Genomic DNA, 141,424 nt, shown 5'->3' on the forward strand with positions numbered 1-141,424 from the left:
CGGGGAACCAAAGCATAACTCCATTGGCTGAGTTAATCCATTGGCAAACACAATCGCATTTACCGTTGGCCGCATAATACAACTGCAAATTTATACTCGTTGTATCTGAAACTTTGTACTAGTAATAGTTTGACTTTAATTCTTGACAAAATACTTCATACAAGTTTTACTACTACTTCCCCCGTCCTTTTTTTATTTTCTACACATTCCATTTGAGTATTTTATTTTGATCTTTATTTTTGAAATATTTCTTTTTAAATGCCTCTAATATTCTGCCAAAATTTGTGTCATATTATTTTAATCAATTAAATTTATTGAGAATTAAATCTTTTTTACTTTCTCAATGTCAGATTTTGGATAAAAGTTAAACATTATCAATAAGGAGTACATGATTTGCATTGCTAAAATGAAAACTTGATGAGAATAAGTCACCTTTAGGCCGTTTATTAAAAATAAATCATATTTTTTATTATATTTGAATAAGTCAAACTTTAACACCGATCAATTTTAAACAAGTCAAGTAATCGGCGACCAGTTCTAGTTCTACAAGTAACCAATTCTCAAAGGTTAACTTACTTTTAATAGACGGCCAAAAGTTAACTTAATTTTCAATATCAAACGTAAAAAAATAAACGAGACGGAAGGAAGAAGAATAATTTTTAATTATTCGATCAGTTTCACTACAAAACACTCTACCCATGCATGTGTTATTTAAAATTTAAAATTGTTACCAATACATGCATGTATGTGATTGTGAAAGTTCCAATGCCACAAAAAATAAAAATAAAATCTTGATAAATGGAGTTCCAAACTTCCAATGCAATTTAACACTCCTATATTATACGGAGTACGTTGTCTATTCTCTGTTTTGAGGTATGGTAACTTGTCACTGTTATTGTCCCCAAGAGAAAGAAATTATAAGGAGGTGTTGTTATCAAACTTTCTTATAAAGATGCTTTAGTGAAATGGATACATCGTTCAAACACTTTATCATACTCGTAGCTGGCTTTAATGCTTGATAGATCACTTGCTCTTATCATATTTTTTTGGGAAGGTCGCTAAATGGTCAAAATCATGTGTAGCACACGTTGTGAGATAAATGATCAAAGACTAACATGCGATGTTTAACGTGAAAGTCAAATTATTACGAGTAAATTTTTATGAAAACATAATATTTACGGTGTATGAGTATTCTATATATTAAAAGGCGTTTTTAAAGATGTTTATGTGACACGTGACGCTCTGCTTATGAATCATTCATCCCATGTGATTTTCAAATACATAAAAAATTTAAAATATGATTTGCATAAGGTTTGAACCTCCAACGTTGTGTTTAAACATGACATGTTTCATGTCATCATTGTGAAAATAAAAATTACTCCATTCGTTCCTTAATGTTTTTCCCATTTGGAATCTTGACACTATTCACAATGGAAGAGAATCTTTTGAATTATAATCAATATATAAGAAAAACATAATGAGTCTTGTTTGATTCGTCTCAATGAGTACTTTAACAATATGTAAATTTTATAATTTTTAACAACACGTAATTAGAGATATTAACGATATAAATCGTGCATTGGCATGTGTGCCAAAGAAAAATGGGAAAAACATTTAAGAACAGATGGAGTAATAAGTAAATGCAAATATTTTAATGTAGTAATCCGAGGCATAGTCCGGGCCCAAAAACTAGTTTATTTTTAGAAGGCGCAAGTGTTTCCAACTCACTATATCAACAACTGAGAACGAGAACAACTGAACAATTGAATCAGTGGTGGAGCCACAATGAACACAAGGGTAGACGACTGCCCACCTAATTTTATAAATAAAAACATGGTTATACATTATATTTATTAAAGAGTAAAAAAAGTAATTAATACAGATTAAATAATTAGTTTATTAATATATCGTCATATCGACACCTGACTTAAATAATGTGAACCTCCAATTCGAAAATTTTGGTTACGCCACTGATTGAAGGACTCATACAAGCAATTTTCAAACTTATTCACTATACGTAACTTGTGGGTTCGTTCACTTCGTTGCTGTTGTCAAATTTGTTGACAATTTTGCATGTCTGTCTAAAGTTTACATACCCGTGGGCCGTGGAAACCTAATTACCGACATCGTTACAAAAAAAATTCAATTTAATGAGACTAAAACCGCTTATAAGAGCATGATCAACCCTATATCTTAAGACTTGAGTTATGTTGACATGGCATATGACTCACCTAGTTTTAAGATTAAATAAAGTAATTTGTAGCATTGAAGTGGATGAGTTTTGCCAAAGTCTTAAACTGAGTCTTGAAAAACTAAGACTCCACTTAAGGCTCCTTGTGTGAGTTGAGTAAAATAATAAAATAATAAATGGTGTATAAATATATAAGTCTTAAACAAGTTTGAAGGGTGAAGAGCTAAACTTGATTGAATCTTAAGAGTCTTAATTATAATTTAATTATTTAATAATAGTAAAGTACTGACATGGCATGTGAAAAAATCTTAAGATAAGACCGCCTTGATCTTGCTCTAACTATAACAGTACGACCTTAATTATACTACCGAGTAATTATTTTCTTATCCGTAAACTTATTAGACCTGATTGATTTTAGAATGTAAATTTCTTTGGGATTTTAAATAAACCAAACTCTTCGTTCCTTCGTGAGTTGCACATGCAAGACACAACTAAAGCTATATTTGTGCTCAATCACAAGGTAAAAACACGTGTATGGCAAAATAGTATTAATTACGAAATATATCATAGACAGTATACAACTGGTTATACGTAGAAAATCGACCATGTTAGGGTACGCCTTACCAAATGTAATTCAAAAGTGATTGGTAGCAGCCACTTGAATTGAAGTTTGGCTGTATGCAAGTGTTCACAGGTCGAAGTCAAGCAGTTTTGATCAGTTGAATTGGTAGGACAATATAATAATGTTCTTTGTTTCATTATTTTATGTTTAATTGTTAAGTTTTTTTTTTTTTTTTTTTTTGGCAGCTAAATTGTTAAGTTATTGATGAATGTCTCGATCTTTTTATTTCACTTTTTTGAATGCATTGAACTAAAAAACAAAAGATTAATGGAGGTATATCCAAGTCAAAAACCTTATATTGAAGGTGGTCCATATATATAGAGAGAGATTGAACTTCTCCGCGTAGTAGATATAATTTGATCGAAAGTCTTGAGTATCATCCCTTAGAACTTTTATTTTTCTATTACTGCGTGCTTATACTTCTTCTTTGTCACTTAGGACCTGCGGCAAAACTAGGTGTAACAGGTAACGTTTTAGTGGTTGAGCAGCGAGTAGCGATGAACTAGTAACGAAAAATGGTCAGCGGCTAAAGTAGCCTACATATAACTAGTGCTACGTATGAGTGTTCAGTAAAAATATGTGTTAGAGTTTGTTTCTTTATTTTTAGGTTACTTCATTAATTTATTTAGTAAAGCTTTTTTAAATGCATTGAACTAAAAAAGCAAGAGTAATGGGGGTACATCCTAAGTCAACCTCTCCAAGTATATCCAACTGTTTTTATACTTATTTTATTTGCTACATAACTTCTTCTTCTAGCTATTCCTCACTTAGACAAGCTTCCAACTAATTATTCGGCATGGGTTAATTAAGTGCTCATCATCATACTTCCCTTCACTTCTCAAATCTCAATATTTAATCATTCTCGCAACATTTTATACATCTTTCGATATTTTCTGACCTGACCAAGAATAATTCATATTGTCGATCAATAATATATATACTCCATAATAAATTTTCCTAGTTTAGCGACCTTGGTTGAGCCCATACTTTGTGATCGAACACAAGTACGCAGTGGCGGTGCTAGCAGGGGTTCAGTGAGTTCAACGTAACTGAACTGGAAAAAGAAAAAAAAAATTAAAAAAATTTTGTACTCCATCCGTCTCAGTTAGTTGTTACACTTACCTTTGCACAAAGTTTTAGGTGATAAGTGGGTGTTTGGTTATCAATTGTTATTTTATTGAAAAAGTAGATGTGATAGGAGTTAGTGGGGTATTTTTTTTAATTGAATGAGAGAGGGTGTGGGGACAAAAAATAATTTAGTGGGAAGAGAGAGACACTATAATTAATAATCGTGGGGTCATTCCTTATTTAGAAGTGTAACAACTAATCTGGGACGGCCGAAAAAGGAAAATGTAACAACTAATCTGGGACGGAGGGAGTATGAGTCACATGTACGGTTGACCGACACGTGTATTAAAGAACTAGACTTGAATCTAATAAATACTCCATATAATAAAGCAAGTGAGGAGGGAGTAATAACAAATAGAAAAAATATAATGGGGGAGTATTTTAATCAAAGTAGGGAGAGAGTTTATTGTAGTTGTGACCTCTAGAAGAAATTAGATACGAAATATATTAAATAATTAGAAGGTGGGGTAAAAAAAAAGTAATTAAAAATGAATGTATGACTCCTAATGAAATACGGCCGAAAATGGTAAGTGTGACTCCTAAAAATTACGGATGAAGTACATAACTTCGCGCACTAGCTATATATAGTGATTAAACAAGATGGTTTAGTGGTGCAATTCTCTATGTTTCACCCAGCAGACGTGGGATCGATTCCTCAAATTTACCTTTAATTTTTACTTTTATTTTTATATACGAGTAGTACGTAAGGAGTTGAATAATAGTACATACGGAGTAGAATATCTATTTATTTTCATTTTCATATAGAGTAGTAGTGGTACATTAAAACATGATATGAGAGGGAACAAAAAGAATGTACCAATCATATTCCTTCTTAGTGATAAAAAAAAGGGGTCAATTATAAATTAAAAGTGTTGATAATGCAAAGACCACGTCCTAGAGTTTGATACTTTGATCGAGTATATATTTATAGAGTCTTTTTTTTTTTTTTGACGAGATTTATAGAGTCAATAAAGCCACAATGAGTATATATTAATTCCTTCTATTATTTATGTTCAATCAAACATCATAAAATTCCAAATGTAATTTCCAATTTCCTACATTAACATACATACATTTGTCATTACTAGATTTAGTACACAACATTTCGAACCTTGTCAATAATAATTTGGAGATAAAGTTAAAGCAAACTAAAGCATAAAGGTTCTAACTCCATGAAATTTGTCCAAAAACTAATAAAAATTGATGATTATATTGACAATGCTCGAATCTATTCCCTAGATTTTGTTCTTCCAATAAGGATTGAGTTAATCACATACAATATCCAATTATCATAAATGCTATCGTACACCTAATGGCATAGACACGTGTACGGTGTGCATATATAGCCTTACAATCTTACACAACCCTAACTTATAGGTAAAGTTTGGTCCTACGAAACTGCTATACACGTAATACATAACGCTAGTACTGTCATAAATAGTTTTGAGTTTTTTTTTTTTTTTTTTTTTGTCAAAAGAAACAAGAGACAAAAGCACTATATAGATTTTCCTTAATCATTGGTTTAGAGTATAAACAAACCATTTGATTACATTTAACTTCAGAGTAAATTATTCTAGTCACATGCATCATCTAATCATCTTGTGGTCCAATACCAAGGTCAAAAAGAAATTTTATTTTGTAACAAAGTGAAGAACATGTATTAAGCTTGAGATACTTTTCCATCTACTTCTTAATTTAACGATTTACACAATCTAATTAAATATGAAAAATAAAAGGATATGATTAATATGATCATTGAAAGGGTGAAGTCTTACCGGAATAGAATTGTGCACTAGTTAACCCGGTCCAAATTAATTAACAGACAAGACTCCTTAAAATGTTGCGGGAAAGTAAGAGATTCTCCGTCTTTAAAATATCAACATTGAAATCTAATACTCCGTATGAGATTGAAAGATGCAAATTAAGCACATGACTTGGGTTTTAGACCATTCTAAATACATACCTCATACCTAGCTAGAATTCGCGAACTAAACACCATAGACGGTTAGTTAATTAGATGAATTATGGAAATACGCAGTACTCTCTCCGTCCCAGATTAGTGTTTTCACTTTTCATTTTCATCTGTCCTAGATTCATTTTTACACTTCTATTTTCAAAAGAGCTGCACAATTATTTTAACATATCTCTCCTACGTATTTAATAACCATACAACTTATCTTTTAAAATTGTTTTATCAGTGTCAAAACCAGTCTAGGATGAAAAGAGTATTTAAAGTGAGAAACACTTTGCACTCTCCAACAAATTGGCCTTTTATGGTTGGTATCCAAACTGCCAAACCCTGACCCTTTGAAAGGAGGAAAGAGTAAAGATAGATGGATACCCTTCCACTTATGCAACAGCCAACGACCTTTTTCCACATCTTTCCGACAGCCTAAGTGATCTTGGGAGTTATGGAGTAGTAGTATATCATACTCCCTATATTATGTGACTCCATGTCTCCATTTAATTAAACACTTTGTTGTTTGTTTACAACTTCACATTATTTTAATTGTTAAGAGACTTAACATGATCTATCCGGTAGGTATGTACATTGTGAGTTTATTATTATCGGGGGTTCATGCATGATATAATTGGTTATAATTTTCAAAAAAGTATGGCATATGCAGTATGTTGTTCTTTACACTCACTATTTGCACAAACACTAATGAAACAAGTAATATATTCAATTTAGTATGTGAAAAAATAATAAAATATATTTTGAAAGTAGATATCGCAAATTTAACAAGAATCCAGATGATAATGTTTCGATGTACTCCTATAATAGCGAGGATTTACTGTCAAAGTCTTTACATTATGTACACATATTTCAAAGCGTAAAGAATTTTCAGGAACGGATGTAATAATTTTTTTTCATAAAAAATTATAATTCGATCATATAAATGAAACAAGTAATTAAAATAGATATTTTAATTTGTACATGTTACTAACATGATTTTTACAATGAAACCATTTCATACTTACATTTTAAGGGTAATGATATATGCAATTCTTAGCATTATGAATAAGTTAGTGTTTAGTACATAGCATATGTTTTCATTACTTTTATACATAGTCTTAAGGCCTGCGTATAAAGTTATATGAAACCGTATTTAAAGGTATTTAAGTGATATGTAAAACAAACTTCATTCAATTTGAACCTTAGACTCCCTATCTCTAGACCAAAACCACTTTAATTAATTGGTGCCTTGCATGTTCATCTAGCCAAACAATCAACATTAATTAGCACTTATAAGTTTAGTTTATTTATTTGTTCACAAGATCCAAAAATAGGTTTGAAGGACAAGTTGCCACATTAATAACAATGAAAATAGGTAATTGGGCACACAAGTTGCCGCAATTTATGAAGAACCTGCAAGAAAACAAAGAAAAGCCGATGAAAAAGTTAGTCAATTTGTCGAAAAGTTGCATCACGTACTCTTTGTCTCTTTCCTTGTGTTCAAGAGACTTGATATTTAGTTAAAGTGCTCATTTTTTATTTCCAATAACCACTCTTAGATTCTTAATTAATTAAAGTCCATTGATTTTTATATTAGGAGTATAATTTAACAAGAGTTTTCAATTGTTTCTTTTTTAAAAGGAAAATACATAAAAGTTAAAGATAACTTTTTCTTAAAATTGTATTCCAAATTATGAAGAAATAAAATAGGAAAATTAGTATTCATGTAAGGGTCATATTGTAATGAGTATGAGTTTGGTGACCCACAACTATAACATAATCTTTTGCGCGATTGGTTTCTCGATATACATGATAAGATGTAAAATTTTCAAAATGAGTCAAAAAATACTTGATATTGTTCATTAGCAACAGAAATACAAATTAATCATAGTGCGACACTCATCGATTATGAATAGGACAATAGGTACACAATATATATGCTTGTTTTGAGGTATTAACAAACTCTTTATTAATAGCTAGCTCTAATTCGACACGCAACAGAATAAAAAGGTGTTTATTTTTTGAAGTAGTTATTTTAATTTAACTACATTTGGAAATTGGTCACCCTAGCCTTAACAATGGGCAGTCTAATCATGTATTGCATGCGCTAAATCTCTTTTTGGCTTAGAATCGTATCTTATCAAAGATATAGATCAAAAGCAAATTCATTGTTTGACTTGTTGTTTAAGTTTCGATGTATTTTTTTTTTTTTTTATCGAGATCACTTTTAACATTTCACGATTAGAATATTAGGTTTAAATACGCTTTTTAAAAATTTCTACCATAAAATCACTCCGAATTTTTATTAATAAAATAACGATTTAAATCCGCATAAGTTAAGTTAGCTTTATATCGAGTGTGACTTTTGGTTATTGATTGAATAAAATCGTAGGAGTGATTTATATTATTCAAGAATCAATTTGTTCTTTCAAAATTGATCAATCACATTATCTACTTTTACTTTACCTAATTCTGGTTTCGGTATAAACTTATAGCTAGTACTCATTTATTTAAGATATGTTTTAAAAAAACATTAAATACACTATTTTATAGAGAATGTTAAAAGACATTATATCTTGCAAGGTATAACCAGTTGTACAGTGAAGATACTACTAAATTAGTTTGGTATACTTAAAGTTTAATATATTTTTTTAATAAGTAAGAAGAAGAAACTCTACTGAACTAGCATCTAGCATAGGTTAACTAGTCCAGTTACGCAGGTCTTCGCTTGAGCCACTCCCAAGTATTTCGCAGTTGATAGGACTCAACTCTGTGACCTCCAAGTCACACCAACTCCACTAACTTATATTGGTACTTACAAGTCTAATTTTTTTTTTTTTTTTTTTGCAAGGTAAGATGAATAGTCCTACCGGGTCGGAACCCCACACGGGTCAACCCTCCCGAATTAGCAGGCTAGACATTTTGAGAATGGGGGGAGTGATAAGGGAAACCCTCCCTCAAAGTGCCCCTAGTGGGGATTGAACCCCAACCTTTTAGTTGGAAGGTGGAACTTACAAGTCTAAATGAGGTTTCATATTTATTACTTCGTATTCTTATACAGGTCAAGTTACACACGCACTTCAAAATAACTAAATGAAAAAAAAAAGTTTGGGCATGAGTTTGTTATTCTGTGTGCCGTATCAAGTTGTTGTTGTCTTTCCACCATAACGACGGCGGAGTTGAATTGTAAAGATTTAAAATGGATGGGGACATAATTCGCCGATACGATACGGCACTAACGGCAGGATCTTTTAAAGGTTGGTCACATGACTATCCAATACTCCCTCCGTCCCGGAATACTTGACCTGGGCCGTCCCTTAATACTTGACCTGTTTATAAAAATGGAAATATTCTAACAATATTATATTATTTCTCACTCCACCCCTATTAACCCACCAACCCCCCTACTCCATACAAAAAATAATTAAAAATTCAACCTCTACTCTCCCCCAACCCCACCTCTTAACCCACCTCCCACTAACTACATTAAAATAATACCCCACTATCAACTACTACCTATTAAATTAAATAAGTCAATTCAAATCCCTTAAACTCTGTGCCGGTCAAACCGGGTCGAGTATTCCGGGACGGAGGGAGTATATATATACATCATGAAAAATGTGAATTTACTATGTTTCAAAGTTGTGATTTAAAAGTATCGGTTTTGTCTCCCTCTTTAACCATTCTACCGATATGAGTTAATAAGGATTATTAGTGTACGAGCTTGAAAGAATTTTGTTAAATTTGATCTCATGTAAAAGATATACGAAGTAAAAAAAAAATTAAAAATAGTTTTAAAATGTCATATTTTTTTGAGCTTAACCGAATTAACGAGTTGTACTTGAATATAATTACACTTACAAAAAACACTTAAACGAGTGTTTACGGACATTAACTAGCACGAAATTGTTTGAACTTGACTCCTTTACTTAACGGGCTTATTTTTTTTTTGTTCAAGCTTGTTACTCTGTATTAACTTAAACGAATTTCGACCGAGTTTAACCCAGCTTGTTTGTGAGTAGTTTATGAACGTATCGGCTCATTTGTATCCCTATATGTGGTTAGACCAAAAGATTGGTTATACTAGGCTTTCCAGTCTAGCGCATTGATGCATGCTGTGTATCTATTCCAGTAAACTGATGGGAACATTTCAAAACACAACAGTCAGATTTGTATGATAGGGAAAACATAGGACCATCGTTTTGTTTTTATTTGGCTGGATTAGGGGTTTTATTCCGAAGATGAAATTTGGATGAAAAAAAACAGGAGAGACTCCTAATTCAAGTTCTAACTTCCGTTCTTACTGCGTTATACAGTAATCACTTGTTAAATTCCCGACCTACTCCAACAACCTGAAATGATTAACAAATAACTAAACTGCTAATCGAAAGAAAATCTTAAAAAACACGAGTCAAAAGAGTCGGGTTGAAAAACTGATGATGATGCCTTGCAAGAAATTCGTGTACTTCCACCATATCTTCTTATCCGACCAAATCAAATGTAAAACAGGAACATAACACACAACCAGGCTCATATAAAATTCCAGAAATCAACATCAATAACCATAGAATTCAAAGATGGAGTCCTTTTGTTTAATAAGCAAGCAACTACGGCACGCATACATCCTTTTTTTTTCCAAAGAATTCGGAACAAAGTACTCATAAAAAACAGCATATACATAAAATAAATACAGGTAAAACTTTTCGGCAGCCAATCTGGGGTAGGTGGTGCAGACTGGATTAAGGTTGTTGCGAATCAACATCACAAGATTGTAGGTAACAGCGGTAAACAGTCACGTCAGTCAGTGTCGATATAGCACACGGGATGACAGGAACATTTATTGGCTTAGATTGATCAGTCGGAACTTTTCCTACCCAGTTCAACAAGAAAAAAAATATACGGGGAATTTACAGGAAAACTGTACGTATATAAAGAATTGGTGTAATGTGCAGAAAGGAAAGCGACTGGAAAAGGAACCGTATGAACCTGGTTGAATCGGTTATCACACCAGAGAACTGAAAGAGCCAAGTGAAGTCGTGAATTGAGTGGAGAGGAGTGATGAAACGGTGACACTTTTAAATTTCAGTGTCGAGGAAGCGGACCATCACATCAGAAATTACTCTTCTGGCGAAAGGAATGTAGCTTAGACTGTACCTGAAACACAGCGAGATAAATGATTGGTTTTGCAATTCATGCAGCAACTTAAGTTATTAGGATCAAATAAAGCAGGAAAAAGGAAACAGTCAGATAAAGAGTTCGTATAGGAAAGCTTTCTTTCAACAGTCACCATTTAGAATTTGGCTAGAGTTTCTTTGCTACTACTATAAAGTTTTAGTCTTGAGAGAAGACTATCCTAACTTCTGTTCACTTTTCTTTATCAAAAAAAAAAATAAATAAAAATAAAGAAAGAAAGTTTTACAAATTAAATCAGCAAAGGCGTGCACTTAAGAGCTCTTGTCCAACTTCTGCTAGGCTTTCCTCAAACACCCACCTACACAGTAAATCTCTTCCCATACCCTCACTCGTCTTTTTTATGAATTTTGTACAGTGTAAAGAACAACCATCACTCGAAGGTGGTTAATCATTTCATACTCCTCTGCTAGCTCTTATTATGTTACTGATATGCTCTATCCTAGACATTGACACAGTGAATCTGCGATGAATGGCGCTGACTGAGGGTCCGGATTCTCGTATCACATGGAAGTTGAATCTGCTGTGCTTCTAAATTATGTTACTTGGACTCGGGTACTAGTGTCGGACACGGGTATGTGTCCGAGTGTTCGACTCGGCTAAATTGTGAAAAAGAATCAGGATTTAAGTAAAAAAGGAAGTGTCGGAGTGTCCCTACCCATGTCGGAGTGTCGAGGATCCGACACAGGTACTTGAGGTAAAATGAAGAGTCGGAGTAACATAGGTTCTAATTCTTAATCGAATATCCCTAAAGGTTAACTTAATGGTGTCCTTAATAACTAAAGAAAAAAAGTCATACAGGGAGGCACAACTACCCCGTGTTTCCGATACTGACACTGCTATCTTTGATAGCATTCGTTATTCTCCCATTGTTACCTTGACATCAATTCTTTGTTACTCCGTATCTGATAATAGAACCAACTGTCCACTTACAGAGTTACAGCATATATTTTTCTTTTTTCTGGGAGTAAGTTTTTAAAAAATCATATTTATTTAAGGGGGGGAAGAAGAACAAAATTAGAAGAAATAAACCTTTGTACACTAGTGAAAACTTCAGTGAAACAAAACCAAAAATCTACCCAGCTTAGTGATCAGCATGCTCAAAGTGGTCACCCATCTTATCGGCATATTCAATTAAAAATCCAAGAGACCATGCCCACTAAAACACATTTAAAAGCCTATCCAGCTCAGCATCCAACCATCTTACTCGAAAGTTGTTCTTAAATTCCTTATCCCTAATCATTTACCTAGAAGACTTAAAGAGGAGCCTTAATCAAGTCTAAAAATGTTCATCAGCAACAGGCTATGTCCACATTATGTATGCGCATGTACAGATCATGAACAAAGGTCACTGGCAAATATTAAGGCTTATGGATATGGAAAGGCACAATCATAACTCATAAAAACAAAATGTGGATTGTCCAATGACGTCTGGTATATATTGACGTCTATAAAGGTCAAGATGTATGTAGCTTTATCCCATCATCCTTTTAAGAAATCAGGTAATTAGATGGATGCACAATTCTGGTAAACACACAGAGACAAAACCTTAAAAATTCAGTGCACAAGAGAACTTACCAAATGAGAGCACATATCTCAAATATCATAGCAAATAGAGTTAAAACCTTGCTGTGAATCTGCAAAGGCCAAAGAAGATTGCCAAATCAGATCATAACATAGGTTTCTACATCTTCTAAAAAATTTAAAAGAATTGGGAACAAAATATTTGACACATAAATGCCTGAAAAGAAGTCCAGAAAAAGGAAGAGACCCTACAGTCTACATGCCACAGAATTAAAATGGGTTAATGGGTGGTAAACATCAGTAACTATCTGGCATGAATATCATCAAGACATCATAAAGGATACATGTCATCATCAATCGTTCTACTAAATTAGTGGTACACAAATCCACTGTGTTAATGTTACGAGCAGATGATAAACTGTTGTATCTTTGTCACACGCCATTCATCTTGAGCCATGCAGGCTTCTACAATTTTTGAGAAACAAAAAACTAAATGTTGTCATGGAAGATTGGAAGTATGCCTACAGCGATTTGAAGGAAACAACTTTCGAGATTAAGTAAGCACTTCACAACATATCTTAAGACAGCTTCTTCTTAGGCTCCGTTTGGTTTGGTGTAAAACATTTTCAGTGCAAAATGATTTTCCATGAAAACAATTTTCAAGGGAAAACACAAATCCAAACTAGTTTTCCTTTGTTTGGTTCCTTAAAAGAAAATGAGAGAAGATGGTGAGGATTGAGGGGAAGAAGGGAAGAAGGGAGAGGGAGAGGGAGGAAAGGAGAAAAGGTGGAAAAGTGGTTTTCCATCCCTTGCCAAACCAAACATCGTAAAATGATTGAAAAGGGGAAAATCATTTTCCATGAAAACGTTTTACACCCTACCAAACGGAGCCTTAAAGTAAAAGTTACTAATGCTGCAGGAAGATGAAGATGAAATTGTGCAGGCTTCCACTTCGAATGTGAAACATGCTTGACAAACCCAATGAACCCACAAAAGAGAGATATTCCTAGTTGATGCGGACTTACCAAAATAGCACATATAAGAGCCAAAACTGCACATCCCAGGTAGACAGCAGTTGCATAAACGCGGACAGGATCAAACATCTTTCTTAATTGCTCAGCTGGTCCAATGATGAAGGCTGTACTGCCACACAAAAGGATCATGATATATAAGATCAAGCAATGTGCTGAATAATTTGAAAAGGTGAATTTAATGGACATGGTGGCTTCCCCAGAGGTTATTCATATTTAGTAATATAATATGGAGTATCTGTAAGTTGAAAGCCACCTCGGGATATCATATAATTAACGTCAATGGTTGGCTGATTGCACAAGCAAAAGACTCTTCGTCCGCAAACATGACATTTTGCAGGGAAGAATCAATAGAGAAGCATGGACAGAAGTTAACAATCATTCTTAATAACATAATTACCATCTCATTTTTAACTGTTTTAGAAATGAAAACTTTTGATTTTTCTTAAGCCTTGAGCTATAAGAATGTCATGCACTGCGGATTGCAGGCTATAAGAAGTATTAAGTTTTTGGAGAAAAGAAATTTACGTGGATTTGAAATGCGGGTTGCAAGTCATAGACACTAAACATTCAAAATAATTATTAAAAAGAATAAAAAATCAACTAGCATGATTCGAGCCGAAGTTCTCCACTTACAACTTACAAGTACAAACATTCTCACCACTGAACCACGAACTATTGCTTATCTTTTTCTTATATGCCTATACATCTAAGCTAACCAATACACCCATAGTGGACCTACTGAGAGACTGTGGTTCCGCCTCTATAAGTATTAGAGGTGTCATCAATAAACAAACAAATCCTCGTTACCCTACAACAACTAACATGTTCCAAACAGTGAAGGGACAAGGAAATTTCCAACAAGTAGGTATCAGATAGTGAAAGAACACGTTTACCTTCCAACAGCCAATACATTCCCAAAAGTAAACAGTAGGGCAAACTTGATGGGCCTTACGAACACGATCATTGACTGCCAAAAAATCAAACACCAACTACTTTAGGAAGCAAAAAAGATAAATTACCTTGATTTACATGAATAACTACATAAAGTTGTTGAGATCATATCCATATAAAAGATAAAGTTTCTACCATTCAAATGACATAGATATTTCTAGGAATAAGAAGTTTTGGTCAATTTTGTTTATATGACATTATAGTTTAAAATTCATTTGGTTCTTGATCAACAGATAGGGACAGGATGCGGATATAATCAAACTAAATTAGTCATGATCCTGAAAAATCCATGATACAGCAGGTTTATAGAAAGCAACAAGAGGAAACAAATTTGGGATATGCTGCTAAGTATGTTTGTACTAAAGAAAATAAAACCCTCTGAGCAAGAAACATTTCAATTCTTTCTATTGTAAGTTACTTCCCCAGGAAACTGTTATGTTTTTATGACGGATTGTGTAAAGACACCATGCCAGTAATTACGGTAGCACTAAAGCTCTTGACACCAAATTTACAAGCTTGCTAATCCATTGTAGAGAAAACAATCCTCCCTATGTAGGCAGCAGGTAGTAACACCTTTGAATTCAAAGTCAAATTCCTAGGGGATCATATACTTCGTATAATCGTATCTTAAATTCCTCGATGGGGTAAGAAAATGGGTAAAACAAAAAAATGGAGCACATCTTTGGCCCACACAATTGCATTCTATCTAATCACATACAGAAACGATGTCACTCAACTAATTCCTACATGTTAGGCAATACCAAAAATAATCTGTCATAAAAATAAACACCGCCTCTCATCATGGTTTGCTCTGTTCATTGTTAAGTAAGAGATTATATCACTATTTCCCTCCAAAAAAAAAAGAATATACCAATGCACTTCCCAATCAGATTGGTTGCCTTGCTTGAGTCGCTTCAGAAAGTCTCTCACTCTAATTAGTCGATAGTCACTCGGTACACCTCCCCCCCACCCCCCCACCCCCCCCCCCCCCCCACATACACACACAAACGCACACAGTTCTCCAAATATGCATTACATTCAGGAGAAGCATATGAATCCCATATAAACTTCCATAGGGAGACAGAAGATGAAGGTCAAAATCAACCATCCAACCGCTCGGTACAACAGGATCAATTAAGGCACAAAAATACCCCTTGCTAAGGCTAATGCTAATATACAGCACAGATTCTTCAGTTTCCTCATTGCTGAAATCATTATACACTTCATTACAATATCATTGTAGTAATCAGTTCCTCGACTGCCCCTTAGGCCCTTACAATATCAAATTCATCGAAAATCCCAACATTACTACCTTAAATCTAAGAATATTATTCAACACAAAGGGTAATCAACTAATCACACATTATGTACCAGATGTCACCAAAACCATCTAATGCCTAATATACCACACACAAATTAGAACTTATAATTTGAATTCATACAGCTATTGACTTTCTTCAGACAAATCACATGCTTCAATTACTTACCAAAAAAATTTCCATAATATTAATCCCAGAACAATGCACAAGGTTGTAAGGTACCAGATAGAAAAAAAGGAAGATGACTCCAAATTGTTGAAAATTAAGTCTAACAAAATCAAGGGTTTTTACATACCAGGAATATAAAGAGAAATCCAGCGATCAAACAAGCAGCAAACCCATAAATTCTCTGAGGAGAGGATCAAAATTTACAGTGAAATCAGTTAAATTTAGGGAAAAAAATAGGAAAAAGGAGTAGAAAGCTGATGAATCAAAGATAACTAAGAAGAAATGTGAAACCTCTGTGTAAGAAAGAGCACAAAAATTATCATCATTGGTTGTTTGATCGTCAACGAAGCCTTCATCTCTTTGTTCTTCTTCATCGTCTCCCCCTAAAATGGATTTCCACATTTTGCTATTGTTTTCTTTCTGGGTTTAGTTTCTACTGCATTGCTGCGTGCTTAATTTGTTTTGTTTTTTTTTTTTTTTTTATCATGAACCGAAAGAGAGGAGAGAGAATAAGAGAAGAAAAATAACAGCAACTTCAATGGTGAGCTATAAGATGTTGTGGCTAAGTTTGTATTATAATTGATTAAAACTACAAATTATCAAATTGGTGGGCTACAATACTTTGTTGCACTCTATAATTTTTAATTTAAATAATTTATTTATTTGAGCTATATTTTTTTTGAGCTATGTAGCCCAAAATAGCTACAAGGTTTTAACAGCTGATTATGTCATTGTTGTACCAATGGTGGGCTACCTGCTCACATGCTCAATTTTTTTGTGAGCAGGTTCATTTTGTAACCATTTAAGTTGGTCTAAGAAGAAGAAAAAAGAGGCATATTATTTATTTTTGATGAGGGAAATGGGGTCGGAACTGAACCATTATACAAAGTAATAAATAGGGATATACCGGATGCAGTGGGACATTTATATGTGTGTGATATTATTAAAAATGGAGACTGGAATTTTCAAAGAGTGGCGCATATTCTCCCTGATCCTATTAAAACTGATATTCTAGCTACTCCATTGGCCAGAGTGTCTCAAGAAAAAAATTTCTACACTTGGATAGATTCAAAGAATGGAAATTTTAGTATTAAATCTGCTTATTCCCTCCTTTGTAATTCCCTTTCTCATTTCTCTATTAGCTCTAATACAGTTTCTTGGAAATCTTTGTGGAAAATTCCATCACCATTTAAGTATAGAATGTTGTTATGGAATTGTGTTCACCAAATCTTGCCAGTTGCTGATAGTCTATCAAAATATATACACTCCATTTCTGGACAATGCTGCAGATGCTCCTGTGATGCAGAAACTCATCTGCACTTGTTTAGAGACTGTGGGGATTCTAGCATCCTTTGGAATTTTATTTTCCAACGTATTTCAGCTGCTAAGGAAGTGTGCTTACAGTCTTTTTTCAACTCTAATTGGCACCAATGGATGCAGTACAATCTTAGTTTAAGCACAGCCTGGAAAGTTGTTTTTATAGTGGCTGTGTGGCATATTTGGAAGGCTCGTAATAGAGCAGTTTTTGAGCTGAAAATGCTCAAGTCATTCTCTGTTTATAATGCTTTCTATTTGGACTATAGGGAAACTAACTCCATGGTGCAGGATAAGGTTGCAGGTAACTGGTTGCAGAAGGCTCCAGCTTGGAAGCCTCCAGCTCCTGGTTTTCTGAAACTTAACATTGATGGCAGTTGGAAAGAAAAAGACGAAGCAGGGGGTGGTGGTGTGTTTAGAAGTGAAACAGGGAGCTGGTACATTGGATTTGCAAGTAAATACAATGCCATCACTCCACTGGCAGCAGAGTTGTATGCACTAAGGGAAGGTCTTCAAATGGCACTGGATTATGGGGTGCAGAAGTTGGAAGTGGAGACTGATGCAGAACTATTGATTAAGTTGTTAACAGCTATGGAAGATTATTATCATCATGAGTTAGCTCCAGTTATAAAAGATGTGGCTTGTCTTATGACAAGGTTCAGTTCGTTTTCAATTTCTCATCTTCCCAGGTTGTTCAACAAGCTTGCACATTGTATGGGACAATATGCAATATCTATGGCATTGGGTCATAAAGTGTTTCTCAACCCTCCATCGTTCACAGACTTGGTGTATCAGACACAGCTGAAACAAGCAAAAGACAGTTTGAAGGAGATGGGTGAAACTTCATCTAGAGCACAACGCCATACACAGCTCATTGATTTGGAGCTCCCACCACCACCAGAGGCAGCACCCTCCACAACAATAACACCAGAGATCATGTTTGGTACAATCCCCACCAAAGTCACAACCCAGTTGATCAATGTCAAGAAGAAACCGGATGTGCAGCAAGGAGAGTCGTCAAATGTTAAGGAATGAGTTGGGTGTTTTAGTGAACCTCCTTTCTTCTTTAGATGAAATCAGTTAATGGGCATATAGTCAGGAGAGGGGGAACTGTTTTTGGGATAGAAGTTAGGATTTGTAAGTTTAATAGTTTTTGTGATTACGGGCTACAAGTTTTTGGCGTTTTGCCCGTAGCTTTTGTAAAGATTTCATTGTGCTTTCACGATTAATATAATATAATATAATATCTTCGTCTTTGCGTAAAAAAAAAAAAAGATGAGGGAAATGGAATTTTTGTTTGTTTTTTTTACCACCCGGTTCACCCTTAAGGTCAATCTAGATTCGGGGCGAGTTTTGGGTGGATAGGTTCTAGTCTCCTCCCAATTATTGTTGCGGGGGATCGAATACGCGGTGCTCCTTACCAAGTTCAGTCTCAATCACCACTGAACCAACATACAATTGGTTTGAGGGAAATAAAAAATGAGTATACGTTAAATGACACATTGCTATGTGCCGCAATTAACTACTATTTACTGCTATGTACCGCAACTACTATTTACTGCTATGCACTACTTAAATTAATTAGTAAATAAATTTATTAATTAAATTTTTAAATGTATAAACTAATTAATGGTCGGTTGATTCGTAGTCGTACTTATTGGGTGCATACTGCATAGATCTTTTTCATGTTTCGATCCATAGTATAAGAATCGTGCTTGCCATAGTTATATTAGGTGAAATCCCTCTTTCCTAGTCTCATCCTTTATTATTGTTTACCCCATATGTGCAATTAGTGACAAGTTGTGCAAACAAATCAACAATTGATTATTGTTTAAGTGAAGTATGCTAGTAGCTACATGTGTCTTGCTAGTATGGAAAACACTTGTTCCCCGAGAGTTCGACCCCTACCTCACCCCATGTCTATTATACCTTTATATAGTGTCATAGGATTGAGTAAAGTGAACAAAAATATAGTATCACTTGTGCGGATGCCCTTTGTTATTTAACGACTACCTTAGGGCCCATCAAGTACCTTTCTGAAATATTCTCGCATGGATTAAACTTAATTAAACAAATAGGTTAAGTTCCGTGCACGTAAAATAATTTAAAATTATTATTTGACCATTTATTATAAAACATTTGACTGAATACTTCCCCCTAATCCTACTACATCTTTAATAAATCTTGAACATACTCTTTTTTTCTTTTTTTTTTGGGGGGGGGGAGGGGGGGGGGGGGGAAGTTAGGCATTTCATTAATTCGAATCAAGCCCCCCAAAGCCAAAATTGAACATACTCATTTTATAATCTACTATATAATTTACGTCCTACTATGTACTACGTTTTAAAAAGGTTACATATTTACTATGTTAATTGAAGAAAGTATTCGATATGCTAATTTAATGTAAATATTTTAGTAATATATTTTTCATTATTAATATACCGATTTGGTATTTATTGTTGCCATATCTATAAACCAAATTTTTTATAATATTTTCAAAATCTATCTATCTATCACATTAATTATAGTAAACACAGACACTTGACACGTGTCATTTTTTGGTGCATTTTTTTCCCGCCAAAACTTCTTTTTCTTTTAACTTTTAAAAAAATTACATTACTTTTTTTAGGAAACTAAGATATAAATGAAATAAAAATATAATTCAATTGCCATAAATGTAACTACATAAAATATTATTGGAGGGAAAGATGAATCAAATTATTCTTTCCTTTACAATTTGATTCTATTTCTGTATTATTTTAAGTTTTTAAGTTGATAACAAATTTAAATAGTATTGATGAAATGGACTTCTAACGTTAGTCAACTGTTAATAATGCATGGTGAATACGGATGTTAATTGACAAAAAAATAAGGTAAGCAGACTAACATTAGATGTCCATTTATCAAAATTGTATTCAATTCAAACTATTTGACTAACTCAATTATGCCCGGGTCTTTTTCGGGTTATCTATTTTCGAAAATAGTTTTCGAGTCTATCTTTTATGATAAAAGTTAGTCTTGGGGCGGTCATTCTGGTTTGGTTAAGTTTTGTATATGGATCTACATACAAGTATACAACTATAATCGTTATTTGTATTGTAATACGCAAATTTAGTTATTTGAATATTTATTTTATACACTTTGAATTTATGCTTTTACATACACCCTTTTTACTTTCACTTTTTTCTAATATCACAAGCTTTTTTAATTAGTTACATATTACTATTGAAATAATTTACCATGCATTGCGCGAGGTCTACGCTAGTATAGTATTATAGTTTTCATTATTAAAGTACTCTTAAAAAAATATTATGTGGTGTCTATTTTATCTAATCTATAAACCAATACTTTTTCCATACATAAACCGTTAGTAAAAAATGATAGAATATTAAAATCAAATGTACATACACACTTTTAGGAATATGGTTTTTAGTGGGAAAATTTTGCACCAATAAGTGGCTTGTGTCATTCTGTTTAATAGAAAGGTACAGAGACACTTATTACGTCTTTTATATAAAATTACGTACTTTATCTCTTGCAATTATTCACGTGATGTGTAAGGATATTTATTTAAAATATAAGTAGTCATGTAAGATATTGTTAGATTCGATTCAATAGACCCGAGTAGTTTTTAAATAAAAATATTTCTAATTTTTGTTTTACCAATAATTAACAAATGCTCAAGTTTTGGGTCAGAAAACTTAAAAGTCAAAGTGTGCAAATTTAGAAAATAACAGAAATAGTGCAATACGGAGTACTTATTATTCTCTAACAGTTTCGTATAGCATAGATTTGTGAAAATTTCAAATACTCTAAGAAGTTGAGATCAACTAGGAGTGTCTAAAAAAGGAGACAGTTTTAGATCTCAGGGGTAAATTTGGTATGATAATGTTTTATGTTGTGAAAAATAAGGGGCTAAACAAATAAAATAAATAGGAAAAAGGAATTGAGGATTAGGTATAATATGGAGTGTAGAGACAGTTTAGTAATTTACCTCATTCTTATTTTAAAATATTTGTTATCAATTAGTATGGGGCAGTTTAGTATTTCAATTTCCGCACAAAGAAAACTTTTTTTCCATTTAAAAGGTATGATAAAATATTCAGTTAAGTTGCAGTTCCAAGAAGGTAGCTTTCCAGTCTCCTTCGACCGTGTGCATCTAGCTTAAAAAAAAATGCATTTGAGTCGCCAAAAACAAAATTATAGTTTCAAAAAAGTATCTCCTTCGTCTCATTCGATTGTGTGCATTTGTTCACTCTTCATTCTCTTTATAGACTTTATCTCTCCCCTCCAATTTCTCATTTTTTTTCTCCTCATTCTTCACTTTTTTCTTCACCTTTTTTTTTTCACGCTAACAATAAAGATGTTGAATCATCATAAATCGATTATGGTTGTAACACCATTATAATAAAGAAGTGGTACCGAAAAGTTTTATACTACTAGATTGGATAAAGACTTTGTATTGATGCTTTAAACTATTTGTCACTTAATTATTGTTGCAATGATAGCTAGTTTTAAGATTGTGATCCTTGATTTTTTTTATATTTATAACAAACTTTTACTTTTTAAGTTAGTACTTTGTATAATAATCGGAAAAAAAAAGATAATTAGGAATCCATTACTTAGAATGCAAATAAATACTGAAAAAATGATCACGAGGAGTAAAAGAGATAGGAAATAGTAAATATTTTTTTCAAAGAAGAGATAATAGTTGAATGGAAATTCAAAAAGAATTAAGTTATGGATGTGATTATATAGTGTGAGGATGTAAGAGGGAGGGATATGATATTTATTGGGATGGAAGGGACATGAAGATGGAAAAAGTATATTGAAAAACATGTCTAATAACGTATGCTTGCCACATGGAACCTTCTCATCACTGGAACAATAAGATTCGAACAAGAAACCTATCACATGTAAAAGTGGGTGTTTCACTATCTTAACCAACTATTGGATATCATCTTTATTGCACATATAACTTGAAACATCCAAGTGAATTTTCTTTAGAAAGAGAATATTATATACGAAGTACTGATTAACTTTTTACATAATTCACACCATGATATGATGTTCAAATTAGTAACTCGGGGAATTGTTGGGGCCAAACACAAGTTTAATTTTAAATATTGGAGATGATGTTCAAACATTTGTGGTGTTAATTGATATTTTAACAGGTACTCCGTAATTTAATTGATTTTCGACCATAATTATTAAACTATTAATCCACATTTGTACTTTGTAATTAATGCATACATTAACCAACTTTGACTCAATCACTCACACTATCCCTGGACCAGCCTCACTAGTCTAACCATACCATCCGCCAAACCTTACTATTCAACCCCCATAACAAAATTCAACCAACTGGAAAAACACAGCCTAACCCAAAATCAACACCATAACCCGTGAAAATCACCATGTAATCTTTGATATACTAAAAAAGCGCATGGCTGTAGTTGGCTAAATTGAGGGCATGTTGCCTTTTCTCACTTTCGTTTTGTTTAGCTTTAATATATGTTAGTTCAATGTTTAAAAACTCTAGTGACACTAAAAAAGTGTGAAATGTCTTACAAATTACTCGTGCTCACGCATTCAATTTTGATTATTGTATACCATTACTCTTGTTATTATTGGCTCATAAGCTAATCAAGATGCACAGTCGTGATTAACTATATCACTTTAAATAGTATACATTGCTTTTGCAAGGAAAATTTGTTAACTTTTAGAAAAAGTACGAGTACCCTACTTGTAATATCGTCCGAGTCATTAGCCAGTCAAATCGGGTAGTTGTATTCGATCCGGTCTTCCTCTCTCCAAAACCGGCAAATCTTTACATAGCTATAGAAACACCAAAAACTCCCCCCTATTCCAAACCCCAAAATCAAAACCCCTGCAATTCCAATTGCAATTTTGGACACTTCTCAATTGAAACATAAACCCTAAAAATCAAAATCAGGGCAAAGGAAGAAGAGTAGAGGAGAGAGAAAATGTCGTCGACGCTTCTCGAAGTAACTCGAGGCTCTCACGAAGAAGTAGAGAGATTGGAGCGCCTCATTGTGAAGGAGCTTCAGAATGAAGGTGCTTCTTCAAAAGAACGTCTGTTTCAGAGTCATCGTGTTCGCTTCATGATTGAGCACATCGTCTCTACAACCAATAAACTCGTAATTTCTCTTTCTATTTTGATTTATTTTGTTCAATTCGTGAATTTAGGGATTTAATTTTACTGGGATATTTGTTCTTGAACTTGTTTTGGAGTTTTGATGTGAAGGTTGAGATTTACGAAGATAAAGATAATGCTCGTAAGGATGAAATTGCGGCGCTTGGTGGTCAGACTGCTACTGGTACCAATGTGTTTAGTGCCTTTTACGACAGATTGAAAGAGGTACCTTTCTTTGAATTGTCTCAATTTATGTTTTCTTTGTTATGTTAGAATTTTTGGATGAAATGAAGCTTGAATTTTCGAGGTCTTACCCGTATTTGTTGGTCTTAAACAAGCTGAATCTGAGAAATAGTTGGAATTTGTGCTTGATTTAACTAAGTTCTATTTCCCTTTGAGCGAAAAGTTGTTTGTTGATGTGGGAGTGTGGGACTTTCGAAACTATTTACTTGATTATGCTTATTTGTCCCTATCCTTCTGCTGATTTGCCATTAAAGTTGCGGTATTAATGGATATTGACATGTTGATATTGTCAAAATTATAAAGTGTGTGCTTGTTTGCAGATTCGTGAGTATCACAGGCGACATCAATCTGCACGTGTCATAGATGCTGAAGAGGAGTATGAGCAGATGTTTAAGGAGGATCCCATGCTTGATTTCAGTGGAGAGGTTTTCCCCCCATCTATTGTGTTTTATGTACTAAGAATTTCTGCTTGATATTACATGTGTCCTGTGTGCATTACCATTGGAAAATTCAGGATAGTTCGTATGCTTTCTCCCATTTATATGTTAGTCCTATTAGTGAAGTCAAGGCTTTAGACCGTAAGGGACTAGATAGGTTCACAACTGACATTTATTTCTAGGAGCTAGGGAAGAAATAAGAACATTGTATGAGAGAGAGAAGAAGAGAGAAAATTAGAATTTTGCAAGGGACGTGAGTATAATAATAGGTAGGACTGGGGATAGTAAGAAAATGGAACATAGAGGACTAGAGAGAAAAGAGTACTGTCTTTCAGAGGGTGAGAAAGAAAGTAATTTTGTAATTTTCTTCGTATTCTTGTAGAGTGCACAGTTGGAAAAGCGTTTGTACAACATCATATAATTCCATTTTTTTTATATATTTTATTTTACAAGTGGGTGAATTCTGTTACAAGTTCCGTAAACAAGCTGTGGTTTCCATGGTTTTGAAACTACCGTACATCCAATCCCATTAACTTTGCAAGTACTTTACAACACTATGCAATCCGCTCACCTTATATGCAGAAAAATTCAATTGTGCTACTAATCTTGGCTAGTCATATAAAGAGTTGTGTATTTTTATACTTTCTACCTTTCTTCATGCTATATTTTTTTTCTTGGATTCTGACGTAGTACAAAACCACGAAGGGGTATTTGGGTTTTTGTACAGTGTTGGGCTGCTAGAGTTACTGACTTTACCCGTCTGACATGACGTGGAGTTATTCAGCTCTGAGCTTGATTTTTTTTCTTGGGAGAGGCTGTGCAGTGATCATATCGATGCAACAGAGATCACATGTCAAAGTTCTATTTTTGCTGGCCTATTTGCTATGGTGATGTTAAATGTGTAAGGTTTTATTTTAGCATATTGTTGAGAAACTTTGGATAAGAGTTCCTCAAACTTGGAGGATTTTTAATTGTGGAAAAATCTATTGAGGTTTGGTAAAGACAAAAGGAAATCTGTGGGTGACATTCATATTGTTGAATTGAAGACAACTGGAGATTATGAGATTGATGACTTTGAGCATCACAGTAAGTGTGTTTCTCGGCGATGAAAAAGGGTATGTCTCAATGGACATAAATCCTTAGACTTTATCATTTACAGCATTGTCATAAGGACTTGTAAATAAGAGTACAGATGGACGCCAACCAGTATGGGCTAAGGATCATCCTTCGGGGGCTAATGGATTGAGGAGTTTGAGCTGAGTAGACTACTTTCTTTTGCACAACCAATCTTAGCAACGAACCATGGGGAAAAGAGAAGGACATAAATAAATGAATTGAAAATTTGATAACCCTACCATGTGTGAAATCAATTTCTGATGTGCATCCAATCCTTACGCACTTTGTAAACTTGCGTTAGCTGTGTGCTTGTATCTTTGAGTGAATAAGGGGGAGTTTGGCAATCTAAAAGGAAAAAGAATGAAATCCAGAAAGAGATATTGAGAGAAAGGAAAGGAAAACCCTTTGATGTAAGTTGTTGTTTAGGTTTTTTACCAATCTCCCTTCTCTCACTTTGCTCCACCATGTTCTCCCTCCCTTTACTTGTATCTCCATCGCCCCTCCTTGCCGCCACAATAATCAAAGCTTCCACCTCATGTGGTTTAAGTGGTGGTTATGTTTTCGTGGTATTTGCATGGGCCGTCCTCCCCCCCCCCCCCCCCCCCCCCCCCCACACACACACACACACACACACATCATTCTGGGTGTTTTGGGTTGGTTTTCCTGGGTGGTGGATTGGGTTTTTAGAATTGCGGTGGATTTTTTGGATGGAGGTTAGTTATCGTGTGGATGGGGTGAAATATTTGGTGTGTTTCCGGGTGGGTGGAGGTGGGTTTTCAGGTCGGTGGGCTGGTGGTGATTTTTCGGGTGCGTGGGGTGTGTTTTCAGGGTGGTTTGATGGGGCAGAAAGGTGGGGTCGTCGGTGGTGTGGAGGCTGGGGTTGGACAGTGTGGCAATGTTGGTGGTTGGGTAGTGGGCTAGTGGTACAAGTGGAAGAGTCATTCTCTTAGATGAAACCCTTGGGTGGGGTGGCGAGGCATCAAAGAGAAAAGTGGGGGAAACAAATCAACAATAGGGTGAAGCCCGTAAAGGGAATGAAGAAAATGACCCAACAACCAACAAATAAGGGGATCAAGAGTGTTCATTCCCTTAGATGAAACACTTGATTTTTCTCATGGTGAGATCAGAGATTCAGAGATAGGCCAAACTGAGTTTGTACTTGTTTTTTCCCCCCGCTCATGGTGGAATCAGAGACAGGCATTGTACGTCATTGGTGGTAGCTTGGTAGGTATGGATTGTCAAAAATGATAGAAGCAAATAAATGAAGGTTCAATTCCCCCCTCCCCCTCCCTGGAATTGGGCAGGCTGTTGTGAGAAGTGGAGACATGATAGAAAAGTTGAAAATGGTGAAAGTATAGCTAGAGAGGAAAGACTAAGGAGGTAATCTAGGTTATTGATTCTAGATTGTTATGTCAAACTGCATCATTTTTGTGCGTGTGTGTGGGGAAGGAAAACTGTATCAAATGCTAATCAAACAGTGCTTAACTGTATGTTAAGTTTGGCATATACTACGTGCTGCAATTTTATTATTGTACATTCTTTAAGATAAGCTTAATGAAATTACAGGAAGCATCTGGCCGTTACTTGGATTTGCATCAATTCTACAATATGTACATTAATTCAAAATTTGGTAAACCAATGGATTACGTCGCTTACCTGATGGTATTCTCACAGCCACAAAAAATTCCTCGCAAACGCAAGATGACAAGGTAAACCCTTCCTGTTATTTTTCTTTCCCCATTCATTTATCTTTTTGTCATCATAAGTTTCCTCAATCTCTTCTCTGAGCAATAGTACAAACACCCTATGTTTGCTTGGTTCTTCTGCAGGCAGTACAAAGAGTACACTATCAATATACTGGAGTACCTGATCTCTTTCTTTGAACGAACAGAGCCTTTAAAAGATCTAGATAGAATATTCTCGAAGGTTAATCTCTCTACTTCCTTGACTCAACATATTACATGTAGAATTCTGTAGTGATTTAAGATTCAGCTCAAATAATAACTGGCCATTTAATTAGCCTTGAAGAATATTGATTTAATTGCTAAATGTTAGTTAGTAGACAAATTGTAATGATTTTTCTCATCAATGCTTGATTTATTTGTTTCTAATCTAAAGTGTATCTGTTAGAACAGGTAATATCTGATTTTGAAGAAAAATGGGCGATTGGAGAAGTGGAGGGATGGGAGAATGAGGGGCAGGAGAATGGTCATGTTTCTCAGTCTGACGTGATTGATCTTGATTATTATAGCACAGTGGAAGAGCTTATGGAATTGGGTCCCGAGAAGTTGAAAGAGGTTAGTAATCTGTCATTCTGTTGTATAAGTCTTATATCCTGTTTACTGTGGCAAGACTGGAAACTATATAATGACTTCATGTCGCAGCAGAATGTTATTTTTTTAATGCTCAGATGTTGATCACGACTGTTAATCTGGTGCATGTTTACATTCAAATATTGGCTTGGTTTTCCTTTATCTGTCTAGCATTTCTTATTCAAACGTTCATCCTTTTATTTTATTTTAATTGTGCTTAAAGATTTGATGGTGGATGCTATAATACTCAAAGCTAGTGGTCTTTGAAAAATCTACCATGCTTGTTTTCTCTTGAAAACATTGCATTTCTCTTAAGTTTTAAAAATATATCACTGTGTTATCATAGCATATTCCGTTACACAATGAAAAAGCTCATATGTTTGTATGCCTTTTTCCATTTCCACTTCATGTTGCCATGCTTGCAAAATAATTCTTGAGCTGGACTTTTTTTTTTTGGCATCCTTTGATCTAATGGCTGTTGTTTATTGAACTGGATACCTTCTTTAGATGAACTACTTGTTTTTATTTTTTCTGCCAGTGTATATACTCTTGATCATTAGGAATGCTATATGGATTCTGTATTTTAACTGGGGTTTCAAGTCTTCATACTGTATCAGAGAAGAGGGGCACTCTGCTATGAATTAACTTAGATAACAGACCAAAACAATAGATTGATGGCAGAAAATAGAGATCAAGGGAGCGAGAAAGATGGTTAGGGAAGAACAAGTGATGCTATGATTGAATTGATGAGTAACTCACCGATTGCAACCTAGCCAATCTTTCGAGAGGAATGACACTCTCAATGAAACTAACTGACTACTTCCACAATATTCAACATACAATCCCTTCCTAATATTCACTTATTTATGTTTTTACTCCTCTACTAACTCACTTATCTTTCTCCTGAAGATACTACTAATTGCACTACCTAATATGCCCCACCCCATTTGCGAGTTCATAGCACACTCGTGAAACTTTATCCTCATTATTGTCTTGTGAGTTATGCTTTTCTTATTTCATGCAGTACTTGCCTTCTCCGTATTCCTTGAATCCTTCTTTTTAAAGCATATGTTTTTCTTTATTCTCTAGTTCATTATGCTGTTTTAGAATGGTTTTTTATTAGTGTGATTGAAACAAAGGTTGCTTTATTGTTTCCCCTCAGGCCTTGGCTGCACTAGGACTGAAAACAGGTGGTACTGTTCAACAAAGAGCAGAGAGGCTATTCCTTACCAAGGTATTTTTCAAATCATCCCTATGATGGAGAAAATAAATGTGATGAAACTGAACCTAATTCAATTAGCTAGGCCCTTGCAATGAGACATGTCCATCATTAATTGCTTGAGGTGATTAGGGGTGTGAAGGAAGCAATATCTTCCTAGTTCCTAACTGTTCATTTTACTAATATATGTTGTTTCACATATCCACAAAATTTCATCTTTTTATCTGTTGCTGCAGAACACTCCTCTCGAGAAGTTGGATAGAAAGCATTTTGCTAAACTACCATGTGGTTCAAACCAGAACGGTAATGGTGATGTGCAGTTTCACAAGCAAGAAGATATCAAGGAATTGGCCTTAGTAGAAGCCAAGATGAAAAAGCTCTGCGAACTGCTTGAAGAGGTTAGCTTATAACTGCATTCTTTATAGTTTCTGTTGGCAACGTCATGGATAAAGTATCAGCACTGTGCTTTAACTTATACTTCATCCGTTTTTTTTACTTGCATCATTTGGGTTGGGCACAAAGATTAAGAAAAATTGTAAATATCAAAATTGCCCATATGAACAAAAGAGAGGGAAAAGGTTAGGTAACAATGGTAAGTATGAAATGTGAGTAAGGGTAAAGTGGGTAATTTTTTTTTTGTGAGAACACACCAAAAAGCATATGAAAACGTACCATAAAGGAAACGGTGCAAGTAATATGCAACTTCCATAAAAGGAAAATGGTGCAACTGTGCAAGTGAAAAAAAGGAGGAAGTATCTAATATCTTCTGTAAATTGTATCAATATATTTTTACTTAGTGAGCATAAATTGATGGTGCTTTGATTCTTCTGGTTCCTTTTTGCCAAATATGCAGATCATAGTCCGAACGAAAGAAAATATTGTGAAGAAGCAGGGAATGACTTTTGAAGAGATTGAAAAAGAGCACGAGGAGGTGAATTTTATTCGTCGTTTTCTTATATTCATCCTATGTTTTGCTAGTGCTATCTAGCTGTACTTGGGTGCTTCATACAACGATGTTTGTCTTGTGTCTATGAATTTTGCAGGAAGATGAACAGGCTGAATCCGAAAGTGATGAAGAAGATCAGCCTATATACAATCCTCTAAAATTGCCTCTTGGTTGGGATGGAAAACCAATACCATATTGGTTATATAAGCTCCATGGTCTTGGACAGGTATAATTTCATTTATTTAGTTATCAGAAGGGCTCATATTGCCTGTTTTTGTTATCTTTTGGCTCCCAGTGAGGTGGTATATGAACTATTTTAAGGCTTTTATTTCTTTTTCCTGTAGTCTTGAGAATTCCAAGTGATGTTTGATTTGTTTCACTTTGACATTTCACTTATTGTGGGTGAAGGTTGTAAGCCTTATATCTTGTCATGTGATGGCTTGTTTATCGTAGGTTATCATTATGTGGAAGTGTGAAATTACCACCTATGTTTTATGGACCCTCTAATTTTGTTCTCTATTGTGCATTTCAGGAATTCAAATGTGAAATTTGTGGGAACCATAGTTACTGGGGCCGTCGAGCCTTTGAGAGACATTTTAAAGAATGGCGTCACCAACACGGAATGCGCTGTCTTGGTATTCCAAACACAAAGAACTTCAATGAAATTACATCTATTCAGGTATGACTGCTGAGAATCTGTCCGTATTTAACCTTGGTGAATGATATTGAGTTCGTCAATGAAAATATGGGCTGATGGATGTTTTAATTGTAATTGTAATTCATTTATTGTTGCTTCTTGATGTTGAAAAATGTAGTATGATTTTACTGTATTCTCGGTGACCCAAGATTAGATAGGCACATGAAATCCTGTGTTTTTTGTAAAATTCTTCTTTCTTACACTGGTCTGCTTATAAGATTGTTGATGTGTTTGTTTCAATCTTCTATTTGGTAATGGTTTGTGATGATTCTAGTTCTCTCAGTTGACAGCTACCACAGGTAAAGTTTAAAACGCCATTTCATCTGTCTTTTAGTTTCTGGACGCTGTTGAATGAAACTCTTGCTGCATGAACAAACAGTTGAGACAGTAAAAGAGACACTATGCCATAACAAGGATTGTTAATACTACGTACCTACTATTTATCTTTAAAGATGTTATAATTGGCATTGTAATTGTTGGAAGAGGGAATTGGCCTGTTAGAGAGACTGAATTGCAAATATATTTGTTGGGGTTGAACTTGTTTTGTGTATATGCTGTAGGAATAACATGCTCCAGTAACTTCCCAGTTGACTGCATTATCTAGCTGAATATCATTGTGTCTAAGGGCATGCTTAGATTGGGGGTAATTCATTTAAGGGGTAATAAGAGAAAATGAATAGAATGAATATGATTGGAGGTATTGGTAGGTGAGAAAAGCTCATGATGGTGTAAGGACTGAGGAGGAGGGAAGGATGGGGAACTTATACTATCACATCATCTTCTTTCTTTTCATAAGGTCTTCTATTACCCGCTGAATACAGTACCTGCTGAATGCAGTACCCGCTGAATGCAGTACCCCCTGCCCAAGCAGAGAAAATAATCATGATTTTCTTACTCAGCAAACTATATAAAACAAGGAAAAGGGTAAACAAGTTAAGAGACTTGGATAAGAAGTTTGAACAATTAGAACGATCCATGTAGGCTAGAGAGTATGTTTCAAACACGTAATGCGTATACAAGTAGGTATTAACTTCTGGTGGATGAGAAGGAAATAGTTTTGTATGAAGAGTAAGTTAAGATGACCAAGTGTTTTACCTGTTTGCTTGTTTTCAAAGTTTCATGGAAGCTCAAGTGTGCATCTTGTACTTGTGTAGGCTTCATATTACAAACCTCATGTTCATATTCACTTTTGATGATTTTAAAAGGCTGTCACTTGTCCGTAAGCTGAGTACTTCTTATAGTGTGCCTTTACAACATCTGCAACATGTTTGTAATCACTTTTTGAATTTCTCCAGTTCCAAAGTTGTATTTGGAACTCTTCTGTACTCTTTGGAAGTGCCTGATTATTTAGTTCTATTTGCTCTGCAGGATGCTAAGAATCTCTGGGAAAAAATTCAGAAAAGACAAGGATTGCACAAGTGGCGACCAGACCTCGAAGAGGAATATGAAGATCAAGAGGGCAATATATATAACAAGAAAACATATGCTGATTTACAGCGTCAAGGGTTGATATAAAAGAAGTGCTATTTGTGTAAGTTATTTTTGGTCTTCTCATATACTTCGTATACTATTGCCCTTGCCCAGAAACATGTTCCCTTTCCCCTGTAGCTAGCTAGCTGATTGTTTCTAATTCCAAGTTTTAGAAGTTGAAGAAGTTGGGATAGTTTTAAAGTGTTAAAAAGATGTGTAATTAAGATTTTCTCATTTGAACAGAGTTATATATTTGAGCTTTTCCCGCAGTCTTGCTTGCTATACAAGTATCTTTAGACAATACATTCTGGTAAGAAGCTGCTTTTTGCGGAATAAGCCCCTTGAATTTGTTGGTCGTCACCAAAGTTCAATGATAAACTTCATTTTTTTTTTGAGGGAAATGATTCTGGTATTTTTTTGTGTAGAAATCTGACCTTATTTTGGTTAATGTGATGAATGCCTAGCCGCAACTGGATATTGGAGTCTGCCATTTTCTATCTCAGGTTGCTTCTGAAGAATCAGTTTCCATTTGCGTTGTTTTAAGAAATTATTGAAGCATGGCTGGTGTGTAATAGAGTATGTAGGCTGTTATTAGTGTTATATTTGGCCATGAGAATACTTTACGCCTGTCACTTACATTACTTTCACCGAGCAAAAGATCAATGGTCGATTATCCCGTATTTTTACAGGAGTTGTGGCATTGATTGCCTGTGCTTAAGTCGTGTTGGCACCCGTTATCTAATTGTCAAATAACATCATGAATTCATGAAATAAAGTATGATTGTCCCTCTACGGCTCGCTATAGGTGTATAAAAGTTGTTATAAATGGCTAATATTAGAGCTGGCAAGCGTGTTGTGTCTGGTTGTATTCGTGTTCCCGTCGAATATAAACAGGTTGGCTCCCTCAACACTAACCCGACCCATTTAGTAATTAGCTACATGTGTGTACGGTGCTAAATATTATCAAACTTTTTTCATGTTCATTGAGTTAGGTTGTGCCAAGGTAATAATGTTATTTGTTGTGGCAATCTTTTCTGGTTACGCTCTCATTGAGAATTGTGCTCAATAACTGTTATTCTTCCACAAATAAAAAACTTTATTAAATACCAAATTCTTTTGCAATACATAAAAATATGGCCTTAAAAGCAACAAAGACGTAAAGACTAGCTAGTTTGTCACAATGGCATAGGTGATCAATCTTTTCCACCCAGGAAAATTTGAACTCAAGAACTCTTTTTTCCGCAATTTTTTATTATTAAATACCAACTTTGTTTTTTTTGCAATACATGACTGTAGTCTTAAAGAAGAAATTTTAAACAAACCCCTTGATTGACATATCAAGTGGCATTTTCGTAAATATAATGAACAGATATACAATGTGAAAACTGTACTGAACAATGTACAATTTATTTGATACCTTTAAAAAAAAAATTAACATATATTTAATATTTAGATTGTATATTTTGACAATTTATTTACGAAAATACACCTTAATATGCTTTTCTCGTCAATCATGGAGATTGACCGGGTGAAGTTCGGCATCAAAACATAAGGATTAGCTAGCTTACCTAATGGGTATCAGTGGTCAATGTTTACCACATTCTAGGAAGGGTTGAAAGATAACCCAACCTTTGTTAGCAAAAAATCTAATACAAAAAGCGTAAAATTAAATTGCTCTCGTTGAGAGTCGAACTCAAGACCTCCCGCTTACTAAACGGGTGCTCTAACCAACTGAGCTACGAGAGCTGTATATTAGGAATAAAAAACAAATACCTATTGAATAATGTATAAAACCGAGTCGTTTATCTGTCTCCGGGTTGACCCGACCCGGACGACCATCATCTCTGGTGTCTAGAACAAAGCAGGAAAGAGAAAGAAAGGAGCAGAAGGAGAGCAGAAAAATGGAAGACGATGAAGAGCCACCGGTAGCCATCGGAATCAATGAAGTTAATCAACCAGAAAACGACGAAGTCTCCGCCGTCGGCGTCACCGTTATCACCGGTTACCTGGGCGCCGGAAAATCCACAGTAAGCAACTCACTCATTTAATTAATTTAATTAAATATTTATTATTATTTGAGCTAATTGCAAAAAACGATGAAATTTATGTAGCTGGTGAATTATATTATCAATTCAGAACATGGGAAGAAGATAGCAGTAATATTGAATGAATTTGGGGAAGAATTAGGGGTTGAAAGGGCTATGATTAATGAAGGTGATGGCGGTGCACTTGTTGAAGAGTGGGTTGAGCTTGCTAATGGCTGTATTTGTTGTACTGTTAAGCATAGTCTTGTTCAAGCTTTGGAGCAACTTGTTGACCGGAAGGAAAGGTAATATGTCGTCTCTATTGTTACTCTTTTCCGGTAAAGGGTCCGGGAATAATTGTAGTGTTAGTTTAATTGTGTAATTTGAAATAGTGACTTTGACAATTAAATTCAGAGAAAATATTTTTATAAATGCTTGCATTATTACTCCTTTCTGGTCCCGGATTAATGGTCATGTTGATTGTGTGATTTGAACTAGTAATGCAACAACTAAATTCGGATGGAGGGAGTATTATTCTTTCCTTGTTTTGTGATGAAGATTTTGCTAATGTTGAATTCAGTTTGTTTTGGGTTTAATTTGAAGTGTGGAAGTGTTACATTTACTTGCATTATTACTCCCTTTCCGTCCGGGATTAATGGTCATGTTGATTATGTGATTTGAACTAGTGACACAACAACTAAATCCGGACAAAGGGAGTGTTGTTTTTCCTTTGTTTTGTAATGGAGTTTTGCTGATGTTGGTTTTAGTTTGTTTTTGGGTTTAATTTGAACTGTAGAAGTGTTATGTAATGTACTTGGGGTGTTCCGAGGGTTGGAAGTATGTTGATTCTCTTTATTTTGTTGGAATGAAGAGTAAGAATGTGAAGGCATGATCATGTTTTTTCAATTGGTCTACATTGCCTTTTGATCAAGCTTCTCTTTGTTTGAAATGTATTTCGGTAGATGAGTGCGCTTGTAATAGCTATATACAAAGTATATGTATCAGAAAGACGAGAAGGTGATTGTCGATAAATCCTAGGAAGATTAACAATATCTAATAGAGTATTGTGCACAAATGCACAACAATTGGAAAATAACATGAAAACTCAAAAGCTGGGAATTGCTCAGTCAACCTTAAGGGCATGTATGGATAGAATAAACCTTTCATTTTGTTAGTTAGCTTAGCTTTCACTCTATTCGTTACGTTTGTTAAATAAGAGCTTAGCAGAACCCTTGATAGTTTTAATAGGAAGTTGTCATATGCTCATATCTCTTCTTTTCATTCTATGAACAGTTTTGTCGAGTTACTTGAGTACCATAGCGTGAGTCTATTATTGTCTTTTAACCTCCCTTTTCTTTTCATAGGCTTGATCATATATTATTGGAGACCACAGGTTTGGCAAACCCTGCTCCTCTCGCATCCGTCCTTTGGTTGGATGATCAGTTGGAGTCTTCTGTCAGGCTTGATTCAATCATCACAGTAAGTGCCAATTTTGTGATACTTAAAGATTTTATGTTCCAGACTTCTGTTTTCTGCTCTTGTAGTAGAACAGTTCACAGTACCATCTGTGTTCTGGATTTTCCTGTGCGTACAACTGTTTTGTAGTAATTTATAACTCAGTCTCCCCTTAAGGTTGTCTTAATTAATATGCTCTGATTGCTTTTAATTCGCCTTAGGTTGTTGATGCCAAAAACCTTCGTTACCAGCTTAAACAACGTGATGATTCATCTTCTTTCCCCGAAGCTTACCATCAGATAGCCTTTGCGGTAATTGTCTTGGTTTCTCTATGCCTTTTTATTTTGGGAAGGGTATTTCTTTAAAAGTTATATTAAGTTGTTACTGCTTTCTGGCTACTTAGAGCAACTCCAATGGTGAGCAACAAAGTATTGCAGCTAAATTTGCCACATCAAATTTCTAACTACAATTAATTTAAGTTACAAAATTTCACATTGGTTCGCTACAATACCTTGTAGCTCCCTGTAATATTCAATTTAAACAATTTATTTATTTGATCCAAAATAAATTATTCAATATCCAACAAGATATTGAGCTACCTGCTCAAAATAGCTCCAAGATTTTGATAGCTGCTTTATGTCATTGATGTACCAACGGTTGGCTACCTGCTCATGCATTTTTTATTTTTTGTGAGCAAGTCCTTTTTTTTCAACCACTGTAGTTGCTTATTTTTTGTGTAGAAGAAAAACAAAAACTCACTTGTTTTACAAAGATTTAATTTTATTTGGTTGCAGGATGTTATAATACTGAATAAGGTTGATTTGTTAGCTCAAGATCACCCTGAAGGTACTCTGGAAGACTTGGAGAAGGAGATACATAAGATAAATTCTCTTGCCAATATCATCCATTCAGTTCGTTGTCAAGTTGACTTGTCTAAGATATTGGATTGTCATGCTTATGATGCTACAGTTAGTTACATGTGTCTGATTTTCCATTCCTTGGTAGGTTAATGTTGTTTCATATCAATGACGTAGGTTTGTGATGTTTGTTAGCTTATCGTTTCAGCATGCTTCTCATTTGGAAGCTTTATTGGAAGAAAATAAATCTTTATCTACTGGGGATCTTCATGATGCTAGTGTCAGGACCCTGTGCATATCTGAGCCACAAGCGGTGTCTCTCGATAAGGTATTTCTCTTGTCTACCTTCCATTGTAGTGTCTACAAAAGGCTTGTTATGCAACTTTTGATGTTTATTTTAATTTTATACAAAGTCCTTTTGAAAATGTTATTTAAAAAGGGAAATAAACAAATAAAAAGCAAGATCAACCAATATGACTGTTAAAGTCAGCTGGAGTGTCAATATAGACATGTATGCTACTTGTGCAATTGTGCTGTAATAATTTCTTTTTTTCTTTTTTTCTCAACATCTCTATCAACCTGGCCTGGAATATTTAACGTAACATAACATAACTGTTTCTTCCTTCCATTAATAGCTACTACTGCTATTATTTGTGATTGAAGAGATTAACTCGAGAAGATCAGTAAGAAGTTTGCAAACTTTGGCCTTTTAATTTATAGGATCCTGCAGGCTGCTAAAGGAGATCCCTCGATTTGTTAGTATGCATAATTGAAGACTGTTTCGAACAAGTTCATGTGGAGTCTTGTCTTAAGATTTTCTATTTTCCATGTCAGCTTTTCACTATTACTTAACAAGTAAATTATTGCCAAGGCTACTGCTGATTCAAACAAATTAAGCTCTTTACTCATACAAGACCTCTCAATTTAAATACCATGTTATTTTATTATTCAACTCACACATTGAGTCTTAAGTTGAGTCTTGGTTTTTCAAGACTCGATTTAAGACTTTGTCAAGACATACCACTTCAATGTTGCAAATTGTTTTGCTTGTCTTGAGACTAGTTAGGGACTTAGGGGCAGTGTCATGCTATGCCAACAATATCCAAGTCTTAAGACTTGGGGCTAATTTTGGTATTGGTATTCAAAATTGACTTGTAATATTCATGAATATTATTCAGTTGTAAGAATATATTGAATAAGAGGTATTGTCAACTGTCAAGTGTCAGCTGTTAAAGAATGGAAAGTGTACTACTTAACGTTCTTGAAATGTTGGCTATGTGATTGTTATTGGGGTTCGCAGTACAATCTACAAATCTATTGGACCCTTTTGTTTTTCCCTAGCATATCTCATATAATGTGAGCATGTGACTTGGACTTGGTTCAGTAATTTTTGAAATAATGGTCATTGTAGCTTGTGATGCTTGATCCACTTATAGAGAGCCTTTTGAGTGGAGAATGGAAATGGCGTGCTTCCTTTCCTTGGTAGCTTATGACATTTGAGTTCTGCGTAGAGACAAATACTTCCAATATATTGATAAAGAAGTTTGATTGATATTAAACGGGTAAAGTAAAGCTATGCACGAGCGAGAGGGAAAGGGAGAAAGATAAGAACAATTGCAAAAAAAAAAAAAAAAAAAAAAATTGTACTCGAATATACATTTGTATCGTAGCCAACTCCTTGTATTTTTTTAAATTCTCTGACCTTTTAACAAGAGAGATGGTAATGCATCTATTTATTACATTGAGAAGCCAAGTCCCTGACGGGCTGGCATAGTCTGTAAAACATGTGCTTTCTCATCTGATGTTAATAAATCATGCATACTCTCTGTTTTTTTCTTCTTCTGCATATTCCTTTTCTAATTTGATAGCTCATTGATAAGTGTTGGATTAGTTTAAGATTCAATCTCACTTTTCGTTCTTGTAAGGTTCGTATATGGATTGAAGAGATTCTTTGGGACAAGAAAGGTGGTATGGATATCTACCGCTGCAAAGGAGTTTTAAACATTCTGGATTCTGATGAACTCCATACTCTACAGGTGAATTTAATGGTTCCTTTTTACAGAATCTGGATCTCCTTTGCAAATCACTACATACATTCTTCTTTGGATAATACTTATTTAAATTCACCATTAAATTCTTCCATGGTGTTCATTAAAAATTGTGTGCTACTGAATGTCATACAGGCTGTGAGAGAAATATATGATATTGTTCCTTCTCGTGCATGGCGGGAAAAAGAAAGTAGGATAAACAAAATCGTATTTATCGGTAATTTTCTATGGAAGCTCATGTCATACAAGACATATCCAGTATTTTTAACCTCTTCTTACTTTTGACATCTCCAGTATTTTTAACCTCTTCATACTTTTTACATCCCCAGTATTTTTAACCTCTTCTTACTTCTTTTTTTCCTGATTTATGTTCAGGTCAATGCTTAAATGAGGAATTTCTGACTGATTCCTTTAGAACTTGTAAGGCAAACAGCTAAACTTTGTGTTTCAAGTGTTGCTCAATCGAGGATGCTTTGATACTGCACTGGTTAGCAAGAAATACTCGTACAAGATAAGCACGCGATCAGAAGTCTGAAAACTTGTTTGTTTCTGCCTTAGAAGACTGAGAGTTATCCTCCATACTTGGGGTTCTCTGCCTTCGTTTTGGTTCTGTAGATTTGAGCGTTACTACGAATTACAAACCTTGAAATAAAGTTGTTCTTGGTTCAACCCTTTTTGTTTCTTCTCTGTGCTACAAATGAAGGAGAAAATACTTGTATCCTTAACTGTGATCAAGACTCGTGACAAATTACTTTGAATTGAACGTGACTCTTAGAATCGAATCCTAGAATGAACGAGTATAATCAAGATTTAATCTCAAATTTCATTTATAGTGCTTATATTATAGGTGAAAAAATCACTTTCTTAACATGATTCAAATTTACGAGGTTTTCGCTAGTCAAGAAAAAAAAGTGCAGAATCGTAAATCGAATCGTAACACCATAGTTGAATCGTAAAATCGAACCAATCCGGTAAAGAGAGAGTAAGAAGTGGGAGCAACGTAGCCCACAACAACAATTGACGTGCAAGTAAGTTATGCGTAAAAGAACCGTGCAAGTAAGTTATGCGTAAAAGAACATACCAGTGAGAAAACGTCAATTGTTGTTGTGGGCTACGTTGCTCCCACTTCTTACTCTCTCTTTCCCAGATTGGTTTGTGTTGCTATAATAACTGTACATATCATTTAGAAACGGACGTATTACATGTTTACAATAATTGTACAATGCAATGTAGATAAGTTTGTACCCTTGCATTGCATTAATTTTACTCCATTCTATCTACAAGGACTGTACAAAGCAACCGGCTCAACGAAGAGCTTTACAAACACGAAACTATAGGCCACTACACGACCTTGTAAAGAGAAGTGCCGAACCATTTACACCACGGAGAACAAGTAACCTAGAATCTACATACGTACCACAAACTACTTTTGACAAATCAAACATTTCCGGTGGCACTTGCAACCGAACTTCTTGAACTACATTTTTAACATCATCAACATTCTTACTTAGTGGCTCACCGAGGTTCATGGTCAATTCAACATCGCCTGATGCTAGTTTAGCTACAGGAAGACTCGAAGGAATCTCCTTGTTCGGGAACGCTTTCTTCCATTTTCTACCGGATAATATGTTGACTGCCGAGGTTTGACTTGACATTTCCGAGTTCTCTTCCTTGATATATTGGCGCCTTCCGGCCCTTAATCTGGATGGAGACGTTACTTTGAGATTCCCGGGTGTACCACTCTTGTCATGAGGCCAATCTTGACCGGTAATCACATTGAAAGCAATATCTGAAGTGAACATGAATGTTGTCTTTGGATTTGATATTTTGTCAACTATTAAGTGCACATCACCGATAAGAACTCGGTGAGGAGGTTGCCGAAGAGTTAATCCTATGTGTCGACCTGTGCAGTAAAGTAGACGCCATTTTCCCGGCAACAACTCCAACCAGTTCTGCATAATCATATCAAGTAGTATCATTAACCTTACCGCTTCTTTTCAAGGGTGCGTACTATTCACCTGATTTCCACTTATGTATCGTGAACTTATCTTATCGGAACTTATTAGAACTTATCAAAAACTTCTTTTAGTTATAAATTGTACTTAGGTAACCCTTCTTTTTCCTAAACTGATATTTTTTGAACTAATTTTTCCTGAAATAAGTGTAAATAAGGTGAACAGAACATAGCCTAACTCAAAATTGTTGTGGTAATGATAAAAAAAAACCCGAAAGAGGATAGAATGTTTTTATCCGAAGTAAAAGCACACAACCATAAAGGTTTCAGATATTGCTCGACCACACTACAGTTAACATACTCTATATGTACTGTACCATAAAGTAGAAGAATGTGGAAACTACTGCTCTTTACTATACGTACTAATGTATATCAGAGAACATATGGAGCAAAAAGTACCTTAGGCTTCGGATGAGGATTAAGCATCTCCATTAATTCAACAAAATGGGAAAGTCTGCTACGCTGTAAACACAAGAATCAAGGTCAGTCCAAACTTATGCTATGCTTTAAACGTGAGAATCAAGGTCAGTCCAAATTCATGCTACGCCAATTAGATAACACGCAGTTGAGTTAATGAACACTTAGCAAAGATAATACGGAAAATGGTGAGTTAATACTTGACCACATATGCGTGGCTTATCATGTGGCTTAACAAGGCCAACTAAACCAAAACATTCAGGAACATCATTCCACTGTCTCCTCAACAAAATAGAGAATGTGGCCACTGAGATTCGGACTGCAGTCTTGGTACAGAAAGCTAAGGGAAGTAGCCTTATTGACTTATCTCAATTTGTTAATCAACTATAGCAAGCAAATAAAAGTGGGGAATGCAATTTGATTATACAAAATCTAAACCTCACTCCCCCTCCCACTTCCTCGTCAGATATCAGTCACTCATGCTCCGTTTTGTTTGGCGTAAAAGTGTAAAACGTTTTCAGTGAAAAATAATTTTCTATGGAAAACACAATTCCAAACCAGTTTTCCGTTGTTTGGCTCCTTACAAGAAAATTAATAGAAAAATAAAAATGGAAGAAGATGGGTGAAGATTGATGGGAATAAGGAAGATGGAGGTAAGGAGGGAAGATGGAAAAGTGGTTTCCCTTCCTTTCCAATGGAAAATGTTTTTCCACCTTTAAGGTAGTTATGGAAATTTAATTTCCATCCCTTGCCAAACCAAACAACGTAAAATGATTGTAAGGGGGAAAATCGTTTTCCATGAAAACGTTTTACACCCTACCAAACGGAGCCTCAATGGCAGAAGAGAGTATCTGAATCACATTTTACAGTAACGCTATAGCAGGTAATACCACAGAAATTAAATTTATGAGAGGCATTTCATTGGACCAAAGCCATGTATTACATGACTTCTAATTTCTAAGAACCCTACATGAATAGATAGCCTATATTAAACACAGGGTAGCAGCCATTCTCTTACTGAATGAAAAAAGACGATAACATATTTGCCATGTTCCTATATTCAAACTAAAGTCATGAGGGGTACAAGCAAGTGAAGCAACTAAGTAGCTACCTGTGGATGTCCATAGATGTATTCTTCAGCAATTCGAACAGCAGTAGAACCAAGACCCCATCGGATTATATTCATTGATGGCTGCACCCTCCATTTGGGTCCGCATAAAAATGGGTGCCTCAGACTATCTAAGCAGCTGTAAAGCAAAAAATAGAAAACATAACCCACTAAGATCTGAGGCCGTAGTTGAAAAATAAAATGTAATCAAACACAAAATAAGAACTTGATAACATGAAATAACTGGATATACATATATAGAGCTGAATGCCAGATCATACTCATTCCATACATCATATGCTATCAAACCACGCGCCATACATGTTCTAAGAATTGCTTACTACAATTTCATTCATTAAAACTCATTGGACCTGAAACAATCAAGATAAATGAACATTTGCAATCATTGCCACTTTAGCTGAGTTATAAAGGTTAATGGACATCTGCCACACCACTCTCGAACGACATGGCATAGTATGAATTCTTAAGCCATAATACTGGAGCATAATCATTCTCTGCATTTAACACTAAAAACTTGTTATTGTATAGTACACTCTACTACCACACTGCCTTATGCTTCTGACAGTCATTTGAGCAATGAGGATTATATTGTCATGATGAAAATGATTGATGAAAAGTGCCACATTAAAACCATTCCCAGCATTACTTGTGCTTGGCTTCTGCTTACTTTGCAGACTTGCAGTGATTTGTACAGATATCTCATACTGCAATGTTTAATGGTTTTCTAGCTGATAACACATCAGGCTAAATTTTGAGCACTTGTATAAAGAAGGGAAAATCAAGATAACAACAACAACAAAAAAAACCATATTATAGGAGAAAGAAATGCAGATAACCAATTGGATCAAAGGGGCTAGGAAGTTCGTCAACGTTTCAGATAAATTGAAAATATACCTTATTCTATCATAGGGTTTTGGCGCAAGCAACAAAGCCAAAAGGTTCCAACCAGCACCCCAGTTTCTATCCAGCATCTGCAAGTATATGAATTTTCAACAACCTTCTTCTAAGAAAAAGGGAAACAGAAACTCAAAAGGGTTTACATAACCAACCTGGAGTCCGATACTTCCAGAAGGGGAGTTCTTACACAAAATTGGCAACAAGAATTCTCGCAAGCATGATGGATCATTTCCCTGCAGAATGATGGACATTAACATCAGGAAGAACATAACACAGGGAGAACTCAACAACATCGCATCTTGTTTGTCACATTAGAATTGAGTCATTGGTTTATTAATTCCTGGACAAATGACAAATATTTAACAGAAAAAATGCATCCTTGACAAAGTTTTGTATGCCAATAATTCATAATAGGACATTTAACAAGGAGATAGTAAGTGATATAGTACCTTTGTAAGAAATGTTTTGAACTCGGCAAAGATTACTGGATCCATGAGCTCTCGCAGCACCATCTTTGCCATGATAAATCCAACACACCTAAGCAAAATAAGTAAAGAACACGTGTAAGACATCCACAATTTTATAACCAATCAACCTGCAAAACTTGCAAGTTGATTTACACGTAAAGATTCCTTTGCAATACCTCATATCAAAGGCAATCATCATTTGCCGTCTCTTACTATTAAAAATTTTACTATTCGTAGCACTCTCAATAAAGTCAACGGCATTTCCCAAAAAACCTACCTGGCAAAATATAAACCAATAAGACAAGCTTCTGAGATAATTGTTAAACAAGAGATTGATGGCTTTTCAAAAAAAAAAAAAAATCTTCATTGGTGGCGGGGCCCTTGGGGGGTGTCGGGGAAGCAATCAAGAAACAGTATTAATATGAACCCCAGGAGTTAACAGGTTGCATGTCTTAGGCTATCAAGTACAATATTCTCTCCCTTTGTAACTTTCTGATTTTCCTTTTTTAGGTTGTCCCAGAAAAAAATTCACACTTCCATTTCAAGTAAACCTATCTTCTCTCACAATCACATCGACCCTTATCTCTCTCTTTCACGAAAAAATCTCTTACCTGTTCTTCTCCATCTATCCACTACCCCATTTTAATTCACATTTATCATCTATTTTAATTATTATTTCTCTCCAAAAGAAACCATCTGTCTTTTTTATCTGTACCATAACCAAATGTGCAAACTTTAAGGGATAGAGGGAGTTTTATCCACAAAGAAGAAACAAAACACTGCTTCTTGCATTCAACACTTTGTCTTCTACTATACAACAGCCTCAAAAGAGAAAGCTTTTCCCTCAATAATTCAATAATTTCTTTCCTTTCACATACCAAATAGCCAAGGAACAAGGTTCCACACATCAGCAACCTAGCTCTTCTTCATCCTCCTACTATAAACCAGCAAACCTCAAGCGCCTTTTTTGGGCTTATCAAGTTGCAGGCTTGTAGCCAACAAATGCCTGACATAGCCAATGACAACTTACCAAAAAAAATTGATCTCACAGAAGGTCCAAGAAACTAATTACAAGTAAGGTGCATCACAACCAAAAAAAATAAAAATCTCAACAAGAAGGCGAGGGTTTGAGGGAGGCCGGACGGGTGTGTAGGGTTCAGAAGACTAAACTATGGCCATGCACCATGGCTTCTACTTAATGCTTATACATGGTTAAAGATGTCCAACAAAGGCATTGAGACAATGAGACCACAAAAAAGTCTGTACATAGTTATTAGTCACGAGTCATAAGTCATGACTACATACTTACATAGTAACCAACAGTTTCTAAGCAGTGTTTACAAGGTCCTGTTTCATCCCATTACAAATTTGTGTGTGAAACCATTCACATGCAGTCTATTTTTCTATTGAAAAAACATCAGGTTGAGTAGAATAACTTTCCGCTTATTAGGAAGATAAGAAAAGAATTAGAAAACGGTTTTCATGACAATACCAGTGGTCCAGTGGGTATAGATAAGAGCTACTCACTTTAATATGCCTGTCCACAGGGCTTATGTGCAAATTCTCAAGCCTCAGTTCTGTGTGGGCGACTCCATGACTATGCAAGTAATTTACCTGACAAAAACAAGAAACATTTAATGAACTTCAAGACCTTCCAAGAAAGTGCACATACATAAGACGTGGATAGAATAATACTCGTAATAGTAATGATAATCATACTCCTATTAGGAGATCCCTCATAAGTAATCGAATCAGACGCAATTTCCTGGAAACAGCTGGACCTCCAATGCTGTCATCGCCCACTTTTCTAACAGACTCCTCATCAAGAGCGAGAGTAGCTTCTAAGGTTGGCAACCAGTCTGATTGCTGAAGCCAGTGCCTTAGTGAAAAACCACCATGATACTGCATTTAAAGAAGCAATTGCATGAATTTCAAAGTTGGGTAAATCCATAAATTGTCAGGACTCCAAAAATTCAAAGAACAACGGAAAAATGTGAACATAAAGGAACCTACACCATGGACCAGTGTAAACTCGGCACCATTATCACTTGTTGTAGAAGAAACATAACCATGAACTTGCATGGAATAAGAATGATACAAAATTCTACGACGAACCAACTTCTTGAACACCTGATGCCCACAAAAAATTAGCAACTGACATAATTAGCCAATTTAAATCTCTGTAAGTGCTAATAAAAAGTTACATAATGTAAAATTCACTGACCTCTATAGCTCGGTTCCCTCTCCTTCGAGCCTGAACACTAGTAAGCTCCCGGAGCACAACTCTAGTATTATACAATGGGCTGCAATTTCCCCCAATCAACATATTAACAATGGAACTATAATGCAACTTACAGTATACTGGTGTAAGAAAAAAGTGACTCGAAAAATTTCAGACTAACCTGTCAGGATTCTTCACAATAGCTTCAAAAACTAGCTCATCTCCCTAAAAAGTTTCAAGTAAATGGAATAATTAACATCAGGAAATGAAAAGTCAGCTAAAAAAACTCACAAAATGATTCAAGTTTCAAGTAGAAAGAATACCCTTCCACCGAGACCAGTGCTAACACGATCAGAAACCTCAAAATCAGACATTTCGAACTTATTAACCAAACCCAATTCATCCTCCACAGAAGATAATCCACCCTTTTGATCATTCTCTTCAGATACACTACTTCTTGAAGCCTTGCACATCATTCTAACACATTTTCTACGCAATAATGGATCAAAGGGTCTTAAAATTGGACTTGGAAATGCATGTTTAGCTAGTAAAGTCTGCGAATTAATGATGGGCAAGCGTAAATCAATAGCTCCCATTGTTGGATTAACCCCAATTCTGCAAAAATCCATCCTTTAATGTTTCAACCTAGGACATCAAAAAATCAGCCAATCAACATTTCAGAGGCTCAAAACTTATTAATACTTGAAACATATGACATTTATATCATCAATGATTCAGCAATAAAACACTAAAAGATTGAAACTTTACGCTGCAGGAAATTTAGTAAACATACCCAAATAACCAATAGGAATATCCAGAAAATTAAAACTATACCCTAGAAAATTAAGCAAAAACAAAAGAAGGGGTTTAATTAATTGATGATTAGGAGACATACCCAGAAAAATTGGAGATAAATCCAGAAAAGTTGGATTGCAGAATATCAAAATTGAAGAGGTGGTGGTAATATAGTAATGTCAAAGAAAGAAGATGGCGTGTGAGAATTGTGCGCAAAGTAGAGGTTTGAATAGTTGGGCATGCGCCAAAGCATGTCTAATTCTTCTCAACACACACGCAAAATTAGAGATTCAATTGAAAATATCCAATCTTCTTTGTCTTGTTTGTTGTGTTCTGTCGCTGAGATCTTCATCAATGATGAGTGGTTGTTTCATACGCGCCATAAAATGAGTGGGGAAATACACTGATTGCATGTGGTTTAGGAAGTTAACCACGGGTAATGCTCGTGATTTTGCTATACTTTCTTGAGCATTTGGATTTTGCGATCTCTACTTGCACTAATTTTGTTTGTGAAGTCGAGGAATGAGATCAATAAAGGAAATGTATAAGTGAATGAGTGATTTCTAGCTTTGGGGTGATGGTACTAGAGAGTATTAACGAAAAATAAATGTATACGGATAATGCAAAACGCATAGAATAATATAACATGAGTTATTGAAGATTTGAGGTTTCGTTCAGGGAAAAGAAATACGGAGAAAATTGGTTTGTGGATAAATATTATTGTAGTTGTCAAATTTTTTAAAATTTTGACAACTAGTTTGTCGGGAAAAGAAACTGAAATTTGTTGTGATGTATGCTCGATTCTTTGTGATCTGACAGTGGTATAGTAAAGCAAATCTTTAAGTGAATATGTTCATTTTTGAAAGAGGTGTGTGGAAGAAAGGTATGAGAAACATTATAGTGGTATGTCTTTTTACCCTTGCCCTTAATCTTTTTCTTTTCTTCTATGTTCCCACCTTGTTCCCTCTAAATATAATGAGGTATGTATCAAATTTCCAAAAAATAAATAATAAAAATAAAAATAGCTCTTAACGAGTGTCTCTTTTCACATTTTCATTGTTAATATCTATTTTTTCTTTCCATGTATTTAAAATGCAAAACACACACTCTTGTGGGAGATCAAAGCCTTCTATTTAAATGGAAAAGACAAAGCCATGATTCACACGTTCAACAAAATATGACAACCACAACCTTTTGCAAGTTTTCATAGCTAGAAACCATTGTGTCTCACTACTAGAAAAACTATGTGATAGTCTCTTATTCTAATGGCAAATGGGTTTTTATTTTTTAAATAAACAAAATAATTCAAAACCCTTAGTTCCTCTGAAATCACAACGCGACAAGGATCGATACACGACAGTGTGACCTCTATGATAGTGATGGTGTAATTTTGCAAAGGAGTCCGATGATTGAAGATGAGATTTATATTTGTGGGGAAGAGAAGTAAAAAAACAAAGGTTGGTGGCCTAGTGGGTATGATTAATCATAAATCTATTTCACTCGAGCTATATACTCAAACAAGACTTAATAGAGATCAAGAAATACCTTTAAAAATGAGGTCTAAAAATACAATTGCATTTATTTAAGAAACACAATTCAAATAATCGGGAAAATAGGTTGACGATATGAAACTCGACATGCTAAAAACAACGACAATTAACTCTTAACCCGATACTCGATCAGATTTTAATTCCCGATATAAGTCAAACACCAAAAATCAGTATTTAAAAAACTTCAACCTCAAAACTTAGGTTGGCAACTCGGTACCTGACCGGACGACCCATTTGCCAAGTCTAATTGTGGTATGATGTATGTGGTAGGTTGAGCTGCGAATAAATAAAGGGTTGGGTTGAAAATCACTATGATATAGTTGGAGAAGTGTCATATTTGTATACATGGTGTTTTTCCCATGTCTCTCGAATATAAGACCACTTTCTATCAATTACGAGTAGACATCTACGCATCGTCAACCCAAAATGCCAAATTTTTACAATGTTGACACAGATTGTTGAAGGAATCACTTGCTTGTGGCAACAAGAGTTGTGGGGATCGTCGAAAAAGCGTGCCACGTTATTTTATATCTTTTGAATGGGTTGCAAACTATCAACGACATGACATATAGTGATACATTATCTCACAATAAGTCATGTGTTAGCACACCCTGATTTTAGTGTATTCAATAGCGGTTATATCAATTTATAATAAAAGTAAACTTTCTAATTGTAGTATTTGTATTTTGATAAAATCAATTTAGTAGGTATTAAAAATAATACAGCAACGGCATAAGAGGGGATATGAGGTGTAGTATATGTAAAAGTAGAAGATAGTAGTGACATTGAATTAAGATTGTGGGAGAACAAAAAGGGGTTTGGGCAAGATGTGAGTCAAATTAATGAAGAATAAGGTGGAAGAAAATGAATCAAGATAAACTTTTCTATCTATACTTCATTCCTTTGCCCAAAGTTCATGGATGTTGATACCCTAGATAACAAGGTGTAGCAAGTCTAGTAGCAACAAAGTCATCAATGTCTATTGAGGTTTAGAATAATACATTTATATTGAATTTATACCTTGTTTACTACCTTTTCGTTAACCTTTTTCACATCTTCATGTGGTAAAATTTAAATAAGTACCTTTCCTACCAAAATAATAAATAGTCGTACTAATCTTAAGCTATATGGTAATTTCTTCATAAACTAATTTACAATCACAGAATTGTTTTAACCATTTTTTTTTGTAAATAACGTACACTAAATTATTCAAACATTTATCAGAATCAAGGAACATGAATACTGAACCTACCAGTAAAAAAAAAGAACACTAGTCTTCTTTTCAGGTTAGTCAAATGAACATGATATAGTCGACAATCTCGATATTCCAAACTTTCAACAACCAATTGCCAAACAAGACCTTATTTTTTAAAACGGATAATAAAACCAAAGTATCAGGACCAAAACAAGATTACCAATCTCTTACACTTAGCTATTTCTTCATTTATCTTGGTTGTTCCAATAAGCACATCATTCCACCCATGGTAAGTGGTAAACAAGCTGAAGTGTCCACTTCCAATTGGCACAACCCACGCAACCCTAAAACTCCCCACCATAACAATCCACCCAAACACGCCCTTGCAGATTTAATCCACAAGGGTAATTTCGTCATTAATTTTCCAAGGGTGTGTTATCCTGCAGTCGCCTCCTTTCCGATAAAACAAAAAAAAACACCCCTCTCTTCTCACTTTCTCTCTCCTCCACATCTCTCCTCTCCCTTCTCGATCCGCCTCTCGCCGAGATCCGTCGTCGCCGGGACCGCTCCACGGCGGTGTAAAGATCCTCCGGTCACCGGATAATCCAATCGTCTGTGATTTCGTGGGTCGTATTTGTTGTCGCAACGCTGTGTTTTTGCGAATTGGTGTTGCATTTTTGAAAATTAGGGTTCGGTCAACCGTGAATCGAATTTGAGATTTGAAGCGACTAGAGGCTTGATATAGGAAGCGAGATTCGAAGGTTTTTGTAATGTACCTATGTTGTTTAATTGTTAGCAGTTGTTTTTCGATTTGAAATAAAAATTAGGGTTTGAGAAGGGGGGAAAATTAGGGTTTTTGGTAGAGTTCAAAGGGGTAAAGTTTGACGCAATAAGAAAAATGCCGAGGAGTTCAAGGCATAAATCCAGCAAGCATAGTTCAAGGGAAGTGAGGGATTACTCTGATTCGGAGAAAGATTCCGGTTTGAAGGAGAAGAAAGGGAGGGATGATGGTGGGAGTTATAGTAGTAGGCATTTAAAGGAGTCTACTTCTGGTGAAAAACGGAAGATTGATTCAAAATCGGTGGATGTAACAAAGGATTTGAGTGGTGTTGTTGTGAATGTTGATTATGTTGAGGAGTATGTTGCCTCTTCTTCGTCCTCCAAGAAGCGGAAAGAGAAGGAGGATGATGATCGGTGGACGGGAGGTGATAATAACGAGCACGATCTTTCTAAAAGCGATTCAAAAAGGTCGAGTAGAAGAGAGGAGAATTCGGTAGCTGGTGTTGTTGGGGAAGAAGTGAAGAAAAGTGGGAGTAAGGTGGAGTCAAAGCACCATAGGTCTGAGAGGAAAGAGAGGAGTGAAAAAGAAGGGGGATCAGAGCGGGATAGGAAGGGCAATAAAGGTGATAGATTGATTGTTGGTATTATTGGAAATGAGAATGTTGGCAATGAAGGGAATAGGAAACAGGGCAATGGAGAAGAACGTGGTGGAAAGCATGGTGTTGGTATTACTGGTAAGGTAACCTGTTCATGTGCTGTAATTTTTGCTCTAGCATCATAAATGGTTGGTTTTTATAATTTATTGTTGAATGATGTTTGACTAGTTGACGGTAAGATTTGCTTACATGGCTCAGTAAGATTAATATGTGCTATTGTTGCTGTGTCTGTGTGGTGTGTATTGTAGCCTTGTAGGGAGTGGTTTATTTATCTTAATTTTCAGTGCACCCCTTCACCTATAAAAGGAGTAGGGTGCTTAGTAGGTGATTCTTTTGTTGTCCCTGGTTTTGAGGAATGTAATGGCCGGGATTGCTTTAAACTGATTGGTGATGCTCAGGCATTATGTTAATATTTATTATGGGAAATTTGAAGGAAGAGGAGCAGAAACAGAGTGAGGGATTTGTTTTATTTTGTTTGGATATTGGAAGGGCGAAGGGGAAACAACCAAATTGGAAGAGTCCATTTTCCTTAGCAAACCCAAACCTTATAATGTTGCAAAGATATATTGAAAGGAAATTGCTAACCAGTACCTTTCTTCCCCTCCTCTTCCTGTAATGCTGTATAAGTATATGGTACACCAGTATAGTTTCATGTCTCTGACATTTGCTGGTTAAGATTGAGTATATTTGGGTAAAAATTAGTTAGAAGCTGGACGTTTCAATGTGTGCAATTGGGTTCAGTGGGAGTAATGGAGAAGCCTTCTATTGTAATTATGATTTAGAGGAGTTGGAAAAGCTTACTGGTAAAGAAGAAGCATATGTGGGAAGAAGCAGCTTATGGGAAGTTCTGGCAGCAAAGTTCTTGGGGAAGCAGGAAGAAATTTATTTCTCTGTGGTAAGCTAATCTATTTGTTTGGTATTTGGTTTTTGAGTAGGGGGACTTGCGTTGGATGGCGAGCGGTACAGCAGATGTTTTTTAGAAAAATAAGGAGCTTGCGCTGCAATATGGTCTCTCAGCTACACTATAATAGTGATCAAATCTGTCTTGTTGTCTTAATGTTAAGCGGTAGTGGAAATTTCATCCTGGGTTTAGCATGATTACTGGCTATAATTTTTAGCAGGGTCACAGGGTTTTTTTGCAATGCAGATCACTGGTATGATTTTGCACTCATATTGACCTTGTGGGACTGCCACAGTTTGAGAGTCAGGGGAGGGAAGGGCATCTTGCTGTGCTTGTCTGTTTTCTTGAATTACTATGCATCTTAACACCTGTCCTCTTAATAAGCATCTCAACATTTAAAATTTTCTGTTCTAAAAACACATAGTTTACAATGGTAGGTTGTGTTTTTGGACACTTGAATAGTGTTTATGATTAGAGGCAATTTGTAGACTTCTGCATACAATTTTGCTTTTTTGTAGCTGGGCAACAGAGTGCTGATGAATGCTTGTGGGCTGCATAACACATATTACTGTGACAAATAAATGTGCAGGCATGCGTTTTGTTCTCTGGTTGCCAAGGATCTTTTGTCTTTGTCCGTGAAAGTTACACATAGTGAATCAGAACAGATGGGCAATACTATTTTGTAGGTTTCTGGAAGATGTTTGTTTGCTTTCTATTTTTACCCTCTTTCTAGCACAAAAGATTTAAATTCAAGTAAAATTTGTTCATTTTTAAGTTGCTAGATTCTATCTAGAATTTTTCCTGGTCAGAGATTCCAGAAATCCAGTTATATCATTCGTTTCCCTAATCTCGTGGTTTTTATTTTATTTTCTTGGGATTCTGGAAGGCTGTGGAATGTGATAAGACTAAACTCTAGAGCTATGTGAAGATCTGTCTTCTCTCGAGGTTTCAGTCTTTTATCATTTAAAGTCACTATAGCTGGGGATTAGTATAGGTCAAATTGTCAATTGTTTATTGGTTTTGCTTGGTGAACATCTGGAACATTCCAGGTCATCATGCTAAAAAGTTTCTGCAAACTTGTTTTTTTTTTACTTCTTCCCTGTATGATTAAATGCTTAGATATCAGTCTTCTATTTCTCGATTTATCTTCTGTAGAACCACATATATATGATGAGCTAAATAAAGTACTGTGATTTCGTGAGAATTTTTACTGGGGTACTTTGATCCAATCATGTTTTTTTCAGTAAAAGATGATTCATTGGCATTATCTATATAAATACTTTCCGCAAAGGCTATTAGAATCACTGCTGTGCATGAAAAAGTTATTCAGTGGTTCTTGTTTGTTACACTACCATGATCTTTTTGGAGTTTTGGACGAAAATTTGCATACTGTTTAATCTGTTAGATCGGAGGTGTTTCAAGCAACTTGCTAACAATAAATTGTTCTTGTGACCTGAATATATTGTCTATTTTCTCCTTCTAAATGAAATGTTATTAAGGTGCTGACCTTGGTGAGAAAAGTGAGGAACTATGTATTCTGTGTGCACGACTTTGTAACTTGGGAAGAATGAGATTGAGTTGGAGGTCTTGTACTGTTGTGTTTGCATCTTTCTTTTACTACGGTTCTCAAGTTGAGGAGTGGGTTGGAACTCGACAGTTTGTAATACTCTTTAATTATTAATTTAAGGTCTAATACTCTTTCCTTTATTTCAATTTTTTTACTCCAAGGGTTGAAAAAACCTTTACCCGTAGAATATTCCTATCCACTTACTATAATGGTTATGTTACTATGTAACTTTCCCCTTACTATCAATGTGCTTTTTTCTGCAATAGTAAATATCTTTATATGTCATCATTTGTTCAGATGAGACTAAAATTCTTTTTGTAAAGTGGAGATGCTTAATAGTATGAGGGGTTATAAATTAAGTTGAGGGTACATAAAAGTGAAGGCATGAAGCAATATATCTTTTATTCAGTTTTCCACTCTCACTAGTTCTGGGGATGCTCTGCCATGAAGTTTAGTTTGAGATTTGTTTCATAATCGGAGAGAGCTCATGCTGTTATAATTTTATTCCTGTTTTTTCTGTATATCTTTTGCATTGTTGGTTGCCTTTAACTCATCGAAGGTTATTTCTTCTATATCAATCTTTATCAGTTTATTGGTTAGTTTATTTCGAAGTGTTTGTCCTAGCTTACATCCAGACTACTGAATAGTAGTTGTTATTGCCACTATTGTATTTAAAATTTTTGTAAGGCGAAAAATTTCATTATGCAGAGACTATTAGTAGAATAGTTTTTATGTTTCATCATTTGATGTGATTGTTTACAGAGTTTTTTTCGTTCAAACAACCTTCACAATCAAGGTCACTGTTTTCCTTATTGAACCTGGCATGTTTCTTGACTGAGTTTGTGATGTTTGCCTGGTTCAGCTTAAGTATAATGTCTTTATAAGTATCCATACTGAAACCTGTCGGATATTTTTTTTGTGGAAAAATGAAACTAATATCTTCTCTGTTTTGTATCAGAACTTAATATACAAGAGGAGGTTCGCAACCCTGATACAGAGAGAGAACTCGATCGACGAGTTAGAAGGAAAAGGGATGGCTCAGGTGATGGGGACAAACATCAGGAAGGTACTCGAGAACTGGATGATAGAAGGTTATCTTCTAGGGATGATATTGTCAGGTCAGGGAAGTATAAAGATGAAAGTCATAAGGAGGAGCGAGTTAGAGATCGGTACCAAGAAGATGCAGACAAGGACAATTGGCATCCGGATGAAAAGCAGAGGGATAATCGTGTTATGAAAGATTATAACAGTGCTAGGTCAGAGGATAAGCATCTGAAGAATGAGAAAAAAGATTTGGATGTGTCTCAAAAAAAATCTAAGCCCCTTGGTAGCGAATATGACCGAGAGCCTGATCGAGACCGTGATCATGACCGCGAGAGGGGTAGGGACCGTGACCGAGCCCGTCATGACCGAGACCGTGATCGAGACCGAGAGCATGATGACCGGGAGCATGATCTTGATCGTGAGAGGGATCGCGAGCGGGACCTTGAACGTACCCATGATCGAGATCGTGAACTTGACCGGGACAGGGAACGTGGTCGTGATCGCTATCACCGTGAACGTGACAGAGATCGTATTCGTGATCACAACCATGATCGAGCTCGAGAACGGGATTATGATCATGAATATGGCTCACATGTTAATGATAAAGGTTCTAGGTACAAGGATGATAGATCAAGGAGAAGATCTCCAGAGGGGCATGATGATTATCATGGTGATAAATCTAGAAGAATAGAGTCAGAGGCTGACAAGGAAAAGTCACTACCCAGGAAAGCCCATGTAGACAGTGTAGTTAGCAGCAGCCGGCGCAAGAACTCGCCTTCCAGGGCTTACGTCAGTACAGATAAATACAGGTTATCTTCTTGGCTGTAGCCGGTGTTATTTTCTTAAACTTAAATTGTTGAATGCACATTTGTTGTGTTGTGAGTCTTATGATCACTTATTTCTTTTATTTTCTGTTTGCAGAGATGGTATCCAAGATGAAACTAAGTATGGAGATTCCCCGAGAGATGGCCCTACATCTGAGGCACTCGATAAAGTTCCCAAGTATCGGTCAGGGGAGAAGCGCACCAAGTTTGATGAGAACTACACTGGAGAATTATCTGAAAGGTCGCCAAGTGCCAAGGCTTCTCCTGCAGGTTTGAAGGAAAAATCTCCTTCAACTAGTGTTGATCGCAGGTTTCAAAATAGAACTAGCAGGAGAAGGAGCCTTGATGTTGATGAGGCTGAAAGGAGGAGCAGTGGTTCCAATGACGTAAGAGATATTTCTGTTAACGAGGACCGACAGGGTAGAGAATATTCTGCAAAGAAGTCTAATGGGGAGGAGTTTCCTCCAGTAGAATCTCCTTTTCACCATAAATCCAATCAGGGTAATATTTCTTCTCATGTTCCTGGTCCATCTGGGTTCAGGACCGGAGCTGACAGCCCCTCCTTCATGGGATCATTAGGAGAAGATAATAGAGGTCACTCAGGAAGCCGCTTTAGGAGAAGTGTTGATCCCAACAACATAGGAAGAGGACCTGGAAATCCGTGGAAAGGTGCTCCTAACTGGCCCTCACCATTACCTAATGGCTTCTTGCCTTTCCCACCAGGTCCTCCTGGGCCACATCATGGGGGGTTCCCACCAATGCTGTCTCAGTTTCCTCCCCTTTTTGGTGTCAGACCTTCTATGGACATGAACCACCCTGGGATGCCTTATCATATGTCAGATGGGGAACGGTTTTCCGGTCATGTACGACCTATGGGTTGGCAGAATATGGTAGATGGACCAGTTCATTTCCATGGATGGGATGTAAGTAATGGAGTCCTTAGGGATGAATCTTCTATGTATGGGCCTGGGCATCTAGTCAATTCTCAAAGAAGGGACATGAATTCAGATATGTGGAAACCAAATGGCGATGTGAATATGGATGTTACATCTGTGTCTCAGAAAGACTCTCCTTTGGTTAAAACATCTGTGGATGAAGCCTCTTCCACACAGGGTGCTTCTAGGCCTCATGTTGAAAGTAGTCTCCTTGATGAGGGGACTAGTCTTAAGATGAATACTTCAAGTGTTCCGTCATCCACAAAGGAAAATTTGATGACTCTAGCTAAAGTGACTGAAAAGACTCCTGAATCGTCTAGTGTTGACGATGCCGCGCAATCAGTGCGTGCTTACCTTACTAAGCTTGATATTTCAATAGATATGGCTGATCCAGAACTGTATAATCAGTTTATTGAACTTGCTTTCAAGGGACAGTCTGATTTAATTGAAGAAGTGGAGCTTGAATATATTGAGGTATAGAATCTTCTTGAACTTGTTATGTCTCTTTGCATTATTCTTGACAGTGTTGAATATAACACGCCTGCTTATACTCATGAACAGGAGAAGGCCGTTGCTGACTCAGAGATCGCAAATTTGACAATGGGTTTGACATTTTTCCCTGCAGCCAAAGATTCTATATTCAAGGTATGTCTTTAACTGATGCAATGTATTAGACTCTTGGGTCTTGTTTTATAACAACTGATGGGAAATCTTTCTGTTTTCTTCTTTCCTGTAAGGTGTGGAATGTGGGGCTTCCTTTGATCACATGAGAATTATAAATGACAAATGAATTTTTTTGGTAGAGCTTGTGTGGTTTTGAAGGCTGTTTACTGCCTTCAACTCTGTTTGCTAATAATAAATCTGTATGAAACTAGTTCTTGAATTACTGAGGTTGTTCAGCTGTGACAAGCATGTTATTGCTGACTGGTACTTGGGTCCATTCAGATGATTTAGTTTGTTCTAGCAAGCGGATGTTATCCCAATAAACCGGTTGATATTTGGCAAAGTCTGCTTATTTTATTTTATTTTATTTAGCTTTTTGTAGTTTGGTGAGCTAAGTCTCTTGCCTTTAGTTCAATTATTCAGCTTATCCTATATTCTCTATTAATGATGGCTTATATACGGTTATATGACTACTGATTTTCTTTTGTTGCCAACGTCATTCAGTCAGACCTTTGTTATATCTCTGCAGTCTGAGATGTGTGTTACTTTGTGTTCTGTCCTTATTCAAAATTATTTCAATTCTTCATGCTTGAGTCCTTATACAAAATTACAAAATTCATGCTTGGTGATGACATAATGATGAACCTCAAATTTTCACGAGGGAATTATGTAATTGTGATTGCAGCATTAAAAACTTCTTAACTTACTGAATTATCTTAACAAAGGATGAGTTATTGGTATAGCCTTATGCTTAATGGTATGTTCTAATGTTGATTCATCTTAATTGCAGAAAGCAATGAATCTGTACAAGACACAAAGCACACAAAGATCATCTTCTGGGATAATACCTAACTTGGAGAACTCGCATAGCCCAAAATCTTCCGAGTTAGAGGTGGAAAAAACTTCGGTTGAAGAGGAGATGATAGTCACTCCTGTTAATTGTATTATCAAGAAGGAAGATTCAATTCTGGTGGTTCCGGAAGTCGTTTCTAACACACCGGTGGTAGAAGGGAAAGAACCCGTTTCCATAACCAACGATACAGTGATGAACGAAGAACCTTTCCAGAGTGCTGACATGGCGCTTGATCTGTGTAATAATCAAGGAGAATCACCAGTTCTCATGGTGGAGAAAATGGATGAAGAAATAAAGCTGGAAAACGAACCCTTATTTACTGAGAATGCCAATTCTGATGCAATTGAATCAAACACAGATAGAAAGATTTTGGGTAATGATAATGATGATGGTGGTATGAGAGTCGATGCCGAGTCTGCTACTTCTGATGAGCAGATGGATGTTGCTGTAAGTGGTCCTTTAGTTTTAACCCATGATTCTGTTAAAGTCTGTGAAGCATTAATCTCAGTGTCAAATGAGTCGGATTCGGTAATTTTGAGTCGGATACATCATGCTCCTGAAAGTACACATTGAAACAATTTTTTTTGTTGCTATTATATCTTTTAAGTTGCGTTTTATTCAGTAATTTGCAGTTTCGTCCCATCCTTTTTCATATTTCTCTTGATGAAGAGAAAGTGTTATCTCAAAGCAATAAAATCAAAATGCATCTGTTTTTTTGCCTCACAAGAGTTTCTTTCATTCTTTGCTGAGATGTTTTGGTTTTTACTTGTGCATTTCCATATGTTTTGTGCATGTTTGTGGAAAGAATATATGGTATTTCCTTACGTTTTGTGCATAATATAGGAAAATATATAGATGGGGTTCTTGACAAGCATCTTTTGTGGCATTTTCTGGTTCATTTTCTTGCTTATTTGGATTTATTCTGGTTAACCTCCTATAACACCGTCTTACACTTGTTTAACGGTTAGACCATGCTCATTAGTATCATAACGTAACTGAGTAGGAGGTAGGTGAGTGGTATACGGTTTAACTGTCAGACGGTGTTTTTCAAGAATTCGTAATCAAAATTTAATGAATTTTTATAATCTATTGAGCATGTTAGACTTGTTTTTGCAAGAGATGGAGAACTTTGAATTGTATATCCTTTTTTTTTTTTTTTTTTTTTTTTAACTGCTAAGGGGGAAATAAAAAATCAAGACATTTGTTCATTTCTGTTATAATCTTGTGCTGTAAAATCTGTGAAATGATCTTGTGCGTCGTGCTAAGTTTGTTTTCATTTGAGAGCCATTTAAGTTACGGAGTAGTGGAGTACTATGTTATAAGACTAGATTGTGCACCATGATTATATTACTCTTAACGTGCAAATATAATGGACAATAAAATAGTCTTGGTTGTAGGTAAAAATCTGTACACCAAATTTCTTGTTTTATTTTGTTTCATTTATAGGCGTGAAAGAAAATATTTTTTTAGGTTAAATTGTTTTTCACCACTGAAAAATTTGAAAAATTGTTTTTTATCACCTAAAAATAAAATAAAAATTAATTTTCACCACCTCTTAACCAGAAATATGGACGGAAACGATATGCTATTCCATTTTAACAACTATATATTTTTATTTTCTTCTCTTCTCCTTCCGTTTCTTTTTGTTTGTTATATATTCCTTTAAGGTGTTTCACAATGTTTTTTTATGTGGGAGAATTTTTCCTTTTATAAACTTATTATATTATCATTTTTGTGTTGGTCCAATTTTTTCAACTCATTAAATTTCTTTACAATTTCTCAAGTATGTTAAGTTAGCAATCTTTGTGCTTTTCCATTATTGGTTCATTTTATAAATAAAATAATCTTATTGGTTGTTGTAATGATTAGTGGATTGAGGTTTTACTTGGGTTTATTTTTTTAATAAAAAGAAAAAGAATCTTTATAATAAACGTGCAAAAGTTCAAACGTAACAAACAAAAAGAAACGGAATGTGTATCATTTTCCCTTATTTTAAATTAATTCATATAACATTTTCATCAATTATCTAGTTAAGAGGTGATAAAAGAAATTTTTATTTTATTTTTAGATGGTAAAGAACAACTTTTAATATTTTAAACGGTAAAAAATAATTTTTCAATTTTTTTAGGTGGTAAAAAATAATTTAACCTAATTTTTAATTAAAAGTGATATGACTAGTGCGTGTAAAACTTATGACTGGTCGGGTGGGTAAGAAGAAAATAATATACACAAATTCTTATTTACAAGGGTTGTACAATAAATATTATACACTCGGAGTAAAAATTAACTGAAAATACTTAAAAGTTAAGCTTATATATATAAAAGTTATCTATTTTTTAGTGATTTTTTTTTCATTTTAATAAAACTTATTTCTTCAAAATCACTAACAATATATAAAATTATTCATTTAACCCTTTAAAATATTTATCTATCTACTTTTTTTTACTAATATAAAAGTTAATGAAAACTAGGTTAAAGTTACTAAAAAATGAGTAAAAGTTATCTTGGTGTACAATAAATTTATTGTACACCTTGTACGCGCAATACCTTTTGAATAATATATAAGACGGAAAGTTTCATAAATGAAAAGTGGACAATTTAATAAAATACGGTTTATGATTATCCACTTCCTTTCTGAGTCATCGTTGCCTTTTTTAATGAGCATTTTCTTACTAGTTTTTCTCTTTATTGGTTTTGCTTCCCTTTTAAAAAATTTATTGGAAAGATTGTCAAGAACAATCTCAACTGATATTAGTAGTTTTTTCAAAATATTAGTATACCATCAATCCTTCTTTTTAGTTTTATGTTACAGCCGATTTGATTGCTTCTTTTTGGTGATTCTATGTCATTTTTCTCTAATGAGTATTTATTAAGTAGTGTTATTTATATTTTTGCTAAATCTAAAATCACTTGTCCATTTTCTCACCTAAAATTCACCTTTTCTCTTCTTTTCTCATATGTTCCTGATTCGCAAAATTCGAGCATATCGAGTATCAGAATATTTTATAAAAAAAACAAGTGAAAAAATCATTAAAAAAAAAGAAAAAAAAAACAGGGGAGAAACCACTACAAGAAATTGTACTATTAACGACGGGAAATCCCGTCGCTAAAGGTCAATAATTGTTGATTAACGACGGAATTTTCCATCGCGAATCCGTCATAAAAGGGGGCCGTCGTTAATGGAAAATCCCGTCGTTAATCCGTCGTTAATGGAAAATCCCGTCGTTAATCCGTCGTAAAAGACATTTGCGACGGTTGTTCCCGTCTTTATTGAGTTTTTATCCCCGTCGCAAAAGCCCTTTTACAATGGGGTTTTTACCCGTCGTTATTAGGTTGTCATAAAATATACAAATTTTTGTAGTGAACAGATCAGAATATACTCCGATTAAGTCAAACAACAACAAAATAGATTAAATTTACTTGTTCTTTTAACCAAAGAAGACCAAGAAAGAGGTCTAAGCATATTTACATGCATCTGTTTTAGCTTGAGAGATAAGTTTCTCTTTCAACCATTGGGACAAATTTACAAATTACGATTTTTGTAAAGGTAATGAATTAATGATATATGCAGTCCTTAGGGTTACCAATAATGTCTTCTAAATTAGAATTAATTTGAAAATGCGTGACAAAATTACATGTCATTCAATGTAATAAGTGTTTTGTTAAAGCGATGTTTCTATTTTTACCCTCTTTTATGTCGCCCTTAGGGTTGCGCATATCATTTTCCTATGTTTAAGCTAGTATACTATAACTACGTAATACTTACTGCTCCATTTTTTGCCCTATTTGAAAATATTTAATTTTAATGAGAGAAAAACGTTACTCGTTAAAAATTTCTGTAAATATGAGAAAAGACATATTCACAATGTTTTTAAATTCATTTATTATATAGCTTCATGCCATGTCACCACCTTCGACCTATCTGACATACAACTAATTTGCCCTGATAATCTGATACGCAATCTCCTTGTAAAAAATCACTATATTTTCCAACTCCAGTGCATACAACTAGTATTGTAAAATTGTTATACAATTGGCACAGTGGGATATAAAGATTGTACGTAGCATGAAACAATACTGCTAGATTATCTCTATCAAATACAACTCTTATCACACACAATCAATTACTCGTATATTATGTGTACAGTAAAATTATAACCAATACCTATTTTTTACTTGTTTTAAGGGAGTTCTACATGAATGAAAAAGTGAGCGATCACACAATCAATTTATGCGACCTCACTTGGAAAATACAGTGATATTAGAAAACTGTGCATTATATGAATTAAACGTTTTATGGCAGATTTGATTGGAAAATAGAGTTGTTTAAATTAAGAAGATAATTAGTGAAAATTAAAAAAAAAAAAACGAAAAAACTTGTGCAGACAACTAGGATTGTAAAATCGTTATACAATTGACATAGTGGGATATAAAGATTGTACGTAGCATGAAACAATAAAACTTTTATCACACACAATCAATTGTATCATGTGTACGCTAAAATTATAACCAACACCTATTTTATTAGGTGTTTAAGAGAGTTTTACATGAATGAAAAAGTGAGCGATCATACAATCAATTTATGCGACCTCACTTGGAAAATACAGTGATACTAGAAAACTGTGCATTATATGAATTACACGTTTTATGGCAGATTTAATTGGAAAATAGAGTTGTTTAAATTAAGAAGATAATTAGTGAAAATTTTTTTAAAAAAAACAAAAAATATTTGGCTTCGCCCAGGCTCGAACTGGGGACCTTCAGTGTGTTAGACTGACGTGATAACCAACTACACCACGAAACCAGGTTGTATTAATAAGTCACATTAAATTACATGACAAACGAAAATAAGCTCTCCGCTAATGTGGAATCTTTGGCTGAAAAGTTTTTGTCTCACTTTTGCAATGCCTAAGTGCATATTGTGAATTTCATGGCTTCTACAATTTTCTTTTTTATGGAAAAACAAAGGACTCAAACCAATATAATTGACCTCATTTTTTTAAAGATCACGATTGTTTATTCGTTTATAATGTTTAGAGTTTATGACGTATTCGAAATTTAATATTTAATTATTTATGGCATAAATATTGTATTCTATGTTGTAATACTTTAAGTTTTAGTATTTTTTTTTTAATTTTTTTTTTTGACATAGGCTGAATTTTACATAGAATAAAGAGGTTTACACAACTACACACTAAATTCTACAACAAAACTAAGGTCTTTATAGACCATTACACATATTAAACCAACAAAGTAAACATGAACAAACAATGAAAGGGAAATGTGATCTTCTCGCTTGAGCCCGTGATTGTTGAAAATGTCTTGCTTACACCACCTTTGATGCGGTGTCCTGCCAAGGCACTTTGCGGCCGAGTTTTCTTTATAGTAGATGGTGCTGATGATAGACTACTTACGACTAGGAGACTTTTGGAAGAACCTGCAGAACTTGGGAAACAAGAAAAGGGACGACAGAGAAACCATGCTACGGCCTAGGCTCATAGACATTGTGTATTGCACGCATATATGATGCACTTTAAGTTTAAGTAGTGATGCACTTTGCACGCATAAATGATCTAACAACGAAATAAAAGTCATAATAGTGGACCAACCTCATCAATTATCAATCAAATTATGACTTTTTAAATAATTAAGAGCAATTCCATGATACTTGAAACTATTATAAACTATTGAGCATCCAACATAACACCAATCAAATCACAACTTAAACTTTCTATCTTTTTCTTTACGCAACAATAATACATGCATATCGATGTTTATAGTAGATATCAACTCTATATATAAATGATCAACACACCTATAGTTTTGAACCAAATTACAAAACCAACCAACAACCCAGGATGTCAACGAGCCAAGCCGAGTATTTGGTTGTTCAAGTTAGACTTGATAAGAAATATTCGAGCTCGATCTCGAGGCAAGCTTAACCGAGCCTTCATTTCCCCTGTTAGTTAGATCATGGCTCATTTAAATTTTTCATTGTTCGAACTTAGCTCATGTACGAGTGGCTTATATAAATTCAAGCTTGAGTCGAGCCAAACTATATTTTTTTTTATAAATGAGCTTTGATAAATGAGCAAGATTTAAAATGATCATTTTTGTAAACGTAATATTATTTTAAAAATAAAAAAGTAACCAATCCCAAATACTTAGTGTTTTTACCCTTAAGACTTTAATCCTTTATTAAAGAATACTACGTATAATTTAGGATTTGGGGGGAAATAAAAATAGTAAACATAAATATCTTTTGTAGTTTTGGTAGTATATTTGATTTCTTAGCCTTAATGTTATAACTGATGCAAAGAAATATTAAATAACGTAAATAAAGAACGCACAGATTTGACATGTTTCACTAACAATGTGTTAGCTACGTCCACAGGCAGAGGGGATGAAAGTTTTATTGATTTTGAGGAGTACATATTACAGAATACAACTAGGTTATAACCTAGAGAGACAGATACGGAAAAATCGGAAAATACGCCCAAAACAGATAACCCTAGTCAAGAATAACATATATCGTGCTGACTGACCGATTCAAGACATTATTATAACCAATCTCCACCTTGACTTGAATCCTCTCACAAATAAACGATATACCAGATGCAACATTATAATGCCAGATGTACGATAATAGCGTTTAAACTTCTCTTCTAATGAAAAATCATTGAACATCATTATGCTTTATACATGTTATAATACAGCAACTAAGGTTTTGATTTTTGAGTTATACTAGGATTCACGTTAGTGCTATTTCATAACCCTAGCACATTCCGGTTTAGGCTTGAACAGATCCGGTTAGGTCTGACTGAGGCTGAACCAGTTGGGTAGTTGTCCAGTCTGGTTCCAAAATATCTTTTAATGTTTGAAGTACTATCTAACATGCCAAGATAAGAGTATCAAGAAGAAAGTTCTGAGTAGTTTTTCCTAAATTGTTACCAAATTATCGATAAATTCCTCTGCTTTGTACTCTTCTTTTATCCATTTGAAAACTTGGATTAAGCAGAAAAGCTTCTGCAGCAAACTTCTGTTTCAATATTCCCCAACACAAGCATTCCGTACATAAACCAAAATATAGTCAACCAATTAATCAGCAAAGAAAGAATTGACAGAATGCATAGGAATCACCTACACAGCTACACTTAAACACCAACTTGTCCAAAAGTACAATTTCCAGAGCCATGTTTTCTAACCAATGGAAAGGGATTCCTATTGCAAATGCATAAACTAATCTTAATAAAACTTAACTTACAAGCATAAGAGAAGAAATCATAAACAAAACATGATCTTCCTTCACACCGTTCTTGTAACGCCACGTTCAGCTCCAAGTTATCAGATTCCACCTCAGGATAGAGAAACCGGAGTAACACACAAACTTCTTAGTTGCAAGCTGCTGACAACAAATCTCGTCGACAACTTTCACCACTTCTAAAGTTAAGGATCCTACAAAAGCAGTTAGATGATCCACAATGCATATTCCGACTCACTGATGGATTAGTCATGTGAAAGTAAGATAGCAGTTAGTATACTACAAATGCAGCTTAATTGGAAAAGTAAAAAAGAAGTTCTATAAACTCAAAGTCAAATTAATTCCATTATCATCACAACCACCAACACCACCACCATCATCATCATCACCATCACCACCACCATCACCACTATCATCCTCGTCATCATCACTTTCTTCATCATCATCATCATCATCATCAGAAGCAAAAGGAGAAAATGGAGAAACGAGAGTCTCCACATAATCAGCCACATTGTGAACCTTTTCACAATGTTTCCTCACAATGACATATGAAGGTGGATCCCAACTTGGGTCAACAACAACAAACCCATCATTCATAGTTCGAATGCAAATAATCCCATTGTACGTGAGCCCTATCAATTTGGTGCAGAGTCCAGCAATCTCCTTCTCCAAATCAATTCTATACATCTTCTTCCAAGAATTCCAGTTGTTATATTCCTCCAACACCCACATCTCTAACATACATTCCTCTTCCTTGACTTCCTCCTCTGAATCTTCAGAATCTTCCTCCTCAGAATCTTCCTCGGAATCTTCCTCGTAGGCTTTCCCCAAGCCTTTATTGGAGTAATGTACAAACACAACACACAGACAATCATATTCTCCAAGGACACCGAGCAACATTTGATCGACACTCGGAAATGACTCAGGCATAATTGAAAAGGGTATCCTCACAAAAGTTACACTAACCAAATCCAATTTAAGTATGCATCTATGACCAAGGAAATGCAATGCATCATCCATAAAAACTGAGACATTTCCTGAAATGGAAGACAAATCTTCACCACTAACACGTATCTCTCTCCAACTATCATTCTTCAACGAGTACATAAGCATGTACTGTCGATGGGGCTTATACACTGTACAAACCAAAAGGATCTTGTAGTCATTTGTAGAGTTAACAAAGCCGAACCAGCAAGAATCTACATGAACATAAGTGGATTTTCCGCCAACAGGCAATGAGATTTCTCTGGTTTCGTTGGTAATAGGGTTCCAAAGATACATCAAATCATCAGCTTGTTTCCTCTTATCTGTCTCCTTAATGTAAAGACAAAGAAGACCATCACATGACCCAATCATGAAAAAGTAACGCTCGTCAAAAACGTTAGCATCGTCGAATTGTCGACCCCACCGGGTTAAGTTTACTCCCTCGGTGATATCAGTACAGCTTTTAAAATTAAGCGAGCATATGCTGTTATACTGAACCATAGCAGCGGTTAAGGGTGGAGTAGTAGAGTTTGAAAATTCGAGATGAGATATGGCGAAACCAGGGTTTGAGATTAGTTTTTCCCATTTCTTGGAGACACATTTGAGCTTTCCTAACGATTTGACGGGCAATCGAAACAGGATTTCAAGAATCAGATCTTTCGATAACCCCATTAATGGACCCTCTTTAAATTTGGATTTTTTCATAGTAGATTAGGGTTTGCACTTTCTGTCAAGACACACAAAATCACAAAATTTAACTGTTAAGAACAACACTTTTACACAATTCCCACCAGAATTTCACGACAATTTTACAATACAATATCAAAAAAAAAAGATTAAAAGCAAAATAATTGTGCAATTGAAGAGGGTATTAAAAAATTACAATGCGCATCAATGGTTAAAAGAGAATTTGAATAATTACGCCTAGCCAGGGTGAAATCAACTGCAAAAATTACCTAATCTAATTGAGTAGAATTATAAGAAAATGGGCAAGAAATTACCTTAAAACTCTGAAATTCTGGCGGAAATTGGAAAGAGACGGAGAGAGGCAGAAGATAGGGTTTCGGTTGCGGTGACGCGGCGGAGAATACGGTGGCCGGCGACTGAACGACACCAGTGAGGAGGGCGGTTGATACAGCGTCTTTGTGTTAGGGTTTCACTGTTTGAGTGTGGTCGGTTTCGTCGAGGGGCTGAGAATCTAAAAATGGTAAAAAATTAAAGGTAAAACTAGTTTTTTTTGGCCCATCTTAAATACGGGCTTTGTGTAGGATAAATAGTCTGAGTGCGTGCCCAAATTTTTGGCTATACCCGGGTACAGCCAAAGCTGGCTGTACCCCCATCCAAAACGATGTCGTTTTGTGTTGTTTAAAATGAACATTAATATACTGGTACAAAAATGAACATTTAATATTTCGAAAATGAACATTTATTTATTTATTTGGAATGAACATTTACTATTTTGGAAATGAACATTTATTTATTTATTTGGAAATAAACTACAAAAATGAACATTTACTATTTCGGAAATGAACATTTATTTATTTATTTGGAATGAACATTTACTATTTTGGAAATGAACATTTATTTATTTATTTATTGGGAAATAAACAATATAGACGCTTGTAAAAACATAAAAGACCAATGAAGTGAACAATTTCATTATGAACATTAACCATATATTTATTATGAACAAACAAATAAACAAGAAATGACAAATAATTCAACAAAAAAGAACAAACAATATAAAAAAGAACATAAAATTCCAGAAAAAAGAACAGCCAATACTAAAATTATGAACAATTTTATGATGAATTTTAAAGTCAACATGAAAGAACAAACAATACAACAAGAAAGAAAAAATACTGGTACAAAAATGAACATTTACTATTTCGGAAATGAACATTTATTTATTTATTTGGAATGAACATTTACTATTTTGGAAATGAACATTTATTTATTTATTTGGAAATAAACTACAAAAATGAACATTTACTATTTCGGAAATGAACATTTACTATTTCGGAATTGAACATTTATTTATTTATTTGGAATGAACATTTACTATTTTGAAAATGAACATTTATTTATTTATTTGGAAATAAACAATATAGGCGCTTGTAAAAACATAAAAGACCAATGAAGTGAAAAATTTCATTATGAACATTAACCATATATTTATTGTGAACAAACAAATAAACAAGAAAAACTAAATAATTCAACAAAAAAGAACAAACAATATAAAAAAGAACATAAAATTCCAGAAAAAAGAACAAACAATACAACAATTATGAACAATTTTATGATGAATTTTAAAGCCAACATGAAAGAACAAACAATACAACAATAAGTTTGATGAATGAATTTAAAAAACAACAAGAAAGAACAAACAGTACAACAAGAAAGAACAAACAATACAAGAAGAAAGAGTAAAAGATTAATGAAGAGTTTAATTATGAACATTAACGTACCATATGATTATTATAAACAAACAAATAAACAAGAAAGAACAAACAATATAAAAAAGAACATAAAATTCAAAGAACAAACAATACAAAAAGAAAGAATAAAAGATTAATGAAGAGTTTAATTATGAACATTAACCATATGATTATTATAAACAAACAAATAAACAAGAAAGAACAAACAATATAAAAAAGAACATAAAATTCCAGAAGAAAGAACAAAAAATACGACAATTATGAAAATTTGATGATGAATTTAAAAAACAACATGAAAGAACAAACAGTACAACAAGAAAGAACAAACAGTACAATAAGAATGAACAAACAGTACAATAAAAAAGAACAAACAGTCGACAAGAATGAACAAACAATATGAGCGTGTCGTTTTTGGGGGTACAGCCAGAGCTGGCTGTACCCGGGTACAGCAGTTAGCGATTGGAGTGCGTGAGTTTATCCCTTAAATCCAACCCAAATTTCATAATTACCATATTGGTTTTCTATTAATTCTCATTTTATTGTGATAGATTTATGTAACAAAATATGCTTTATACACTCAGGTGCACAATGTTCACTGTGCACCCTATTTTACAAAGAACATATAGTTCAAATACAGAGAACATATTGTCCATACTCAAAGAACATATAGCCAATGAACATATAGTTCAAATCCATAGAACATATAGTTTAAATATTACACTAGTACATGTACATTGAAATCATTCTCAATGTTCATTAGATTTTCAATAAATGTTCAACAGGGTGCACAATGAGCACTGTGCACCCGGGTGTATAATCCAAATTACGTTTATGTAAGGATTAAAGATGTCCTTAATTCTAGACTTATCTCAAATTCATCTACTCCCTCTGTATTTATTTAAGTGATACACTTGTCTTTTCCGGCCGTATTTATTTAAGAGATACACTTGCTATTTTTAGTAACTTATCAACCCACCATCTAATTAAATAATTTATCTACATCCCACCCCCACCTCCAACCCCCTAAAATGACAGGTCATCATTTGTTTTACTTATTAAAATATCTACCCAACTCCAATTGTTTTATTACTTTATTTCATTCAATTAATTTCTTAATATCCGTGCCCGATCAAGTGTATCCCTTAAATAAATACGGAGGGAGTAATACTCACCCCAAATTCACGTAAACATCTAAAATTATGTTTTTTTTTGACAAACTCACTTGAAATCAGCCCCGGTCCTGATATTTTGAGGGCCATAGGCGAAATAAGGGATTAGGGCCCCTTCCGAAATGATACGTTTTAACTGAAATAATTTTTTTTTGTTAAATCCATTATATTGTTGGATTCAAATAAATAATAAAAAATTATTATATCTCCTTTGCAGGATCCTAGAATTCAAAATCCTGCTCTAATCGATCTCTTGAAATATTTCTATAAAATAAATACTTACTTAATTACTCCGTTCAAGATAATTAATATGCATAAAGTTATTTTTATTTTTTTAAAATAAAGGTTCATTTTGATCATATAAAAGTATCAGTTAATTTTGTCATCATTAAAATTTGATATTTATTTTAAAATTTATAGACCCATAGTCCATCAAATAAGCATTTTTTTCGCCCACATATAGTTACATCGATTAGAACTGGGTATTAAAAGTCAAATACTACGTACATAAACTCAACGTAAAACTTAATTACCTTGTAAAGGATTAAAGGACATAGCTAATACAAATAAATGATTTAAATAATTGAGACACTATATGTACAAAGTATTATAAATGAGAAAATTAGTTGCTAAAAAATAAATTTAAATAAAAAGTTACATAACAAGCTAACAAACACAAAAATAAAATATTGACAAAGTTAAAAAAAGAAAAGAGTTGAGCTAATAAAGGAAGTGAACAAGAAAAACAATGAAGGAACGAATAAACCAAAAAAATAAAGCCATAGAGGGGAGTCGAACCCTAGACCTATTGCATAGGTATCAAAACTTTACCTCCTACTTTTACCAATGAGCCAAGGATATAACATGTGTATTAATGTGTTGTTTATTACTGTACTAGTACTAATTTAAAGAGAAGGCTATAATTTTGGGCCCCTTCCCGCCTTGGGCCCTAGGCGGTGGCACCCCTCGTCTACCCCCTAGGACCGGGCCTGCTTGAAATGAACCTGTCAAATGAGTCTTGAGTGAATTTTATAAATAACAACCGTACCTTAAAATTCTATTGAGTTCCTTTACACTTTATTACAGTTTCTTTTTATATCGTCTTACAGTGTGATAGATTTTTGGTGTAATCATACGATTTTGTACTTACACCTTAAGTACAAAATCGCATGATTGCACCAAAAATAAATCAGTTATTACGCGTTTAAATACAATATAAGTTGATTAAATAAACACAAATAAAGAAATATGCAACCATTGTTGCACTTGCACATGTCCTGAATTAGGTTTGTTGGGCAAATTAGCATTTTAGAGCTAATTAGCTTTGAAAAATAGGATTTAATCAAATAGTTTTTTTTTTTGAAAACTATTTGATTAGGACATGTGCAAGTGCAACAATGGTTTAACTATTAACTTTAACACTTATAATATTTGCAAGCAATTCCCTATACACAACGATTAGAGTTGCTCTTAGTTGTAAAGTTTGAGATTTGGCTAATTTGGGGTTCGGGGCTAGGGAACACCATGACTTCCCCTAAATTGTTAGCAAATTATAGACAAATTCCTCCATTTTGTACTCTCTTTTTTAATCTATTTGAAATCATGGGTTAAGTAGAAAAGCTTCTGCAGGCATACTTTTTTTTATCTTCCCTAACACAAACTACTCCATAGGAATCCTTTGTATATCTCTATTACATAAGGGAAGAGGGGAGGGTTATTTGCGTAATCATGCTTTTGGTGTCCCCAATCAAAAATACTAATATACCCTCTATACTTGCACAACTAAATTCAATTCAAAATCTGATTATATACTGATTTAAAAAATGTTGGATATTAATTCATTTTAAAAACTTAATTCAACAAATCAGGAAAATCATTTAAAAAAAACGATTAACCCAAAACCTTCAGCAAACCCAATCAATAACAAATTTTTGTGTTATTTGTTAATATTGATGATTTGATTTTGATCTTACACTATGCTTGCTTAAGGAGATCAAATTTACTTTTTTTATATTCGCACGCATCGCGTGCATATAAGACTAGTACTCCATAGTTAAACACCAACTTGTCCAAAAGTACAATTTCCGGAACCCTGTTTTCTAACAAACAGAAAGGGATTACTACCGCAAATGCATAAACTACTCGTAGTATAAATTAAACTTACAAGTTTATGGCGAATTGACGAGATTTGATGAACAATGAACAATGAACAATGAACAATGAACAAATCATTATCTTCCATTTACATCGTTCTTGTAACGCCATGTTCAGCTGCAAGTTATAAATTCCAACTCCGGAATCAGGAAGATGAAACCAGAGTAACCAACAAACTTCATACCTCTCACTGCATTGCCCCCTTCACTTCTTAGTTGCAAGCTGTTGACAAAAAATCTCCTCGACAATTTTCACCACTTGGAAAGTTCAGGATCCGACAAAAGCAGCTCATTGATCCACAATGCACATTACAAGTTTACAATTCACTGATATATGTTAGTACTACAAATGCAGTTTAACTGGAAAAGCAAAAAAGAAGTCCTATAAACTCAAACTCAAACTCAAATTAACTTCACCACCACCGTCACTGTCAAAGTGTCAAAGAGGAAAAGGAGAAAAAGGAGAAACAAGACTCTCCACGTAATCAACCATCTTGTAAAGATCACCAGAATCCGTCACAACATAGGAAGGAGGATCCAAACTTGGTTCAACAACCAGAAGCCTACACTCAGCTCCAATGCAAATACTGCCATTGTTATTGAGACCAAAAAATTGGGTGCAAAATTTAGAGATCTTCTCCTCCAAGTCAATTCTATAGATCTTCTTCCAAGAACCCCACTTGTTATGTTCCTCCAACACCCAGACTTCAAACCTCCACTCCGGGGAATGTTCCTCAACGTGCTCATAGTAGTAATATAGAATCATACTTCCTCCGTCCCTTAATACTCGCACCGCTTTCCTTTTCGGCCGTCCCTTAATACTTGCACCGCTTCTACAAATGAAAATTTATACCAATCTATTACTATATACTAAAAGAGACACCAGGAATGACACGTGTCATTTCCTGGTGCGATTTTTTTCCGCCAAAATGTTTTTTAATTTTTTTACTTTAAAATAAATAAATTACATTACGTTTTTTTAGGAAACTAAGATAAAAATATATTTTAATTACCATAGATGTGTACTGCATAATATATTATTGGAGGAAAGCTAAATCAATATTATTTTTTCCTTTATGATATGATTTTAATTATGTATTATTATAAATTTTTAATCTGATAAGAAATATAAAAAAATATTGATAAATGAACTTCTAATGTTACTCTACTATTAATAATATAATACATGGTAACTGGTAAGTAAGAATGTTAATTAAAAAAATAATACATGGTAAGTAGACTAACATATATGTTTATTTATCAAGATTTTACTCAATTCAAAGTAGTTGTATATGACTAACTCGGTTATGCTCGGGTCTTTTCGAAAATTAGTCTTGAGTCATTCGGGTTTGGGTAACGTTGTTAGACCGTTCTACGTACAAGTAAACGACTATAAGTTTTTAACTTTGTATAGTAATATGCAAATTTAGTTCATTTGAATATTTTTTTTACACAACTTTAAATTTATACTTTTTCATATATCATTTTTACTTTCATGTTTTTCTAATATCACAAGTCTTTTAGTTACTATTAAATAATAAATTGTTTTAGTAGTAGCCGTGCGTTGCACGGGCCCTAAACTAGTATTATATTATTTCTCACACTTACTTACTAACACCACCTACACATCTATTCCCTACAAAAAATCATTTAAAAATTCACACCCCCCAATCACCACTTCCCACCTCTTACACATTCCCACTAATTATATTAAAAAAAATAACCCACTATCAACTTACACCCATTAAATTAATAAGTCAATTCAAATGTCTTAAACTCCGCACCGGTCAAACCGGTGCGAGTATTAAGGGACGGAGGGAGTAATACATAGACGATCATCAATGACACCAAGCAACATTTGATCAGCACTAGGAAACAGCTCAAACAGCCCAGGCACAATTGAGAAGGGTATCCACTCAAAAGTTTCAGTAACCAAATCAAATTTTAGTATGATCGCGGGATCACACATGTAATGCAGTGCTTCATCCATAAAAACTGGGCAATATGCAAAAAAGGAAAACACATTTTCGTTATTACTAAGACACATCTCTCTCCATCTATCATTCTTCAACGAGTACAGATACACTCATACACGTACATTTTATACAATGGCATATCCACCGTAGAAATCAAGACGATCTTGTAGTCATTCAAGGAATGAACACGGCCGAACCAGCAACAATCTATATGAACATAAATCAAACTTCTTCCAACAGGCAATGAAAATTTTCTGGATTCTTTGGTGATAAGGTTCCAAAGATACATCAAATCATCAGCTAGCTTCCTCGTCGCGCGTCTCCCCTTACTGTAAAGACATAGAAGGCCATCACATGACCCAATTATGAAAAAACGATGATTGTTGACAATATCAACTTGGTCGAATTGTCGGTCCCATGAGATTAAGTCACGAGCCATCTCTAAAACATCCCCACACCAAGGCAACAAGGCATCCAAGGCAGCATCGTGGTGCATCGCTAGGCAGCAAGGCAGCAGCATGGGCCACAGGGGCACCCATGGGCGCTGGCAGCAGGGAGGAGCACCCACCTCTATAGAGGATTATTTTGAATTAGCCATAAACTGTCAGTGAACACCCATATGACAGTAACGTAATAATGGGCTGTTTGGTGGGCCAAACGAACTTGGATTGGGCTCAAACTTAGGGGTCCCACATATTTTGGCCTAATGAAGACAATGATCGGGCCAGAATTGGGTTTTGAGGCCTTCTTGGGCACGATGATGCAGCAAGGTACTTGGAATGCCTCCGGAAGGCTCTAGAATGCTCTTGGGCATTCTAGCTTGGATTTCTCTAGAGCATTCTAGCATGGATGACTCTAGAACATCCTTGTACATACTTGTGAGTATTTTCTAGAACTCTCCATGTATTTTCTGGTTCTTTAGGAGGGAGGAACATTCTAGATATGTGTAGAGAGCTCCTTAGAGAGAGCCTTGTAGAATATAGTCTCTAGGCCACCAAGGCACTATAAATAGGCCTTGGCATTCATTTGTACAAAGCATAAAACACTTGAATTCTCTCTCAAGCAATACAAAGCATTCTTTAAAAGCCATACACTTTGTGCCTTAGCATTTTGCACACAAAAGCTTTCGTAGCATCACTTAGCATCGAGCAAGCATCGAAGTGCCTTGACTAGTTAGTCCGACGGGTGTGAGACGCTAGTAGGCAGCGTGTGAGACTAAGCAAAAGAGTCAGCACGTGACAATATGCTATTGTACTCAAGCATAGCATTGGTTAAGGTTGGAGTAGTAGACTTTGAAAATTCGAGACGAGATATGGCGAAACTGGGGTCTGAGATTAGGGTATCCCATTTTTTGGATACACATTTGAACCTTTCTAATGATTTTAGGGGCAATCGAAGCAGGATTTCAAGAATCAGATCTTCAGATAATCCAATTATTGGACCCTCTGTATAATAATTGGGTGTTTTCATAGTAGATTAGGGTTTGCACTTTTCTGTCAAGAAACACAAAATCAAAGAATCCAACTGTCAAGAACAACAATTACACAATTTCCCGTAACAATTTCACAGCAATTTTGCAATATGATATCAAAAAGGGAATTAAAAGCTAAATAATTGTGCAATTGAGAAGAGTATTAAAAAATCACAATGCGCATCAATGGTTAAAAAGAAAATTAGAAGAATGACGCCTAGCCATAGTGAAATCATCCACAAAAGTTACAAATTAAGTAATTTATTTGAGTTGAATTTCAAAAAAAAGGAAATCTATACAGAGGTAAAATGGTAAAATGAGGAGAGAATCTATACGGAGTAGACGATAAGAACTAAGAAATGTAATGGTAAAACAAGTTTTTTGGCCCGTTAAAATACGGGCTTTGTGGTTTCAAGATCTTATGCCCTAAATTCGTTTATCACCTATTGGCTATTGTCTTTAACATACGAAGTTAACAAATGTTGTCCCTCTAAAAAAAAAAAACAAATGTTGATTATTTTCAATAGATAACTAAATTATTTATGTTTTGATTTATGTACACTTTACAGTCTTTAACAAATTACCACCTTAGTATCCGTCATGTATAGAGTGATATATTCTATGGAGTATTTTTTATTCATTCTATGTTGAAAATTTATTTATCTATTTAGATTATGATAATGATTTTTTCATAAATTTCAATCAAAAACATATTTTCGATGAGAAATTAACCAACAAGCCACCATTTCATCACAACAAATGGAATAAATCCAAATTTGTTAGAGTTCAAATATCGCACGATCTTGGGAAGAGTATCTGGACTCGGCTTTGTATAGCAAAAAGTGTTATAATTAAGTGCAAATTGGTGATACATTTCTGAGAATAAGGTAGATGATAAAATCTGAAAAGAAAAGAAAAAAAAGATTGAGGAAACAAGTTGTAACTAATAAATATATTGATTAAGGAAATTATGATATTGGGTTTGGTGGGAGCACATGAAGAGAAAATATAAAACACACATTCTTATTTACATAGGGTGTACGACAAATATTGTATACCGAAGTTAAAGTTAACATAAAATACTTAAAAGTTACCTTTACGTAAAAGTTATCTACTTCGTATTTTACTGATAAAATTTTTCATTTTAATAAAAAATATTTCTTCAAAATCACTAATAAATTAATAATGTATAAAATTTATCATTTAGAATGTTTACTATCAACTTTTTTTTAAAATAATATAAAAGTTAGAGAAAATTTGGTAAAAATTAGAGAAAACTGAATAAAAGTTATGTTGGTGTACAATAAATTTATTGTACACCTTATGCATGCAACACCTTTTGAATATAAAATGCGGCTACAAATTGAATTTACAAGTTGAAATGAAGGGAGGAGGTTACCTATAGACTTTCCTAAGAAAGGTGTTAAAGGGAATACCTATAAGCTTTATAACACTGTCCGCCTGTCCGGTCAAGATTATATTAAATCAAGTCCTACCAAAGTTTGAAAACTTTGAGGGAAAGAGTTCATACATACACGCTCCATCGCATCATCTGCATCCCATCTAGCAATGGAGTGTGCAACGGTATTACCCGCACGTCTCACGCGCTTACATAGGAATAAATTAAAGCTTTCACTAATTCGTCGAGTCACCTTCTAAAATCACATTTTCATACCCAGCTCCACCACGTACCTCGCAGCCTCAGCCTCAGCCTCAGCCTCCGCCATTTCAGCTGACCATTGGGCTTCTATTTTCTTTACCGCTGCAACCAGTACCTTACCGTATGTATCTCGAATAACCACACCAAAAGACACAGTTTTGCTTGTCTAATTTCCCAGCAATCCACCCCAATCTATCTGTGAATGTCGAGCTCAGAGCATCCTCAATCAATACCCCAAACTCGCTGTGAGACCAAATCAGTAAGGCAAACTTACGGTCGCAAAACGGCGTGCAGGATCGTTTTCTCCGAATGGCCACACACCCCACAATTCGAAGAAGGTCGAATTGCCCGTCTCCTATATAAAACATCCATTGCACCCAAGCTCCCCTTGCAAGCTCTCCACAAGAAATGACTCAGTTTTGGAGGTCCACCCAAGTCCCAAACAACCTCCCACAACTCGGACTCACCAGCCCTGTTGAACAGTTCCCATTCTCCCAAGCCAGTACCCCGAACGTACTATAAACAGTCCATCAGAAGTCAGCAACCAGTATCTACTGTCACAAGGGACAAGAACATGAGAGCGGTACCTGCAGGATGAGTTGACGATCCGGAGGGCTGAAGTCGATTAGTTCGCTCACCCGCATCTCCCTATTACTATCAGTAATTGGAGTTGGTACAATGTAAACACCGTCCCCGACTCCCCACCCTGGCTTGTACCACTCGGCAAACATGTAAATCTACAAAGTAAGAACAAATAAAGGTGAGTGATTATTTTATCACATCTTCAAAGCGCAAGGACAACTTTTAATATTTCATTACAAGCTTGCATCAAAACGGACATGATTATTGAAAGATGTGAAAGAGGTCAAAATGTAATCAACCTAAAAGAATCCATGTATCTAACAATTCCAGTTCCAACTGTACTAATTCAAGACTCTCAAAACCTAAACACCCTTCAAAGTTCAAACCACTGGAATCTGAACAACCAAATCTACTCTAATAGACAAAGGAGGGAGAGCCATTGCTGCTGCAGACAGAGTCACAGAGGTAGTATGGTATCCTGTCATAAGAAGCAGGTTGGTGAGAGATCAAAACAATTAATTCATCTTTTTCCCTACCACAGACTTCCATTTACACCAGAAATTTCTAATCCATGACTTTGAAAGCTTCTTATATCTTAATCTATGATTTTGAAAATATCAGTAATATAGAATAGTAACCTCCCACGAGAGACACAGTTCAAACACATCAAAATAGAAATGTATCACAATGACTCAATGACTATCATTAAGGATGTTACAAAGGTATTGACTATCACTATTAAGTAAAAATGTTGACATAGCTGTTACAACAAGGCTGAAAATTAAAATAGCGGATATTAGAAGAATCCCTCAAGCTGCCCACCAATGACGCGACTGAAGCACAATAGCACGACTTAGTCGTGGTCTGTACTGATTAAAACAGCAAAAAAAATATACCTCATACAAAGGATGTGCACATTCAGGTTTGGACTTGAACATAACATGTTATTCTGACTGAAACTGGAATGGTTAGATACAATCTGATTCAGTTTGGACAGAATTTGATACAAGTTGATATTGGATCCAGTAGAAAAGCTTCTGCAGCATACTTCTGTTTTGATCTTACTTAACAGAACAAACCATAGTAAACAACTGTAATATATTAAAAAGTTGATTAATTTCTACTTATTATTTCATTTTTTAAAACAACGTGATTAATTTTATTTCCATTTCTTGTACATGTTGACATGTTGTGCATACTCCTAAGTTTACACGCCTTCCCCCCATTCTTCCTTGTTCTTCTTTTGGAGAATCCACAACCCAATAGTCAAGAATCCTTTCATTTTGACTTTCATTTTTTTTTTTTTGCATTAAAATGGAAATGGGTAATTTTGTCTGTTTTTTATTATAGGTATGAATAATTTGTACGGAGTAATTCATAATTTATTTTATATCACCTAGCTAAATTTTAAAATTATAAAACCAAAAATTGAAAACTGATACGCGATCGAACTATAGGCAAAAACAACAGTTGCATACTTGCATAGTACGGATTATATTTTTGTTAACACCTTATATCCTTATTCATTTATTCATACGCCATCACATGTAAAAATATTTTGTTGGATTTTGTTAGATACTCCGTAGACTTCGTACTACCTTCGTTTCATAATACTTATAACATGTTAGCTTTTGCACTACTCATACATTAACTTTAATCAAATTTTCTTACTAATATATTGTTGTATTAGTCTTAAAGTTTATTTTTCAATATCAATTTTTAAAAGTTTCAATAATATATAATTACGTATAATTACGATTGAACTAATAGTTTGGCAAATATATCAGTTAACATGTTGCAATTATTCAAGAATATAGGGAGTACTGTATTTCGTAGACCGGCCATAACTTAAATACGAAATAGTACTCCGTAGGACTGTAGTAGTGTTGCAGACTTGTAGTACCAATAGCCAACAAGTAGCTAAAGCCTAAAGATATAGGCGTTGAAAGTCGACTGTGATTAGAAGTCTGAAAATGTGACTTTAGGGACGAAACTCGAAAGGTAGATTTTCATTCAACAAAATACTTCGTATTTTATAAATTACCGTACACCTTCTCCGTTTTTTAAAAGTGTTACCCACTCGAAAAGGCACTAAACTAGCAAGGTAAAGGGGAGCGGAATTTCTGACATGATGTAAAACACATCACAGGGCATTTTGTGTATCATAAGTTCATAACCATTCATTAAAAAGAAAGTATCATTTCGTTAAACGTAATACCACTTACAAGTACATTAAACGTCGACATATATAGCTGTTACAACAGGGTTGAGAAATAACAAAAAAATATTAGAAGAAGCTAGATCAAAAGGAAATTCCACGGTTGCCCACGGGTGATGGCACGACCTAGTCGCGGTCTTATGTACCGGGAAATCATCAAAGCAGCATTGTGAGTTTGTAACTGCATAATCTGCTAACTGAACCTCGGCATCAAGGTGAATCAGGAACAGACTTTAAAGTAAAATTGATCCACAATGCACATAACTTTGATACACTACTGTTATATCTTGACTAGAAAATCATAATAATAAAAGAAACAAAAGTGGTCATATTTTGAACCCAAGACTACCTCTAATTAAGGGAGGAAGGAGAAATGAGAGACTCCACAAAATCTGCCGTCTTGTAAATGATTCCTCTGCAAGTGTAGTAAGAAGGCGGATCCTGACTCGGGTCAATAAGTCTAAGTCCATTTCCGTCATCAAGACAAAGGTTGCCACCGTATGTGAACCCAAACATTCCAATCAAGTTTCCAACAATCTCGTTCTTCAAGTCGATTCTATACACCTTTTTCCAGGAATCCCACTTGTTATACTCCTCTAACATCCACAACTCAAACATCCATTCATCTTCCACTGGAATTTGTATGAACATAGCACAAATACATTTCTTTATTCCAATGACACCTAGTGTTACCTGGCGGGAAACTGGAAACACATCCGGATTCATTGAGAAGGGTACCCTTTCAAAGGTTTCTACAACCAAATCAAACTTATGAATCCATTGACGACCAATACTATCAACGAAATGCAATGCTTCATTCATGAAAACCGAGTTGGTTTCAGAAGCAAAGGGCGAGTCTACATCACCAGTGACTTGTATTTCTCTCCATCTATGATTCCTCACTGAGTACACATGCACTCGCTCTGCATAGACCGGATTACCCACTTTATACACTAAAAAGACTTTGTAGTCATCTAAGGAGGGAACAAATCCAAACCAACAACACTTAACATTAAGATAAGTTAAACCATATTCCATAGGCAATGTGATTTGTTTGTGTTCATTGGTGGTAGGATTCCAAAGATGTAATGAATCTTGACAAATTTTTCTCTTAATCTTAACATAAAGACAAACAAGACCATCACATGATCCAACGAGGAAACAATAACAACCGTGAGGTCCATCACAAGAGCCAACACCACCAAATTGTTGATCCATTGGGATTATGTCTACACCCTCAGAAATATCAGTGGTATTTCTATACTTGAGCAAGGATATGATGTTAAATTTTTGTAAAACAAGGGTTAAGGGTGGATTGTTTGAAAATTGGAGACGAAATTTGGCGAATTTGGGGTTTGAGATTAGGGAACGCCATGTTTTGGAGACACATTTGAATCTTCCTAATGATTTTAGAGGTAGTCGAAGTAGGATTTCAAGGGTTAGATCTTCTGATAAACCCATCAACCGACTCTCTTCGTGTTTTAGTTCTTTCATAGTAAATTCGGACATTCGAGTTTGGACTTCTAACCGATGCAGATGATACTAGCAGAAGAAACAAGTGCCTACAAAAGAAAGTCATAAACACAAAGTCCAACGGTAAGTTTCTCATCATCAAGAATATACTGCCTTCTGTTAATGCAAAATCTACACACTTCTGCTCTACTTGGACTATTGATTTATATTAGGATGAAAGCATCTTGTGAAAACGTGGAAACTTGTTAGAGCATCTCTAATGGTAAGCAAATTGGTAAGTTGCTTTCATATGCCACATCAGATTTTCAAGCTACTATTTTTTCATGTATATTTTGCTCCAATGGTAAGCAAGTTGCTTGAAATTTTTTAACATTTTTTTAAAATTTATTTTTATTATTCAATTCACATGTTTATCAAATAAACAAATTTTTCCACTCTTTTTTTTCCCAAGCTAATTAGCTTTGTAGAGCTAATTTGCTTAACTTGGCTAATTGTTCATATGTACTCCAATGGTTGGCTAGTAGCTACAAATTTTATGAAAATTGCAAGCTAGTCCTTATATGTAACCATTGGAGATGCTCTTAGATTCATCCCCATATATATTTTCAAATTTCAAGATTTAATCTTTTGTAACTTTTACTTGACTATTAAAGTTTATTCCGGACTGGCAAGCGTAACAATAAAAATGTTCAGAATTAAAAAAGAGTGAGTTTTGTGTAAGACTGATAATACTCATGAAACCGTTGACATCATTTAGCTATTAACAAGAAAACCATAATTATTAACACAAAAATCATAACGGTTAACACGAAACCTATAATTACGAACGCCAAAATCACAACTATTTGACCTAACTTTTTAATTGAAAGTGTAACTATTTGATCATATGATGTAACCGTAGTCTTATACTAAATTAAAGTTGGAAAAATTGATATTGACAGTTCCAACTATGGCCGTTTAACTTTTAAAGGTCCCAACTTTTGATTATTCTAGAGTGGTCTCAACTTTAAGGTGTGTTTTCCAAGAATGGTCCTTTGGTTTATTAAACTATTAATTAAGTTGATTTAAGCATATCATATTGTTCCATTTACTTCATTTAATTAAAAAATATGATTATTGCACGAGAGATATGAGTGTTAATTAAGTTATTTAGCACTTAATTTTAACTAAGGGACCATTTTTGGAAAACACTCTCTATAGTTGGGACCACCCTGACATAATCAAAAGTTGTGACCTTTTAAAGTAAATCGGCCATAGTTGGGACCGATAATATCAATTTTTCCATTAAAGTTTGTATAATTGAATACAGTGTACAAGAATCGGTATATCTTCTACCAATTGGTGCAACAACAATGGTAAAAAAAAAAAGACTAAAATTCTACGGCAAAGATGTCAATTCTCAACACACTAATAGAATTCAGAAGAATTATGCCTATACATGATAAATTAAACAATACGGAGTAATAATTAAACAAGCCCATATTTAAATAATCTACAAGGAAAATGGAGAAATCCTATACCTTAAAATCTGAAATTGGAAAGTGCAAGCGGGGAGATAAAGGTGGCCGGAGAAACTAGAAAGGGGGAAGAGAGATATAGAGTGTAGCGGTTAAAGCGGCGGAAGGAGATGATGAACATTGTTTGTTGTCCGTCTTGTGGAGTGCAGAGGAAGAGTGGGAGACTAGGAGATGAATGCGTAATCTGTCTTTATGTATGGGGTTGGTTTTCGATAGTACGGCCAAACTCGATACTCTCCCATTTTGATCTTTTTTTTGAGTAAATTAATGAGCCCATTTGATAAATTTTTTGCGTTACAGAGTAAATTAGGGAGCCAGCGAGGGTCAATCCTAATTTCCTAACTACGGAGTAATAGTTATAGATAATAAAAAGTAGGCCTATTAAATTTATCAAAAGGTCTTGTGCGCACAAGGTGTACAATAAATTTATTGTACACCAAGATAACTTTAACCCTTTTTTATGTAACTTTAATCTAGTTTGATTAACTTTTATATTAATACAAAAAATTTGATAGATAAATATTTTAAAGGGTTAAATGATTAATTTTATACATTATTAGTGATTTTGAAGAAATAAGTTTAACTAAAATGAAAAAATTTATCACTGAAAAATAGATAACTTTTACATATATAAGCTTAACTTTTAAGCATTTTGAGTTAACTTTTACTCCGGTGTACAATATTTATTGTACACCCATTGTAAATAAGAATTTGTGATTAAATTGTGGGTCGGGTCGGGTCAAGACTTACAAATTTTCTCCACTGTGTCGGATCATTAGGCCAAAATTCGGGCGATAGTTTCTGTCCAAAATTTATTTTCGGGCCATTTTTGAGTCGGGCCAAATTTATACAAAGTAACTAAATTTACAATTTTGAATTGTTCAAAACCCACAAAAATTAAAAATTCGGGTCGGATTGCGCCCACAAATTAGGCCTATAAGTTCTACCCAGAACCCGCTATTTTTCGGGTCGGGCCAACGAGCTGAGGTCATGATGATCAGTCTAATAAAAAGTAAGACTTTTATTCTGTTCACCTTATTTCTACTTATTTCAGGAAAAATAAGTTCAGATAAGTTCAATTAAATTCAGGAAAAATAAGGGTTGTCAAGTACAATTTATAACTAAAATAAGTTTTGATAAGTTCTGATAAGTTCAGATAAGTTTTGATAAGTTCAGTTAAGTTCAAGTAAGATAAGTTCAAGAAAAATAAGTGAAAATCAGGTGAATAGAACGCAACCTAATTGTCTGCAATATGATTAACCTACATTTTTCTACTAATAAGATACTCTATATTTGCTATCCAAACCGCTGCTTTATTATTTAAGATGTTGAAAACTTGCAGTTATACAAAATAAATTAAAAATATGTTTGTTTAAATCAATGTCGTTTTATATATATATATATATATATATATATATATATATATATATATATATATATATATATATATATATATATATATATTTTAAGGATTCAAGTGAGGAATAAATCCAAGATAAGAAAAAAGAAAAGGAAAAAGAAAAAGTATGCAACGGTTGAGGAAGTAAACTATGGAAGGATCCCCTCGTATTTAGGGATTATTTGGTTGACATCTAAAAATAGTGGAATTAGAAATTAATGGGAATTAGAAATTGGCTAGTTTACTTTGGGACACTTTGGGCAAAGCATACTTTTCCTTTCGCATTTGTAATTGTCTTAATCAATCAAACTAATTACTCGATACTTAGTCCAATTAACTATGATCTTCTCTTCACTAGATTGACTAAAACTATTTTTATATGAAATGGTTTTTGTGCTCATACTGCAGAAGTCTCCACGTTAAAATATAAATTTATTTCACTTTTTATTAGTGATATTAATTAGTTTTGTGTAATTTAATGTTGAACTAGGCAAAATATAATAATTATTTATTTGATTAGTTTATTAATAATTTAATTATATGTTTAAAATGGGGGTACAAAGTGTAAAAGATGGAGATCGGAAATATAAAAAGGTAGTTGGGTCATTTAATAGGGCGGTAATATAGAGAGGTGAGTAATAATAGGGCGGGGTTTAATAAGTCACTTTTTTAATCGTTAATTATATGTTACTCCACCCGTTTCATAAAACTAGCAAACACTTTTACTTTTGCACTATTCATACATTAATTTTGACAAAATTTTCTTACTAAGCATAATTAAGGCCAACCTAATGACCTAAAAGTGTATCGGTCAAACTGTTGCAAATATTCTAAAACAAAGGAAGTATACGAAGTAAAAGATTGATATTATGAGAATTCATCGAGACAAATTAATAAAACCTCAAATCACTATAGCTTTCTAAAAAAATTATTTTGTGGAGTATAATCCATAATTTAGAAGTTTTACACTTTGACCCATGTCGCCTAGATCTGTCAAACGGGTCGGTCGGGTTGTAAAAATTACTTTTGGGTTTGGGTTAGTTCGGATCAGTCACTTTCGGGTTTACAAATGTTTGTTCAAGACCCATAACTTCGGGTTCATGTCGATCCAACGGGGTGGCTTGAGTAATATTAAAACGCGTATTATATTTTCATTAATTTGAGTAATAAATGTACAAAATATGTGCATACATTAACAAATTTTCATACACAATTTAGTCAAATTAAACCATAAAATGACGTATAATTCAAACGAGAATCATATTACACCCAACAAAAGTAACAACAACTTGTTTAATGTGCTTAAAGTTCATCGTAATCTCATTTATTACTATAAGTACAACGATTTTTAATAGGTCGGATTAAAAACGAGTTTGGTTGGGTTTTGACCCATTACTTTTCAAACTGTTCGGATTCGGATAAAATCGGATTACAAGTCACAAAATCATGTTTGAAGATCCAATATTTTCGGATCGGATTCGAATCGGGTCGATTTTTGGCTGGTCTATTACACCGCCCATAGTTTGGTTTCTGTATAAATAGTTAAAACTTAAAAACTATAAGAGCATCAATAGTGGTGCTATCTCTTATTTTCCCACTCTTAGTCTCTCTCCTCATCCACCTCATTACCACTCTTATTAAGAGTTAGCTATTAAAAATCCCAAGAAATACACTAACTCTTATACACTACCTCTTATTTAATTTTTTCACATTTTAAATTTACTTTTATAACAAAAATGCAAAAATTTAAGCATGATATCCACAATGTGTCACCTCAACCCCTCTTATTTTCTAAGAGCTACCTCTTATTTTCTAAGAGCTACCTCTTATTTAGAGGAAGTCTCCATCAACCTCTAAATAAGAGGAAGCTAAGAGTTACCTTCCTAAGAGGTAGCTCTTAACATTTCTCTCTCCTTAATAGGGGGCTAAGAGTCCTTGATGCTCTAAATAGTTTTCTCTCTCCTCCATTTCCCCCTAAACCACATGCATTTCTCCACCTAAAGTCCCCGACTCAAATCGCCGGCCACCGCTCTCCTGCGAAGCCACCTCAATCGGAACCCATCAATCTTCTCACTTCAGCATTCCGCCTTCTTCAATTACCATCAGATTCTCAAATAATAAGGTAAAATCACCCTCATTTCATTATTAGTTTAGTCTAACAATCTTTCAATTGCTTAATTCTGTAGCTTTTATTTTCAATTGCATAGTTCTGTAGCTTTTACTTCCTTTTTAAAAATTGAAGTGTAAAATTGTTGTGATCTGTGAAGTTAGAGTGGGAAATTGTGTAAATTCATTGTTTCTTACAGTCAGATTTTGTTTATTTTGACAGAACAACACAAACCCTAATTCATCTAGTATGAAAGATGTCAAAGAACCCAAATGTGAAGCAAGCCCATTAATGGGGTTAACAGAAGTTTTAATACTTAAATCCTGTTTCGATTGCCCCTAAAATCATTAGGAATTCTCAAATGCGTATGCAATAAATTGAATGCCTTAATCTCAAACCCCTGTTTCGCCAAATCTCATCTCGAATTATCAGTTTCTACCACTCCACCCTTAACCATCGCTATGCTACAACACAATACCATATCCTCACTCAACTTTAGAAGTCACACCGATATAACTGAGGGCGTAAACTTAACCCCATGGAGCCGACAATTCTATAATGATGACAAGTTTTATAGTTGTTTTCTTTTCATTGTTGGATCATGCAATGGTCTTCTATGTGTTTACATTACGGAGGGGAAAAGTGGTGAAGATTTGATGTATCTTTGGAACCCTCTCACCAAAAAAAACCAAGGAAATCTTATTGCCTGTTGGTGGGAATTCGACTCATGTTCATGTAGATTCTTGCTGGTTCGGGTTTGTTCAATCCTTAAATGACTACAAGATCCTCTTGGTATCTACAGTTTCTACACGTTTTCCTTTCTATGAAAGGCACGTGCATCTGTACTCATTAAGGAGTGACCAATGGAGGGCAATACGTGTTAGTGATGAAGGTTTTACTTCCATTTTGAGATCTAACTCAGTTTTCATGGATAAAGCATTGCATTACCTTGGTCACCACGGGTGCTTTCTTAAATTTGATTTGGTTACTGAAACCTTTGAGAGTATACCCTTTTCAATTGAGCCCAAGCTATTCCCGAGTGTCGATCAGATGGTGCTTGGGTTAATTGGAGAATGTCTGTGTGTTATCTTTGTACATTGCTCCAAGGATGACACTGGAGAAGACTCTGACGAAGACTTCGCGGATGATGATTGGATGTTTGAGCTGTGGAGGTTGGAGGAATATAACAACTGGGGTTCGTGGAAGAGGTTGTATAGAATTGACTTGCGGGTGGAGATGGCTCAACGTTGCACCCAGTTTTTAGGGCTCACATATAATGGCATGATTTGCATTCGAGCTGTGGATGATGGACTAATAGTCATGGACCCAAGTCGAAATCCACCTTCACATGTCATTGTTAGGGAGTCCGGTGTAAAGGTTTACAAGATGATTGATTACGTGGAGAGTCTTGTTTCTCCTTTTTCTCTTGATGATGCTGCTGCTGCTGGAAATCTTGTATGGGATTGTAAGTAAGTAAATAAAATGGGTCTTTGGAAGTAGTTGACAGATTATTATGCCAAGTTCAAGTGTTGTGAAATCAATAGACAATAAAGGGGATATGCAATCAGAGGTATTTGTTTCAGATGGAATCTGACAATTTGCATCTGAACGTGGCGTTACAATGATGAGGTAAAGGAAGATTATGTTTTGTTCATTGTTCATGATATCTTCTCTTATGCTTGTAAGTTTGGTTTTTATTACTGAGTAGTTTTATGCATTTGCAATAGGAATCCCTTTCCTTTGGTAGAAAACAGGGCTCGGGAAATTGTACTTTTGGACAAGTTTGGTGTTTAACTAGGTGATTACTATGCTTCCTGTCAAAATTTCCTTTAGCTAAATAATTTTACAGTGTTTGACTATGGCTAATAGGGCTCAGGAAATTGTACTTTTGGACAAGTTTGATGTTTAACTAGGTGATTCCTATGCTTCCTGTCAAAATTTTCTTTAGCTGAATAATTTTAGTGTTTGACTATGCTTTGTTATGAAATTGTACTTTTGCACAAGTTGGTACTCTGCTGTCTATGGGAATAGGTGAGGATGGAGGCAAGATATACAGAGTATATGTTTTCCATTTCGTGATCACGATTCTTGTCGATATACAACATCCCATGGAGTGTCTCATTCACCATAGATCGTTCTGTGTAATGCTGGTTTAAGTTCAGGTTCAGTCGTTCCCATGTACGGGTCCTTCATTTTTAGAGGTATGCAGGTAAACTGTTTGGGACGAGAAGTATGTTGTGAATTTGTAATCATCAGTGGAAGAATCCTACCCAAATCCAGAATACCAAAGCCAACTAATAAGTTGAAAATCGGGGGGTGCAATATCGAGCCTCTCATGGGTGATATGGTTCCAAAGAAAGAAGCTACCATGTTCTAGATGGAAGCAGGTTAGTCCATGGCATAACAGAGTGGTTAGCTTGACCAATTTTGATAGAAGTAAGTTCCTTTTAGTGATGTTTGTAAGGTTTAGTATTACATGTTTTGTATGCTAAGAAGATTTTGTAGTCATTCAATGAGGGAACGAAGCCGAACCAATAGTCACTATTGATTTTAACTGAATTCTGTACCTGATTATTACTTTTCAGGCAATAAAATTTGTTTTTGTTCTTTTGTAGCCAAAATATGAAATTTGCTTGTAATATGCATTGATGATCATTAACTTTTTTTTTTCTTTTTATGAATGAGTTACAAGGGTAATACTCCGTACAAATTATGATCATTAATTAACATTATACAATTACGTAAATTCTGTACAACATCTGTGCAAATTTTCTCATTCAGCTAACCCTTACTTACATTGCTTACTCATGAATTACTCTTGAATACATGTTGCTTTCTGTACTTCCCACCATTCAAAACCAGACGATCCACCGGCGCCGCCACCGTCGGCATCCCAAACGTCTCTTCCAACCACCTAACCTGCATTTCCAACCCAACATCCCTCAAAGCATTCAAAGCAGATTTATACAATCTCATATCCAACCTAACCCCCCCTGCCTTCAAATCCTGCAACAGCTTAATCAACTCATCAATCCTACTAATCTTCGAGAAAACACCCACCATCATCCCCGCCAACGCTAGATCGACCCCTCCCCCGTTCCTCCGATACTCATCGTAAAACTCGGTACACGCCTCGTATTCTCTCACTCTAGAGTAAGCTCCTATGATACTAGTGTAGCTAACTCGATCAGGTTTCACCTTTCTCCTCTTCATCTCCTTCCATAACTTCTCAACTTGTCTCAAATCCTTCGCCCTACCGTGTAAGTCGATCAACGTGTTGTACACCCATACATTCGGCTCACACCCTCTCTCCTTCATCTTAGCTAGTAGCACCATAGCTTCCCTCAATTGCCCTGTTTTCCCGTACATTACAATCATGGTTGAATAAGCCACAACACATTTATCGAACCCTCTTTGTTGCATCTCCTCGAACACGATCTTCGCCTTGTAAAGCAATGCAAGTCGAAAGTAAACATTAATGATTGACGCATACGTTACTTGCCCTGGTTCACACCCTTCCATATTGAGCCTTTCGTACACTCTTGCAGCCTCTTTTAGCCCTCTTTTTTTCGCATATCCGTTCACAATTGCGCAAAATATGCAATCAGAAATCTTTAAGTTTGCGTTCTTCATCTTCTTTACAACATCTAAAGCCCTCCCTAACTCCCCTTCTTCAACATACATGATTACTAACTTCAAGAACAATGCTGGACCTTTCAACATTTTTTTGGATTCGGCTTCATCGACGAGTTTCTCGACAACATCGATTTCTTTCTCTTCGGCTAATGAACCGATCAATGACGCGTAAATCGATGCGTTTAGAGGGATACCCTTCTCACCCATTAGCTCAAATTGCTCAAGGGCTTTGAAAGTTTGTCCTGATTTCCCTAATGCATCTAACAAAACTCCATAAATTTGAGTCAAATTCGACAAATTCTCGACATTTTCAACATTATCTTCCTCGAACTTATTAAAAACCTCAACAACTTTCTTGAAGTTCCCCAATTTCAGGTAAGCTTCCATAACCAAAACAACCCCTCCAGGATCAAGAACAATCTCCCTTAATCTCATCCTTTCGAACAATTCAATCGAAATGCTATACAAATGAAGCTTATTATAGCTTCTTAGAGCAGAATCATAACAAAACGAAGCAATTTTCTCATCAAATTCAAAGCAATCTAGCAACAAATCAGCAAGTTTGAATTTCCTAGCTTTAACACAAGAACTAACAATTCTAGCACAGAAATTCTTATCAGGAAAAACTTTATACTTTTTCATATCTCTAGACACCATTGAAACTAAATCCCATTTCTTTGAACTCACCAAATACTTCAACAGAGCCTTGAGGGTTGTTTTCTGGGGCTGAAATTCCGAGCTCGCTTTCGCCTTCTCATAATACTCCAACCCAAGATTCTCAGTCCTTGGATCCTTTAAAATCTCTCTGATGAGTTGATTTAAGTTCTTCCCATCGGATTTTAGGGATTGGAAATCGGAATTTGGAGATCCGTAAGTGAAATCAACAAGGGGGAGAACAGGGGAAGGTTCTTCTTCTAGAACAGGGGAAGGGAAAGCAGAGGAATGGAGGATTATGAGCTTTGGAGGAGAGAGAAAATGGTGGAAAGCTTTGAAAATGGTGAATTTGGTGGAGTTTGGAAGTGGGTAGAAGAGATTTGAGGGTGAAATTGCCATTGATGAAGATTTAATTTGAGAATTGGTGTGGGTTTTTTGTTCATTTGTTTTTTAAGATTTTTTTTTTTTTTTGCAGTATTATCCATTTTGAAGGTGAATTGGATGAGCCACTCGTCGGATTACACGTGGATGGTTTAAGGTCAGGAAATATGGTCTTAGATTTTGAGGATAGGTAAGTTCCACGTGGGAAATATTTGTAAAATTAACGGATTTTTCATGAAATACCCTTCAATTTTCACGAAATTCACCAAATGCCCCTCGACTTTCAGAAATTCACCAAATGCCCCTCACCTTTAATATAATACCCAAACTACTCTTACTAATGACGCGCCGTTAGTGCTCCGTTAGCCAACTTTCAAATTCACCAAATACCCCTATTTTAATACTAATTTCACCAAATACCCCTTTGTTGAAAAATATTTCACCAAATACTTATATTTTTAAAGAACAATTTTGATGCAATTATTTATGCCCAAATTTCTCCGCCTATATGGTTTATGCCCAAGTTCTAACTCTTTCTCTCCCAATTACCTATATCATTTTTTTTGTCTTGATTGAAAGCTAGCCAATAATATATAGGGACTAGAGAGTATTAGTGTTTTATATTGATGTGAATAACCCAGATCATTCAATTACAAACCAAATACAATAGATCTTAAAAGAGAGTTTAAGCTACTTTATGATACATCCTCAATAGCACCAATGCAAATCTTACTGCTGGAAGGTTTATGAAACCAATCACTGTAATGTTGGTGTGACTTCGATTAATGGAATAAAAGCAACAAATTATATATCAAAAAAAGACTGTAAAGACCCATGAGTTAGGATCTTGATCAAAGTAACTAAATTTTTTTGCGGCAATTGTTCTCAAGAAATCTGAAAACTCGGTGTTTTCAGTCACCAAACCACATAGTCTCTAACGAGCCCCGAAATCTAAGAAAAATAGATAATAGGTGTTCTTTGAAGAGAAAACAATCACCAAAACAAGAATCAACTTTCTCTAACAAAAAATAAACTTCTAGTCCAAATTACTAAACAAACAATCACCAGCTGTAGATTCAATCCCATTTATCCATAGCTACCTCTGTGCAAGGAACCAAAAGCCAAAAAAAAAGAAAAAAATTTACAGAGCCCTACTGAAAAGATTGAAAGATCTTAATTTACATGAACCTGGTTCAAATGTTGTTCAGATTTGTGAAATAAGAAGTAGAACATTGGGATTCAGCAATTGTAAGATCAGCCACCATCTCGCCATTGTGAATAGGTAAGACCGGGAAATGGTGAACGCTAAAGACCCAACAAAGCCGCCGCATCCGCCACCGTCGATAGGTAAGATCGGCCCATACACCGTCTTCCTCACTCCTCTTGTCACCGCTAAACCCATTTCCGAGCCTCCAGTCGGGAATCACCAGGAATCATAAATTAATTTCTGAAGAAAATTGGGGGATTAAAGATTGGTTTTCCAGAAGTTTGATGTTGGGTTTGGGTTTCAAATGTTTGCTTTGAGGAATAATTGAAGATGGGTTTCAGATGGGATTAGTGGATTGCTGGTTCGGGAGTAAGAATAAGATTTGGAGTTGGGCATTAGTTATTTGGTTATGGAGGTGTGTGGTTCCATCAGAGTCGTTGTTGCAGCACGGGAGATTGAGAAGATAGAGCGGCTATTTAAATGCGGTGGTGGTGATGGTGGATTTGTGGTGGTTCCGAGATAGAGAATTTGTGAACGTTTTGCTATGATTTACCTACTCCGGCTTTACGATGGAGTTCTCCATGAGAAGAAATGGGAAGATAGAAGAAAAAAGAAAAAGAAAAATTGGATGCAGTTAAGGTTGATGAATGAGGAAGAAGGCGGAGAGAGAGAGGAGAAGTTGAGGATGCAGTTAAGAGAGGAGCAGTCAGCAGTGGTAGGGAAAGGTTAAGGCTCCCAAAAGCAAAATAAGGGTAAAATAGTAAAGTCATGCTAACGGAGACTTAACGTCCGTTAAGTGTAAGGGTATTTGGGGTATTAAGTCATTTGTGAGGGGCATTTGGTGAATTTCTGAAAGTCGAGGGGCATTTGGTGAATTTCGTGAAAATTGAGGGGTATTTCATGAAAAATCCGTAAAATTAAAATATTGGCGAAAATTAAAACTGAAAACGACTCCACTGGGGATCGAACCCAGAATCTCTGGTTTCGTAGACCAGCGCCTTATCCATTGGGCCATGGAGTCGTGTTGATGTTCATTTTAATCATGTAACGTATTTGAAGAGTTAATGATAGTCCATTACAGTTTATGCTACACTGTTGAAAATAGAAATTAGTTAGTGGTCTTGTCCCGGAGTACGTGCTTCATATAGTTTGTGTTTTTTTTATTCAGCTCAAGTTTATCTATAAAATCACAAATTCTTGTTTACAAGGGTTGTACAATAAATATTGTACATCAGAGTAAAAGTTAACTCAAAATGTTTAAAAGTTAAGCTTATATATGTAAAAGTTATCCATTTTTCAGTGATAATTTTTTTCATTTTAATAAAACTTATTTCTTCAAAATCATTAATAATGTATAAAATTAATCATTTAACTATTTAAAATGTTTATCTATCAACGTTTTTTTTACTAATATAAAAGTTAATCAAAACTAGGTTAAAGTTACAAAAAAATGGGTAAAAGTTATTTTGGTGTACAATAAATTTATTGTGCGGCGCACAAGACCTTTTGCTATAAAATTATACTAGATCCCGTGCACGCGCGGATTTTGATCATTTTTTTCACAAAATATTTAAATGAATATTTCTCAACTACTGCATATTTATAACATTTTTAACATACTCGTTTAAATTTATTCATTTAATATGCATATTTAAAATGCTAAAATGGCAAATTGACCAAAATATTGAGTGATATATTTTCTATTATTAATATAACGATTTGACTAAAATATTACCAATTTAGAATAATTATATTATGTCGTATCTATTATTGCCATAATTTATAAACTAAATTTTGTTTCCATACATAAATAGTTTATATAAAAAGGTAGAGAATAAAAATAAAAATAAAACATATATACGTTTTTGGGAAAATGGTTTTTGACGGGAAAAAATTACACCAGGAATTGACACGTGTCATTGGTGTCTCTTTTAGTATATAGTAATAGATTCTTTACGTCGCAACTTAAGAATAATATGAATTTCGTTATATATGCAGTTTAATAATAAAATTGGTTGATCAACAGAGGCGGATCCATAAATTATAAAAATAGGGGTCCAAAATTTAATACTTCGTACAACTAGCTTCATTGGACAAAAAAATTTAAAAGTCGTATCCATTTCGCCATATCGATCTCCGAGCCAAGACATGAGCATTCAGTTCAGTTCAGTTCAGTTCAGTTTTATTCAATTCAATTCAGTTCAACTTATTATTATTATTATTATTATTATTATTATTATTATTATTATTATTATTATTATTATTATTATTATTATTATTATTATTATTATTATTATAAGCTACAAAGATCAAGGGAACTACAAGAAGTTGGAGGGGAGCCGAGATACAATCTGGGCCCCCACTCCTCTAGCTATGGCGAACCCGATCCTGCTGAAAATGTGGGCAGCTGCCCGCGCCCCAATGTCCTGAGCCTTAGAGTACGTCTGGACCCGCTTCAGCAAAGAAACAACCCCTTTCTCTAATTCCCCAAAAGAAGAGAAGGAAAAAGGTAAGAAACCGTAACCCAAAGCCCTACAACACGCCGCATACTTATCCTGCTTCCGCTGCGCTGCAACCGCCACAACCCGACCCGGAATGAAGCCTGACAACCCAGATTGCGTCATAGGGGAAGACCCAGTCAAGTCAACACACACATCAAGACCGCCATCCCATGAGTAAAGCAATATATCTGCAGGACGAAGAGCTCCATCACTCTCACTAGTCAGCCCAACATCAACCTCCTTGCGAGCAGAAATCCCTGACCGATAGCAAATATCCAAAAGGGTATCACGAACAACATTATGACGATGTTTGATGCCCACAATCCCAGCACAAGACACGGCATGATCCCCATAAATGTCCCCGTCGAAAACCCGGGAGCAAGCAGAACACGGCGTCGAATCAGAGAACAACGGAATACCCAACCGATAGCAAAGAACCGAACGATAAGTCTTACCGTTCATAGTCTGGCCTAACCCCGAGATGGGGACTGCCCGCAACCAAGCCGAGGACTGATCCCCCTGCTGTGATTTCCATAGGGCAACAAGACGCGAAGATAAGGAGTAGGCGGATTCCGCATCAGCAGTAACCTTCGTGAAATATATGTCTGCCAGTTTCTTCATGAGTGTGGGGGCAGCGATCTCACTAGGGCTACGCATAAGGTCGGTCTCCACGGTCCTATTGAATAGACCAAGGGCATCATCAAAGGTCGGTCCCGGACCATCAACACCTGAAAGCCGAAGAAGCGAATCCTGCAAACCAGAAGACTGCAAACGGGATGCAAGAAAAGCATAATGCCGAACATCACCAGCTGAATAAACACCCAATCCTCCATAAGAATAAGGCAAGGTGGCAAGGCGCCATTGCCAGTCACCGAACCCAGGTCCCGAAGCAGTCACGATGCGCTCTAAAGAAGCCCGCAGAGCCACATCAAAAGATAATTGGGCCGCTTCGAACAGATGAGGCGGACAAGTGCGCATAGCAAAGTAGAGTTTAGAAACTCCAGTACACGCACGAAGTAGCAATAACTCACACTGGGGATCATTAAGCTTGGCTACAGCATCCATCAACACAACAGTCTTCGACACACGCTGCGAAACCAACTCCTTACAAAAAGAGGAATCCGTACTGACTGGGCCACCAAGCAACTTAACACCAAGCGTAGGACGAGCAATATCCGCAGGAAAGACACCCTCTAGACGACTGCGAGGGTCCTCCGAAGGCCAGAAAACCTCCGTCTTCTCAACATTAACATGGAGACCTAAACGAGGACCCTCCTCCAAAATCAACTCCAAGACCTGTCCAACCACCAAAGTGTCACCAACGATAGTGCCATCGTCCAAGTACCAAGCCTGAAGAGATAGATCAAATGAATCTCTGATTCGACACACCAATGGATGTAGAACCAGAGAAAAAAGCAAAGGGCCAAGAGGATCCCCTTGCTGCACACCCTGACAAGACCACAAGGTATGCTCCCCATAATACAGCCGCGCTGGAGAAGAGTAGCAGAATTCAACCCAACGCGAAAGAGCAGGACAATGGAGCCGAACCTCACGCAACAAAGCCGATCGATCAACTAAATTGAAAGCATTCTGAAAATCCACCAATAACATAGATAGGCCAACATCGGCCCCACGAGCCTCAACCAACCGATTGACAGCATGGAGAATGGCCTCACCACCTGCTGGAACCCCAACTCCAAACTGCAGACCTCCAAAGTAGTTTCCTAAACGCGGACCAATCAAAGCAGCCCCGACCTTAGAAACAAGGCGCCTCCAAATAGTACCCACAGCAATAGGCCGAACACCCCCACCAGGCTTAACCAATGGCGTAAGAGGAGCACTAGCAATGTATCCTCCAAGCTCAGCGGGACACTTTCCAGCAAGAAAGAGATTAACTACCTGAGTGATAGCATCCACCAACTCATCAGAAACAGCTACAGCAGCACCACCCAAGCAATCCAAAAGGTGCTGAGCACGCAAGCCATCTCTACCGCACGAAGTACCACGCGGAAAGCCCATAATCTGCTCCAAAACAACAGCGGAGGAAGCAGAAAGGTGATGATCAACAGGGATATCCGGTAAGGTAGGGACCGGAACGGAAGGGTGCTTTGCTTGTAAATCTGCAAGAGTAGCATCATCGTAAGGGGCAAGACCTGATGAAGAAAGAACCCTAACGGCAGCAGTGTAGTGACCGTCAGAAATCTTTCTCTTGCATTGCTTAATATTACGCTCCGCCAAATCATGGTCATCGCCAACATCCAATAGAGAGGGAGACACGCTAGCCAATGTGTCTATGACAAGTTGCTCAGAACCGCCAGGCACACCCCAAGAACGAATAGCAGAGGTGATACACTCCTCCTGTTGCCGCCGCCTAACACCGGAGGAACACTCACGATTACTTCGTGGAGAAAAAGTCTTGAGGACACAAAGAGGTAACACGAGCAACTGAACCCAACAAGCGATGTCATCTGGTCTGCAAATCACCTTATCAAGCGCCCCTTTCAAAACTCGCGAAAAACCCAAACGACATTTGGGAGGGATGGATTTCACAGAACGCAACCGCTTAGACCATATAGTGTCCAGAAGAGCAACATCAAAAGAAAAATATTGTTCTCGAGGCGCATCAGAAGTAGAGAGCTCGGAAGCAGGAGCTTGAGGTTTTTGAATACCGTAGAGAGTAAAACGAATAGTACCATCCCCAGAATCAGGTGGGTCCACAAAAACCGTACTAGAACCACTGCCATGCCGACACCTAATACGATGAGTATGCGTCTTGAAACAATCTCCACATAACCAAATTCCCATACGACGAAAGGTAACCTCAGCCGAAGTAAAAACCTGCAAATTGGTAGTAAGGGACTGACGGGTTACATCCCGCACTCCAGTGCAACAATGACGATCTCGTAAGTGAGTGATCAGAGAACTCCTCACCAGACCACGCCCACCTCCATCATGGCACCCGCTAAGACCCACAAAAGGGCAATGAAACTTCTCCACGGAAGTAGCCATATCAAAGCACTTCAACCAAAAAGTAACTCCAACGTACCCACTACCAAGCACACTTCAACCAAAAAGTAACTCCAACGTACCCACTACAATGCTGGAGTAGAACCAAAGAACCCCCACAATGCTGGAGTAGACAAAATGAACCCCCACAAAGTTGGAATAGAAAGTCAATGCACCATTAAATATGGAAAAGTACCCACGAGATAATGCAGCACCAAGAGAACAGCCACGGTGCACACACTCAACACCAACGAACACCAACAACCACCCCCTTACGGCTCACCAGCAACACAACCGCCGGCGCAACCCCTCAAACAAACTCGAACACCACCGCTGGCGCAGCCCCTCAAACAAACCACATACAACTCCCGCCTTCAACAAAACCGCATACAACTCCCAAATAACCACCACCGCCGCAACAACACCGTCTTCACACAGCCACAACACCACCAAAATACCCCGTCACAACCTTACCGCCGTAACAACACCCCGTCACCACCGAACCGCCGCAAAACAAACCCCAGCCCACGCAACACCAGAAAACCACCTATTTCACACCCCTGCTCGAGCAACAGATGTCGCGACGCCGGCGAAACCTTTACCGGAGGTTGGCCGTAGACTTAACGCAGGTTGGCCGGTGCCGGGACTCCTTCAGCACACCGTGGCCGTCTGCCCTAGTTCGCCCAAATCGAGAGGATTTCGGGTTTTTTCATTTTTATTATTATTATTATTATTATTATTATTATTATTGTTGTTGTATTTTATTTTTATTACTTTGTATTATTTATATATAACTTATCATTTACTGTTATTTAATAATAATTTTTTAGTTATTAATTACTATAATTTATTATTTATTATTGATAATTTATTATTATTTATTAATAACTATTAATATTTACTATTAATTATTATTATCTGTTGTTTACTCCATTGTTTATTATCTATATTTATTAGTATTTATTATTTATTATTTACTCTGTATTTACTAAAACCAACTTTGAGTTTTAAACTAAAATAAAATATTATGTACACAAATAAAAGTTAGAAAAAAATGACATTATACAGTATTAAATATATAACATATTTTTCTTCTCATTTCTTTTTCTATGTAACATTTCTACCCATTTCACATATAAAACGGGGTTGAAATCCTTGTCCACGGTTTAGATAATGATAAAAATAAATTTCTATAAATTACTTCATTTGCTCCATAAAGTTTTTCACTTTAAATGTTGAAAAGGGCTTAGGTCATAACATTTCAATGGTATTCTATACCTCTCTTCGCTTTTTTAAATACCCCTTGAAAAACTATTACACATGGTCCTCATTTTCTTTCAAGTGCCTTTACACAAGAACTTAACTCTCTAGTTCTTTAAGCTTTAGAAATACACCAACATAAATAGTGAGAATCATCTTTATGGTCTACCATTATTTTCGAGTGCCCCTAAACCCCGAGTGTTGTTAGTAGAAGTTGAACTTCTCTTTGAAATTTATGACTGGATTGTTCAACTCAGTTAAGTATCCACGGTTTATTCTGCATATACTTTAAACAAACATTCTTACCTCATTTTCTCTATACTTTACATGGATAAAAGATTTTTCGATCATAATTTTTTTTTTAATCTTTTGTATTATGAGTGAAGTTTTTTCTTAACATTTTTTATCTTATTCTGGTCAAAACATAGATCTATTTCAAATAATCATCATTTATACTTCCTCCGTTCCGGAAATATCACACCATTTGTTTTGTACACTATTCATACTACGGCTTTGACCATTTTTTGTGTTTCGTACGTAAGAAAATTATAGTCATGTGGGGTCATGTTAGATTCGTATCGATATATATTTTTTAATTATTAATTTTTTTATAATTTTTACTTGCACACGATTTGAGATATTAAGAGTCAAAGTAATGGTTAGAGGAGTAAAAGTCAACCATGGTGCGATATTTCCGGAACAGAGAAAGTATGTTTTTTCAAAAAGTCTATTTTGTCAATATATGAAAAATTGTTGTTTCTAGTAGCTAATGACTAAGAAATGAACTTGTGAAATGTTCTTTTCATTTTCTCCTCAGATTTCATGTTGTATTAAAATTGGATATTTATAGTTGAGGTCATTTGCAATTAATCCTATTTCTCTTAAATTTGTTACAAAAATTGCTTTGCAATAAGTAATTGTCAAGATCTATTGTACCGTGACATAGAAAACCTTATAGATTAGATAGGAGTATTTATTATTTATTATTTATTGAATTAAGTTCATATTCCCTCCGTCCCGGAATACTTGACCTGTTTTCCTTATCGGGCCGTCCCTTAATACTTGACCTGTTTCTAAAAATGGAAATATTCTAACAATATTATATTATTTCTCACTCCATCCCTATTAACCCAACTACCCCCTACTCCATACAAAAAATAATTAAAAATTCAACCCCTACTCTCTCCAACCCCACCCCTTTACACATTTTCCACTAACTACATTAAAATAATATTCCACTATCAACTACTACCTATTAAATTAAATAAGTCAATTCAAGTCCCTTAAACTCTGTGCCGGTCAAACCGGGTCGAGTTTTCCGGGACGGAGGGAGTATTTAAAAGAATACTGCCTAAAAGAAAGTGAATAGAAAACGGCAACGTCAAAGATTGAGGAACACACGTCACACAAGCAAAAAAGCAAAGAAAAGTCATCAATTCGTGGACTATGGACCGTGGTGTACATAGAGCTACGTGCACCAAAAGAACATGTGTGCATAAGTAAAAGAACACGACACTACGGCAAAAGAACATGCGATAAAATATTTCACTTTTTTATTATAAAAATAATTTATTATTTTACTATTTATTAAAACCTAAAAAAAAAAAATACTCATGTTCTTTTCTCGTAACCAGATGTTCTTTCAATTATATACTGTGTTCTTTTGGTGCACGTAGCTCTATGTGCACCATGGTCCAACTTCTAAATTGCGAAAAGTCATCCTTCAAAAAAAAAAAAACAAACAAAGAAAAGTCAAAGGCACAGCAATGAAGATGCAACACTATAAAAGGAAGGTCAAACTCTAAATTTTCTCTTGTTGCCGGCGGCGAAACCTCCGGTTGGCCTTACAAACAACCAATACCCACCACTCTGAGATGATCAGATCAATCAGATACAGGAAGAAGCGGAAGTTGAAGAAAAACGTTCAATTACCCCAAAACCCTTCAATAATTCCTGGTGAGCTTCCTGAAGAACTCATCTTTTCTGAAATCCTTCCAAGATTACCGGTAAATTCCTTAAACTGCTTCAAATCCGTGTCAAAAACATGGAATTTTATATTATCATCCCCAAATTTCATCAAATCCCATCTCAATTGCACAAATTCAAACCCTTTTGTGCCCACTAAATCTGTGTTCATTAAATCTGCATATGACTTTTACATTCTTAATTATTCTGCATATGATAGACTCACAGATGATAACTATGGTCAAAAGGGTTTAATTAAGACTAAAATTCTCCATTTTAGTGATAATTGCGTGAATACTTTCTTGATTGGTTCATGTAATGGGTTGATTTGTTTTGGGCGTGGGACTGCGTTTAGTAAGTTTGGTTATAACTTTCGTTTTTATAATCCGGTAACGGGTCGGGTTCTCTGTGTGTCTGATCCTTTGGGGAATTATCAAGGGAGACTGATTTGTGGGTTTGGGTTTGTTTCTTCTAAAGATGATTATATGTTGTTTGTTGGTGGTCTTCAGAGGAGGACTAGTGAGAATTTTGTGTATGTTTATTCACTGAAGTCTAATGATTGGAGGAAAATTGGGGAGTTTGGTGAAGATGAGTTTTCGATTTTCTTGGGTGGTAGAGGAGTATTGGTCAATGAGACATTGCATTGGGATAAAACCCAAGTTCGAAGATCGAATGCTAAGAGTATTTGTGGGTTTAATTTGGTTGATGAGAGCTTCAAGGAAGTGATGATGCCGAGGGTGTTTTGGGGTAATGATGATCATTTATTGGATTTCAAGGTGACTGAGATGGGTGGGTGTTTGTGTGCTTGGGCTCAAGATGTTTATGGAGGGGCGGAAATGTGGATGTTGATGCAATATGGGGTGTGGGAATCTTGGACGAAACTTTTCAAAATTGACTTGATTCCAGGTTTGGATAACTTCTATGGATGCTTAGAGAACGGGAAAGTTTTGGTTCATACAAACAATGGAAGTCTTTTGCTTGGTCATCCAGATCAAGGTCCGCGACAGTTAATCTCGTTAGTGAAAGATTTGGGTGATATTGAAGTAGTGAGTTACATTCAGAGTCCTGTTTCTCCTTTCCTTTGAATGTTCCTGAATTGCTGAAAATGAGACCAAGGACAAGTGAAGTGATCGCCATTGGAACGGTACATTTGTCATTTATCAGTGAATTTCTTTTTGTATAGATTTCATCGAGTTGGTGCATTTAACATTTACCTCCTGAATCGCGTTGTAAGTAGTAATCAAATATGTATGTATGATTGTTTAGTTCTACATCAAGGTTGGATTTTTCACATGCTCTTTTCCGTTACTCCATGTCTGACTTCTGTGTTTTAAAGTTTTTTTGAGTTCCATGTTTGTTTCGCACATCCTGCAGCTGTTGCATACTGTTATCAGTCCATTTTCAGAGTGCTCTTGATGCTATTGTCTTGGTTCGGGCAATACATGTTTTCACTTTGAATTGATCTGGATACTGCAAATCTTATGTATTCCTTTACAGTTGGTTTGCCATGTATTTCCTGTGAATTTGTTCGTGGGTTAAGATCATTAGTTACTTTCAGACACATGTTCCTTCTACTCAGGGCATGCTTGGATTGAGGGTAATGAATTAAAGGGTTAATGAAAGTCAAACTACAAAAAATAAGGTGATGGAAGGTGATGATGAGGGGATGAAGTGGTGGCAAAGAGAACAAGCAAGAAGAAAATAAAAGGAAAGGGGGAACAAATACCCTCATTATGGGGGAATAGTTACCCACCATCCCACTAGGGTGATTATTACCCTAATTTTGGGGTAATAACTTCCCCTTCCTCCCTTCTCCTCACAACACCACCACTACCACAACTTCTCATTACAATACCAGCACACCATCCTCCTTGCAACCACCTCAATTCACCTTCATTGTGCTTTTATTAAGGTGGTTTGACTTTTATTACCCCAATAATCCATTACACCCAATCCAAGCATGCCCTCTGTCTGTATCTGTTAGGGAGGTAAGTTTTCCCTGGAGGATCAAGCGTATTTATTTGTGCCAAGAGTCTCCCAAGTCCACTTGGTTTGTGGGTGTTTAGATTACCAAAATATGTGACACATACAAAGATTGTGCTAAGTTAGATGCTTTCCAGTAGTTTGTGGAAATCTGTATTGAAATTTTAGGGAATCATCAATCATCCTTGGGTCCTTTTTGGATTTTTAAGATTACGTATTGCTATAGGCTACTGCAAGCTGCAGCCCTACATAACCAACCCCTAAAACTGACCCTGATAGGGCCCATTTAAAATGCTACTAGAGTTTGTTTGCAATTGTATTTGTGACAATTGTGAGGCTAAATAAACCTGACCTCTGACCAGCCCTGGTGTGATGTTCATCTGAGGTAATAGATACTCTGTATTATGGTATTGAAATCCTTTTAAATCCCTTTTGGCCTGGTGCATGATATTAGGTTCGGACTTCGGAGTAGCCTTTAAATCTACTAATTCTCAGAATCTGCTGCTGCTGAATTAGCTTTTTCTAGTTTGCTGTAAATGGGGTTGCTGAAGATGTTGTTTGAGTAGTTCAAGTCCTTCCTTTAGAACTCAAGAATACAGAGGTACAAATACTATAGAACAGATCCTGTTCAAGTAAGGTTGTAGTTCAAGTCCGTCCTAGAAGGTACAGAATTACTCGTTGATGGTTTTGGACAACTTTTGGTTGTATTTGGAGGTCTGGTGGTTTTAGCTGTTGCTAGGTGTATATTATGCTTACTTGGTAATAAAAAATAAACTTTCATTGTAAAATAAAGTCCTTTTAAAGGTGAGGCTGGTGTAAAATTTGGATGCAAGCCTCCTGAACCACCAATGAGCTTCTGGTTGCCGAGAGTCTTAAATTGGTACAGGGGATGCTGGGATCAGACTTCAGAGATTTTACAGAGCCTAAAATCATCCATGACTCGTTCTAAAGGCCACGCGGCTTCACTCAAGGATTTCCTACTTTCCTAGAGCCACCAGATGATACTGACCCAATGTCCCCTTTACAAAATCCCTGTTTAAAAGTAGTATTTGTGTAACTCGCACTTATTAGACCCTGAAAGTCATTGTTTATAGAACATGGAAGACTTTCCTTATATTTCCCAGCAATGAGCTCCTTCCAGCAGCCAGCATACTTTGTTATTCCCCTTGTGAGTTCCTACTTGCTAGAAGATCCAAAATGGTTCATCCACTCACCGTGCCACCTGGCTAATGCGATTCATTTTATTAAGAAGATTTAAGTATGAAGTAATGATTTTTTCCCTTGTAAATTATGTGGGTCCTATGATACCTGCTCTGTAGCAGTAGTCTTGGCAAAAAGCACTCTGAAAGCCTGAAAGGTAAGTCATAACTGTAAGGACCTTTTTCATAGAATTCCATGGCTATAAGTACTATTGGTGACTTTTAGTTGGTATCTACATTTCACTATTTCACTATTTCAGATATCTTATATTTATTCGTAACCTACAGTCAGTCAGTCAGTCAGTCATACATGCTGCTCTGTTTGTGAGAATTTTGTGATTAACCTCCTTTTGTTATCACTAGTTTATCATAGAGCTTTACTAGAGATTACACTGCAATAGTGCAATTAACCTCATTGTTACTCTGTTTATCATATTTAAGATTCCAACAGTGGAAATTGGCACTCCTTTTGTTACAATTCTGAACTAGTTCTTGTATGAATGGCATTATGATCAATAAGTTGCTTCGATGACAGTCCACAGGTCTTACAGTGTGTGTGTGTGTCTGACAGCTGTATACACAAGCACATGATTCAGATGTATGTTAGAAAATTCAGCTAGGTATAGAAAATAATGCCTGTGAAGCACTGTGTTTGAATCGCTGTTTATTTTCTCGGACCAAATATTTTGATTTCAGATCTTAACAACCACCTTTCATTATTCTGTCTGTATCAAAAACTCTGTCACAGAGTATTTTTCTGTATCAAAAACTATTTGTCTGACAGTGTGTGTGCCTGTGTGTGTGCGTGCGCGTGTGTGTGAGTTTGTGTGTGTGTGTATATGTTGATAGCAGCGTACATAAGCACATGATTCAGATGTCTGTTTGAAAATTCAGTTAGGTAGAAAATAATGCCTGTGAAGTGTGAACCACTGCGTTTGGAGCGCTGTTTATTTTCCCGGAATTAAATATTTTGATTTCAGATCTTAACAACCACCTTCCATTATTAGTCTATCCAAAACTCTCTGTGACAGAATTCTTACATCAGTTAACAAGTTTTATCTCCATGTTTAGCAGAAGAGACTAATGCCTTACTTAAGGCTTTATCCCTTCAGAGACTCGATAATAGGCAAACAGACGAACATAATTCCTTCTAGAGCCGAATTTGAGGAGGTTATACTAAAATGTCCTTTGAAAAGCTCCATGAGTTCTTACTCTTTCTATTTGTTGGGTTGGTAGGAAGGAGGTAGTGATGGCTGATTCATCTGGTCCTACAGTTAGCCATAACTTGCATAAAGTTATCTGTCTCATCAATTATCATGTCACTGGAAATTCCAGCCTGAAAGGGTCAGAATTTCAGAGGGGTCAGAATGTCAGATTTTGTTCTTAGGATCAATTATAGTCGGAGTACTATATTAGGAAGAAAAAGAATCACTGATTTACAGTGACTTCAGATAGTTTGAACTGTCATAATATTACCCAAATCAATAAATTACAGTCACTTCAGACAGGTTGAACTGTCATAACTTTACCCAATTTACAGTGACTTCAGATAGGTTGAACTGTCATAGTTTTACCCAAATCATAGATTGATCAACATGAGCCCGGCCCGCCGGCCTGAAATTTGGCAGGATTGGGCAGATGTTTTAGACCCGAAATAGCGAAGTTGGGCATGAAAAACCGACTCGACACACGGGCTGTTTTAAGCTTTGACTCGACCCGAACCCAGCCCGACCCGCATTTTGATCAGGTCTACCAAATCACTAATTTACAGTGACTTCAGATAGGTTGAACTGTCATAACTTTACCCGGCCAATACACACAATCACAATCCGTCTGACAAATTTAAAATCTTGAACAGAATCCTAACCCGAAACTAATAATAACCCGAATAATTAAGTGTGAAATGTTTAGCCGACTGAAAGTGACCTGAGTTTTACTAGTTTAGCCAACAGAAGACAGACACAGTCAACAGAATTGACAGGTTCTTAATAAGATGAAGTCTGTATTAATTTTTTATATCTGCACTCTTTGCACAAGGGGATTATTTATGTGATCTTGCTGATGAAGCTTGATTTATTCATTGATTTTGAGATAAGACGGATGACTGTTAGGCGGGCGCGAACAAATACCCTCGTGTTTCATGAGTATCTTGTACTAATCTTATACAGAAATCCTGATTTTCTTCTAAATTTTTTGTTAAATTTTTTATATTGTCTTTTTAGTGTTAGCAAGAGCCAAATTAACAATTATGAGCCAGAAAACTGTATTAAGGGGAGCTTAGTAAGGAATTTTGAGTGCTATTTAAGGGAATTTATTCTAAAATGCTAAAGTGGAATCCTAATGAGAATGGTTGGAGATTTGGTGGAGAAAGGACGACAAAATTGTGTAAAATACTTGATGATTATGCTTTATTAGATTAAATATTTTGTTAATTACTGTTTAGATTATGCTCGTTCGCCTTTCGGTTGGCTTTCTTAGCTTCTTAATCCAGATTTAAGATAGTATTATTAATTTATTATGTTAATGATGAACTTTTGTGTCATCTTCTGTCACTGTAAATGACTTTTATGTGGAGAATTGAGGTTGCTGGCTGCTGTTTAAACGTTGTCGATTATCCTTTTAGTAGAATTTAGTCATTGTTTAATGTTGTTAATGTTACACGCACTCTTTATTTTAATTTTAATTTAAGTACCCATGTAGGAAGCTCGGCATTATCCGTGTATATAGAGACCCCTGACTAGACCCGGAAAAATGCCCCTGGTCTGATTACCCGATTTAATTGACACGATTGGATACAAGATTTTGACCCTAAACAACGAACCAGAGTTCATCTGAAACCCGAAAAATGATTCGAACCAAAACCGAAATCGACCCGAAAGTGGACTTGACCCCATATAACTCAATACTCGGATTGATCCGAACCGAACAAACCCAAACCAAAATAATTGTGACCTTAATCGTCCGATCCCAAATATTAGTTATTTCACTATATCACGGCCTAATCTAACCCCAAAAAATCATCTAAGCCGGTAAAAATCCGATCCGATGTGAACTGGTCTGATATGACCCGAACTGAAATTGACCCAATCCGATCCGACCAATGCATAAACCGAAGTATACCGGAGACTCGAATGGACCCGACCCAAACATGTACCGGTCCGATGTGGTAGGAGTTCCCTGAAATAACCCGATTTAAAACGGATCCAAACGATCAGTTTACCAGGTCTACCCTTGACAGTCGACACATCATTTTGGTCAAATATGTATGTATTTTGTTATAAATAAATTACTGTGACACATGGTCGAGTACTCACAGATCATATCCAAATATTCCGTATTTGGTAGCGTAGGGAAAAACACAACTGTCAACCCAACTGCCTCTATTTAAAGAGAACAAACTCCCACCTGAGTGCATATATCCATCACACCTTTCCTAGCCAAACCAAAGTAGTAAAAAAATGAAACAAATGAGTGAGAAATTAGTAAACACTTCTGAATACGAAGAGGATATTACCTCTCTGAAAACCGTCCTCCGGCGAAAACCTCACCGGAAAGTTGTATCAGGACTCAGGCTGTTAACTGAATCCTGTAAGATTACCAGACCAGGCAACAATGTCATTTCGAGTAAGGTTAAGCATGGAGAAGAAGGCGTCCCGAATCAGCAGCAAAGCGAGCTCCCTCTTGATGTATTAATGCATCAGATTCTCGCAAGACTCCCTATCAAATCATTACTCCAATCAAAATCTGTTTCCAAACAATGGTATTCTACTGTCTCTTCCAATGATTTTGCCGATGTTTATTTCAAAACTTGTCCCTCTTCTTCTTCTTCTTCTTCTTCTGTAGAATGCCTCTTTATCCAGGCAGAAAACAGTTTCTATCTTTTCTACCTTCAGGAAGGAGAAGTAGTTCTTGATTATTCCTTAGTGAAACTAGAGCCTAATTTCGAAAACAACAACCAGAATGATGATCATCATCTTCATTTGGTAGGGTCGTGTAACGGGCTAGTATGTTTATCAGATTCTTCTTCTTCTTCTGGTTACTTCTATGTATGGAACCCCATTGCTTATCACTATCAGAAGTTTCCTGAGAATCCCGACTTCTGTTTGTGTCCTTATAACTACTGTTCTTCGTGGGGATTCGCCTATGTTTCCTCTGTTAATGACTATAAAGTGGTGAGAATAGCCGAAAACTATGACACTCAGGAAATCATTGTGTCTGTTTTTTCACTACAGACTAAGGAATGGAAACAGGTTCATGAACACGGTCTTGATCTTCTTCGTGTTTCTATAACCAGAACAAACCCGGGTGTTTTGTTAAACAACACCCTGTTTTGGATCATGGAGAGTAGAAATCATACTAAAAATCCTGTTGTCGTTGGCTTCGATTTGAAACTCGAAAAGTTTGGTGAAGTTCCTGGTATTTTTCCAAGGAGTAAGAGTTTCCATGATCATTTTTTGTGTGTTATGGGAGGATGTTTGACCCTGTGCAGCTCAGACATGCACAAGGAGTCTTGTTTATCGATAATGAAGCGAACTGGAGAAGTGGAATCGATTTCAATGTCCTGTTATTCGAAGTCGTGGTTGTTCTCTAGCTTGGTGGGATTTACAAGGAGTGGGAAGTCGTTGGTGGTGTCTAAGAACTGGGAACTTGCTCTAGTGGATCTGAGTTCATCTTCTAAACAGTACATTCCACTTGTAACGTTCAAAGAAACTCAAAGACCTTGTATGGTTGGATACTTTCCTAGTTTGATTCCGCCATTGTAGTTAGTTCGAAGTTCACAGAAGAAGAGTTAAAGAACAGGGAAAGTACTCTGTCCCACTTGTTTACAAGGGCGGAATTATGTTCAAATAGATAAGAGTATGAATGTATGATGCACTTTTTACTCTTATTAAATCATACTATAACTAACCATTTGAAGATAGTTGCGGACAGGCCCGTCTTTAAGGGAGTGCAAACAGCCCTATAGCACATGCCCCAAGGGCCCAATAATAAAAAAAAAGCCCACTTTATATAAGTATTAGATTATTTTTGTTACGGAGTATTTTTTTTTGGTGATCGAATTTAGAGTATATATATTTATTATGGATCATATATATGTATACATATTTAGGGGCCCAAAATTTGAATCTGTATAGGGCCTCCGAAAAATTTAAGACGACCCCAATACAGAGGTTAAAACAAAGTTACAAGTTCGTTAATGACTTCATAGTTCATATAAAAATCACATTCAAAACAAACAGAAATCACTTCTCCATGATGCTTCACAATCTCAAAAACCAACTCATTTCGAGCATTGGAAGTATATTTCGCTAAACATCCTCCCTATCACACACAAAACTTCATATAAACCCAAAGTCCCCAAATGAGGGTACAACTCAGACGTCTCTTGTGCCAAATCAAATGCAAGTATGCAACTACATTATACTACCTCCGTTTCTAAAAGTTCTTTACGCTTTGGAAAATGTGTCCAAATTATAAAAATTTTGACCGTAAATTCTCACTATTTTATACATCAAAACGTTACATGTAAGATCTCGTTAGATTGGTCTCGGGATGTATTTTTATAATTTTTTCACATGCAAAATTGGATATATTAGTAGTTAAATATTGCATTGGAGTCCGTGTAAATAGTAACTGTAAATATCTTTTTGAAACTGAGGTAGTATGTTTTACAAAGTTTACTCCACATTTTCAATTACAATTTATTTTGTTAATCAACGATGGTCGCCCGAACACTTTCATACCTTCCTCAACCCCAAATTCGACATTTCTCCACATATTTGATCGAAGAAAATAAACATCAACAGTTTCTCTATCAAGGTAATTCGTAGAAATTCTAACTACTAAGTCATTGTAAGCAAAATCATACCCCAATAACAATCAACGGGATGAGCCGAGGATATGAAACCTTCAGAGTAAACCTTATGGATTTCATTAGTAGTAGGATTATATAGAAAAATGAATTTCCCATGAATTTCCAATAAACAAATTAAACTAACCCATTAACGCAACCAACCAGTGCAATAAATTTCGCATAATTAAGATCAAAATCAACATTTAACTTAACGAGATTATTATCATTGTTTTTAAGACCAGGATTGTAGGAGTAAAGGTAATAAGTATTACGACATTGGATAAATAGTAACCCATTATACTAAGGGTCGGTCCTGACAACTTAGAGGTCATAGGCGAAATAATATGTAATGGATTAATAGTAACCCATTTATTTATTTTTTGAGGATAAAGATTAGTGCATTCTATAACTAAACATTCATTTATATAATTATATCCTAAAGGCATTTTGAAATTGTAGTTAGTAATTTGCTTAAAAAAGAAAGTGTAGTTGATTGTCAGTCAATACTAACAACAGATTTAAGTAGAAAACACATAGGTTTTTTTGGGTGCGAATGAGCCACAAGGGCGGGGATGAGAATCGATATCAGGATCACCTGAAACCGGGATAGAAGCTCTAACCAACTGAGCTATACATCACTCTCAGTAGAAAACACATAGGTAAGCAATAAGGAAATATGCTATTGAAGTTATTGAGTAAAAGACATAAATTTTATGTTTTTTGCTCCGGTGAGTTAAACTTGGGTTAACTTGCCGAATTGTTAACCTTAGGTCCCAATTGGTGAATAAATAAGAGTGAGGTCCTGATTGGTGATTTGTATGAAAACTTAGGTCCCAATTCTGTACTTAACTCGTCATAATAATGACATTGCATGTTTATGTGTCATAATTTAAATTGGAAACTAAACTATTTAACTTATATAACCTATTATACGTGCTCCAAAAAAAAGGTAGAAAATTAAATCTGAATATTCCAATTTGTTCTTTCTTTATATCGACTAACTTATTTACATATTTTCATAATAAAAATATTGCATTGATAGTAAAAACATTCTGATGAAACATAACCTACGTAACGCCTATATGTAGCAATTATATCCTAACACGTAAGATTGTGACAACTAAATGTAGCAATTAACACGTAACATAATCTACGTAGCGCCTATATATAACAATTAAATCCTAACACATAAGATGGCGACCTTTATCATCACCCAGGAAAAAGTACTCCGATGTTCAATTTTTCATTACCAATTGACCTAAGAAAAATATGGAGGAAATTGCTATACTAGATGTTTCAAAGGGTAAACAAGACTATTCAATTAATGCAACAATAAAATATAAAGGGTTGATGGTTTGAATTCCTTCCAAGTGCAAAGTTGAGAAAACGGGAAGTCTTCTTTGGAGAATGAGAGTATAGAATCTTTCAATTTCTTATTGGAAACTATCATTGTCTTTAATGCATTGAAATCTGGAATTATAGGGGTTAATGACGTTTTTAATCTACAATTGAAAGTATTAGGCTTTGTTACATTGAACTTATTTTGACTGGACTTATATTATCTGAACTTAACTGAAATTAAACTGAACTTATCTAAACTTAATTATTTTATGTGAAATAAACTTATGTGTGTGTGAAAGTATCTGGAAAAAAAAAACTTATTTTTGCTGAACTTATCTGAACTTATATATGAATTAACCGAACTCATTTTGTCTGAAATAAGTCAAAATAAGTCGAACAGAACAGAGCCTTAAAATTTTTTACTTCCTCAATACTTAGTCCATAGTACATTAAATGTCATTTTTGTCCCTTTGATCCCCTTCCGAGCAGCTTATGCGCTAATTTTTGGGCCCCTTCGAGCCTTAGTCCCTAGGCGGTGACACTCCTCGCCTACCCTCGGGGCCGGGCCTAATTAATATACTCAGTAGACTTTATTTATGTTCAAGTAGTTTATAGGAAATAGGATTGTTTCCTAGTGTTGGTAGTTTGGCATAATTCTATCTTATACGTACGCTATATATATATTGGAAGATCAATAACAACAATCTCAAGCTTTTTTTCCCTTCAATATATTTAAAAAACACTTTATATATTCTATTAATAAAAACAACAATGGGATATGTTGAGATTCAACAATGGGTTTTCGCGTTGGAAAGAGGGGGATGTGTAGTGTTCTTATGCGCCTTATTATTAGGAACTTTCTTCAACAATTGTCAAGAATTTGTGCAGATCTTGCTAGCTGTGGTTGCCTTGACTTTCTTGACTACTAATCTCATCTTCTTTCTCCCTGGTTTTGACGATGTTCCGGTAAGTACTCGATCTATCACGTTCGTTTTGGGGTTAATTTGCTACTTTCGCTTATTATTATTATTATTATTTCGTTAATTTAACTCTTATTGTACTTTATTTGGAGTATGGTTAACTTTTTTTAATTAGGACGGTTAAAATGGGTTATCGGTTGGTTAAGGTCGGAACGGGTGACATGAGTATAATCGCATTATTATTTTGTGTGGGGTCTATCTTGCGGATTGAATGTATGTTTTTTTTTTCCCCTTTCCGGATCACTTATGTGTTTGTCGGATGTCGGTCTGTGTTTTATAGCCCTTCATACGGAAGCAATATGAAGAAAGATATTGGTATACAAATTGTGGGATAGAGGGTTTTAACCTCGGGTGGATGCTACAATAACTTATTACTCCGAGTAGGGTTAACAATTTTGTTTCCTTTATAATTTTTATTAATATGTACTAATAATCAAATTAATTCATTGATAAAAAGACACATGATATCTACATATAAATTTCTTTCACCATAGATATATATTTTAACAAGGATGATTTATAAATTTGTTGTAGCCGTGATGAATATATATGAAAATATGTATTGATTAGAGGTGTTCAAAATTCGGGCCGGGTTGTGCTTTAACACACAAAAAAATAATGCCCAAACCCATAAATTTGGTGCGGGTTTTGCGGGCCAAATGGTCTTTTCCGGGTCGGACTCTAGTTTTGCTATAAAAATGCATATTTTAAGCTACCCCTGCTTTATCGGGTCAGTACGGGCCATCGAATCGGACTATAGTTGATTCTAGTATTAATATTGTCATTAATTTTTTTACAGGGAATTAAATATTCGGAAAAACCAAAAGAAGAGCAACTATTAGAGAAACAGAAACTCGTTGAACAACTTGAGGAATGTGAGGAGGAGAAACAGAAACTCGTTGAACAACTTGAAGAATACACAAGTGAGATCAAATACCATAGGAAGTTGTCCAAGCTCGAAGAAAGGTTTGACAAGTTAGAGCAACAGCAGCAGAAACATGTAGTGAAGGAGGAAGAAGAAGATGTTGATAAACTGAAAGAGAAGTGTAAGAAGTTGGAGGAAGAGAAAGAGGAGCTTTTAATTGTGGTTGAAGAGTTCAAGAATTACCAACAATTATGGGAACAAGAAAGAAGTAATAACACAATGTTTATAATTGATAACCAAATTAATATTACTCAAGATTATAAGGAGCTGCTAAACAAACAAAATGATATGATGTTGAAGGTTATTAGCATGCAATCATTGAGTTAGAGAAATTAAGTTAGGGATCGATGTTGATTATTAGGATATGGTTACATGTTTTTTTTGTTTAATTAGACAATATTTAAGTTTAGTGAAAGTTAGGGATGTTGATTATTAGGGTTTGGTTACATGTTTTTGTTTAATTAGATATTAATTAATCAAGCTAAGGTGTTTAAATAGGGAGTACATTTTAACTTTGTGGTGATTTTGTTAGCCTTGATCTGATTTTTCATTCAAGTTTTTCATTATCAGTTTTTGGTTTTTGGTTTTATGAATTAGAAAGTCATGTAATGTAAATAGATCTATGAACTCAAGATTAGTCATATACATATCCATAATAATCATTTTGATTTTGAAAACTGACACTATATATTGAAAACATTTTATGTTTTTCACATTCCTCTTTCTAATTTTTATATATAAAGACGGAATATAAAAAAGGAAACCAAATATGATAATGAACCGGGCCTTAACTTATTTTGATGGGTAGCGATGGAAGAATTTCCCTAATTAAAAACGACTTTAATATAGAGTTACACAATCCTAGCTAATCCCATATAAACAGATACAGTGCTAAAATATAATAGAATTGTATATATAATACTGTACAATGTAATTCGTAATACTTTCCTCTCAAGCCTTAACTAATGAATATAGTTTTGGGTGCGTGGATGGGGACAATAAATCGATGGCTGCTCCAACTTCGAATAATTATAGCTTTCATCTTGTATTTAAGCTTCTTACAAAGTTAACTATGTGACAGTAGCGAATCCAGAAATTTGAGATAGTGGGGTCACTATTTAAAAATTGTAAACTTTCACTAAAATTATTTATTTTTTTAAAAAAAATTGAAATTTTAACTATAAAAAAAAAAAAAAAAATTCAAGTGGGGTCCTTGCACCGTGGCTCCGCCACTGCTATGTGAATACACAGTATATATGTGACATTGGTGTCCGATTACTTTTGTACAATTAGAGATGGTTGTATTGGCCCATCTGCCAAGCTCGCGTTTTTCGTATCTTGACTTGCCGTATTTGTAAAGATGGTTGTGCGCCGGACCGATCCGATGCCTGACCCGACCATGCACAAAAAAAGTTCGAATTTCCAAATTGAATTAAACACATGGTACTAAGAATTAAGCTCCAAACCCATACCACTCTCATATCATTCCTGTTTCCAACAGCATTAGTAATAAAAAGTTTTAAAAATCAAGAGGTCAGAGTAAGAACCAACGAGACGTAAATCGTGTTCACGAATATAAGAAGGGATAAAATCGAATCTGAGAGGGAGATTTTGAGATTGGAAAAAAGGGTGCTCGGAAATTATGGAGATTTTCTTCGAACAGCTTTCAAGGTAAAGGGTGAATGGGAACAACTTTGAGGGGAGACAACGAAGGAAGTATGTCAAATGACCAACTCAACCAAAAGCTTAAGCTGATGGTTGAAGCCCCAAGATTAGTTTTATACTTTATCACGCCCCCTCACATGAAAGCCCTTTGGGCTTGAAGTGTGGATGCAACATAGGCCTCCTCATACCCAACGCGAAATATTCCACTTTGAAATGAGGGATGGATGAGATTCGAACCCGTTGACCTCTGCATCACGTTGGCTCTGATACCATGTCAAATGACCAACTCAACCAAAAGCTTAAGCTGATGGTTGAAGCCCCAAGATTAGTTTTATACTATATCAAAGTCTGGTTGAGAGATGATGATATTCCCAGCGCTTTGAAATGGATCGGCATTGAACTAAATTAATCCATGAGGTTATCTTTGATAAGATTAAGGATAGTATGTCATCATCTAGCTCGTTGATCCAACAAATAACGTTGTTTTCGTTGCAAAGGTTGTTGTTTTGAGAAGGTTGCGTGATCGACATTGACATTGATATGGTAGTAACTAGTAAGTACATGAGAATAAATCTATACTAAAGTTAATTATTCTGATTGATAGAAATCAATCAATTAATATATTCTAAGTCTATAATTAAGGACTTGATATATTATCCTTAATAGAAGGCTCTTAGTGATGGTTGATATGCTCTTAATGAAAATGGAGCAGCTAAGGGAAGTCTAGGACCTAAGCAAGTAAGCAAAGGGGACTTAAAACCATTGAACCAAGGTCGAAAAACAGAGGATATTAATCAAGTTACAAGTTTAAGCATATGCACTTGTATTAGAAGGAGGTTACTATTACTAACTATTGTTTTAACATTGTAATTAGTGATATTTAGTTCATTATGTTACTAGTTAGTATTATAGCCATTTAGTTTTATGTTACTAGTATTATTGCCATTAGTTTCCATAGGTTACTAGTCACCTAATAACTTGTACGGAGTAATAACTTGTATAAATATCCGATTGTGATTGAGCCACCGAGAAACCAAGGAAATACAAAAAGACTACAACTTCTCAAATAAATAAAAACTAACAGAGGTTGATAATTTAGTAGCAAAAACATTCTTAGGTTGATAACATGAATCTTTGAGTATACATTCATTCATAGGATAAATTTACTGGCAAAATTCCATAAGCAAAAACCGAAGATCGATTAGTATGAATCTTTGATTCCCATCACAGTGCTTGAGCTTCATTGACATGCCCCCATCGCTTAATTAGCTAGAAATTCAACTGGAGGAAACCTACACCAACACAGTTTAACATGATAATTATGATGATGGAAAACCAACAATTATATTTTACTCCCTCCGTCTCGGAATACTTGACCTGTTTTTCTTATCGAGCCGTCCCTTAATACTTGACCTGTTTATAAAAATGGAAATATTCTAACAATATTATATTATTTCTCACTTCACCCCATTAACCCACCTACCCCCTACTCCATACAAAAAATAATTAAAAATTCAACCCCTTCTCTCCTCCAACCCCACTCCTTTACACATTTCCCACTAACTACATTAAAATAATACCCAATATCAACTACTACCTATTAAATTAAATAAGTCAATTCAAGTCCCTTAAACTTTGTGCCGGTCAAACCGGGTCGAGTATTCCGGGACGGAGGGAGTAAATGTTAAAAACACTTGAAAAAGATGTAAATAAAACTCAAACAGATCATAAAAGAAACAATACCTTTTAATTTGCGGGTGCATTGAGCAACTCAGCTGAAGGAAAGGGTGAAATCTGACTCGAAACATACGTCACAATATGAGTTCTCATCTGAGAACCAAACTTTACAAGTGTTTGCTTTGACCCTCGATCGAGCAACTCTATCATTCCAATTCCTTTTTGAACATGAGCTAAGAAAACTTTACCCGTCTTACTGAACCCAAACAAACGATGCTCATATTCATTGATCTTCAAATCACATTCGAAACAAGCAGAAATCACTTCTTCTCCAGGATGCTTCCTAATTTCATAAAACAACCCATTTCGAGCATTGGAAGTACATTTTGCTAAACATCCTCCCATCACACACAAAACTTCATTAAAATCAAAAGTCCCCAAATGATGGCACAACTCAAACGTCTCTTGTGCCAAATCAAATGAAACAACCTTAACTTTTTCACAAAGTTCACTCCACATTTTCCAATACAATTTATTATTAAATACCAATGCTTGGTTAATTATTTCGACAACTTCCTCAACCCCGAATTCGATCTTTCTCCACACGTTATTCCGAAGAGAATAAACATAAACAATATTGATTTCTCCCTTACAATACGGAGATATTCTAACAACTTTAAAGTCATTATTAGCAGAATCATACCCAAAACCCCAAGTACAAAAGTACGGAGTTGTTTTAGGGAAACCTTCGAAGTAAACCTTATTGATTTGATTAGTAGCAGGATTATATAGATAAAAAAATTTATCATAAATGTCGGCTAAACAAACTAACCCTTTAGCACAACCCACCAGTACAATATCCTTAGACAGATCTATGTCAACATTTAACTTAACCCGATTATCAGTGTTTTCAAAATCAGCATTGTAGGAGTAAAGGTAAAAAGAATTACTAGCCCTAAGGGTGAACCGGATGGTACACCAAAAAAAAAAAAAAAGGTAAAAAGAATTACCACCATATTGGATAAAAAAAGATTCAACAGGAAGAGAGGGGTGATAAATAAGAGGTTTGTTTGGTGTATTTAAGAGTAAAATCAGGAGAAGATATTATATCATACCAGTCTTTTGAAACGAGCTTGTATTGAATTAAGGATTTGATGGGCAACCATGGAAGAATTTCCCTAATTATCAGATCTTCAGGTAGAAGAATTTCCCTAATTATCAGATCTTCAGGTAGATGTCTCTCGTTTTCATTGTTTTCCATGTTTGTTCCTCTGTGGTCGTCAAGCTTTTTGGGCAAACTGAGAGAAGATTATGAGTGAAAGACTTAGTATTTCGTATATTATTATTGACCTATATATAATATAAGGTTACACAATCCTAATATCATATAAACTCCTAAAATATAAATTATTAATTAGAAAACTTAAAACTTTCCTCTCAAGTACTCTCTCCGTTCCTAAATAAGTGTCACATTTGGGCTTCGGCGCGGTAATTAATAAAATTGTAAAGTGTGTAAGAGTTAATGATTGAGAATGTTTTTTTTGGGAATGGATAAGGTAGATAATTGTTTAATTGAATAAAGTACAAATAAAAGTGGATGTGGGAATTGAAAAGTGGAAAAGTGTAGAATGTGTAAGTAAAAGTAATCATGATTTATAGAAAAGTGGGAAAAGTGTATGAAAAAGTGTGAAAATTGTATGGAAAAGTGGGAAAAGTATATGTTCAAAAATAGAAATGTGACACTTATAAGGGAACGCCAAAAAAAGAAATGTGACACTTATTTAGGAACGGAGAGAGTATAATTTTGGGTAAATGGATGGGCATAATAAATTGATGTTTGCCCCAACGTTGAATAATTATAGCTTTATCTTGTATTTAAGCTTCTTACACAAGTTAACTTTGGATATTGGGGTCCGATTACTTTTGTACTATTAGAGTTGTAATAGGAGAGGGAATGATAGCTAGAGTTTTCATCTCGATTCTAAGTGATCTTAGGATCGATTTTCATCTCTGCCCTTGTGTCTCATCCGCACCAAACAATTAGATTTCTTAAGTCGTATAGACTTCTATTTTATATCATATAGCTAAGATATGATACAACTCTACCACATATGATATTCTATCATCCAAGATAATTAATTAAGTTAACCTTAATAATGTCCATGAACGACATGTTGTGTCGAGTCTACACGGGCTCGTGCCGAGTTCGGATGACCTTTTGTGTCAGGCGGGCCATGCCCTAACTGTAAGTGCAATATACTTCGTAGTATACAATAGTGCATATGTTTGTGAAGTGGCGGACCTTGAACGGTTTTACGGGGGGGGGGGGGGCGGTAGAAAAAAATTAAGCAATATACTATGTAATTATATAATTATACACAAATTTTAGGGGGGCCGTAATTAAAAATACACTACAAAACTATCCGGCCGGGGGGGCCAGGCCCACCCCAGCCACAACAAAGATCCGCCTCTACAGTACTTTGTCAGTTTGTGCACTGTGTAACGTATGAAAATTACTCTGTGAAGGGAATTATTATTTTCTTTAATGTTGGTTATTAGCCCTATTCAGTCCAACTTTGTTTAACCTATGGAAATTTTGTGAACCATTATCCTTTTGTGAATTGTTACATTTTTAGAATATTTTTTAAAAAACTATATATAGGCCTTGTTTTTATGGCTTTATTTGTTTGAATTGGAATGAATAAATAATTACGGAGTAATAATATATGAATAATAATAATAATAATAACAATAATAATAATATCTCGGTTTCTCACTAACTTCTTGTTATGTTTCGAGTTGGTTCAATAATAATAATATTATAATAATAATAATAATAATAATAATAATAATAATAAAAATGAGCACAACGCCGTACTTTAGAACTGAACTCAACACAACTCAATGGAGTTGAAATGAACTCCAAAAGAACATAGTATTTTCTTTTTTATAAATGTTTAAGTACCATTACATTTTAACGGAAAAATCATTACTTTCTTCTGTTTGTTATTTCCACTTTATCCGCTTCTTTAAATTATTAGCTCCTTGATAAAGTAATAAGCCTTTCGAGATAAATTTTTAAAGGGTTATATGGTTGACCAGACAACATTTTTATTAAAGATAAAAATTTATCATTAGAAATATAAATGACCTTCACATTATACCGAGTAATGTTTAAACATTTTAAGTAACTTTACCGATTTACCGTAGCCTACCATATACTTCCTCCATCTTTTAATACTCGCAACGTTTGGACTTTTGCCACTATTCATATAATCTACTTTGACTATTTTTAGTGCTTTTCATATAAGATAAAACATAGTCATGTGGGATCTTGTTAGATTCGTCTCAATGTGTATTTTCAAAATGTCAACTTTTTATAATTTTTGCATAAAGAGAATTTAAGATATAAATGATCAAAGTTATGCATTGACATGCGTGAAACTAACAAACATTGCGAGTATTAAAAGACGGATGAATTATATTGTACACAGTTACACACGGTAATCAAAAGTTTGTGTTCCTCATAAAAGTAAATGCAACAAGTAACTACTCAACTCCAATCCTCTCTCCTAAACATTTACGTCTGTTTTCCCAACTAAAAAAAAGTTGACTTCCACAGACTCACACTCTCACTAAGAAGAAAAGAACAGAGAAGAAAAAAAAGGACAATGTTCAAATACCTCAAGTCTAAATTCTGCTTGAAGCTTGAAGCTTGAAGCTTGAAGATGGAAGAAAAAGATGCAGAAATGGCATTGAAAACCCAGAAATTGAAGAAAGGCAAATACATCTTCCAGATGATATCATTTTTCACCGCATCCTTCCATGTCAACCCATCAAATCCTTAGCTCAGTACAAGCTCGTCTCCAAATCTTGGTATTCTTCTCTAACTTCTCCCGATTTCATCCTTAATTACACCAAATTACCCCTATTTTCTCACCCAAGTCCCCCAATTAAATCCTTGTTTATACAATCTGGTAATAGTTTTTACCTTTACTTTTGTGATTTCAATTTCGATGATAATGTTGTTGTTAATGAATTTGCTCGAAGCACTGAAGAATATTTGTTTACATCAGATGAGTATGAGTTTGATGTTAGAAATGATGTTGTTAATTTGGTGGGTTGTTCAAATGGGTTGGTTTGTTTGGGTGAAACTTTTGGGAAATTCTTCATTTTATGGAACCCTAAAACGAATCAATCTCATAAGTACTGCTCACAGCAGGATACTGAGGTTCTGGATTTTTCTGGTGATTATCATCCTCAAATTTGTTGGGGATTTGGGTATGTTTCTTCAATTGATGACTTTAAGGTTGTTAAGGTAATTCAGCACAAGATCGATTTCTAGTCGATACAGTTGTGTATGTGTTCTCATTGAGATCCAACACTTGGAAGAAGATTGAGTTTAATCTTGATGTTTACTCGTATGTTCTAACACCGCGACAGAGGTTGGTTGATGAGACATTGTATTGGACTGCCTTTCATAATCCAAAAGAGGTTATGAAAATTGTTTCCTTTGATATTGCTAGTGAGACATTCAAGATGTTTCCTCATTTGGGTGATACCTTATGTGTGATGCATGATAACTTATGTGTGATGGGAGGGTGTTTGTCCAAGTGTGTTGTTTCGGCCTCTCAAAATGAGTGGGTGATAGACATTGTGAAACGGCCTGGAGTAGTGGAGTCTGTTCGTCTTCCATGTGAGTTGGGACGGTTTGAAGACTTGATCGGATTCACAAAGACCAACAGGGTTTTAGTAGCTCATTCTAGTCCTGAAAGGCCGGGGTTTGTTGTTCTAAGCTTGGTTAGTCCGTGTTCTACAAAGTTTCTTGCGATGTTTAAATATCAGGGGAAAGTTCGTATTGAAAGTTATGTTCCAAGTCAAATTTCACCTCTTCCTCCCATGGACAACTTCATTAGTTTCGTACCTTGATGTTATTCAGAACCTGTTCAAGTTTTTACTGTCCTGATGTTGAATCAACTTATCAATTGTTGGGTCTTTTAGGGTCTATTAGTGTCAATACTTATCAATTGTAGGGTCTATTAGGTTCTATTAGTGTCTATTAGTGTCATTACTTGTCAATTGCAGGGTCTATTAGGGTCTATTAGTGTCCTGATGTTGAATTAACTTATCAGTTGCAGGGTCAATTAGTGTCATTACTTAACAATTGAAGGGTCTATTAGTGTCTTGATGTTGTATTAACTTCGCCAACTGGCCTAATGTAAATTCTGAATATTGATACAGAGTATATAACAACATTGTTTGTCTTGAAAATATAAGTTGATACTCCCTCTAACAACAATTTGTCTAATTTGGTGGCGATGCAGGTAGAATGACCCTGATTGAGAAAAGAAAGTTAGGTGCCAAGATGAAAAACTCAACAATGTAATGCGACTTGTACCTCTTTTTCTTTTAGCTATGGACGTTTTACTAGTCTGTACACTCTTCTATGCTGTGATCCATGAATGGCTGAGGCTTTAACATTTAACTTCGGTTTGCTATGTTATGATCAATGAAGGGATGTAAACTTAAATGCAGATCATTAAGTATGAATGTATGATGAACTTTTGCTACTATGGTTCATATTTTAATCTCACCAAAAAACTTACTTAAAATGGTCATTTGGGCCATTTAAAAATGGTTTTAATCAATTAAATGTTATTTGGTTTTTATTCAAAAATAACCAAGTTACAAACTTGGATTTACAAAGTGATCGCAAACTAATATGCTAACTCCAAGTTGTAATTAGATTTATCCCCAATTAAACATCACTAATAATATGCTAGTACTGGCAAAATTCTATAAGCAAAAACCAAAGTAGTATGAATCTTTGGCCCTGTTTGGTAATTAGATTATAGCGTTTAGCTGTTTACTGTTTACATTAGCAGATAACTGATTACCTTTTTGTTTAGCAGATTTGACTGCGGATTTGACTAATTGTTTACATGAACTTGTTTGGTAAACTTAGAGGTTTTATAAAAGTTGTTCACTATTTAATTATGTAAAATGACATTTATGGACATTAGTCTTTTATAGCATATTTATTTTATTTGTTAATTGATTTGCTAATTCATCATAGTGCTTGAGTTTCATTGACATGCCTCCACCCCGGCCCTTTCTATCCAGTGGAGGAGGTTCCATCAACCATCTCAAGTCCCCTATTTTCAAACAAAAAAGATAGGAGAAAACAAATCAAAAATAATACTCCAAGTTAGCTGATTTCTGTGTATAAATAACTTTATCAAACAAAAATATAGAAATGTTTTAAGAAATTTCCTCCAACTTTATAGGTTGAAGGAACTATCTTTACATTACGGAGTATATAGTTTGTATCTGAGTATTAGCATTATAGAATTCCACATGCGAAACTGATAAAGGTTCAACATGCGACCTTTAAGCTGTGTCACAATGATGACATGACATGTTTATGTGTCATGTATGATTTAAATTGGAAATTAAAGTATTTAATTTATATAACCTATTATATATGTTTCAAAAAAAAATAGGAAAATCTTAATATTCTAATTTGTTTCTTCTCTATATCGATTACCTTATTTACATTCAAAAGGTCTTGCGCGCACAAGGTGTACAATAAATTTATTGTACACCAAGATAACTTTTACCCCTTTTTCGTAACTTTAACCTAGTTTTGATTAACTTTTATATTAGTAAAAAAAAAAGTTGATAGAAATGATTAAATGATTAATTTTATACATTATTAGTGATTTTGAAGAAATAAGTTTTACTAAAATGAAAAAATTTATCACTTAAAAATAGATAACTTTTACATATAAAAGTTTAACTTTTAAGCATTTTGAGTTAACTTTTAGTTCGGTGTACAATATTTATTGTACACCCATTGTAAATAAGAATTTGTGATTTACATATTTGCACAGTAAAAATATTACATTGATAGTAAAATATTTGATGACGCATAGCCTACATGGCGTATATATGTATACACCAATTAAACTCCGACACGTTACGACCTTTATCATCATTTCATCACCCTTCCATATGATCGACTCATTTACTTGCTACTAATCGCAATTCAACTATACAAGAACCCCCACAAAAGCAAAACATACAGCGTAACTAACATGAAAATTAACATTTAAAAGTTACTCTCTCCGTCTCGGAATACTTGGCCTGTTTTCTTTATCGGGCCGTCCCTTAATATTTGACCTGTTTCTAAAAATGAAAATATTCTAACAATATTATATTATTTCTCACTCCACCTCTATTAACCCACCTACCCCTTACTCCATACAAAAAATAATTAAAAATTCAACCCCTACTCTCCCCTAACCCCACCTCTTAACCCAACTCCCACTAACTACATTAAAATAATACCCCACTATCAACTACTACCTATTAAATTAAATAACTACCTATTAAATTAGGTAAGTCAATTCAAATTCCTTAAACTCTGTGCCGGTCAATCCGGGTCGAGTATTCCGGAACGGAGGGAGTAAAACACTAAAAAGATGCCAAAAAAACCTCAAATAGGGATGTCAGTGGGGCGGGTTTTATAGGAGACCCGCCCCGCATCCGCCCCAAGTAGGCGGGGATGGAGGGAGGTTTGGCGGGTGATGGACCGGGGATGGGTATAAAAATCATACCCGCCATGGGTGATGGGGCGGGTGTGGATTTTGTGTTGAACCCGCCCCATCCCCGCCCGCCCGCCCCGCCCCATCCCCACCCGCCCCTCTTGATACTCGTCAACCCTATCCGAATAACATTCCCTACGCGAATTGAAAAATTGAAAGAACATAAAAAGTTGAACAATTTTTTATGCGTTTGGATTAGTTTGTAGTATTTAATATTATGAATTAGGCAAGACTTCTAATTTTATGTGTTTGATTTTTTTTGTTATGGGAGTTATTTTTTCCATAATGTTGGCGAAATAAGAAAAACAAGGTGGGTATTGACTCGGATATGGGGCGGGGATGAGACGGGGATGGATACCTAGGTGGGTGGTGGGGCGGGGATGGATTTTAGTTTGTACCCGTTGGGGCGGGGATGGGGATGAATTTTGTACCCGCCATGGGTGATGGGGCGGGGATGGGGATGGAAATTTTAGGTGGGGATGGGGATGGAGGGACATACATCCGCATCCGCCCCGCCCCATTGACATCCCTAACCTCAAACGACAGAATATAAGGGAAACAGTACATACCTCAGTTGGTGCATTGGGCAACCGAGCTGAAGGATGAGGTGAAATCTGACTCGGAACATACTTTTGAATAAAAGCCCACCTACGAGGTCCAAACGTCATAAGTGTTTGATTCGAACTTCGGTCGAGCAAGCTTATCCATCCGTCTATAAAATGACCCACGAAAACCTTACCCGTCTTAGTGAACCCAACCAAATGATCGAAATCGTGATCAATTTTCAAATCACATTCAAAACAAACAGAAATCACTTCTCCGGGATGCTTCACAATTTCAAAAACCAACTCATTCCGAGCATTGGAAGTGGACCTGGTTATTGGACAGGGTAGTCCAATGGATATAGGGTTAGGGTCAAGTTAATAGGGCTTTTATTGGGCAGGGCTCTTATTGGACAGGGCCTTTATTGGACAGGATCATTATAGGGTCAAACTTATACTACAATTATTTTGAAAATTAAAATAGTAATGATATAAAAATTACGTGTATAGCTTCGTATTTACTTGTACTTGCACATGGCTCTTTTGTTTTTCATTTTTCATTGCTCGTTTGAGCCCACTAATGACCCGCTATTGACCCACGACCCGCCCCATTATCGACCCGCTAAAAATGACCCTTTCAATACCCGACCCTCTTTTGACCCGCACCGATCCTGACCCGCCCCGCCCGATAACGAGGTCTAATTGGAAGTATATTTCGCCAAACATCCTCCCATGACACACAAAGCATCATAAGAACCCAAAGTCCCCAAATGAGGGTACAACTCAAATGTCTCTTGTGCCAAATCAAATGCAACAACCTTAAATGTTTTATCAAGTCTACTCCACATTTTCCAATACAATTTATTGTTAAGCAACGATGCTCGCCCAAACACTTTCATACCTTTCTCAACCCCGAATTCGACCTTTCTCCACATGTTTGACCCAAATAAACATCAACAGTTTTGATTTCTCTATTACACTCGTTCATAGAAATTCTAACAACTTTAAAGTCATTGTAAGCAGAATCATACCCAATTGCAACCCCAAGTATAAACATAGCTCGTCGTATTCGGGGATATGAAATCTTTAGAGTAAACCTTATGGATTTCACCAGTAGCAGGATTATATAGGAAAAAGAATTTCCCATTAATTTCAGCTAAACAAACTAACCCCATTAACACAACCAACCAGTTTAATCCGTTCCTCATCATCATTAAGATCAAAATCAATATTTAACTGAACGAGATTATTATCATTGTTTTCATGATCAGGATTGTATGAGTAAAGGTAAAAAGCATTAGGACATTGGATAAACAGAGATTCAACTGGGAGAGAAGGGTGATGAATAAGGGATTGTTTGGTGTATTTAAGAGTAAAATCAGGAGAAGAGATTATATCATACCAATCTTTTGAAACGACCTTGTATTGAATTAACGGTTTCATGGGTAGCCATGGAAGAATTTCCGTAACTATCAGATCTTCAGGTAGATGCCTCTCGTTTTTATTGTTTTTCATGTTTGTTCTTCTACGGTCTTCAAGGCTTCCGTTTAACTTTGAGAAGATTTGGAGAAAACGCGTTACTCTTTCGTACGTAGTATATTGTTATTGACGTACTACCTCCGTTTCAAAAAGATCTTTACAGTTACTATTTGTACGAACTCCAATGCAATATTTAACTACTAATATACCAAATTTCGTATGTGAAAAAATTATAAAAATTTAATATTCTGAAAATACATACCGAGACCAATCTAACAAGATCTTACATGTAATGTTTTGATGTATATAATAGTGAGAATTTACGCATATAAACTCCTAAAATATAATAAATCTATTAATTAGAAAACTTTACATAAACTATGAATTATATATGTACTTCGTACAATATAATTCCATATAATTCGTAATACTTTCCTCTCAAATCTTAACTACTTTTTTTTTTGGTTGTTATCACCCGATTCACCCTTAGGAAATTATGGGTAATATGGTTACACAATCCTAATTGCATACAAACTCCTAAAATATAATAAACCTATTAATTAGAAAACTTTACATAAACTATGAATTATATATGTACTTCGTACAATATAATTCGTAATACTTTCCTCTCAAATCTTAATTTTTTTTTTTTTTGGGTGTTATCACCCAATTCACCCTTAGGAAATTAGAGGTAATCCGGTTTGGGTCGAGTTTTAGGGTGGATAGGTTCTAGTCCCCTTCAAATTATTGTTGTGTGGATCGAATACGCGGTCCTTTTTAACAAATTCAGCCATTTCAAATCTCTTCATTTCTTCTGGTGTCGATATCGGTTGTTTTTTTTGTGGTTCTGGGTTTGACGACGGCGGCGATTGTTCTCTTTGATTCTTCCGGCGTCGATTTTGGTGTGGTGTTGTCGGGGGAGGCTGGTGGTGTTGGTGTTGTCGGAGGAGGAGATCCGGCGTCGATTTTGGTGTGGTGTTGTCGGAGGAGGCTGGTGGTGTTGATGTTGTCGGAGGAGGAGATCCCGCGTCGATTTTGGTGTACGTGGTGTTGTTGGAGGCGGCTGGTGGTGTTGGTGTTGTCGGAGGAGTAGATCAGATGATGATGATGATGAGTGGCGGCGGTGGTGGTAATGTAGGGAGGGAGGACGTGAGGGAGGAGGAAAAGGCGAGGGGCGACAAATGGTAAATGGGGGCGAGGTGGTGGTGGCGGTGATGGGGTCGAGGAGGGAGAAAACGGGGGCGATGTGGTGGCGGAAGAAGGGAGATGAAGAAGGGGTGGTGGCGGAAGAAGTGAGAGGAAGAAGATGGGTTAATTAATAAAAATGGGTTAATTAGGAAAAATGGGTAAATGAGTGGGTTAATTAGATGGTAATTGAGTTAATTGAGGATGATGACGTCATGGAGGGGTATTTGGGGTATTAAGTCATTTGTGAGGGGTATTTGGTGAATTATTGGAACTTGATGGGCATTTGGTGAATTAAGGCAAAACTCGGGGTATTTCATGAAATATCCGTTTCTATTTAGTATAGCCTTAGTTTTGTATACCTGCATTTCTTGCTGCAATCAGATCCATACTAATGTTCATACATCAATTGAGGGAAATGCATTAAGAGGTAGTAAGAGTCAAACTAAGAAAAAAATAAGGTGATTGCAAATGATATAAGTGTTTTCGATTTGAAGGAAATCGCAGCACCCCAATCCTTGATATGGCGACTTCTCAATGACCCGACTAAAAGTGTAGATGCTTAAGTGTTAGTATTCCACATCATTGAAATGTGGTATAATACTCCATGTTACGCCCGAATTGTTTGTATGGCTCAAAATCTACTACGAAGTATATTTTTTTTAAGATTTGTTTCTAACAGCAGGTTCTTCTGATTTGGAAGGCAGGCCGCGTAAACCATTTTGACACAAGAGAGTTCGTCTGCTATGGCGTTTTGACGTTTTCTGCTGAGATGTGAAGCTCATCTGAACTCTGTTTCAACTTTGTAACTGTGCTTTAGTATGATCATTCATCAAACTCTCTTGACTTTCATGATCCATTATTAAATGTAACTTTGTTTTAAGAAATTTGGTATACAAGTTGATCAGGTAGAAGGGAATTGGTCAAATTGGATTGGTAATAGTAATGCTTAGACTAGGCAAAATTGACCCGATCCAGAATGTCTGATCCATTATCTGATTTTGATCCAAAATCAACCTGAAACCCAAATTTACCCGAACCGATCCGAAATTGATTTTAACCCGAAATGAGCCCATACTCGAATCGCCCGAACCAAATTAACCTGAACCCATCTTTATCTGAAATCAAAGTAACCTGAACCGAAAATTAACTCTCTATTATTATTATTATTATTATTATTATTATTATTATTATTATGGGAAAACACCAAAACGTTACAAGCTTAACAAGCTACAAAGATCAAGTGAACTACAAGAAGTTGGAAGGGAGCCGAGATACAATCTGGGCCCCCACTCCTCTAGCTATGGCGAACACGATCCTGCTGAAAATGTGGGCAGCTGCCCGTGCCCCAAGATCCTGAGCCCTGGAGTACGTATTATTATTATTATTATTATTATTATTATTATTATTATTATTATTATTATTATTATTATTTTTTTATTTTTCTGCAATGTACTATGTAGTTCATTAATTTCTACGTTGTAATCATATTGCATAATCCAGGATCTTTTACCAAACTAGCTACTTTTACAATTTTATTTACCAAAATGGCTACTTTTAAAATCTATTTACCAAATTAGCTACTACGTATAATTTATTTACCAAAATGACTATTTTCATTTTGTGGCAAAAACAATTAAACTGGTTTTGTTTGGTGCATTTTTTTAGTATAGTTAACCGGCTTTTGGGGGGTTTAGTTATCTTTTATTTTTGTTTACTTTATAATCCCAATTAATTTTTCTTTTGAATTTGCCCATAAATAATATAAAATGTTGCTCTTGATGGTTTAATTTTGATACATACACGATACAGCATAGTAATACTTTAAGTTTATTTTTTTTTACCCATTTTAATATTTTAATTATGTTTACTTTTTGACAATATAAACTCCAATGGTCGGAATTTTTTTATTATGCAGGCTTGTTATGACGCATTATCTTCTCAAGTTACACACTTGCTACATATTTCTTGCTTCAATGATAAGTTAATTATTAATTAATTATTTTAATTAATTTTTATTCAATTCATGGTTTCAACTTAATAATGAGAAATTACAGTAATTTAAAAAATAAAAAATTACAATTGAGTATAGTAAGATAGTGGTCCGACTTGTAGGGATAATAGACGCAAAAATTTGCATTGTTAGACGCATTTATTGCACGCGTTACTTTTCTCCTTCATGTCACTTTCACGCACACGGTTTTAGAGAACGTTAAATTCTTGGTTGATCGAGTTTGCCAAGCAAAGTCGTTTAACACAACGAATTCGGGTAGCTAAGAGATCGGATTACCAATATCTGCAACAAGGTTCAACTAATTTCTTTATATTTGTAATATTTGCGAGCAAGTCTTTTAAAAACTTTGAAGTTGCTAAGAGGCTAAAAATATAAGTAAATTGTCAATCGGTTCATTAATAAAAAAATTCATATCGGTTCACTGTGTAAAAAAATTAAACCGGTTAATTGGTTTTAAAAAAACTCAAACCGGTTTATTGGTTTTTAATTGAAAGTAAAAAATTAGCTACTTTTTTTTTTGAAACTAATTAAAGAATAGCTACTTTGGAAAATACAATTTAAAACTAGCCGTTTTGGTAAATAAAATTTTAAAAGTAGCTAGTTTGGTAAAAGATCCCATAATCCAACTATATGTTGGCCTCCCTCCTACTTGGACCCAAGAGCCCACTTACACTATTTACTTGGGCACATTTGATTGTTTTATGACTTAAGGTTGGTCATCGACTCATCGCATATATCATGTTAGTAATTAAATAGCATGTCGTAGAATATTTCACGTAAACGGCGGGATTTGAGTCCGTCATAATAGCCTCCTAACCAAATTTATCTAATTAATATTATCTTTTTACCGGTAGTTGACTCCTATTAAAATTACTAATTATTTATTTATTTATTTATTTGTAGTTGACTTCTATTAAAATTACTAAGTATTTATTTGTTTATTTATTTATTTATTAATCTCTCTCTTATCTTTTGGACTCCTAAAAAAATTATCTTTGATTATCTTTTTACAAGTAGACAGTAGTTGACTCCTATTGAATTTAAATAAGTGTTTATATTTGATGTTGCATTGTTGATCCATACTTGTTTGCCGCATCTTTCTCAAAACTATTTGAGTGAAAGTGAAAATCAACCAAAAAAGAGTTTGATTATGGAAGACAACAACACAAAAACAGATGATGTTCAACAACAAAGCCACCTGCCGCACGTCCCTGACGATCTCATATTCAAGCAAATTCTTCCATGGCTGCCCATCAAACCATTAACTCGATTCAAGTCTGTTTCCAAACACTGGTATACTTCTCTGTCTTCTCCAAATTTCATCCTTAATTACACCAAAAAACCCTTATTTTCTCGCAATTTCGATGGTGCAGGCGTGTGCACCTAGATCTAGGTGCACTGGGATTAAAACGCAAACATTTTAAAACAAAACGCGTATTTTCATTAATTCTGCAGTTAAAAAGAACAAGTCTCACAATACAAAAGAACATCATGTGCTCTGTTCTTCCCTGTTTAGTTTTCGCGATTTTTTTTGTTCTTCGCTCCTTTTTATATGTCTGGGCTTCATAATTTTGAATTCAAAAAGTGTGAATAGGAGAGAGAAAGCTTACATTTGTGCATAAATTTTTTTTAGAGAGAGAAACTGATGGAAAATTCTCAAATATTCCATGATTTCTCTGTTTCAACATCAATTTCGAATGATTCTTCTTCTTGTCATCTGAATTCTTCAGCTGAAAATCAGAGTTACGAAGGTATTATTTCAATTTGTAATAACGAGTTGCATTTTTCTTTGATTTTATGATTTCGATTTCATAATAATCGTACTTTTTATGTTTTTTTTGATTGTAATTAGTTTGATTAATTTAATTTTGAATCTCATTCTTCGTTGATTTTGGTGATTGTTGATAATGAAGGTTACGAATTGGTTTTTTCGTTGATTTCGCATTTATTTCATTTATGTGGTGAAACTGATTCTGTAATAACTATTATATTTAAGGAAGATACGTTGATTTTGTCTGTTTGCAGAAAAGAACATTGTATCATTTCAGAAGAACATTTTTCAGTATCAAATGAACATGTTAAGAATACGTATTGAGACGTTCCTTTTTATTATATTTAGCTTTTCAAATAAACACTGATTGTTCTTTATTGATTGTTCTTTTAACTCTTCATTGATTGTTCTTTAAGTCATAGTGTTCTTTTCGATCACCTTTTGTGTTCGTTTACTCTATTTTTATTGTTCATTTTAATAGTTACTGTTCCTTTGATTCTTTATTGGTTTTTTTATTATATTTGCACGGATTTTTCTTTTATGTTTTTATGAGTTTACATTGTTATTTTGATTGACAAAATTGATTGTTGATAATTATGCCGATATTGTTCTTTTAGGTTTTAATGTGTTCTTTTGATTGACAAAACTGATTGTTCTTTTAACTGTTTATTGATTGTTCTTTTAATGCGTAGTGTTCTTTCCAGTCTAGTTGGAGTGTGTAATTTACTCTTGATGCATTGTTCTTTTCTAATAGGTACTGTTGTTTTTTATTCTTTATTGGTTGTTCTTTTATATCTGCCCAAATTGTTCTTTTAAGTTTTAATGTGTTCTTTTGATTGACTAATTGATTGTTCTTTTAACTCTTCATTGATTGTTCTTTTCATGCCTAGTGTTCTTTTCAGTCTACATGGATTGTTCGTTTACTCTGTGCATTGTTCTTTTTAATGGCTACTGTTCTTTTAAGTTCTTTTGTTCTTTTCTTTTTCTGATTTTTTTTATTTTATAAATTTCCAGATATATTAAATAATTCAGTTAATAATTCAGAACAAAATGATGCTAATGAGGATCCAGAATCCTATGTGGTTGTTGGCCAAGGTACATGAATTGTACTTTTACTTGTTTATCACAATGTTCGTTTACGTCTTGTGTTTGTTCCTTTATCATACTTATGATGTTCTTTGTGTTCTTTTTTATCGTCATGCAGATTTTGAAGAACCAGTTTCATTAGAGGGAAGTGTAGTTAAGGATGATGATGAGGCGTATGAGTTATACAACAGTCATGCATTTAGGAATGGTTTTGGTACTAGGAAGGGTAAAAAGGAGTATAGAAGTGGTACTAGAATAGTTCGACAACGGTTTTTTGTTTGTGCATACGAGGGGTTTAAAAATCCAGATGGTGTTGTGCCTAAATCCTTTAAAAAAATTGATAGGAGAACTGGATGCAAGGCTTCAGTTCAGTTTGATGTTGATAAGAAAACTGGAGTGTATGTTCTTTCTAAACATTCCCGTCTGCATAACCATTCAATGGTTCCTGCTAATAAGAGACACCTTATTAGGTCACATAGGCACATTTCAAAAGAACAATTGGCTTTTCTTACTACTTTTACTTGTAGTGGCACGAAGCTTGCTGATGTTCTTAGAGCTATGAGGAAAGAAGTTGGTGGTGAGGCGAATTTAGGGTTCACTGTTCCTGACGCGTATGATGCTGTTTTGGCAGAGAAGAAGAAAAAGTTGGATGGTTGTGATTCAAATCAGTTGATCAGATGGTTCGCTATGAGGCAAGCTAAAGAACATGATTTTTATTATGATTTTCAATTGAATGAAGAGAATCAGTTGATCAATTTTTTTTGGAGAGATGGAAGAATGCGGTCTGATTATGAAGCTTTTGGTGATTTATTGATTCATGATACAACTTATCGTACTAATAAATACGATATGATTTGTGGGCCTTTTGTTGGAATGAATCTTCACACTCAAAATATCATGTTTGGAGTGGGTTTTATATTGAATGAGAAGGCAGGTACTTTTGACTGGCTTTTTAATTCTTTTTTGACTTCAATGGGAGGGAAGCAACCTGTGACTATCATGACTGATCAATCTTCTGCCATGGACAAGGCTATAAGGTAAAGTTCTTTTAGGTTGTTTGTATGTTCGTTCATCAAACACTTTTGTTCTTTTGTATTTTTGTACTATTTTTTATGTTCTTTTTCTTTTGTCTTTTTGTTTAGTTTATATTTTTATCTATTTTTTTGGTTTATGGTTTTTTAGGGAAGTGTTTCCAAAATCATCCACCACCTCCATGACCTCATCAGAAACAACAATTTGTTTACTTCTTGTTGCTCTCTAGAAAAAAAAAATATAAATAACATTAGTCAGGGAGTAAAAGAACATTATATGGAAGAAAAAGAACAAATAACTTAAGAAAATTTTTGACCTTCTCAACTACTTTTTTCCCCTTCTTCATTAAGGGTTCACTTTCCTCTTCTACTTCTTCACCTTCTTCTTCACCTCCTTCTTCATCTTCCTCGTCTTCATAAACCTCCCTCACAACTATCTGATTAACTTTGCTACCCCTCTGAATGAAAAAAGAACATAAATGATGATGTAAAGAACACAAGACAGGAAAAAAAGAACATTCTTTATTTAAAACACAGCATTTATCTCTATTATATATAACATTAAGGTAAAGAAAATGATTGAAAAAGGGTAATGTGAAGTTTACCTTATTTGCTGTAGTCTTTTTCAAAGTAACTCCATTCCCCTTCTTAGCATTTGGTGCAACTTTTTTTGTTGAAATTTTCTCAGCAGGCAACAAGCTCTTCTTCTTATGTGCCTCTTCCAATTCCTGCTTTACCTCTTTTATAAGATCGGGAAATTCTTCTTTCAGCAATTGACTTCTGTTGACCAAAACAATAGAACATAAGTAGTAAAAAAAAAGTAAAACACAGAAAATAAAAAGAACACCATTTATGTAAGTTACCTTGTCCTTTTCCTGTTTGGTATTGATTTCCTAGACTTCCCCTTTGCTTTTTCAGGTTCCTCACCAGCTTCTTCTCCGTCTTTTTTCTTTCTAGTAAAAACATAAATGCAAAAGTATGTTTAAGAAACGAAAATAACAACTACAATGTAAATATGAAATAGTATTAACAAACACAGAAGATACCTCAAAGTAATTTTTAAGTTCGTTTTCTTTTCTTTTCTTTCTGGTTCATCCAGCTCTTCTGGAACTTTTACCTCAGCCTCCTCTTTTTCAGGTTCTTTCACTTCTTCATGCACTTTTACTTCATGCTCTTTCTTTTCAGTTTCTTCCTGCTTTTCAGGATCTTTGCTGGAATTTTTTTGTCCTTCTCCACCCTTCTTTTTTTGTTCAATCAGATCCAGCTGCTTTTCCTGTTGTAGCAGCTTTTCCTGAAGTGCTTGCACCATCTTCTGTTGTTCTTGCAATGCTTTCCTTTGTTTGGAAAGTCTATAATGAAAAAACATATGTCATGAAAAAAAGAACAACACCAAAAACACATGTTATGAAAAAAGAACAACAGAAAAATGTTTAAAATAACACATGTAATGGAAAAAGAACAACATGTCGTGTACAAAAGAACACAGCTATGCTTTTGGAAAGAACACATATTATGAAAAAAGGAACAACACAAAAAACAAGTGCACAGTTCTCATCCTGCACCCTTGCACAATATCTTATTCATCTTATTTTTTTATTTTTTCATATACAATATATAAATAATGTTTGTCCTCCATATTCTCATTCATTCATCATTTCATAATTTTAGCAACACATTTTAGAGAGAGAAAAATGAGAGGTTTTATTTTCTCTCAACAGAAGAGAGAATTTAAGAGAGAGAAAGAGTGAAATGCGATTATTTTCTCTCCAACTTTTCGCATTATTGTTCCTGTTTTTTTGAGAATTAGTGAATTAATCAGAATACTAATTCTCAGGAGATGAAAAAATACAATTTGCTAATTTTCGTAGAAAGAAAATTGAAGGAGATAATGAAATTCAAGAGGATTGTGATCATTTGCTGAGGATTAAGGTATGCTTATATGTTCCTTTTGTTATGTTCTTTCTATTAAGTGTTCTTTTACTGTGTGCTAACAGTTTTAGGTTTGTCTTTTAAATGTAGATGGTTTGTTCTTTTATCCGTGATTGATTGTTCTTTTTTTTTAAATACATTTAAGAACAAGTAAAAAGAACACCATCTCATCAAATCTAAGCACATTGTTCTTTTTAATTTTCATTGATTGTTCTTTTAATGCAAGTGATCTTTTAAGTAGACATGGACTGTTCTTTTCTTCCAGATGCATAGTTCTTTTTAAGCCTACATTAATACTGTACTGTTCTTTTGAGTGTACATTGGTTGTTCTTTTGAGTCTACATTGATTGTTCTTTAAACCTGCACAGTTGGTTCTTTTAAGTTTTTATAGATAAGAACATAGATAAAAAAGAACATAGATCAAATTCAATAGATAAGAACAAAATTATAGATCTAGGTTTAAGTTCGTCAAAACAGACAGTAAATAAATAAAAGAACATAGATCTACTTATTCAATTTAAATTTCCGCTGTTCTTTTGAGTTAACATTCGTTGTTCTTTTAAATCTATACCATTGTTCTTCTAAGTGTATGATTCAGTGACTTAAAATACATTTAAAAAAAACATAAATGTAGATCTTCTTTTAAATTCGTTAAAAAATGTATTTGGTTTCGTTATTGTAATTAGAACATTAAGGAAAACAAAAAGAACAAACAGAAGGTGTAAATGAACCAAGGTTTTTGTTTAAAAAATCCACTTACTCGCTCTCTTCTTCTTCTTCCGTTTCTGAAATTTCTTTGTTGATATCTTCCAACAAATCCGCATCAATTGTTGGTGTAATTTCTTTCTCTTTCTTCTTTTTGTTTCTTAAGTTCAATAAAGTCGTTGTCAAAGGAATATCATCCCTTCAAATGAAATTTTATAGAAAATTAAAATTCATGGGAAATTCTCTAAAAATTAAAATTAAACTGAAATTCAAGAAATAGAAAAGAAAAATGAAGTTGAATTCTTACTCAATAGAACATTTCGCATCAACTTCTTCTCCTTTTTTCGATTTCCCCATTTTCAATTGTTAGGGTTCAAGTTTTTGTAACCAGATTATCACTTCCAAAAAACAAATTGGGGAAGTTTTTAGAGTGAAAATAGTAGAATTCCAAATTGGGGAAGTTCGGATTTGCAAGAATTTGAAAGGTTTTGCACTGTTTTTTTGATTGTTGGTGAGTGAAGGTTTTGCATGTAGGTTGAGTGTGAAAATGAAAATAAATGTCGCATCCAATCATGTATTTATATATGATAAATTGAAGAGAGAGAAAATAACTGCTACAGTATTTTCAAATTTAAACTTCCTTTTTTTTTTTTTTGTTCTTTTCGTCCGCTCTTTTGTTCTTTTGGCCTATAAGTAAAGAAAATGATGTTCGTTTGAGTCTCCTTTGTGTTCTTTTTATTATCTGTTGTTAGTATTTTTAAATTTGTTTTTTATTACTGTTTTTACTTAAATTATATTTTTTTATTTTTTTATTTTAAACAGTAATCTATTTTTTAATTTTTTAAAATACAAAATGAAAGACAAGTAACTTATTTAATTTTTTTTTTATTAAAAGATTTTGAGGAGAGAGAAATTAACTGCCACGTTTTATGTTTTCATAGGAAAACTTCTGTTTTGCGGTTTTTTTCTTGCCACGTTCATTATTTCAATAAAAAACTTCTGTTTGGCGGTTTTTTTCACTTTTTAACGTTTTTGTTGTTCTTTTCGTTGGTTCTTTTGTTCTTTTGTGCGTCTGGTGTTGCATTTGCCATGTTCTTTTTAAAAGTGCAGAGAAATCGTTCTTTCCTTGTTTTAACCTTTCTGGTTTTTAATATGTTTGTGTTTTTCTTTTTTTCTTTTTGTTCTTTTCCTTTACTTTCTGATCTTCTCTCATTTTAGTGTATTATGTTCTTTTACGTGTTTTAATCTTTTTGGTTTTTAATATGATTGTTCTTTTCTATTTGTTCTTTCGTTTAATTGCTGATGTTCTTTCTTTTTAGTGTTTTATGTTCTTTTACGTGTTTTTACTTATTGTTCTTTTACGTGTTTTTATTTATTTGTTGGTTTTCAATGCTATTGTTCTTTCCTGTTTTACTTATTGTTCTTTTGGTTTAATTCTTGATGTTCTTTCTTTTATGTTTTTGTGTTCTTTTATGTTTTTTATTGCTTTTTTATGTTTTTGTGTTTTGTTCTTATTTTTCTGCGTTTTGGTGCAGGTGCACCTAGATCTAGGTGCACGCGCCTGTACCATCCGCGCGTTGTTATTTTCTAACCCAGGCAAACCCCTGGAATCCGTATTTATCCAATCTGGTAATAGTTTTTACCTTTACTCTTGTGAACATGAGGATAATGTTGAATCATATACTGAGGAAAACAATAACAACATGGTTAGATTAAATGCTGAGTTTGATATTGATGAGACAGACCGGATATATCTAGTAGGATGTTCAAATGGCTTGGTTTGTTTAACTTCATATGACAAATATTTTATCCTATGGAATCCTGCTACCAATATATCAACACCAAAAATATATGTGCTCACCAACACGCTGGATATCGGGATTCGGGTATGTATCCTCTCTCGATGATTATAAGGTTGTTGGAATAATTCAGAACCACAAAGGATGTGAACAATTTCATGTCTTTTCACTGAAATCTAACACTTGGAAGAAGATTGAATTTGATTTTGATGGATATATATTCTAATGCACCATCAATTGGTCAATCAAACTTTGTATTGGACTGCCCATTATCCTTATAATCCTCTTGAATTTGATTTAAAGGCTGGAAAAATGGTTGCCTTTGATCTTGCTCTTGGGACTTTTGAATGGTTCTCTTGGACCCCTCGTTCTATATATGTAATGGGAGGTTGCTTATCCAAGTTTTCTTCCAACTCTCAAAATGATTTGGTAATTGAAATTGTGAAGAGTTCAGGAGAAGTCTTTCCTGTTTTTCTTTCCTTTGCCTCGAGTTGGAAAGATATCAAGTGCTCGATCGGGTTCACAAAGACTGGCAAGTTTTTTGTTGTTTTTCGTAATCCCAGAATGTTTGGGTTGGTTGATCCAAGTTCAAAACCACCATTTTCGTTAACTGAAGATCAGGGGATAGTTGAGACAAATTTCACCGCATTCTCCAATTGATGTGCAGAGTTTACGAGAGTCAGAGTACAGGTACCTTTTAAATTCCCTGCCTTTCTTTTTTACTGTTTGACTGTTAGTATTCCATATCATTGAAATGTGATTGAGACATTAATCTTGTTTGTAAATGACAAATCTGCAATAACATAAATTAATCGAACCAAACATTGCACTGCTTTTAACAGATAACAGCAACTCTAAAACAGTGCTTGTAAATTGTAATATTGATTTGTAGATGATTAACTGTTAGAATTCCATATCATTGAAATGTGGCAGACCGCAGACATGTTATTGTTTTGATGATTCCTTTAACATATGCTCTAATATATGCTCATTTCTGTTTGATGAAATCTTAACGAAAGGGACATATAAACAATAAAAAAACGACTACTTTGATTGTGTTAATTAGTGTAGATTTGTTTCTAATAGCAGGTTCTTCTGATTTGCTGAGGCAGGTTGTTTAAACCTATTTGTGTGGAATGATCCATGAAGAAATTTAGGAATAACTGCAAATTTTCAGAACCTAACCTAATCTATGAGCTGTGTAAGTTTTTGCTAATCTATGATGGAATGTTGGTTTAACCGTTAAAACTGGTGTTGCTACAGATTGTTAATGGTTTAAGTTGTAACTTTGTTTACAATGTGCATTGTCCATTGTGACCTTATCATTCTCTTCAATATCACCCTTTCTTTTTGGCAAGGAAAAAAAAAAAAATTAGTATAAGGAGTCACCATAACAAGCACTATAATCGTCTCTGTATACTAAAAACTTGCTCTAACTATATGTAGCTATGGTTGACAAACTCAGCTCGATCTGACAGTTTTGTAAATGCGACACTGCAGTTTTTCAGTTATGATCAGATTAGTGACAACTACGCGAGTAATCCTAGGTTTGGATTTATGTTACCTTGTCCAGAATTATGTTCAAATTTCCACTATACAGTAAGCTCTGAAAAGTTAAGTTTCCTTGTTCTTTTTTTTAACTCGATTCAGATTTAAGCTCTGAAAAGTGTGTGGGCAAAATGTGACAGGACCTACACTTGGATAATAAAAAACTTCTGTGGTTTGAATAATCCATCATATTCTCCTGTATTTAGTTTTGGTGAATGGTCTTGGTAAGTTTAATACTAGGGCCAAAAGGAAACAACCTAAAACTATTTAAATGATGAGGTGGAGAACTTGTACAACATTATTTAGACAAGAAAATAACCAAGAAAGGTTCCTTTATATCGTGTGACATGAAGTGCATAGGTACGTGACAAATTACGGCTCAATCTCGTCTCTTCTCATTAATTCCCAATGTATATATCTTACAGCGTAAATAACCTAGTAAGGTTAAATAGGGAACTTAACATAGTTAGGACTTTACAATATTAACATATATATTCTATCGTAACATCCCCCTCAAGGTGGAGCATGAAGATCTCGAATGCCCATCTTGTTTAAAAAAAACTCAAATTGCGCCTTCCCCAACGCTTTGGTGAAGATATCTGCCAACTGAACCTTCGTAGATACATACGAGGAGGAGATAATACCTTCCTTGATTGCATCCCGATTAAAATGACAATCCGACTCAATATGCTTTGTCCTCTCATGAAAAACTGGATTCTGAGCAATATGTAATGCAGACTGACTATCACAGAACATACTCATACCTTGTGTGTGCGATACTCCCAGATCTCGTAGTAGTTGCTTTAACCACTTTAGTTCACATGTTAAAGCGGCCATCGAACGATATTCTGCCTCTGCAGACGATCGAGATACGGTGTGCTGCTTCTTTGTTTTCCAGGACACCGGAGACAAACCAAGTAGCACAAACCATCCTGTCAACGAGCGACGAGTCAAAGGGCAACTTGCCCAATCCGAGTCACACCACCCCTGCAACTGAAGTTTACTATCAGAACGAAGTAAAATACCTTGGCCCGGGCACTTTTTCAAATACCGCACTACTCGCAGAGCCGCTTCCCAATGAGCCTCTTTCGGTGCCTGCATAAATTGAGATAGAATATGCACAGAATACGCCACATCCGGACGTGTTACCGCCAAATATATTAGACGACCCACCAGTCGCCTATACTTCTCACCATCCGCCAAATTCGGACCATCTGCCAATGCTAATTTGTGGTTTTGTTCCATCGGAAAATCCGCAGGCTTCGCCCCCAACAATCCAGTCTCCGAAATAATATCCAGGGCATATTTTCTCTGACAGACGTAAAAACCATGACTACTACGAGCCACCTCTAGCCCAAGAAAATATTTCAGAGCACCCAAATCTTTCATTTTAAAACATTCACTTAAGTACGCCTTAAAACTCTCAAGTGCAAATTTATTATTCCCCGCAATTATCATATCATCAACATAAATCAAAACATTCAGTTGCAACTTACCCTTGGAAAGAGTAAATAGGGAATAATCAGACAACGATTGTTGAAAGCCGTAATGTTTTAGGGCCATAGACAACTTCTCAAACCAACAACGAGGTGCCTGTTTCAAACCATACAACGACTTTCTCATTCTGCATACCTTGTCGGAATTATCTTTTTGAAAGCCAGGAGGAATCTTCATATAAATCTCTTCCTCTAAATCACCATGTAAAAATGCATTGTGGACGTCCATCTGATGCACTTCCCAATGTTTAACAGCCGTCACTGCTAGGAATGTCCGGACTGTCGCCATTTTCTCAACTGGTGCAAACGTCTCATTATAATCTAACCCTTCCTCCTGATGGTTTCCAAGACAAACCAACCTGGCTTTTAAACGAAGTAGATTCCCATCCTCATCTCTCTTCTCTGTGTATACCCACTTACTACCTAGAGCCTTTTTCCCTTATGGCAGACTCTCTAACGTCCAGGTACCCTGTTGCTCAAGTGCATCAATTTTGGTTACCATCGCCTTCCTCCATCCCTCATGTCTCATAGCCTGTTTAAAAGTTTTAGGCGCCTTTTCTTCCTGCAATGCTGCAATAAAATTTCTGTGTTTCGACGAAAAACATTCATAATTAACAAAATAGGTGATAGGATAAGGAGTACCTGAGGCGTCAATTGTCGTAGATGAATTCGCAGAAGGACTATAATTTTTGCGGATGGTATGCATGACATATTCCCCCAACTTCTTCGAAGGAAATTTAGTATGTTTCCCTATTCCCAACTCCGAATCCTCCTCTCTCACCTCCGAACCCATCTCCTTAGTCACACCCTCAATGTCAGCCTCACTACTCCCATCGCAAGTTACTACAGGCACCCGCATAGGCTGCGATGAAGCACTGCTGTGCTGCTGCGTGCTACACTGCTGCTCAGCGTGTTGCTGCGCGCTATGGTGCTGCTCAGCAGCTTGCTGCACGACACTTTGCAGCACACTGCCCTGCCCCTCCATGTCATGTGCAGCACCAGCTACACCCGTGTGCTCATCCAAGCCACACGTTGGCACCTCAACCTCAGCAGTTGGGCCAGCAGATGCACCCTCACTCCCCTGCACTCTCGACACATCTACGTCCACCCCTAAACTCCAGCTATCAAAGCCATCATCACCACACACATTAGCACCCAAAACATCGTCAGATTGAACCTCCACAACACTATTCGAGTCCACGGCATACGGAAACACATTCTCATGGAATTTGACATCACGTGACACGAAAAACTCACGGGACTCTAAATCAAACACATTCCACCCTTTACGACCAAACGGGTA

At 35.2% G+C, this 141,424-nt stretch overlaps 16 protein-coding genes, 1 long non-coding RNA gene and 3 other non-coding genes across 26 annotated transcripts; 10 read left to right on the forward strand and 10 right to left on the reverse strand.

Annotated features, from left to right (window-relative positions):
- Window positions 1-10,412: 10,412 nt before the first annotated feature.
- Window positions 10,413-16,622, reverse strand: LOC110783022 (uncharacterized). The gene is made up of 6 exons (XM_021987321.2): window positions 16,376-16,622; window positions 16,212-16,265; window positions 14,540-14,613; window positions 13,638-13,755; window positions 12,667-12,725; window positions 10,413-11,052 (listed from the first exon to the last, which is right to left on the reverse strand). Exons 1-6 carry the CDS (start codon window positions 16,484-16,486, stop codon window positions 10,974-10,976), a joined length of 495 nt encoding a protein of 164 aa, XP_021843013.1. The 5' UTR covers window positions 16,487-16,622; the 3' UTR covers window positions 10,413-10,973.
- Window positions 16,623-17,284: 662 nt separating this feature from the next.
- Window positions 17,285-18,433, forward strand: LOC110783050 (uncharacterized). Its single transcript, XM_021987344.1, has one exon. The coding sequence runs from the start codon at window positions 17,285-17,287 to the stop codon at window positions 18,431-18,433; it is 1,149 nt and encodes a 382-aa protein (XP_021843036.1).
- A 4,792-nt stretch (window positions 18,434-23,225) lies between these two features.
- Window positions 23,226-32,787, forward strand: LOC110783091 (splicing factor SF3a60 homolog). Of its 5 annotated transcripts, none has more exons than XR_002532019.2 (14): window positions 23,227-23,559; window positions 23,667-23,780; window positions 24,119-24,223; window positions 26,918-27,060; window positions 27,181-27,277; window positions 27,487-27,648; window positions 28,826-28,897; window positions 29,119-29,280; window positions 29,736-29,813; window positions 29,926-30,054; window positions 30,361-30,507; window positions 31,894-32,056; window positions 32,239-32,305; window positions 32,421-32,787. XR_002532019.2 is itself a non-coding variant. In XM_021987387.2 (13 exons), the coding sequence occupies exons 1-12, from the start codon at window positions 23,386-23,388 to the stop codon at window positions 32,038-32,040; spliced, it is 1,530 nt and encodes a 509-aa protein (XP_021843079.1). In that variant the 5' UTR covers window positions 23,226-23,385; the 3' UTR covers window positions 32,041-32,056; window positions 32,460-32,787. The 5 variants fall into 5 exon arrangements, 2 of the variants coding, with proteins under 2 accessions (XP_021843079.1, XP_021843077.1); XR_002532020.2 differs by having other exon boundaries at window positions 32,460-32,787; XM_021987387.2 differs by lacking the exon at window positions 32,239-32,305 and having other exon boundaries at window positions 23,226-23,559; window positions 32,460-32,787.
- Window positions 32,788-32,820: 33 nt separating this feature from the next.
- On the forward strand, window positions 32,821-39,161 carry LOC110783093 (uncharacterized). Its single transcript, XM_021987389.2, has 10 exons — window positions 32,821-32,889; window positions 33,786-34,022; window positions 34,107-34,324; window positions 35,384-35,498; window positions 35,696-35,785; window positions 36,269-36,442; window positions 36,540-36,659; window positions 38,257-38,367; window positions 38,515-38,596; window positions 38,755-39,161. The coding sequence occupies exons 1-10, from the start codon at window positions 32,821-32,823 to the stop codon at window positions 38,814-38,816; spliced, it is 1,278 nt and encodes a 425-aa protein (XP_021843081.2). The 3' UTR covers window positions 38,817-39,161.
- Window positions 33,668-33,741, reverse strand: TRNAT-AGU (transfer RNA threonine (anticodon AGU)). Its single transcript has one exon. It is a non-coding gene; the product is annotated as a tRNA-Thr (tRNA).
- Window positions 39,162-39,531: 370 nt separating the features above from the next.
- LOC110783092 (probable plastid-lipid-associated protein 14, chloroplastic) lies at window positions 39,532-46,643 on the reverse strand. The gene is made up of 14 exons (XM_021987388.2): window positions 46,420-46,643; window positions 45,848-46,169; window positions 45,706-45,749; window positions 45,528-45,606; window positions 45,317-45,433; window positions 45,023-45,205; window positions 44,831-44,917; window positions 43,480-43,580; window positions 43,286-43,373; window positions 42,989-43,069; window positions 42,834-42,910; window positions 41,922-42,057; window positions 40,793-40,855; window positions 39,532-40,331 (listed from the first exon to the last, which is right to left on the reverse strand). Exons 2-14 carry the CDS (start codon window positions 46,151-46,153, stop codon window positions 39,711-39,713), a joined length of 1,983 nt encoding a protein of 660 aa, XP_021843080.1. The 5' UTR covers window positions 46,154-46,169; window positions 46,420-46,643; the 3' UTR covers window positions 39,532-39,710.
- A 2,866-nt stretch (window positions 46,644-49,509) lies between these two features.
- Window positions 49,510-57,912, forward strand: LOC110783094 (uncharacterized). Its single transcript, XM_021987390.2, has 5 exons — window positions 49,510-50,578; window positions 53,927-54,821; window positions 54,934-56,245; window positions 56,333-56,416; window positions 57,225-57,912. Exons 1-5 carry the CDS (start codon window positions 49,963-49,965, stop codon window positions 57,858-57,860), a joined length of 3,543 nt encoding a protein of 1,180 aa, XP_021843082.2. The 5' UTR covers window positions 49,510-49,962; the 3' UTR covers window positions 57,861-57,912.
- Window positions 57,913-62,017: 4,105 nt separating this feature from the next.
- Window positions 62,018-62,091, reverse strand: TRNAV-AAC (transfer RNA valine (anticodon AAC)). Its single transcript has one exon. It is a non-coding gene; the product is annotated as a tRNA-Val (tRNA).
- Window positions 62,092-64,311: 2,220 nt separating this feature from the next.
- LOC130469306 (F-box/kelch-repeat protein At3g06240-like) lies at window positions 64,312-66,793 on the reverse strand. The gene is made up of 2 exons (XM_056838418.1): window positions 66,534-66,793; window positions 64,312-66,259 (listed from the first exon to the last, which is right to left on the reverse strand). The coding sequence occupies exon 2, from the start codon at window positions 66,235-66,237 to the stop codon at window positions 64,867-64,869; it is 1,371 nt and encodes a 456-aa protein (XP_056694396.1). The 5' UTR covers window positions 66,238-66,259; window positions 66,534-66,793; the 3' UTR covers window positions 64,312-64,866.
- A 9,385-nt stretch (window positions 66,794-76,178) lies between these two features.
- Window positions 76,179-78,610, reverse strand: LOC130470630 (uncharacterized). 2 transcript variants are annotated; one of them, XM_056841136.1, is made up of 3 exons: window positions 77,878-78,596; window positions 76,987-77,136; window positions 76,179-76,915 (listed from the first exon to the last, which is right to left on the reverse strand). In XM_056841136.1, exons 1-3 carry the CDS (start codon window positions 77,917-77,919, stop codon window positions 76,670-76,672), a joined length of 438 nt encoding a protein of 145 aa, XP_056697114.1. In that variant the 5' UTR covers window positions 77,920-78,596; the 3' UTR covers window positions 76,179-76,669. The 2 variants fall into 2 exon arrangements, 1 of the variants encoding a protein (XP_056697114.1); XR_008931347.1 differs by having other exon boundaries at window positions 76,179-77,136; window positions 77,281-78,610.
- Window positions 78,611-79,164: 554 nt separating this feature from the next.
- Window positions 79,165-82,394, reverse strand: LOC130470632 (F-box/kelch-repeat protein At3g23880-like). The gene is made up of 2 exons (XM_056841137.1): window positions 82,193-82,394; window positions 79,165-80,761 (listed from the first exon to the last, which is right to left on the reverse strand). Exon 2 carries the CDS (start codon window positions 80,706-80,708, stop codon window positions 79,551-79,553), a length of 1,158 nt encoding a protein of 385 aa, XP_056697115.1. The 5' UTR covers window positions 80,709-80,761; window positions 82,193-82,394; the 3' UTR covers window positions 79,165-79,550.
- Window positions 82,395-85,528: 3,134 nt separating this feature from the next.
- On the forward strand, window positions 85,529-88,309 carry LOC110783023 (uncharacterized). Of its 2 annotated transcripts, none has more exons than XM_021987322.2 (2): window positions 85,529-85,710; window positions 85,918-88,309. In XM_021987322.2, exon 2 carries the CDS (start codon window positions 86,623-86,625, stop codon window positions 87,166-87,168), a length of 546 nt encoding a protein of 181 aa, XP_021843014.1. In that variant the 5' UTR covers window positions 85,529-85,710; window positions 85,918-86,622; the 3' UTR covers window positions 87,169-88,309. The 2 variants fall into 2 exon arrangements, with proteins under 2 accessions (XP_021843014.1, XP_056694397.1); XM_056838419.1 differs by having other exon boundaries at window positions 86,498-88,309.
- Window positions 88,310-88,318: 9 nt separating this feature from the next.
- Window positions 88,319-90,438, reverse strand: LOC110783095 (pentatricopeptide repeat-containing protein At5g13770, chloroplastic). The gene has a single exon (XM_021987391.2). The coding sequence runs from the start codon at window positions 90,382-90,384 to the stop codon at window positions 88,501-88,503; it is 1,884 nt and encodes a 627-aa protein (XP_021843083.2). The 5' UTR covers window positions 90,385-90,438; the 3' UTR covers window positions 88,319-88,500.
- A 2,083-nt stretch (window positions 90,439-92,521) lies between these two features.
- On the reverse strand, window positions 92,522-92,594 carry TRNAR-ACG (transfer RNA arginine (anticodon ACG)). Its single transcript has one exon. It is a non-coding gene; the product is annotated as a tRNA-Arg (tRNA).
- A 7,490-nt stretch (window positions 92,595-100,084) lies between these two features.
- On the forward strand, window positions 100,085-101,598 carry LOC110783096 (F-box protein At3g07870-like). Its single transcript, XM_021987392.2, has one exon. The coding sequence runs from the start codon at window positions 100,215-100,217 to the stop codon at window positions 101,388-101,390; it is 1,176 nt and encodes a 391-aa protein (XP_021843084.1). The 5' UTR covers window positions 100,085-100,214; the 3' UTR covers window positions 101,391-101,598.
- A 5,347-nt stretch (window positions 101,599-106,945) lies between these two features.
- On the forward strand, window positions 106,946-108,250 carry LOC110783051 (F-box/kelch-repeat protein At3g23880). The gene has a single exon (XM_021987345.1). It carries the CDS (start codon window positions 106,946-106,948, stop codon window positions 108,248-108,250), a length of 1,305 nt encoding a protein of 434 aa, XP_021843037.1.
- A 3,161-nt stretch (window positions 108,251-111,411) lies between these two features.
- Window positions 111,412-113,150, forward strand: LOC130470633 (uncharacterized). The gene is made up of 2 exons (XM_056841138.1): window positions 111,412-111,648; window positions 112,462-113,150. Exons 1-2 carry the CDS (start codon window positions 111,454-111,456, stop codon window positions 112,912-112,914), a joined length of 648 nt encoding a protein of 215 aa, XP_056697116.1. The 5' UTR covers window positions 111,412-111,453; the 3' UTR covers window positions 112,915-113,150.
- Window positions 113,151-119,467: 6,317 nt separating this feature from the next.
- Window positions 119,468-121,502, forward strand: LOC130470634 (uncharacterized). The gene is made up of 2 exons (XR_008931348.1): window positions 119,468-119,805; window positions 121,254-121,502. It is a non-coding gene; the product is annotated as an uncharacterized lncRNA (long non-coding RNA).
- Window positions 121,503-130,401: 8,899 nt separating this feature from the next.
- LOC130468955 (protein FAR1-RELATED SEQUENCE 5-like) lies at window positions 130,402-132,654 on the forward strand. Its single transcript, XM_056838002.1, has 3 exons — window positions 130,402-130,507; window positions 131,542-131,622; window positions 131,732-132,654. The coding sequence occupies exons 1-3, from the start codon at window positions 130,402-130,404 to the stop codon at window positions 132,652-132,654; spliced, it is 1,110 nt and encodes a 369-aa protein (XP_056693980.1).
- Window positions 132,655-132,768: 114 nt separating this feature from the next.
- Window positions 132,769-135,635, reverse strand: LOC110795982 (uncharacterized). The gene is made up of 7 exons (XM_056838004.1): window positions 135,586-135,635; window positions 135,334-135,477; window positions 133,691-133,993; window positions 133,508-133,597; window positions 133,250-133,424; window positions 132,962-133,102; window positions 132,769-132,870 (listed from the first exon to the last, which is right to left on the reverse strand). Exons 1-7 carry the CDS (start codon window positions 135,633-135,635, stop codon window positions 132,769-132,771), a joined length of 1,005 nt encoding a protein of 334 aa, XP_056693982.1.
- Window positions 135,636-141,424: the final 5,789 nt, after the last annotated feature.

Source organism: Spinacia oleracea, chromosome 3 (genome assembly GCF_020520425.1).
Source record: "Spinacia oleracea cultivar Varoflay chromosome 3, BTI_SOV_V1, whole genome shotgun sequence".
Lineage (NCBI taxonomy): Eukaryota > Viridiplantae > Streptophyta > Magnoliopsida > Caryophyllales > Amaranthaceae > Spinacia > Spinacia oleracea.

Excerpts from the sequence above, each read along its gene's own strand:
- LOC110783051 (XM_021987345.1), top strand. The coding sequence starts at position 106,946 with ATGAAACAAATGAGTGAGAAATTAGTAAACACTTCTGAATACGAAGAG.
- LOC110783092 (XM_021987388.2), bottom strand. The coding sequence starts at position 46,153 with ATGGATTTTTGCAGAATTGGGGTTAATCCAACAATGGGAGCTATTGAT. Across the intron at positions 43,581-44,830 it reads CTGTGGACAGGCATATTAAA|GTAGGTTTTTTGGGAAATGC; the intron begins GTGAGTAGCTCT and ends ATATTTTGCCAG. Across the intron at positions 42,058-42,833 it reads AAACCCTATGATAGAATAAG|CTGCTTAGATAGTCTGAGGC; the intron begins GTATATTTTCAA and ends TTTGCTTTACAG.
- LOC110783091 (XM_021987387.2), top strand. The coding sequence starts at position 23,386 with ATGTCGTCGACGCTTCTCGAAGTAACTCGAGGCTCTCACGAAGAAGTA. Across the intron at positions 23,781-24,118 it reads TTTACGACAGATTGAAAGAG|ATTCGTGAGTATCACAGGCG; the intron begins GTACCTTTCTTT and ends GCTTGTTTGCAG. Across the intron at positions 29,814-29,925 it reads TTGAAAAAGAGCACGAGGAG|GAAGATGAACAGGCTGAATC; the intron begins GTGAATTTTATT and ends TGAATTTTGCAG.
- LOC110783094 (XM_021987390.2), top strand. The coding sequence starts at position 49,963 with ATGCCGAGGAGTTCAAGGCATAAATCCAGCAAGCATAGTTCAAGGGAA. Across the intron at positions 54,822-54,933 it reads GTCAGTACAGATAAATACAG|AGATGGTATCCAAGATGAAA; the intron begins GTTATCTTCTTG and ends TTCTGTTTGCAG. Across the intron at positions 56,417-57,224 it reads CCAAAGATTCTATATTCAAG|AAAGCAATGAATCTGTACAA; the intron begins GTATGTCTTTAA and ends TCTTAATTGCAG.
- LOC110783050 (XM_021987344.1), top strand. The coding sequence starts at position 17,285 with ATGTTGTTATGGAATTGTGTTCACCAAATCTTGCCAGTTGCTGATAGT.
- LOC110783095 (XM_021987391.2), bottom strand. The coding sequence starts at position 90,384 with ATGGCAATTTCACCCTCAAATCTCTTCTACCCACTTCCAAACTCCACC.
- LOC130470633 (XM_056841138.1), top strand. The coding sequence starts at position 111,454 with ATGGGATATGTTGAGATTCAACAATGGGTTTTCGCGTTGGAAAGAGGG. Across the intron at positions 111,649-112,461 it reads CTGGTTTTGACGATGTTCCG|GGAATTAAATATTCGGAAAA; the intron begins GTAAGTACTCGA and ends ATTTTTTTACAG.
- LOC110783023 (XM_021987322.2), top strand. The coding sequence starts at position 86,623 with ATGGATAAAGCATTGCATTACCTTGGTCACCACGGGTGCTTTCTTAAA.
- LOC130469306 (XM_056838418.1), bottom strand. The coding sequence starts at position 66,237 with ATGAAAAAATCCAAATTTAAAGAGGGTCCATTAATGGGGTTATCGAAA.
- LOC110795982 (XM_056838004.1), bottom strand. The coding sequence starts at position 135,635 with ATGGGGAAATCGAAAAAAGGAGAAGAAGTTGATGCGAAATGTTCTATT. Across the intron at positions 135,478-135,585 it reads GATGCGAAATGTTCTATTGA|GGATGATATTCCTTTGACAA; the intron begins GTAAGAATTCAA and ends TTTCATTTGAAG. Across the intron at positions 133,994-135,333 it reads GAAGAAGAAGAAGAGAGCGA|ACTTTCCAAACAAAGGAAAG; the intron begins GTAAGTGGATTT and ends TTTTCATTATAG.
- LOC130470630 (XM_056841136.1), bottom strand. The coding sequence starts at position 77,919 with ATGTTCAAGTCCAAACCTGAATGTGCACATCCTTTGTATGAG. Across the intron at positions 77,137-77,877 it reads GTGCACATCCTTTGTATGAG|ATTTACATGTTTGCCGAGTG; the intron begins GTATATTTTTTT and ends CTTACTTTGTAG. Across the intron at positions 76,916-76,986 it reads ATCGTCAACTCATCCTGCAG|TACGTTCGGGGTACTGGCTT; the intron begins GTACCGCTCTCA and ends GACTGTTTATAG.
- LOC130470632 (XM_056841137.1), bottom strand. The coding sequence starts at position 80,708 with ATGTCCGAATTTACTATGAAAGAACTAAAACACGAAGAGAGTCGGTTG.
- LOC130468955 (XM_056838002.1), top strand. The coding sequence starts at position 130,402 with ATGGAAAATTCTCAAATATTCCATGATTTCTCTGTTTCAACATCAATT. Across the intron at positions 130,508-131,541 it reads TGAAAATCAGAGTTACGAAG|ATATATTAAATAATTCAGTT; the intron begins GTATTATTTCAA and ends ATAAATTTCCAG. Across the intron at positions 131,623-131,731 it reads CTATGTGGTTGTTGGCCAAG|ATTTTGAAGAACCAGTTTCA; the intron begins GTACATGAATTG and ends ATCGTCATGCAG.
- LOC110783022 (XM_021987321.2), bottom strand. The coding sequence starts at position 16,486 with ATGTGGAAATCCATTTTAGGGGGAGACGATGAAGAAGAACAAAGAGAT. Across the intron at positions 14,614-16,211 it reads GATTTCTCTTTATATTCCTG|TCAATGATCGTGTTCGTAAG; the intron begins GTATGTAAAAAC and ends ATTTTTTGGCAG. Across the intron at positions 11,053-12,666 it reads GAGATATGTGCTCTCATTTG|GTACAGTCTAAGCTACATTC; the intron begins GTAAGTTCTCTT and ends GCTGTGTTTCAG.
- LOC110783093 (XM_021987389.2), top strand. The coding sequence starts at position 32,821 with ATGGCTAATATTAGAGCTGGCAAGCGTGTTGTGTCTGGTTGTATTCGT. Across the intron at positions 38,368-38,514 it reads ATGAACTCCATACTCTACAG|GCTGTGAGAGAAATATATGA; the intron begins GTGAATTTAATG and ends AATGTCATACAG. Across the intron at positions 38,597-38,754 it reads AAACAAAATCGTATTTATCG|GTCAATGCTTAAATGAGGAA; the intron begins GTAATTTTCTAT and ends ATTTATGTTCAG.
- LOC110783096 (XM_021987392.2), top strand. The coding sequence starts at position 100,215 with ATGATCAGATCAATCAGATACAGGAAGAAGCGGAAGTTGAAGAAAAAC.